Source organism: Colias philodice, chromosome 15, assembly GCF_061535455.1.
Source record: "Colias philodice isolate Cphi_HAF_F1 chromosome 15, ilColPhil1 Martin Lab GWU primary, whole genome shotgun sequence".
Taxonomy (NCBI): Eukaryota; Metazoa; Arthropoda; class Insecta; order Lepidoptera; family Pieridae; genus Colias; species Colias philodice.
In genome coordinates this window covers 2924358-3066672 of record NC_143100.1, presented here as the reverse complement: position 1 = coordinate 3066672, position 142315 = coordinate 2924358, and the positions used below count along the sequence as shown (strand labels likewise).

At 34.9% G+C, this 142315-nt stretch overlaps 17 protein-coding genes and 1 non-coding gene across 27 annotated transcripts in view; 8 read left to right on the top strand and 10 right to left on the bottom strand.

The window, feature by feature from the left end:
* Rep (Rab escort protein) overlaps positions 1–12707 on the bottom strand; it is a 21131-nt gene extending 8424 nt beyond the window's left edge. Inside the window, exons 1-8 of the mRNA XM_089704147.1 lie at positions 12533–12707; positions 11571–11769; positions 11052–11175; positions 6978–7221; positions 6150–6372; positions 4062–4266; positions 3598–3742; positions 740–858 (exon numbers count right to left, since the gene is read on the bottom strand). Of these exons, the coding sequence (XP_089560273.1) occupies positions 740–858; positions 3598–3742; positions 4062–4266; positions 6150–6372; positions 6978–7221; positions 11052–11175; positions 11571–11769; positions 12533–12581 (1308 nt within the window). The 5' untranslated portion in view covers positions 12582–12707. The remainder of the gene's footprint in view (positions 1–739; positions 859–3597; positions 3743–4061; positions 4267–6149; positions 6373–6977; positions 7222–11051; positions 11176–11570; positions 11770–12532) is intronic.
* Positions 12708–16423: 3716 nt separating this feature from the next.
* On the bottom strand, positions 16424–24854 carry LOC149482083 (uncharacterized). 3 transcript variants are annotated; one of them, XM_089704478.1, is made up of 3 exons: positions 24469–24854; positions 23681–23972; positions 16424–19645 (listed from the first exon to the last, which is right to left on the bottom strand). In XM_089704478.1, the coding sequence occupies exon 3, from the start codon at positions 19621–19623 to the stop codon at positions 18745–18747; it is 879 nt and encodes a 292-aa protein (XP_089560604.1). In that variant the 5' UTR covers positions 19624–19645; positions 23681–23972; positions 24469–24854; the 3' UTR covers positions 16424–18744. The 3 variants fall into 3 exon arrangements, with proteins under 3 accessions (XP_089560604.1, XP_089560603.1, XP_089560605.1); XM_089704477.1 differs by lacking the exon at positions 23681–23972; XM_089704479.1 differs by lacking the exons at positions 23681–23972; positions 24469–24854 and adding an exon at positions 19756–21953.
* Positions 24855–25387: 533 nt separating this feature from the next.
* On the top strand, positions 25388–27716 carry Hpf1 (Histone PARylation factor 1). The gene is made up of 6 exons (XM_089704474.1): positions 25388–25495; positions 25583–26177; positions 26395–26543; positions 26627–26856; positions 26946–27199; positions 27431–27716. The coding sequence occupies exons 2-6, from the start codon at positions 25593–25595 to the stop codon at positions 27488–27490; spliced, it is 1278 nt and encodes a 425-aa protein (XP_089560600.1). The 5' UTR covers positions 25388–25495; positions 25583–25592; the 3' UTR covers positions 27491–27716.
* A 97-nt stretch (positions 27717–27813) lies between these two features.
* Rrp1 (Recombination repair protein 1) lies at positions 27814–32958 on the bottom strand. The gene is made up of 6 exons (XM_089704473.1): positions 32801–32958; positions 30805–31663; positions 30372–30536; positions 29172–29735; positions 28835–29015; positions 27814–28400 (listed from the first exon to the last, which is right to left on the bottom strand). The coding sequence occupies exons 1-6, from the start codon at positions 32825–32827 to the stop codon at positions 28259–28261; spliced, it is 1938 nt and encodes a 645-aa protein (XP_089560599.1). The 5' UTR covers positions 32828–32958; the 3' UTR covers positions 27814–28258.
* On the top strand, positions 28645–28716 carry TRNAP-AGG (transfer RNA proline (anticodon AGG)). The gene has a single exon. It is a non-coding gene; the product is annotated as a tRNA-Pro (tRNA).
* Positions 32959–37375: 4417 nt separating the features above from the next.
* LeuRS (Leucyl-tRNA synthetase) lies at positions 37376–46608 on the top strand. The gene is made up of 13 exons (XM_089704528.1): positions 37376–37552; positions 37804–38010; positions 38142–38510; positions 38718–38962; positions 39723–40621; positions 40721–40979; positions 41059–41423; positions 41503–41647; positions 42550–42673; positions 43413–43667; positions 44741–44950; positions 45703–45937; positions 46368–46608. Exons 1-13 carry the CDS (start codon positions 37550–37552, stop codon positions 46571–46573), a joined length of 3522 nt encoding a protein of 1173 aa, XP_089560654.1. The 5' UTR covers positions 37376–37549; the 3' UTR covers positions 46574–46608.
* A 4178-nt stretch (positions 46609–50786) lies between these two features.
* Ranbp21 (exportin-5-like protein Ranbp21) lies at positions 50787–65277 on the bottom strand. Its single transcript, XM_089704193.1, has 21 exons — positions 65204–65277; positions 64929–64995; positions 64617–64771; positions 64307–64466; positions 64014–64232; positions 63523–63693; positions 62916–63080; positions 62695–62823; positions 62132–62374; positions 61630–61760; positions 61203–61344; positions 59727–59910; positions 58394–58557; positions 57996–58163; positions 57368–57883; positions 56733–56961; positions 55305–55453; positions 54867–55040; positions 54201–54404; positions 52713–52886; positions 50787–51439 (listed from the first exon to the last, which is right to left on the bottom strand). Exons 3-21 carry the CDS (start codon positions 64754–64756, stop codon positions 51296–51298), a joined length of 3606 nt encoding a protein of 1201 aa, XP_089560319.1. The 5' UTR covers positions 64757–64771; positions 64929–64995; positions 65204–65277; the 3' UTR covers positions 50787–51295.
* Positions 65278–65916: 639 nt separating this feature from the next.
* On the top strand, positions 65917–68006 carry LOC149482077 (uncharacterized). Of its 3 annotated transcripts, none has more exons than XR_016316681.1 (7): positions 65917–66252; positions 66325–66546; positions 66706–67031; positions 67150–67234; positions 67319–67438; positions 67524–67721; positions 67880–68006. XR_016316681.1 is itself a non-coding variant. In XM_089703873.1 (6 exons), the coding sequence occupies exons 1-6, from the start codon at positions 66115–66117 to the stop codon at positions 67668–67670; spliced, it is 1038 nt and encodes a 345-aa protein (XP_089559999.1). In that variant the 5' UTR covers positions 65917–66114; the 3' UTR covers positions 67671–67937. The 3 variants fall into 3 exon arrangements, 1 of the variants encoding a protein (XP_089559999.1); XR_016316682.1 differs by having other exon boundaries at positions 67883–67977; XM_089703873.1 differs by having other exon boundaries at positions 67524–67937.
* On the top strand, positions 67871–68691 carry LOC149482076 (uncharacterized; the record flags this gene model as incomplete). Its single annotated transcript, XM_089703875.1, has 1 exon — positions 67871–68691. A coding segment is annotated over one exon (684 nt), but the record flags the coding sequence as incomplete, so codon positions are not given.
* Positions 68587–69447, bottom strand: Atox1 (Antioxidant 1 copper chaperone). The gene is made up of 2 exons (XM_089703874.1): positions 69200–69447; positions 68587–69110 (listed from the first exon to the last, which is right to left on the bottom strand). The coding sequence occupies exons 1-2, from the start codon at positions 69206–69208 to the stop codon at positions 68901–68903; spliced, it is 219 nt and encodes a 72-aa protein (XP_089560000.1). The 5' UTR covers positions 69209–69447; the 3' UTR covers positions 68587–68900.
* Positions 69448–71461: 2014 nt separating this feature from the next.
* Positions 71462–75790, top strand: LOC149482074 (tudor domain-containing protein 3-like). Its single transcript, XM_089703962.1, has 7 exons — positions 71462–71638; positions 71711–71795; positions 71881–72271; positions 72456–72631; positions 72711–73940; positions 74024–74138; positions 74593–75790. Exons 1-7 carry the CDS (start codon positions 71604–71606, stop codon positions 74643–74645), a joined length of 2085 nt encoding a protein of 694 aa, XP_089560088.1. The 5' UTR covers positions 71462–71603; the 3' UTR covers positions 74646–75790.
* A 7880-nt stretch (positions 75791–83670) lies between these two features.
* Positions 83671–88621, top strand: LOC149482073 (leukocyte surface antigen CD53-like). 2 transcript variants are annotated; one of them, XM_089703783.1, is made up of 6 exons: positions 83671–83840; positions 86287–86371; positions 87024–87215; positions 87516–87770; positions 88103–88234; positions 88433–88621. In XM_089703783.1, exons 2-6 carry the CDS (start codon positions 86294–86296, stop codon positions 88478–88480), a joined length of 705 nt encoding a protein of 234 aa, XP_089559909.1. In that variant the 5' UTR covers positions 83671–83840; positions 86287–86293; the 3' UTR covers positions 88481–88621. The 2 variants fall into 2 exon arrangements, with proteins under 2 accessions (XP_089559909.1, XP_089559908.1); XM_089703782.1 differs by lacking the exon at positions 83671–83840 and adding an exon at positions 85758–85953.
* Positions 88622–88624: 3 nt separating this feature from the next.
* On the bottom strand, positions 88625–92047 carry LOC149482072 (uncharacterized). Of its 4 annotated transcripts, XM_089703779.1 has the most exons (11): positions 91883–92047; positions 91620–91793; positions 91364–91426; positions 91035–91196; positions 90821–90952; positions 90644–90720; positions 90473–90562; positions 90237–90392; positions 89814–89941; positions 88992–89098; positions 88625–88884 (listed from the first exon to the last, which is right to left on the bottom strand). In XM_089703779.1, the coding sequence occupies exons 2-11, from the start codon at positions 91740–91742 to the stop codon at positions 88708–88710; spliced, it is 1215 nt and encodes a 404-aa protein (XP_089559905.1). In that variant the 5' UTR covers positions 91743–91793; positions 91883–92047; the 3' UTR covers positions 88625–88707. The 4 variants fall into 4 exon arrangements, with proteins under 4 accessions (XP_089559905.1, XP_089559904.1, XP_089559906.1 ...); XM_089703778.1 differs by having other exon boundaries at positions 91620–92047; XM_089703780.1 differs by lacking the exon at positions 90473–90562 and having other exon boundaries at positions 91620–92047.
* A 383-nt stretch (positions 92048–92430) lies between these two features.
* LOC149482071 (uncharacterized) lies at positions 92431–93556 on the bottom strand. Its single transcript, XM_089704258.1, has 3 exons — positions 93466–93556; positions 93022–93101; positions 92431–92628 (listed from the first exon to the last, which is right to left on the bottom strand). Exons 1-3 carry the CDS (start codon positions 93554–93556, stop codon positions 92431–92433), a joined length of 369 nt encoding a protein of 122 aa, XP_089560384.1.
* Positions 93557–94504: 948 nt separating this feature from the next.
* Positions 94505–96450, bottom strand: LOC149482070 (uncharacterized). Its single transcript, XM_089703888.1, has 3 exons — positions 96360–96450; positions 95125–95204; positions 94505–94703 (listed from the first exon to the last, which is right to left on the bottom strand). The coding sequence occupies exons 1-3, from the start codon at positions 96448–96450 to the stop codon at positions 94515–94517; spliced, it is 360 nt and encodes a 119-aa protein (XP_089560014.1). The 3' UTR covers positions 94505–94514.
* A 1474-nt stretch (positions 96451–97924) lies between these two features.
* Positions 97925–99993, top strand: LOC149482069 (uncharacterized). The gene is made up of 6 exons (XM_089703750.1): positions 97925–97972; positions 98155–98349; positions 98553–98729; positions 99049–99141; positions 99389–99508; positions 99735–99993. The coding sequence occupies exons 1-6, from the start codon at positions 97925–97927 to the stop codon at positions 99963–99965; spliced, it is 864 nt and encodes a 287-aa protein (XP_089559876.1). The 3' UTR covers positions 99966–99993.
* Positions 99994–101911: 1918 nt separating this feature from the next.
* Positions 101912–142028, bottom strand: LOC149482067 (protein kinase C-binding protein NELL1-like). 2 transcript variants are annotated; one of them, XM_089704007.1, is made up of 18 exons: positions 141909–142028; positions 124344–124451; positions 119039–119189; positions 117698–117974; positions 117463–117618; positions 117256–117384; positions 117079–117172; positions 116163–116354; positions 113973–114092; positions 113415–113554; positions 112940–113060; positions 112357–112590; positions 111761–111868; positions 110622–110764; positions 110176–110325; positions 109739–109918; positions 108760–108809; positions 101912–102371 (listed from the first exon to the last, which is right to left on the bottom strand). In XM_089704007.1, the coding sequence occupies exons 1-18, from the start codon at positions 141970–141972 to the stop codon at positions 102278–102280; spliced, it is 2511 nt and encodes an 836-aa protein (XP_089560133.1). In that variant the 5' UTR covers positions 141973–142028; the 3' UTR covers positions 101912–102277. The 2 variants fall into 2 exon arrangements, with proteins under 2 accessions (XP_089560133.1, XP_089560134.1); XM_089704008.1 differs by having other exon boundaries at positions 108789–108809.
* LOC149482068 (uncharacterized) lies at positions 106144–107635 on the bottom strand. Its single transcript, XM_089704413.1, has 2 exons — positions 107424–107635; positions 106144–107343 (listed from the first exon to the last, which is right to left on the bottom strand). The coding sequence occupies exon 2, from the start codon at positions 107266–107268 to the stop codon at positions 106147–106149; it is 1122 nt and encodes a 373-aa protein (XP_089560539.1). The 5' UTR covers positions 107269–107343; positions 107424–107635; the 3' UTR covers positions 106144–106146.
* Positions 142029–142315: the final 287 nt, after the last annotated feature.

Below are 142315 nucleotides of genomic sequence, written 5' to 3'. Positions count from 1 at the left end.
ATAAAAATAATTTGGAAAATCCAAAAGTGCACGCCTCATAATTTTTTTTAATAAATATTTATTAATTATTATTTTTGTTTATTTAATAACAATTAAACCACATCGAATCAGACCCTGAAAAATGAAAGGGTTCTATTCCTGAGCATACTCAAGCGTAAGAGAAAAAAAAAGACTCGATTAGTAAAGTATTTCGGTCGCTATCGTGTTAACAAGAAAAAGGATCCGCACATACAGACACACGGACGTCCAAGACAGAACTTTTTTAAACTGTTTTTTAACTAGTTTAAATAACAAAAATGACATCAAAAATATCATGAACGTTAAAAATAGTGTTTTTTCTTAATATGTGTTTGTATGTATTATCTTACAAGTGCAATGTATGATACATAAAGACATTTTAAGTTTGAAAAATCAGATGTTTTGCGCGAAGTGACAGTAGTACCCACCTCAACGCTTCGCTTATGAGGCGTGCAAAAAGACGGGTTGCACTCCGGGAGTGCCGGCAGAAGTGGAAACTTGATTATTAACGTTGAGCATGTTTGATATCCATCCGTGTTACGCTTTTTTGAACAGGTCACGTGTTCGTTCGGACGTGAGTTTAAGATTTTATACCCATTACAGAAAAAGTGCTCAACGCCGCTAAAGAAGTTTCCACTTCAAAATTCATCCGTATTTAACACAATAACACAAGCTTTAGAATAGAAATATATACTAGATGTAATTCATTAGAATACAATACCTTAGGTTTCCCCGTATCAGCGGTCTGGTCACCACCGCTCATGTCGAAGATGCGCTCAGCGTACGGCATCAGGTCGCTCTCGGCGTCCTTGCTCTTGTTCGTTATGAAGTACACCACGACTGTGGAATGTATGTGTGGTTAGTTTTTGTTCTGTTTAATGGTGATTTAATATAATTAAAAAATACATAATATTCATTGTTTATTTTATTGACGTGACAACATCTTATAATTCGATTGAGCCGGCTGCACGCACGAAAAAACATGACACATGCGGCGTTACCTCGCTCTGAGGCGTTCCATGTAAGGCTTGAAGTGCGAGCGAGAGCGCGGAACGACGACAAATAAGCACAATCGGACGTTGTCACGTTCAAGTATCGTCAGTAAACCGACTTTACAGACAACCATTTTTTTTATTCTGTTTAATGGTGATTAAATAAAATTAAAAACTACATAATATTCATGGTTTATATAATTTTATTTTGTAAGTATTTTGGTAGTTTTAGATTATTTGTAATGCAACTACAAAGTCGGTTCTTTTCTATCTAGTGCTTCTAAAATAAGTAACAAACCCAAGACCGCAGCCTCGTCCGCACTTTCAAAGAAAAACCCGCATAGATCCCGTTCTCGTGGGATTTGCGGGATAAAAACTGTGTGTGTTAACCCAAGTTTCCCTCTATGTGTGTGCCAAATTTCATGAAAAACGGTTCAGCAATTTTTACGTGTTTCTGAAATGAATCTGAACATTTGAGTTCTTTTGTGCTTCTTTTGTTTAGTTCAATAAATTTAAATAATATTATTTTAAGAGCCTTTATATATGTAGGAACAATAATTGATTTATCTGTTTACAACCAAAACATTTTTCTTACCTCGCGCATCTACGTAGTGACTCAAACACATAGAAATCTAAATAACAAGACACTAGAAGTCGTAAGCGCGCGTGACCTTGTCGCCACTCAGGTGACTTTCACATCACCAGCTGTGCCACCAGTGTGTTCGTCACAGTTTAGTTGCTCTGGAGACGTATGTGTGTTAACATGGTGTGTTTCAGCATTTCCCATTGCGGAAATTCTTCCACAAGTTGTAATTATACTAATAAAGGAATAATATTTCATCGGTAAATATTTTTTTTTAGAAATAATGCCGTTTTTCCTTAAAATTATAGAATATTTACAAGTATTACGAGTGTCACCATAGTAATCGAAATAACAATGAATGACACAGTCGAGCATTCTTATTATCACGTTTAACACAAATTTCAACCTTATTGGAGCAAAAAGAAACAAAACGTCTCATATACTTAGGGATGTTATTCTAAAATAAACCGTAAATTCGTGCGTTAGGATACATATTAAAAAGCTTAATTTAATATTTAAGTTAGTTTTCACTAAAATCAAGCTGTCCAATAAAAGGCATAGTTTACTTGTGTGTACTGTTTAGCTATCGGTTTAAATGTGTTGATTTTGGCGACAGCGGTTTTCATACGAATTATGACATTATAGCACTTCTATGTGTCTTGTTATTTAGATTTCTATGCTCAAACATCACGCATCACAAAAACCTACATACAACAATTTTGAGCTATTTCAAAGCAGCATAAAAAACATTTGCAAAAACTGGAACAATACACAACCCGACCAAAATGAGGTCTCGCATACAACCTATCTCAATTTAATTATACCTTTGAAACATTTAGTTTCGTGAATGTTGAAACTATTACACTATATTATTATCTACTAGCTTACCACCCGCGGCTTCGCCCGCTTTGTCTGAAACCTAATAAATTATATACTAAAACCTTCCTCTTGAATCACTCTATCTATTAAAAAAAACGCATCAAAATCCGTTGCGTAGTTTTAAATATTTAAGCATACAAAGGGACATAGGGACAGAGAAAGCGACTTTGTTTTATAATGATTATGTAGTGATACTGTATACATATAATTAAATCGTTTGAAATAAATTTATTAAAAATATTGTAGGATTTAACATCGATATTATAAGATGTCGAATTAGATATTACAATATGCTGTCCCCTATCCTAATTAAAACACTAATAAGCGGAGGGAAAGCCATTAGGCTCTTCTTCCAGGAGGCTCTATAATTTCAGGCTTTATAATTTGCAAGCACTTCCGAACATCGGGCGCCTCGGCAATAATGATGAAATTAGCAATATTTCAGATATCTGGATTAAATTAAGGTTTTAAACTTTTAAGCATAAAATGAATTACGTTCTTTTATTAAATTGTGAAAAAAATTTAAAAGAAATGTAGTTACTTAATTATTCTTTTATTAATATTTGGAAATTCAAGACTTCAACGGATTTTAAACGCGATCTAATTTAAAAACCTAACCTAACGTTATCGTTAGGTTACTAACCCGAAGTATGGCATTTTGTAGCGAGCGTGGTGACGGGAGACTGAGATTACCAGTCATACAAAAATTGTTTTTCATGAACTACCTCCTCTTATTCTCCTCAATTGCGTATTGTATATGTCAGATTTATGTGTGAAATGCGTTACTTTGTAGGGAGGTAGTATGTCATCAACACAGCGTGTGCGTATGTGGCATATAGTGGGGTGCACACGTAAAACGTGTTTAATATGTACTATTAATGTGTGCGCTTCACCGTTGTGTGATAAGCCGACCTCGAGCGCGGTGACGGCGTGCGGCGCGTGACGGGTGTGTGTATGTGTTATAGCGTGATGTGTTTGTATGTATGTATGCACTCACACAGTCCCTTGGGGCAGGAGCCGGTCGCGGAGCCGACCTCGAGCGCCGTGACAGCGTGCGGCGCGTGACGGGTGTGTGTATGTGTTATAGCTTGATGTGTTTGTGTATGTATGTATGTATGCACTCACACAGTCCCTTGGGGCAGGAGCCGGTCGCGGAGCCGACCTCGAGCGCGGTGACGGCGTGCGGCGCGTCGCCGAGCGGCGGGAACCGCACCAGTGTGAGGGGCTCGCGCTCGCTCGACATCATCGTGCCGTTCGTTATGAACACCGCCTGTGCAAATAGAGTAAAAATATCAATTTGACGATTTTAATGTGTTTAAAATAGAATGTTTCATTTCGTTCGATGACGATTTAAAATTGTGTTTTATAGATTTGAAATAAAATGTTATAGAAATGAAATATGAAACACCTTTAAAAAGGGCCCGGATGTCACTATCATCACTGGCTCTTTTGGGCAACCAACCAGCCTGACAGTGATACATAATATTTCGAGTGATGTATATGTGATCAAAATTTCAATTTACCACTATCATTTACCCTGTTCATACAAATGGTATACAATTTTTTTTTAACCAAATCTACGTAAGTACCTTCGAGATATCAGTGCACTCAGCGGGCTCCGGCGAGATGAGATCCTTGGGACATTCATTGATCCCAATAACGAGGTGATCGCAGTTGAGCGTCTTGGACTTGCTGTCGATGACCACCACGGAGCGGCCCTCGTCCAGCACCTTGTGCTCCACCTTGTCGATCGGGCGGTTCAGGCAGTACACGCCGCCGAACACCGCGCACAATCTTTAATAAAAGATTTTATTTATTTATTTTTTAAGCTATTGCCACACCCCGGACACTCCATACAAAATTATCGTTTTGACAGTCACACTGTAGAGACTGCAAATGTGTGTGTTAACGCTTTATGGTTGGCACATTTGTGACTAGCGTAAAAAGAATTCGCGTTTTTCTGATGAAATACATCCGTAAACAGCACAATATCTAACCATTTTCTACGAAAAACGATAATCACAAATCCAAAATAATAAAATTACTTTAAGTCAATTTGATTAATGTTGACAATCTTCGTTGCGTATCGTCCTTGCAGAAAAATGTGGCCCATTTTAATCACGATCGCGCGGGGAGAGGTAAGTGTTTAATTTTGGCGGGAGGCGGAGAGTGTCCGTTCTGTAGCGTTTAGCTACTACATATTATGTATTCTGTGCTATTGCATAGCTTCTATCGCGGGCCTTGAGCGCGGGGACCGAATCCAGAAATTCCGTAACGAAAAAACCCTCACGCTCCCCACTCCGACGGGCACGGAGGTGTGGCTTGAAGGCATAGGCAATCACTCATTGAGATATTGGAATTTAATAAAATTAATAAGCCCATCCCTGGATAAGTTTCCGATTTAGGAAGATTCACAATGAGTTGAATACTACAAATATAATGACTGTAATGGTTACTATTTTAATGGTTTTTATTTATATTCAATGTATTAAACATTAATAACTTATTTTATCAAAACCTTAGTTAATGAATTTTGGTTTTTACATAAACTGAATCTAAAAAAGACAAGAATTTTTTTAAAGCGTTTGCATGATAACCAATTAATCGAATCGACTTCTAGCCCTCTCCATTTTTTGTCTTTGAAATTACGGTGTATAAAATTATTTCAGATACATTATATTATATTTTAAATATGTATAACTGAACATAATTATAATAAAATGTAAATATAGAACAATAAACCGTTTAAAAATATCTATAAAGGAGCCGAAACGGTGCCGCATGCAACTGCAATAGAAAGTGATAAATATTTTTGTGTCGAGACTGAACATCTGGGTCACTGAGCGGCGCAATACACTTTATTCTTTTTTCTGAACACTACCGAGATATTTTATATTACTATACAGTTAATTGACGGACGAATCTACACTGCTAAATATATTTTAATACTCATTAATTTTAATTAGTCACATATATGGCAGCAAGCAATTATTTTTGCGCATTATTTGTGACAACATAAATCTGAGGTATGCTGATTTTGTTCATGAATTACTGCCGATTCTTGAATCGAGACTTCAGCACTTAGTAAGTGAGATATATTCATTAAGGTGTTAATAACGGATTTATAGTTACGCTTTCAGGTGTTAAAATGAGAGACATAATTAAAAACCGTTTAATACATAATTTTAAGTTTTTGTGTTTTCAGGAATTATTTTTTTAGTTTTTCAAAAACGAACTTAAGGGGCGTTGCCATAGCAACCGAGGCTGACAAGATCTCATTTGAAATTGAGATACACGAACTCTCCTACGCGTATAACTTACCTGCAAAAACGCTGCGGCAGTTCTCTGCTCCCACATGGACCGAAAGGAGCGTTGCCATAGCAACCGAGGCTCAAATGCATACTACATCCTAAAAGACTCTACTGACCGGTTGGCTTTGTTGGTAGTGGCCCTGCCTTCCAAGCCAAAGGTCGTGGGTTCGATTCCCACCCGGGGCAAATATTTGTGTGATGAAATGATGTTTGCTCTGTGTCTGGTAATTATCTATATAAGTATTTATCATCTTGTTTCCATAACACAAGCGAAAGCTCAGTATGGGATCAGATCGTGCCGTGTGTGAAAATTGTCCTGAAAATACTTTATTTATAAAACAATCAGGTTTAAACGCCCTAGCTTACCTGCAGAAGCACTGCGGCAGTTCCCCGCTCCCGTACATTGGCCACAGGAAGGGGGTGTTGCCATAGCGACCGAGGCTCATGAGGAACTTCTTCGACTCCTTGACCCCCTCGCGGCAGTTCATCTGGTCGGTGCCGCCAGCGATCGCGAACAGCACGTAGTGGATCAGGTTGGGGGTCAGACCCTTGTGGGTCAGGTAGTCCTTGAACGACTTGTCGTTCCAATCTGGTGATAGATATACTGTGTTGTAGCATGTGTTGTATGAAAGTGGTAGGTTACGATTTTAATAAATGTTTCAGTTTCGAGTTTATTGAAGTGAGAAGAATGATCACAAGTGAAAACAAAATAATGAATTTAAAATTCAATTGTATGTGAAATTGAACATATTTATAATTTTAACAATTTAAATACAAGTTCTTTGTAGATGAGTACTTTGGTATATTCATAGGTAACTAAGTAATAAACATTTCTTTCTCATAAAGCTTAATTTAGTGTTCTTAATTGATATTTTGTATGTACTTTACTGAAATAAACACTAAAAAATAATACGTTTTACGGTCCAATAATTTACCTAACCATAGAAAATTCAGTAAGTATTGTTTTAAAATTCATGGTTAAAAGCAAATTATATTTATTACATTTGTATTTTTCCGCGCATCAATCATTTTAACTTCAAATTAAATCAAAACACCAACAAAGGAACGTCATTGGCGGAACGTTTTTACAATTCGCAGTTCACTATCCGCGAAAGGTGCATGGCCGTTTAACTTTTTGCCGCGGTGACGTCACCATGGCAACCGTACCTACTACTTACGGACCAAATTACGAACCTTTAAATTCGTTTTCCATCTCTTCCTCAGTGTTGCCGACTATGGCAGTGAGCATTTTCATGAGCATGCGCTTCTCTAGGATGCTGACGGTTTCGGTGGCGAACACGTCAGCCCGGGAGCAAGGGACTGGCATCAGTTGGTCATTGAGCCACGTGAGCACGCGGGTAACGCAGCGGAACTCCGCGTAGCGAGCGATGTTCGATGAGATCAGTAGTTCGACAAGTGGTCCCCGAGAGAACAGCAGCTGCAGGTTGAATGGACTTTGTTAGGAGTGCTAGTAGTACTGCAGATTTTTTAGAAGTCAGAACAAATTAGTCTGACGGGAACCTAAGGATTTCCTCCTCCTGTGCCACATTTGATCGATTTAATGAATGCGATACACCCGCAGATTCTAAAATTGCTGAGAAATCACGTTTGTTGCCATCAGACATAAATACATAAAGATACTAAAATTCCGATCATGGGTTAACCAATAAAATCATTACGGACCGTGTTTATTTTTATAGGCTGTTCAAAATACTATCTATCAACCAAATTACATTTTTTTACTGCAGGCGTAATTAAATGATACGTAATTTCTAAGAATAAAAGTCTGAACTGCAGTAGTTGCCACTAAATCCTAAAATATAAAAAATACAACACAATTGAAAGGAACATTGAAGGTGAACCAAATGAGATATGACATCATAATCGTCGATTCACTTCTTTTGATCATTTTAGCAGACAACATTCTGGTTACTTATGTAGGCTATGATATATTTTTTTGACTCTAACGAAATGTATAGTTATATAATATTTTTCCGCCCGCGGCTTCGCCCGCGCAGTCAAAGAAAAACCCGCATAGTTCCCGTTCCCGTGGGACTTCCGGGATTGCGTCATTTTCCCGGGATAAAAAGGAGCCTATGTCCTTTCTCGGGTATCAAAATATCTCCATATCAAATTTCATGAAAATTGGTTCAATAGTTTAGGCGTGATTGAGTAACAGACAGACAGACAGCACACAGTTACTTTCGCATTTATAATATTATTAATATAGTATGCATTATTTTAGTGAAGCAAGATCGAATAATGAACATAAATCTACTTCACTCACAAATTCCTATAATGCAAACCTAAATAAACAGTTAACCATACATCAATTTTACATCGCATGCCATTAACTAAATCATAAATTCGTCACAAGATAGTAATAATAATTGTGATAATATTTAATGATAGTCTTTGTTTGATGTTGTACGTTGCTTTAATAAAACAAATTATCGTTAAATCTATGCGAGGTAACATCATGACATTAATCAAAGAAAACTTAAATATATTTTTAAAATTTAATTTAATGGAGCAATAAAGAGCGAGGCAGTCAGGCGCCTAATTCAATTTCAACGGAGACGTGAACACGAAAACGTTGTACGTAGTACTAATAATATCATATAGAATTAGTTCTCCGTGTTTATTTTGTATAAGACGGGATCGATTTAATGGTTAATTTGATTTATTTCACAAACAATCTGATGCGTCATCTCTTTTTGCCTCTTTTAGATGGACCTTTCTAAACTCATTCAAGCTGATCAAGTTTAATTCTATCTATACTAGAACTGGTCCTCAAATGCTACAAGTAATTTCAAATTTATTGTAAAAATTAATCCCCGGGAAATCATTATGTATATTTGGTACAGGAAGCAGTCGAGTGCGCTATTACGTTTAATAGAAGTGGACATTTTACGCCAGACTCAAGGTGAAATGCAAAAGTGAACTACGATTGTAAACAGAATTTTTATTGTTCCAAAGCGTAGCTCATAAAATAAGAAATGTTTCAGATTCAACAATGTTATCATAAATTTAGACAACACTGCTTGTATTACAAACTTCATTCAAAAGAGATATTAGAATTTCCATCAAAATCATACACCCCCTAAACTGAAATACTAATGTTGAAGATGTACATTTACGAAACTGCCTTACTACCTTCAGGCAAAACTAATGGGCCAGTATCTACAATCGATTGTAGTAATTATCCTGAAAATACTATATACCTACCTCGAATAAGAGTTGTCCTCGACGTAAATAATAAAAAGCTAGCAGCCATTGTTCTTATAAATTATGCATATTCGACTAAAACATTTTTGTATGCCGTAAACTTTTCAGCGTCTATTTATTTTTATCTCTTTTCTGCTCTAATATTATTACTACGTGTACTATGAAACGTTTCGGTAATCTCTCTATCACGTAAAAAGCTTGATGAACGGTCATTGAAATATTATGAGCGTGAATCATCCGAACCGAGGCGCCAATTCGCATATTTAAAGCAATTTGGTCTAATGCCTGAATTGAAACATTTGAGAACTTTCTGGCACACAATGAATTATTAGGCTTTTGCCTTTTGGGTTAAACTTCAAGTTATCCATTAGTATGTATTGTAAAGTCTGAGTACAAGCCTAAATATCTTCCCTTAGCTAATGTTTTCGTTATGAAATATACATCAGCTATCGGTATTCCGTTATTTTCACTGTTCGTTGAAATCGTTGATAAGTAAAGAGGTCAAAGAAAATACATATACCTATATGAATGTACAAAAAATATTACAGCTAAAATGACGATTCAAGTATTGAGCAGGGTATTTTATCTCGAGGCAGTATTTTCTGAATGCGATATTGATCCAGTATTCCTACTTTATTTTGGCACAAATAGAGCAAAACTGCGCGTCATTCTGGGACACTCGATGCAGATATATTGCGCATCTACGTCCTCGAATGGGATGTAGATTAAATTGTAGAACAGAAAAGGAAGTAATATTTACTATTTATAGAGATTTTTTTAGATAATTCATCATTTTGTGTATAATTAAAATTGTGTAATTGTGAGTCTATGTTGCCTCAATAAATAAATAAATCGATGAATTATTACATAAAGCAGGTTGTTTCAATAATGAATTAAGTAATGTTCTAATTACCCGTTTTCGTTGTTTTGTAATAATTTCTCTATCTCTCTCTGGTTTTTTCGAAAGTATTTTAGAATCATATTATGCGGTTTAATTTTTGTCTTTATTGTACCAAAATATTATATTTTCAATTAAAAAATAAAATTATTAATATGTATTATAGAGATAAATATACACTTACACAGAAAAAGAAAGGATCACAAAAACAAATAAAAACCTATATTTAATTACATATTTGTTACTTCATTTAATTTATAGAAATTATTTTGCCTTTCATAGAGAAAGCAGCACACTTCTGCACTAATTATCTTATCTATCAAGTCTCTCAAATCCATACTAATCCATACTAATATTATAAATGCGAAAGTAACTCTGTCTGACTGTCTGTTACTCAATCACGCCAAAACTACTGAACCAATTTTGATGAAATTTGGTATGGAGATATTTTGATACCCGAGAAAGGACATAGGCTACTTTTTATCCCGGGAAAATGACGCAATCCCGGAAATCCCACAGGAACGGGAACTATGTGGGTTTTTATTTGACTGCGCGGGCGAAGCCGCGGGCGGAAAGCTAGTATGTTATATGGAATAGATTTGATCTCATCTGACATAAAGAAAAATAGAATAAACGTAAAAGCTTCCTGATTTAGACAGTACATTTAGTAAAGTGTGAATAACATGTATGTTTCAAGTTCTAGCACATGCAATGTTTATGATTATAGTTTTGTATTTGTGTTCAGAGATATACATAAGTAATTCAAATTCCTGTTTATTTATTTTTTTAAATAACCAATATTGTAAGTTAGCAGTCCACTTATGTACAAGGAAGATGTATATCTGATCACTCTTTAATTCCTAGACAATTATATCTTGCTTCCAGTTTTAATTGGATTGGCAATACATCTTCAACTAATTATAGAAAGTACTGTATAGTTAATCGCATCTGCTTAATTTTCTCATCTTAAGAAAAAATAACAAATCCAATAAGTTGCATTTACACTATAACCATATATTTAGAATTTATTATTTTATTGCTTTAATTTAGTTTTCAAATTCCCAAATTATTGATTGCATAAAATAAAATACCAGAATATACTATTAATTCAAACTAAAGAGTACAGGTAAAACAAAATTTACCTTGGGGGTCATGTCAATGTTGAATTTCCTATATTCCGCAGCAAATCTCGCTTGACTCCATATTTTCTTGGGAGGATCTGCTTTGTCGTCAGTCTTTTCTTCCCCCTCCGCTCCAGGGACTTCCCTGAGTATAAAAATATGTAATAAATTTTTTAAATAGAACTCTAATGAGTTCTATTAAAGTAGTAAATTGAGTTAACAAGGAAATTGTTGTATGTTTGTTTAATCATTTCTGTAGTTTAATCTTTTATTGCATGCAGGATGGAGATGGATTTTCTTGAATATAAAAAGGAACATTAGAAACTAATGTAGTTTTGTGTACACAATGCCCATCAAATTCTATGAGGACAAAGTAAAATATTATAACATCCTAACAAACAGTTTATAAAAATCAATCCAGGTAAGTACAAATTGTTTAGTTATGTTTTTAACACAAACAGTAACCAATATAATTATATCTCCACCATCATACCTTATTACATGAGTTCTATACTAATATGTAGTAAATTTAACACTCACTTTTCAATATACCATTTCTCGCTAAGATTGTAAACTTGTTCCTGCCTCTTTGGGTCGGAACTGACTTCCTTGATGAACTTTTGAAGTCCATCAAAGTTGTAGGAGGCCCACAAACCCCCGTAGTGGTCACTGGAGTCCAGGTGTAGCACATTCTTACCAATTCGACTACATGCTGCAGCTACTATCGACTCCACCATACCTATATGAAGGTAATTCTTGTAAATATGCCGCATATATGACTACTTCATACTACATTTTGGAAGTGTAATCTGAGTATAAAATTGTTCTTTAAGTTATTTTCTAAGTCCATCACATATTATTGAAATCTGTGTAGCTGTATATTAAAAGTCATGTCTATCTTCCTTTTATACATAAAATAGAATACTAAAGTGTTTTCTTAGTTTGATTGAAATTCTAAGTTAATTGAGATTCATTAATTTAAGTTCTCGGAGATTTAAAATTATTGCTACCAGATAAATTAAGAAAAAAGGCCCAGATTTTGATCAATCTTAGATACATAAAAATAACCACTTTCAAAGCAATTAAGCTATAATTTCTTATAATATAAAAATATTTCATTAGTAGTAAAAATTTAAAAAATACTCAATTAAAATAGATTAATCTTATTAACTTATCATGAATAAAAAAACAAATGCATGTGTTATCTAAATAAATTAAAGGGCATAACGAATTGGATATCATTACTGAAAAAATTGACCGAATGAGTAATCTGAAAACTAGGGCGGCGTTTTGAAAATTACCAATAAGAATATAATATATGAAGGCTCTCAATATTTACAAGGGAAACCTTTTCAAAAGCTTTATCAAATTATAATGAATATGCTTCATTGCACTTTTGCGAAAATACTATAGACGGGTTAAGAAAAAATAAGATCGATACATAAGTAGGCTACCTATCGCCATTACGCCCGGTATTAAGTTTTAGAAAACATATGGCATACCTGTCCCAACAACGATGACTTGAAAATCGGTCGGTAAGTCGTCATCCATTTTTGATTCCTAATTTCTTGTACAGTGATTAAAAAAATTAATATTAATAAAAAATTATTAAACTCCTTTGCTGTACAAACGATTTTACTTTCTCTGACACTACTGACTTGACAGTTCATTGACTTTGACAACCAAGCAGTTTTCGTCCAAAAATGTAATGGTCCCTATTGAAGCCGACATTTTTTTTTTTGTTTCTGGTATATATTGTAATTTGAAAATATTTGATTTTATATTCATGTCATAATGTAACTCTCTAATGTAAAAATAATACATCTAAGAAGCATCTAAACGATTTCTTAGGTAGCAATATTGTGGCTGTATATAGTTTTATACTGTTTTATATTTAAACCACAGTTTTTACTGCTCTGTGATTTAAGCTGTATTTTGTACATACTGGCTGAGCCGCGCGGTTTTGCACGCCTCATAAGCGAAGCGTTGAGGTGGGTACTACTGTCACTTCGCGCAAAACATCTGATTTTTCAAACTTAAAATGTCTTTATGTATCATACATTGCACTTGTAAGATAATACATACACACACACATTAAGAAAAAACACTATTTTTAACGTTCATGATATTTTTGATGTCATTTTTGTTATTTAAACTAGTTAAAAAACAGTTTAAAAAAGTTCTGTCTTGGACGTCCGTGTGTCTGTATGTGCGGATCCTTTTTCTTGTTAACACGATAGCGACCGAAATACTTTACTAATCGAGTCTTTTTTTTTCTCTTACGCTTGAGTATGCTCAGGAATAGAACCCTTTCATTTTTCAGGGTCTGATTCGATGTGGTTTAATTGTTATTAAATATACAAAAATAATAATTAATAAATATTTATTAAAAAAAATTATGAGGCGTGCACTTTTGGATTTTCCAAATTATTTCTATTTTTATTTATTGTTCTTACTTGTACTCTATGTTACTTGTTCTGATTTATAATAACCTATAATAACTACTTTAAAATTTCATCCCATCCAGAAGTTTTATCGTGAAAGAGTACCAAACATCCATACAGTCTTCCAAATTTCGAATTTATAATATAACAATTACCCTCTGGGCTCTGTGTGTGCCAACATAAAAATCGGTTCAGCAGTTTTTGCGTGATGGAGTCAGGAGTAACCAAGGGAGTAACAAACAAAAAAATTAACTTTATAATTTTTTATATTTGTAGGAAGTAGTTAGGGTATCTGATTTTGCAAAAGCTGCAATTTGGTGAATTTCCACGAAGGATCTCACGGCCTTATTATATGATAGCTCTTCCCGTATTGACCAATTACACATGGCATAGGTAAGTCACAAAAATTCAAAATAATGTAGTTATTTCAACTTTATATGTGTTTTAATAAAGTTTGATTCATAATTACTCATAATTAGTTAATATAGATCGGTGTTTAAATTCCTTTTCATTCTCATTGGTAAAAAACAAATAAAATAAATATAGCGTGAAATCAGCACTATATTCCACACATATTGTTTCCAATATATTTAAAAAATCAAAGTTGATATTATGACGCAGGGAAATTCTAGCTACCTATATATAATATATCGCCGTTAGCCATGCCGTTTATCAATGCATTTTGTATTATCCCGAGAATTTACTTTTTCCAAACGTCTTTATGGAACCGGCGAGCCAATCACCTATTGCTAATCAGTTTAAAAATAAAACGAACATAATCTAATCCATGATCTAATCCATCCCAGAAACCTAACCAAACCAAAAAAATGACTATGAATTCGAAAGTTGACTTTTAAACTGACGAAACCTTAGAAAGCTTATAACAGAAAAAGTTTATCGTTTAGAATAGCACATAGGCTTTTTTTCACCCATTTATAACGAGTATTGCTGCGGGCTCCAGCTAATCATTAAACATTTGATTAGATAAATATTGCAGTTATTTTTAATTACCAGATCATAGAAGTTGTTAGCTAAATAGGTAGTAGTAGGGGAGCCCAGGATGCTAAATGTGGATTTACTCGAGCGTCACGGGAACCTATTAGAATTGGTAGATTAGACCATAGCGAGAAAAAAAGGTCCTATAATGTTTTCACTTTTAGAGGTGGGGAAGGGTTTTTTGATTTTTTTTAATTTAAAAAAGAAAAAAATTGGCTTGGAAATACTCAAGCGCGTTAGATATTGATATTTTGCATGCTCCAGGACGTCACTGAAAAAAAGTATACGTTAATCTGACGATTTAAGTGGCGATTTAATCGCTATGAAGAAAGGGTAAAAATTAAAGTAATATTATTCGAGCGCGTCAGATTAATATATGGGGGGGTTAATTACAATATAAGAAGTCCCCATTTCGCTAATCTGACGATTCGAGCTCAACCTTAGGGAATTATGGATTATTCAAATTTTCCAGCGGGGCCCCTGAGCGCACCCACCAACCATAACTGCTCATATTGACTAGAGGTACTAATGAATAGCTAAGGTACCGTCCCTTATAGTAATCTGACGCGCTCGAGTAAATCCCAAAATCCCCTCTTGGGCTCCCCTACTATAGATAGTGCATATCTATAATATCCAGTCAAATATTTATTGTACTAGCTGAAAAACGTTGTTCTGCAATCTGCCGTATTCTTGTCACTTGTCACAAAATAAGAGCTAGCGCGCACGAGCAACTTTGTCTCCGCAACTATTGCACGCCTCATAAGCGAAGCGTTGAGGTGGGTACTACTGTCACTTCGCGCAAAACATCTGATTTTTCAAACTTAAAATGTCTTTATGTATCATACATTGCACTTGTAAGATAATACATACACACACATATTAAGAAAAAACACTATTTTTAACGTTCATGATATTTTTGATGTCATTTTTGTTATTTAAACTAGTTAAAAAACAGTTTAAAAAAGTTCTGTCTTGGACGTCCGTGTGTCTGTATGTGCGGATCCTTTTTCTTGTTAACACGATAGCGACCGAAATACTTTACTAATCGAGTCTTTTTTTTTCTCTTACGCTTGAGTATGCTCAGGAATAGAACTCTTTCATTTTTCAGGGTCTGATTCGATGTGGTTTAATTGTTATTAAATAAACAAAAATAATAATTAATAAATATTTATTAAAAAAAAATTATGAGGCGTGCACTTTTGGATTTTCCAAATTATTTTGTCTCTCCCATCAATTTGTATGGGGAGTTGCGTCGCTACGTGCGCGCACTTTCATACTAGCCCATGGGTGGAGAGACAATATAGTTGCGGAGACAAAGTTGCTCGTGCGCGCTAGCTCTAAATGTTTGCCGATTCTCAAAGAAATTTCATGAGAATCGATCCAGCTGAGTCGAGATTCCATATATCGTTTCTATTGTTTCATAGATCATACCTATGTTGTTTTTAAACTACTACTATTTTGTAGGTAGGTACTTTTTGCTTATAATTTACTAAATAGCTGTGAGAATGCCTCATCTGAGCTAATAAAAACTCGATAATATATTTCCAAAATGTTTCATCTTTTCCATTGAGTGATCTTCATAAAAATTGTGTAGGTATTAGGTAATATCAAATAACACATGAGAATTAATTAAAATATTATGTAGCTGCTGTTAAATCTGTCTTATATTCCGGCTGTTTTCATGACTCCCTCCCTATTTTTGATAGGTGCTAAAATATTTATGAGATATTTTAATCGAAAAAATCCATAAAATGTTTCCGCATCTATAAAACAGCCACAAGCCACAACATAACGGACGTGATTCACGTCATTCCCTATTTACTCTCGAATCTCGATGAGGCAAAATTTATTGAGTCATATTATTTATCTTTATTATACTTTTATGTTCAACCGTACCGCAAGCTTTGTTTACAGAAAAAACCGAAAATTCTATAATAAAAATAAAACAACAAATGACTCGTATTTACAATATTTTTTACATTCATTTCAACATTTTACAGACTACTGGGAGCTCTTTTTTATTCGAGCAACGAACAGTTACATAAACTAACACGTAAATCTAAATCGTAATAAAAACGACCTGTGTTAGTTAATCTACTGGACCCGCTCTACACGGGAATGGCACACTAGAATCAATAAAATCCTGGTGTCCACAACATTGATACAAAGAAAATTGGTGGCAGTATTTGAAAGTGATATTCGTAGACAGGTACAAGCAACATTTTAGGCCGCTTCTTGATTTTATTATTGTTCAAAGGACGAATCGATCTTGTATGCCCTTTATAGCGGGTGAGAGTCTATAAATAAAGTTAGGTACAATATTCTGAAATTGACATTGCCCTGTTTTCTACTGCTATGCGTTAGTACTACCTACATTTTTTTACAATAACCGTAAACGTCAGGCAAGGCTCATTAGGATGTTAAAGCTTAGGACTTAGGATAGAAATGTTTAGATATATCAATAAACAAAACATTAAAATTAAATTGTCGTTAATTTGACTGTATTTAAATAAAATATTGACCTTGCCTATTATCATATGACCGGAATCATAATTGTACTCTTTACAAACAACAAATCGTGTGATAGTTATTTATATTCTACAAATGTATATACCTAATTAGTTAGGTATAACAATTTTTTTCTCTCTTCTTTCATTTTTGTTATAAAGAAACCTCTTATAACATATTTATATATTGAAGGACTCTACTGCAGTAGTCCTCAAAATATTTAGATACTTGTATACGAGTGCAAAATCAAAATCAAAAATTTTGATTATTTAATGATGTATTATACATATTAATTACAAATTAAATTCGTGTAGGTAGTGTCGGAAAGTGTACACTGTACAGTAAGTGTAATTCGTGTAGTTTCTTGACTTACACTTTAGGTAAGTACTCATATCTCAATTACAAATTAATAAAATATCATGTTATTTCATTACTTTCACAGGAAATATATTTATATTTTATAGGACCTTTAAAGGACTTTTGTTGGATACAAAATTTGCAAATGTACAGAGACTTTGTCGCACTACGCTCAAGGCCTACTAATACTGAAAAAAGCTATGAACTGTGTACATTAAGACATATTATTACATATTTGTCTATGTTATTACACAGATTGCAAATTCATAGAAGTAAAGCAATACTATTTCACTGGTGTCTATTAGCAATTAAAAATTCCCAAACTATGTTACTTGAGGCCGTTGTGCGTGTAACGTTATACAAAATAATAAAAAGTACAAATGTAGGGAAACCTTAACTATTTACATTAGGTACTACAAAAGATTAATTCGGTACATTCTTCATTTCAAAATTTACAAAGAACACTAAGCGGTGTTTAACTAGTCCAGCAACACCTGATAAATCTACATAGCTTAAAAATAATATTCATAATAAACTAATACAACAATACACCCCGGTAATATAGGCAAGGGACTCGTTTATTATTAATTGATAAGTATTCGTTATAATTGATTTATCTAAATCCAATCTAAAAAATGGCAACGAACCCATGCAGATATCTATGGTACTGTTCTTTCCAATCGTAAATATACATGCTGAACATTTTATAACTAAATCCACAATTTCTTATTCTATCAAGTAATATTAAGCTCAGCTTTAGTTACGTTCCATTATAATCTGCAGGGGTTCTGTAGACTAACAGAAATAATTCTATCTGTGCGTTCAAATATGTATATATAATAAATATAAATATATAACAATACATAATATATTATAACATATATAGTTAATACATATTAAATAATTTATCTAGTTCCAATGGTAAATCAACTTACTTAAAGAAGAGTTCACATTGAAACGGCCATTATTACGATACCACACATTTTCATCGCCTAAGAACATCAACATCGCAATACATCAATTCATTAATAACAAAAACAAACTATTTACACTATCATAAATACAGCTTAAAATATCAACAAATCAGATAAAGCTTGGATAAAGCTATCACAAAAATACAGAAATGCCAAAGATGTCGTTAGTAGTCTTCATTTTACAATTTATGTACTTAGTACTTTATTGTTAGTATCTACGGAAAATAAATTTATCACTCGTTTGACACAAAACATAGTTAATCTAATCAATTGTTTAAATTTTTCATTGAATGTTAAATGATATGTCAAACTTTTTGAATAATGATATGTGACAATAATATAGAAGTAATACATGAAGTTTTATCTGAATTGTAGATATTTTAAAAAGTAACGCTATATAACATTTAGGTAACATTCAACGAAGGACCTTGGGAACTAGAACAACGTTTCACGTGAATGTGAGGCGCGGTCAAAACTGGGGGGATATATTGGCCGGCTTGTGAGTTCTGTGCATTCGGATACGCCGACCTCTGTCCCACCACCACTATCCGTTGAAAACTGTTCGACTTCATCATCAGTGGAATCGGCGTCGTCCTCCGCAAACACAGAATCCGCTCCCACTGACACAATATCACTCTCTATTGCGAACGACGGTCCAACACTACCGACTGAAGCAAGGGGAGCAAGTCTCTCGCTTGGACAGGGCGAGAGACGTCGCTCCTGAAGCGCGCACACTACAGAAGATCCACGCCTTTCTAAATAGGAACTCCCTGAACTAGAACAAGTAGCTGAGCTAAGTCGGCGATCGCGATGTCCTCCAGAAAAGCGCCTTTCACCGAACCTCAAGGCAGATCCAGGTAATGAATCTCCCCGTAATGTAGATAGACGACGTGGTGGTGCCAGTAAACTACCGTAACCTCCACCGTATGATGAAAATCGCGCAGTCCGGGGCCACGATGGATCATCACCTATGGATGGCCGGGACCGAGCTCTTTCTGACAGCGCTTCTTCAATCGCCGCGTTGAGTTGCCTTTCTTCTTCAACGGCCTGTTCCTCCGCAACAACTGCCTCAGCTAACTCAACTAACTTCGGATCATTTAATGCCTTTACTGATTTACTACGACTTTTGTAAACTATAAGAAAGACCATTAGTGCGAAAAAGCCGCCTAACGTAGCGGCTATTCGCACGCCCGTCATGACGTCGTAAGTGGCATAAAACTCGATGCGCACTCGATCCCGTTCAGCTTGGGAACTGTCAGTGGAATTCTCCGCAGCACCTGTCTCTCCTCCAGCCCATCCATCTCGATTCTCCATCGTGTGGTCAAGTGTTCATTGCCTGCAAAAATGGAAATGTACATAAGTCCACTTATCTCACCCGCAATTGTCTAATGGACAAAAACCATGAAGCTTTTAGATAATAAAAAATATCCAGATAAGAGCACTAACTACTATGTCATAACATTGGCTCTAATTTTTCAGGACTGGCATTGTGTATTATTTTCCATTAAAATGTATTTACTATACTAACGACGCGAAGGAGATCGCACAACAATGTTGTCTCTAGACGATTTCCGTTTGCCAGTTACCGCATAGCTCCGACCAACCGACGTATCTAGGACGCAGAATATCTCATAATATTTTGCTTTGTAATGATAGCTTTAGGAATATGTATTTAATTCTAAATTCGTATAATTTCATAATAGTTTGACAACTGAGCCGACTTTATAATTTTTTATAAGTTAACTATAACGCAAAACATAAATCTTGTCTTGTCAGTTGTAATGTACCTAACTCATAATTTTGAAATGTTGAATTTGAATTATGCATATTTATATTGTAGTCGTCATTAACATTCATGTTTCAGGGAAACATAAAAATAGACAAGAGACAAGAGTCATTTACATCGTATTCCGGAAAATGTTAAGGAATTTTTAAATAATTTCTGTTTCAAGGGCAAAACAGAAATTACATTTTACTTAGAGAATGGAAACGTTTTGGCTCAGTTCACAGGATTATCAGTTTATTATTGCGATCATAATAATCGAACATTAATGCGTATGTGCTATTTTTGAACATAGTCCTAAATGTTTTATTGATACGGATTTAACGTATGAGGCATTGATCGAGGTTGATAAAGAAAATTTATTGAAATATTTCAATAAATAAATATATAATTACTTAATTACACATTTTATACATGTTATGCGACTGGTATTATTAATACGTTGATAGCGCGTCTGCAGAACGTCGTGTTGGTCATCACGTCATCATTATTCACATTTGACTTTAAAGTATTTTTAACCCCTGTATTGTTCAAATAAGTACCTGGGTAGGTAATTACAGAATACAGAGGTTTGGCTTTAAGATATACATGTGTTATATACTCAGTGAAGATAAGTTCGTTTACCGTCAACAAATAGTAAAGTATGCATTTCAAAAAGGCGTTAAAAATACACGACCAAAGAAGGTCTTAGGTTTATTCTAAAAATTTACAACAAAAACTCGGTAACTGAAAGAACAATATTACACGTATCGTATCTTTCTGTTCGAACATCCTGTAATATAGGAGATTATAGGATATTATAGGAGCTTTTACGTATACGGTGTGCCGTATACTGATTTTGAAAGAACTCGAAACTCTATCTGTATCCTTCGCTACTTGACGTGCGCTACGAAAACGATTCATTCTAATATTTTAATATTCTAATATTCTAATATATATTACTTATAAAGGCGAAAGTTTGTAAGGATGTATGATGTATGGATGTTTGTTACTCTTTCACGTAAAAACTACTGAACCGATTACAATGAAATTTAGCACACATATAGAGGGTAACTTGGATTAACACATAGGATAGTTTTTATCCCGGAAATCCCACGGAAACGGGAACTATGCGGGTTTTCCTTTGCAAACGCGGGCGAAGCCGCGGGCGGAAATCTAGTATGACATAAATGTACATTATATTGATAATACTTATTTATAGATAATTTCCCACAAAGGGGCTACAATTATAAAACTGGATCAGGGTAATCATAATGAGGAAAATCTTTGTAGAGCATAGACGAGGTGAGCTGTGAGCTGTTTAACTTTACATAAAATAGCTTCCTAGTGATTATAAATCAACGTAACAAACGGTGGATTCAGGTATTACGACTTGTGGCAGAGTTAATTAGGACGCCGTTGTGTGCACGATTTGGCTGTATTCTATACCTACATTATACACAAATGTTCCTGCAATTTGAGAGACGATTAATGCTCTATTTTATGATTTTGGGAGATATGTAATTTTTGCATTGAATGTAAAATAATGAAATTTGTCAATATTGGAATTAAAAAAAGGACCGGGCGCTATTTTTTTAAAGTACCTACTACCTAATATGTAACTTAAATTAATCATTATGGCCAAAAATTAAAATTTTGTCCGTCAAGAGCAAAAAATAAAATATTTATCAGTTGTTCCGCTTTTATATAAAACCACAGCCAACTGGTTAGAAAACAACGAACTTTTCTCGCAGTTATTTGAATTCATCCTAGCGTATATACACCACCAAATACCTACTATTAGCTTTGATTGTTCGACGTACCTATATTGAGAAAAAATTGTTCCAAAACGAACGAGGTATTTAACATTTAATATAAATGATACAATTTAAGATGTTTATCTCGCAATAATCTATACATATAATAAATCTGTAGAAGGGTCAATTCTGTACATTGAAAATATTGAAAAAATAAATAGCAGGGGGTGTTACTGGATCGATACCAAACCCAAATATGTGATTAAAAAAATTTTTGTCTGTCTGTCTGTCTGTCTGTCTGTCTGTCTGTCTGTCTGTATGTGAAGACATCACGTGAAAACTAACGGTTCGATTTCGATGAAACTTGGTATACTTATACCTTATTATCCTGGGCGTAAAATAGGATACTTTTTATCCTGAAAAAATACGAAGAAAAAAAATAATCTTAATTTTTCAGTTTTATCCATAGACGTTGTTCTGTAGAACAGCGAACACACGTTGGGTATTATTATAGGCCTAGCCGTATTTGAGTCCAATAGATATTTATAAGATGTTATTGTCAGAGTTACTCAAAATGGAGAAATGAACCATCCACGCGAAGACCGACATCCGCGCGGACGGAGTCGCGGGCGGAAGCTAGACATCCGCGCGGACGGAGTCGCGGGCGGAAGCTAGTATTTAAATAAAGTAATGAAACACTCAAAAGTTATCATCATAGAGTCATCAGCAGGCCTAGTCAAGTGGCATACGCTTCATAGCGTTTCTCTTTCTACAAAGGGTATTTTAGTATCTTCAACTACAACCTTTCATTAATCATTTCCATTATTTTCACAGTAGAAATTACGATGGTATGTTAATACATATTTTGGTTTCCCCAGTCATAACTGACGAAATATATTTATATATGGGATGCCCTATTTCTTGTTATAAATTTGAGTCAAAAAATTCGAAGTTTCATGACCTGAATTTCGATCAACCGGGCTCGCGTGGTTTGCTTATAACATAATATGTTTGTACATCGATAACTTAAGTATCGGTGATCTAAATTTTATAAATTTTGCGCGTATACCTACTATATTAGTTTGCTACCAAATATTTTTATAATAATTTCCTATTTCGCTAATCGAACGGATTACTTTTAATGCTAGGCGTCCATTAGAGGCGGATCGGGCCGAGCCGCATCGCAACGGGCCGTCTCTAATGGACGCGCTGTTTGCTCCTGCGTCCACCTGTACGGGGCGCGGCGGACCGCCTAGGCGGATTTTATCTAACAGACGCTCGTCGCTTCCGCCTGCCTGCGTCCACTAGACGGGTCGGGGCGGGCCGGGCCGCAGCGCACCACCGGCAGAAATCCGCCTGCGAAGCGATATCCGCCAATGCATTGCGGCCCGCCCCGACCCGATCCGTCGCTAATGGACGATGTTTCATACAAAACATAGGCCGGCGTATTTTTGCGTTGCGATGCGGCCCGGCCCGATCCGCCTAGTGGACGCCTAGCATTATGCGACTTCCAAATTCGAACGTAACGTTTACTTAGAGCGTATACGCACTATGCGGGTAGCCGCATTGCGGGTAGCCGTCCGGCTGACCGCAAGCTCAATTATGTACGTAATATTCATTTCTATGCGCACTGCGATGCGGCTACCGCAGACCGCACAGTGCGCATAGAAAAGAATATTACGTACATAATTGCTGCTTGCGGTCAGCCGGACGGCTACCCGCATAGTGCGTATACGCTCTTACACGTAGGGTTTTCGTCAATACTTATGTTTTAAGTAAATAATATACGCTTTGAATAATAATAATTAATAGTTACACTAGTTAAACTAAAAAAATACATGAAAGTACATACCTTTTAAGCAAAAAATACATAAAACAATTTCATGCGCGATGTACTGAGCGGAAATTTTTATCTTGGTAAAAACATCAATCAAAACAAAAACAATCATATGTTTAATGGTTTTTAAGTACATTTATAAATCAAACAACATTGCTTTGGTGGAGAGACTATAAACAGCATGCTCTGGGCACAAACATGTGAAGAACACAATGCAACTAAATATAGAATGCAGATAAAGTGAACTGTTGATGAAGGACTTGCAGGGTATTTCGGCATCTTGAAATAACTGTTAAAGCATCATGTCCTAGATAACAAAAAAAAACGTTTTCAATTTATATCGTCGCTAAAAATCATGATAAGGAAATAATTCTTCGGACATAGGTATATAGATTAAACAAGTTAGAAGTTAACTATTTTGTTTTTATAATAATTTCTGATCCTTTGATAGGATCGCATGCAATAAGCATGTAGCAAATAAGAAGGTACCTACTTAGATTCTCTTGGGAACATTCAATCGAAATTACTAGATTATAATATTAATTTAATTTTTAAATACAAATATTTAAAAAAAAAAACATTAAAAAATGAAACACGCTTCTATACATGATAAATAAAAAATAATAATATAAAAATTAATTTAATTTCAATGCAAAAGTAAGCAACAAGCTAGCTAGCTACACAATCTAAGATTCATAATCATGACAAAGCAAGAAAATAAGCGAGTTAATTGTTAGCAGATATAGCAAACATAAAATATACAAATAGAAAAGCAGATGAAGAATCCACGCAAAGGTATTTACCACTTGAAAAGCATAATCCGTACACCGCAACAATTGACAAATGCTCTAAATGACGACGATTTATTATGTTCATGTCCTTGGTATTTTTATATAGTATTTTCGACACTTACACATTTGTATTTTAACACAAGATATTTATTTATTTATTTGACCGCGCGCTATTAATTCTTACATTTAATGTAGGTAATGATTAATTCGTAGTCACAAGAAAAGGTGTTCATTGAGGTAATGGAAAAAGCTATTCATTTTAGTCTTTATTATTACAATACCGAATACTTTAACATTTCTAAACTATATAAAATATGTTTTTGAAAACGAATCACCAATAAAAATTATTTTCACATCATATTGTTGAACCACCACCTTACATCCATTGAAAATTTGACACTGATCCACATTATTATTTTTTAACTGTGCCAATGTAATTTTTATGTCAAATATCAAATATGGACAAATTTATTTTCGTTACGGGCAATTGAATGTTATTTTCTTTGTAATGTAAATTCTTTTTTCATTTAATTTAAATGTGAAGATCTGAAATGTAATTTATGTGTACTAAAGGGTAAATAAGCATTGTTTATTATATTTTAGTGACTGTCTATACTTACTATTATTATTCATTCCGATGAAATCTTTTTTTCAATCAATCATAGTTTTCGACGCCATGATCATTCCATAACTACTATAAACATATTATATAATAGTAGTTTAAATATATTGTTTCTGTTATAATAACTGAAATACCTGTGTGAAATACACTTCAAATCGCATATTATTTTGCTTCTTGATTTTGCCCAATTTTGCCATATAAAATGACAACATTAGCTTCAATTGAGATTCTGCTGACTTCTACATTATCTGTTCTAAATTGACATTTGACACAATATTTTAGAGATTTTATTATTTTGATTTTTCCTGACATATTATCGGATGGTCAGAATTCCGATGACCAATAGTTATTTTCCGTTTTAAATTATTTCTGTGATTATTTTTGATTTATTTACCTAATTTACTTTATATAATATTTGTAAGTAGTAATTCTATGGAAATATTGAAAATTCAATTGACTAAAAAAAAATGTTTTATTTGAAATTGGTAACTTTTAAATTTACAGTAACCTAAGAATGTCTGAAGACTGGAAAAAATTTGTTAAAGATCCGCGAATAATTTGCAAGTACGGTGAAAAATGCTATCAGAAAAACCCAGACCATCATAGGACGTATAAGCACCCTCCTCAGCTCAAAGCAAAAGGCAACAAAGATAAACGGACACAAAATCGCTTTAAACCCTACAATAAGAAAACAAATACATGTAATCAAGCAACGGATAGCAAAAATACAGATTCAGTTGTAAATACTCCACTTAATGAAGAAATTGATGATGATGTTCCAGAAACAACAACAACAGTTCATAAACTTGATAATGTTATTGAGAATTTAATTGAAATAGATGCAAGTGTTGGCTATTTTAATAAAGAAACTGATAATTCAGTTTACAAAGAATGTTTCAAAGTGGAAATGCCAGCAGATTTCTTCAAATTTTTTGAATGTTTGAATGAAGAATCTTCTTCTGTTGAGCACTTAATGGCTAGTGTAAATTTAGAAATGATAGGACCTTTTGATTTGTTGTTAGGAAAGTTGCCTAAGCTTGACAATAAAGATCTGTATTTGGTGCATTGGCGGTTTTTCTATGATGTTCCTGAATTTCAGGTAAAAATTAATATTTGTAAATAAATATTTGACAAATAAGATATTATCTCAGTAAATTTTGCTACAACTGACGCTGTTGAAAATGCATAAATAATAAACATGAATCAATTTCATTAGCCCCTGTATATTTTGAACTTAATAATAATTCCACATACCTACTTACTACCCACCAAAATCATTACATAAAATGAAGAACACATTTTTATTTCATTCACAGGCTGTCCTAAAAAAGAAAGGAAAAAGTGAATTACATATTGGTTATTACAGGGATGACCCAAAGGAAAAACCTGTATTTTTAGCAAAAAATGATAGTTCTAAAGATTATACTATAACTCCAGTTGCTGAAAACATTTTCGGTGCTGTTTAGTAAGTAAGATAATTATTGAAAAATCAGGTAAATTCATAAGCAAAAAAGTTTTATAATGAACACATTTAAAATTTAATTACAGTTGGTTTTTACAAAATGAAAAGAAGTCTTCACCCTTCATATCAGTGGCATGTCAAAAATTATCTGAAAAAGTGAAAAAATGGGCCGAGAGCAACAATTATTCCATAGAAGAGTATGACAAAAAGAAAAGACTAAAAGAAATAGTTTGTAAAACATTTCATGGAGCTGGTATTGTTGTGCCTTATGAAAAGAAAACTCAACTCGGTTATAGGAAATTAGTTGAAACTGATGGTAAAATATTATTTTAATTTAATAACTTAATGAATCCTATGACCTATCCACATACTCAACCATAGTTAACACTCATAATTTTATTTTAGTAAACATAAAGAAACTGTTTAAAAAACTTGAAGATGCATCAACAGAATCTGAGAAAAGTAAAATTTTATCCGACCTTCAGCCCTTAATAACATATTCCAGTATAGCGGTTGATGAATGTGACTTTGGAACAGGCCTTGAAGCAGGAATAGCCTTGTTTTGTTCAGGACGTAAGGAGTTCAACAATAGTGCCTTAACTCTACTCAATACTACATACTCACTGTTAAAAAGGGATGAATTTGGGGAAATAATTCAGGTATGTGTCTTATATCTTAATTTTATTTACCAAGTCAGGGAGGGACAGAGTTGAATTCTGATTGTGGTTTTACTATGTATTCTTTGATCTAATAAATTTTTATAGTAGCTTGCATGTAAATGTACAAGCTAAGACGCGGGCTGAAAGCTAGTGTTGTCTATATTAATTTTTTTTGTTTAAGTACATTATCACCTTTTTTACACAATGATGTAGGTATTTTCTTTTTTTCAGATGCATATGAAGTATCGTCGTAAGGGCCCTCATATGGCCTTATGGGGGCAAAAAATGTAAAAATAATTGTATTATTTTAGCTCATTCAATTATATTTATTTAAAAAAGGAAATCTCAAGAACATTTAATGCTTAATAGGACAAGTTTTAATCACTCAAAGAGATTAAAAGCAGAATTGAATAACAATATGAATGGTAATGTAATAATATGTAGTTTGACTGTGTTACATATGGACAGGTATTTATTTCTATCTAATATTTAAAGGGTTGTGACATAGTCTACAAATTCATGTTTAATGTTTCTTCATAATTTCGTTAGATACTAAGATCAATAATTATTGTTATTTGTTATGAATATTGTGTAAAAGAGATAAATAAAAATACTTTTTCAGAACAATGTCTATATTTACCTGCCTCAATAGTAAATGTGTTTAACAAAAATAATGTTCTCAAAACGAGCTGTCTTATTAAATAGTTTTAACAAAACACTAACTGAGATTATCAATCAATTTGCATAAACATACAATTCTTAATTAGATAAAGCTGAAATGTTTATAATTAAATCCCAGTTTCCACAAAAAATACAATAATTTTCAAATAAATGTTTTACAAACTTAATTATCACACATTTTAACATTATATCAACTTTATTTTTTAATGTACAATACTATGTTATGTATGGACTAACAAATTGTGCCTATCTTTGTGATAATTCTTTAAATTGTTTCTATTTTCATTATATTGTTTCTATTTCTTTAACAGTTATAAATCACATAATTATATCAAATATTAAGTTTGAAAAACACTTTTAATTAATTTTACAAGTCGGTTATTCCTTGGGTTTGTCAGCAGTACTAAGATGAAGGAAGAGACTAATAGGACAATGGTCACTCCCATACACTTTATCCCTGATGACACTGTCGCAGAGAGAGTGCAGAAGTCTTTCAGACATTATGAAGTAGTCTAGACGCCTGAAAATTAAATAATTTTATGAAAATCAGTATTGGAAATATTTTTTTTGTACCTATTCCATGCAAGATATTTCTGTATATTTTGGTAGGTAAGGTAAATTATGTTTTCTAAATTATTATTTCAAATGGTCTTTTTTTTAAGCATATAAGTAACCAGTACTGTATAATACTGCCTAGTATGTGAACATTTTAGAAAGTAAAATTCAATCACACTTGACGCGTCATTTTGACATTCTACTCAAGCGGCTCGTTGGTCTAGGGGTATGATTTTCGCTTAGGGTGCGAGAGGTCCCGGGTTCAAATCCCGGACGAGCCCGCGTTTCTTTTTTTTTATTTTAAGTTTTATTAAAGATGTAAATGATTTACATCCTTTATTCAGCAAGACCAGAAAAATAAATAAGATGATATTTCTAAGTATCTTTTTTTTCACTTACCATCCAACATTTTTAGATCGACTATTAAACATATAGCTCCAAAAAGTGTAAGCACCAGTTTTATCTGGATTTAGGTGTCTGAAAGTGTCCACAAATCCACCTCCAAGTAGCTGGGTCATACCGGCACGCTCTTCTTCCGTGAATCCAGCATTCTTTTTATTTGTTTTTGGATTGGTTAAATCTGGATAAAGTTATAAAATTATTACATTTATTTCAGAATCGTATTACCACGAAAATGTACTGAGTAAAAAAAAGGTAACATTAATGTAGCTAGACTAAATTAAAAGATAAAAATGCACATGTTAAATAGTTTAGACTATTATATAGAGTTATATACCTATTTCATTATGCGAAACGTTCATATCGCCACAAATAATTACAGGTTTCTTTTCATCCAGCGCCTTTACGTGTTTCCGAAATTCTTCATTCCACTTCAGTCTTTTAGGTAATGTAACCAATTTTCGACCAGCGTTTGGTACATATGTGCATATTAAATAAAATTGTTCATATTCTGCCGTAATTATTCGGCCTTCATCATCTAACTCCTCATTTTGTAGTCCATATTGCACATTCATTGCAAGCTTCGTAGTGTATATTCCTACTCCAGCATAGCCCTCTTTGTCGCTGCATAACCAATAAGCATGATAACCAGGAATGTTCGTAACTTCATCTGGTAATTTATCACGCGCGCATTTGATTTCTTGCAGGCAAAGTATGTCCGGTTTCTCGTACTTTATATAATCTAAACCCCCTTTCCCTAACCATGCTCTGATACCGTCTACATTCCAACAGGAAATTTTGAAATTCCATTCTTTACCCTGTGTGTTTTTGGAAGTATTTGAAAAGTCTATAGACTCATAATCAGTTGCTGATTTGTTGACCTTCTTTTTAGTGTCCTCAACTGAAATGGAGAGATTTCTTTGAATTGGAGAAGTTTTTCTAATCTTCAATATCCAATATCAAGCAAATAATAATATTTTAGCAATACTTACTAATTTGTTAGTAATAATAGCTCTATAGGTGTTAATTATGCCATCCATACTTAAAAAATATTTTTTGGCACTTTAGAATATGATGTACATAGTTAACTTAATATTATGATTATTCCAATATATTTTTATGAGTTATATCTTCATTCTTTTATAATTGCTTATATATAAATTTAGTAACTCAATATTTTGATTTCTTTTACAAAAATAAAAAGTAAGATTGTATATAAATCCCTAATACCAGTCATAATCAATATTCATGCACTTTTTGATTTGTGTAAATTCAATAATACTCTTTGCTACTTATCTAAATAAAGCAGCCAAATCAAATCATCCAATTACTGCAATAAGCAATCTAGCCGCATAGAGAATAAGTTGCAAATTATATTGGCTTTTATCAATAGAAACAGATACTAGATAAAAGGTTTTGGAAAAATTGAAATAAAATAATAATTTTGGAAAACTGTTTATTTATAAATAATAAATGAATACACTTAATCATCATTAGGAAACATAAGTCAGATGCAAAGTATGATAAAGTTAATTACCCTTGTCGTCAGCAGCTTTACGCCTGCGCTTGGATGTTGGCTCCCCAGTATCGGGGACATCTTCAGGCTCAATGGGTTTATCGACTGCCTTTTTTTGACCACGTTTAGCTTTTGTAGGTTTAGCTACTGGCTCTACTTCCATTTCTTCATCATCTTTTGCATCTCCTAAAATTTAAAATGACATATTTTCATAAATTATAATATGCAGTCGAAATTTAAGATGTCAATATGACTTACAATGACGTGTAGTGAATAACCCTTCTTTAATTAAAACAATTTTTAATATTATGTAAAACATGTTTTTGTTTGTGAAATGAAATATAAATGAATAATTTTACTTCAAAATAACTTTTATGGAAAAAAACCCATTATAATAATCCCAAATTAGTAATTTCACCTATAATCATAAATAGCCAGAAAACATTAAACCTACCTTTCCCATTTTTCTTTTCCTCTGGAGCATCATCAACTTGCTCTTCTTTGGCTTGGGCTTTCTTTCCACCTTTTTTACCTTTTTTGGGTTCATTATCAACTTTAGCATCACCTTCAGCCTTCTCGTCAGTCTTACTGTCAATAGATTCAGTCTCAGCAATCTCTTCATTAGTTTCTGACTCCTTGTCTGCAGCTTCTTTGGCCAACTTTTCTGCCTCCAAAGCTGCCTTTTCAGCTTTTGTTGGAGCCTTTTTCCTTCCTTTAGTTGCCGGTTTTTCAGCTGGCTCAGGTTTAGGCTCTTCTTCATTATCAGACTTTTCTTCAGATTCTGCTTTAGGTTGTACTTTGCGGCCTCTGCCCCTTCCTTTAGGTTTTTCCTCTGTTTCTTTCTTAGCTGGTTGACTTTCAGTACTTTCTTCTTTGGTCACTTTTTTAGCACGAGTGTTCTCTTTAGGTTTTGATTCTGCAACTTCTTTTTTTACAGCCTTCTTGCGTCCCTTAGTGGCTGTGGGAGGGACCTCTTCTGCATGTCCATTAGTGTCTGCATCTTCATCAATATGTTCATTTTCTTCTGCAGGAGTACCAGCCTCTTCAGCAGAGTTGTCAGCAATAATAATAGGTTTCTCTTCAACTGGTGTAGCATTTTTCTTCCCTCTTCCTTTCTTGGCAGGTGGTGCCTCTTCATTCACACCATTGGCTTTCCCTTCATCATTATTATCCAATTTCTTACCACGTTTCGATTTTTTTTCAATAATTTCAATTTTCTCATCTTCTTGTAGCTCAGGTTCTACTACTGTTTTTGCTTTACCTCTGCCTTTCTTAGGTGCTTCATTGTCTGTGACTTTAACATCAGCAGCTTTCTGGAAAATATTAGAAGAAAAAATATTACAATTTTAACAATAACATATTTCATATCCCCTAATTGTACCAAAAACGTATAATATGTCATATACAATTAAGTTAATGAGTAATGATAAAGTTCGGTCGCGGAGCAGGAAGAATTTCGTACATTAACCTGTTATTACCTGTCACTGTCACTCCTTTGTAAAAAATAATGTGTCTTGCTCACACAGGTGCAATGACCACCGTCCTTAGGGATTATAAAACTTTAACCTGAGAGCATAAGGTTTGTGTTTGCTTGATTGGTGTCAGGTGTTCAATTATGATTTTGTGAATTCAAAATTTATAAGAATAAACCTCAAACTCTTTATGTCCAATCAAAATCCGCCTAAGTCGAAATCGCGTGTTAGACTAACGTATTTCTGTAATATTGTACTGTATAGTAAATTATTTTTTGAAAAATAAGGTCGTAAAGAAGTTTCACTTCTTATGTGTGTACACGCACACTTTTTCTTATATAATATATCGTTGTTATTAAAAAAGTTAAAATGTAACTAGCTAATAAGTATTGTAAATGAATAAAGGACATTTATTTAATAAATTAGTAAAAAACATTTTCTCCTCCAAATATTTCATGTAAACTGCACTTCATTCAAAAATATTTGTGACCACTGTCAGTAGGTAAAGAGGTCATTGTACGAAATTCTTTCTGCTCCGCGACCGGACTTTAGTATGAGAATATAGATTGTATTTATGACAGTAACTTATTATCCTACACTTATTCGAAATATATTTATAATTTATTTCACAGAAACAAATAAAAACGCGCAAATTAATGTCTAAGTAGATATCAAGTACGTCGTCTATAAAAAGAAACCATATAGATTTAGCGCCAAATACATAATTCAGTGCCATTAAACGAAACACGCGGGTTTTTTTTTAATAAGTACTAACAACGTACACAAAACGTGACAAATTTATGATGAAGATACATAAATTGATACAAAGATTAATGAATCAGAAAGGATTGTAAGTTTAAAGCATAACGTATAATCCGCGGTTATTTATGCTACAATACAAAGCAAACCAGTTTAGGGTGGTAAAATAACAAGATAGGAACAGTATGATATTACATAGCTTTATTCGTAATAAATTACCTTAGCTTTTACTGTTCGTGGAGCCATTTGCACTTATATTCTGTAAAAATAAACACTACTACACAAATAATGAAAATTAGAGATACCGGCGAACCCGGCAAACGCGTCTTCCAAAGGAGGTGTTGAACGAAGTTTCCGGTAATATGACAATGACATCAAAATTTGCAACTGCTGGCGCCAATTTTTGACATATTATTTTCTTTTCTTTTCATCTATCATCTATGATACGTGTAGTCAAAACAGACTCAATTCTTTGAATTCATTAAAATATATTAAATTATTATACTATTTCTCTCACATTTACTATATTTTAATCGCTATAGGAATATTGTAGGAACTAAATGTATGATTGTACAAACACTTAGTTTCTACAATATTCCTATCCAATTTTAATCTATCGTAAATCGTTTTTGTTTGAATAAATATCAATACTAATAAAACGAAACGAAATTTTATAGAACAGTATGGCATAACATAATATGGTTAATAGCACAGGTTAGGACTCAGTCAGAAGGTTCACCCATAAGGTAGTAACCACAAACTATTGCAGTCTGTATAATCAGGTATATTGAGATATTAGATCTTGTAAAGGCGTGACGACTATTTTCGCAATTCATCTGTGCTGTGTGGAATTACGAAACTTAATGACATTTTTTATAAATCCGGGTTACTAAGGTTAATATTTTACATTTTTTTTATTTAACATAAATGCAAAAGTAACTCTGTTAAGCGTCTTATTCACGGTCCATCCCCGACGTACGTCGGCTCAAGGCCGCGGTGCTGGATGTATCCTACTGACGATCGTGCGCGCATCAAGCATGGCTAGGGTTGCCAACTTTTATTTGAAGAAATAGAGTTTATCTGATTTTAAAGGAGGTAAATAAAGAGTAAATAAATATTTTTAAAAATGTATTTTTTTGTACTTTTTGCAGTACCTAAGAATTTTTCATTATTTTTAAATGAATAATATGAATCCAAACATTCCAAATCTAAATTTATATATTTTAAGAGATTAATTTTTAATGAAGCTCGGTTTCTCTCTTCCCGCCACTTCACATTCATGACCGAAAAGACTCTTTCAGTAAATGCTGAAGTGGCGGGAACAGAGAGTATGTAGCTAATCATTTTTTTTAAACAAACAAATTCGTCAAGATATTTTTTTTAAATAAATTTCCATTTTTCTGCAGTGGACTTTTGCATAAAATCTGTGTTATTCAACAATTCGCCTTGGAGTTCTTTTAAAATAATAACTTCTGAATATAAACTGTCCATGTGTACAAGGTTGATCCAAAAGTAATGATAATTGGGATTTCCTGTGTACATAAAAATATAAAATAACCGTTTCTTGCTTGCTCACTAAGTTATCACAAAAAAATCATATCAATAGGCCACGTTTCCAAGTATTTACATTAATTTCTGTTGGCAGCACTAATCTGCTGTACGTCCGCGCTATTCACTGTCCATCTGCACGACGTTCGCGGTGGTGGGGGTGCTCGCTGGATGAAAAGTTGGTCGTGCACATCCAGCAAGATAATAATAATAATTATTGACGTACGTCAACGCTATTCACTGTCGTTTTGCGTCGTGCATCGTGTATGACCTTGGCGGGACGTACGTCAAGATGGACCGTGAATACGACGCTTTAAGCGTCTTATTCACGGTCAATCCCCGACGTACGTCGGCTCAAGGCCGCGGTGCTGGATGTATCCTACTGACGATCGTGCGCGCATCAAGCATGGCTAGGGTTGCCAACTTTTATTTGAAGAAATAGAGTATATCTGATTTTAAAGGAGGTAAATAAAGAGTAAATAAATATTTTTAAAAATGTATTTTTTTGTACTTTTTGCAGTAACTAAGAATTTTTCATTATTTTTAAATGAATTATATGAATCCAAACATTCCAAATCTAAATTAATATATTTCAAGAGCTCATTTTTAATTAATTTTTAATGAAGCTCGGTTTCTCTCTTCCCGCCACTTCACATTCATGACCGAAAAGACTCTTTCAGTAAATGCTAAAGTGGCGGGAACAGAGAGTATATAGCTAATCATTTTTTTTAAACAAACAAATTCGTCAAGATATTTTTTTTAAATAAATTGCCATTTTTCTGCAGTGGACTTTTGCATAAAATCTGTGTTATTCAACAATTCGCCTTGGAGTTCTTTTAAAATAATAACTTCTGAATATAAACTGTCCATGTGTACAAGGTTGATCCAAAAGTAATGATAATTGGGATTTCCTGTGTACATAAAAATATAAAATAACCGTTTCTTGCTTGCTCACTAAGTTATCACAAAAAAATCATATCAATAGGCCACGTTTCCAAGTATTTACATTAATTTCTGTTGGCAACACTAATCTGCTGTACGTCCGCGCTATTCACTGTCCATCTGCACGACGTTCGCGGTGGTGGGGGTGCTTGCTGGATGAAAAGTTGGTCGTGCACATCCAGCAAGATAATAATAATAATTATTGAGTTTTGCGTCGTGCATCGTGTATGACCTTGGCGGGACGTACGTCAAGATGGACCGTAAATAAGACGCTTTAGTCTGTCTCTCATTCTATACTAAACTACTATACCGATTTCCGGATGAAATTTGGTACTGTAGACATAGTTTGAGACCAAAGGTCATAGGACAGATTTTATCCCGGAAAACCCATGGAAACGGGAACTTTGCGGGTTTGTCACTGACATATTTTATCATAAAGTCAATGATCGAAAAATAACATAATATACTGTCCAAGTTCTAGTTTTTATTTTTTATTTTCATGAAACGGATATACCTATGAAAAATACCCGCAATTCGCAAATGTAGAACGAGATTTGCAAATGTTTATATACCATGTACCGTACGGGCGCTAACCAGCGCTAACACTCGTTGACTCGTATATATTGAACGAATTGGAAGTTTAACAAGTTTAACTTGCCAAGTTAGGTGTGAAAGGGATAAAAAAACATACAGGCGTCATTCAACGTCATATTTTCTTGTTACAATTACAATTAGTTATAATAGACTAGAGTAGATAATTTTTGAAACAAAAAAAAATCGCAGTCGGATGAAACCCATTAGAAAAGGAGGGGAATATGATGAAAATTAAAGGAAAAATAAATTACGGTCAATCCGAGTTCGGGAAAAGGGAGGGGGGAGCTTTTAAGAGAAAAAAATGGTTTCTCTTGATTTCCGACAAAACTACAAGTCCTACGGAAAAAAGTTCAATGGCAAAGTTGTAGATAATAAAAAGATCTACAACTTTTGTATTGACAATTATTTCACATAACCTCAAAATTTAGGTGAAAAATTCAAAAAACCAAGTTTTTGGTTTTTTATTTTTATCTACTTCAAAATTTATTTTTTTTCTACGAAATTTGGTGGAAACTTGCTTTATTATGTCCCAAATACACTGTAATTTATTTGACTGAAAATATTTATTTTTTCGCCTTATTTTGAATTAATACCAAAAAAACAACCTAATTTTCAATCGAAAAGTCACCCGTCAAAATATCAGCTTTTTTCAAAAACTTGGGGAGCCTTTTATTCATTGAAATCTCTACTTTCATATGGTGTAAAAAAAAATAAACATTACCATAGTAAATGTTCTCAGAAAATGCGTACAAACAGTGTGAAAATGAGCTTTTACTAAATCAGGCACACTTCTCAAACTACCTGAAATGTTTTTATCGACATCATTTTGCTTTTGAATATGCTGTAAAATATTATACTTAGAACAGATAATTTTTTTTCTTTTCAAATATTACCGAAAAGCCGATACAAGAGAAGATATAGAGTTCGAGAAGTGTGCCTGATTTAGTAAAAGCTAATTATGACACTGTTTGTAAGCATTTCCTGAGAACATTTACTATGGTAAGGTTTATTTTTTTACACCATATAAAAGTAGAGATTTTGATGAATAAAAGGCTCCCAAAGTTTTTGAAAAAAGCTGATATTTTGACGGGTGACTTTTCGATTGAAAATTAGGTTGTTTTTTTGGTATTAATTCAAAATAAGGCGAAAAAATAAATATTTTCAATCAAATAAATTACAGTGTATTTGGGACATAATAAAGCAAGTTTCTACCAAATGTCGTAGAAAAAAAAATAAATTTTGAAGTAGTTAAAAATAAAAAACCAAAAACTTGGTTTTTTGAATTTTTCACCTTAATTTTGAGGTTATGTGAAAAAATTGTCAATACAAAAGTTGTAGATTTTTTTATTTGAACTTTTTTCCGTAGGACTTGTAGTTTTGTCGGAAATCGAGAGAAACCATTTTTTTCTCTTAAAAGCTCCCCCCTCCCACTTCCCGAACTCGGATTGACCGTAATTTATTTTTCCTTTAATTTTCATCATATTCCCCTCCTTTTCTAATGGGTTTCATCCGACTGCGATTTTTTTGGACTTTTTATTATTTTTAAAGGGATCTACCACTGTTGTGGATCTACCCCAGTGTATAATGTTCATACTGAAATCTCCAGTGTATTAGATAAGCTTCTTGGCTGTGACACTAGCACATGAGTAGAAAGACGGTCTTTCTACTCATGTGACACTAGTCTATTTTGTGATGACAAAGGGAAATGACAATTGACAATTGACGACTCACGACAGACGATGACGAAGTGACGACTGACGTTTCAAGTTCTACGACGGGTCTTTTGAAATTTCAAACAGCTGAGTGTAAAATCGCATGGCTTTCTAAAGATTTAAATAAGAATAAAACACAATTACATGTCTGTTTGAATTTAAAAAATTCAATATGGTAAGTGGGCACTCCTGTTTTAATTTCTTTGATTTCGAACACTACATGTTATGTTTAGGTTATGCGGTATTTAACAATTATAAAAAATTAAGTTAATTGAATTAAAGTTAACTTTATAAACTTATATTTCAATTTTAAAATAAACTGCGCTAGTCTCACTTGTCTAACACTATTATATTACATTAGATGGACCGTAACTGGGTCCAATATTTATTTTTGCATCTATAAATTTTTTACTTTTACTATTTCAGGCAAATCTGGACAGAAAGGGTACTTTTAAAGTAGAATATTTACAAGAAATTGAGAGAAAGGTGCAAGAACAGTGGGAAAATGAGAAAATATTTGAAGTTGAAGTTCCGAAGGATGAAAGTCAAGAAAAATTTCTTTGTACTTTCCCATATCCCTACATGAATGGGCGACTACATCTTGGTCATACCTTTTCCTTATCTAAATGTGAGGTAAGCAAAAAGTTTTTTTGAAACTTACAATAGGTTTAATTCAAAATTTCTGGCTGCACCAGTTGCTATAACACAAATCACCTATATGGTAAGTATAACGCTGCTTTATTAATGAACAATATTTTTTTTAGTTTGCAGCAAGGTATTATCGCCTAAAAGGCAAAGCAGTATTATTCCCTTTCGGATTCCATTGTACTGGTATGCCTATAAAAGCGTGTGCTGACAAGTTGAAAAGGGAGATGGCTCTGTATGGATGCCCTCCAGAGTTCCCAGAAGATGAAGAAGTTGTGAAAGTAGAAGAGGATTTAGTGCCCAAGGATAAAAGTAAAGGCAAGAAAAGTAAGGCAGTTGCTAAGACTGGCTCGGCTAAATACCAATGGCAGATTATGCAGAGCCTTGGTATCCCAGAGGAAGAGATTAAAGAGTTTGCTAATGAAGAACATTGGCTTGAATATTTCCCACCACGAGCTGTTGCTGATTTGAAGAGAATGGGACTTCATGTACGTTTTTATTATTTATATTTTTAGAGATTAACTTAATTTTAAGACAAATATTTGTTACTTTACCTGAGATATCTAAAATTCTTCATGAGATATATTTAGATTGTGGCTATTTTCCAAAATAAAATATACAAAAGATTGTGTTAATATTATTGTTATATAAATTCAATTGCCAACCATTTTCCTTATTATTTATTTCCTATACAGGTTGACTGGCGGCGGAAGTTCATAACAACTGATGTTAATCCGTTTTACGATTCCTTTGTAAGATGGCAATTTAATCATCTCAAAAATCGTAATAAAATCATGTTTGGTAAACGGTACACAATTTACTCACCGTTGGACAAACAGCCTTGTATGGACCACGATAGAAGCACTGGTGAGGGGGCTGGACCTCAGGAATATACTCTTATTATGATGAAAGTACTGGAACCCCTTCCGGAAGTTCTGAAGTAAGTGTTTAGTAGTTCAAAATGAAATTTTCCTATTTATGTATGTTCATGTCAAATAATAAAAATAATGCTTTTGTGTTATTGAATAATGTTAACAAATTTTAAAATATTATGTCTCCAAATTCTATGTCAGAAATGAAAGAATACAAATAATGAATTATTTTAATACAATAATAAGTTTCCGGTTTAGAATCAACATCTGATGCGAATACACTCGCTCTGCAAGAAGACTCGCGCTATCAGTAATTAACCATCTTTGTCTTTATGCTTTCGAAAATGCAGTGTACAATTAATTCAATAACAAACTAGCACTGATCAATATTTTCGAAAAAGCTAGGAAGTGCATTTTGAAATAACTAGGTACTATTCATCGCGTTTCGAAGGCAGGAAAACCACTCTTTGTTTATAAAAAATTGCGCCTTTTTCGAATCAAATTCATAAAATTCATTAAACATACATATTATATAAAAATTATAAAAGTAATTGCAAAGATGAAAAAAATACAGTGCGATTTTGGTAATATCACCACTGACGAATTGCTGTTAAGTGTTGTGAAATGACGTTATATGCGAATACGGGACTGTTAGCGGGTGTCAATATTTATCGGAACTCTAAATTTTAAATGCCTATAAAATCAAAACGAATTTTTACTACTACAAAAACTAGCGGTTTGTAAAACATACAAATTTTTTTGTGCTCTATTTTATTATTAGAAAGTTATATTTTTTTACTGTAATTAAACCATGCTTTAATTTAACAGATGTTTTGCCGGGAAGCAGGTAAGTTTCGTCACAGCAACTCTGCGACCTGAAACAATGTATGGTCAAACTAACTGCTGGATTCATCCGGATATCAAGTACATAGCTTTTGAGACTGTCAATAATGGTATTTTCATTTGCACCAAACGTGCCGCAAGAAATATGTCCTACCAAGGATTTACAAAGAATGACGGTGAATTTGTAATACTTAAAGAAATTGTAGGACAAGATCTTTTAGGAGTAGCATTAAAAGCACCTTTTACAAGTTACTCAAAGATCTATTCTCTACCAATGTTGACCATTAAAGAAGATAAAGGGACTGGAATCGTTTCAAGTGTTCCTTCAGACTCGCCTGATGATTACGCAGCATTAGTTGACTTACAGAAGAAACCTGCATTCAGAGAAAAATATGGAATCAAAGATGAAATAGTACTTTCTATAAAGCCTATCCCTGTTCTAGAAGTGCCCGAATTTGGAAACTTATCCGCTGTACACTTATACGAGAAACTAAAGATTCAGAGTCAGAATGATAGAGAAAAGCTAACTCAAGCTAAAGATATGGTGTACTTAAAAGGCTTTTACGACGGTGTTCTGATCGTGGGCGATTATAAGGGCAAGAAAATCCAGGAGGTCAAGAAGGCTATTCAGAATCAATTGGTAAAGGAAAATGGGGCTGTTATATATTACGAACCCGAGAAAAATATTATATCGAGGTCTGGGGATGAGTGCGTTGTCGCTCTTTGTAATCAGTGGTATCTTGATTATGGCGATGAGGGTTGGAAGGCACAAGCCGAGAAGGCGTTAGCTGCCATGAACACCTTCCATGAAGAGGTTAGAAGGAACTTATCCGGAACTATCAAGTGGCTTCATGAATACGCGTGCTCTAGAACTTATGGCCTTGGTGAGCATCTGTTTAAATAAATGTTTGGTTCTAACACACATAATAGGTTATACTGAGTGAAGAACTGGTATTAAATGATTTGTGCCTTCTATTTTCCAGGTACAAAATTGCCCTGGGACACTCAGTGGGTGATAGAATCTCTGTCTGATTCAACAATATACAACGCATACTATACAGTTGCACATTTCCTGCAAGGAAACACTTTTAGAGGCAATGTAGAGAATGATCTTAAAATCAAACCTGAACAAATGACACTCGAAGTTTGGGATTACATATTTTTCAAAGATGCGCAATTCCCGAAAGATACAAAGATTCCTAAAGCATCTTTAGACCTTATGAAGAAATCATTTAACTATTGGTAAAATATTTGTACAAGGAAATTGTTGACTTAATTTCATTGAAGTGTACATTCGTTGTAACATTTTATTGTTTTAAAGGTATCCAGTCGACATGAGAACATCAGGGAAGGACTTGATCCAAAACCACTTATCGTACTTCATTTTCGTCCATTGCGCAATTTGGCCGAACGAAGAGGACAAGTGGCCAAAGGGAATCCGTGCTAATGGACATCTGCTATTAAACTCCGCAAAAATGTCCAAATCCGATGGAAATTTCCTAACGTTATCGGAATCTTTGGACAAATTCAGTGCTGATGGTATGCGTTTGACACTTGCTGATGCTGGAGATTCTATAGAGGATGCCAATTTCGTTGAAAGCACGGCCGATGCGGCTATCCTAAGGCTGTATACCTTTATCGAATGGGTTAAAGAAATGATGGCTACAGAGTCAACTTTAAGAACAGGTAAGAAATTTTCATTGGAATAAAAATTTGTGTATCATTTTTGTACCTATCTGAAATACAAAATTAAATATATTTTCAGGTGAATACAACTTCCACGACAAAGTGTTTATAAGCGAAATGAACATGAAGATTAAACAGACGGACGAGAATTACAGCAAGGTGTTATTCAAGGAAGCTCTGAAGACGGGATTCTTTGAACTACAGGCCGCACGTGATAAGTATAGGTACGTTACATTTTCTTTGATATGTTATAAAGTTAAACATATTACAAAAAATTGCAATTATAATTGACCAACTAATGCTATTGGACTTGTTTTTAATTTTTCTTCTTTCATCAATCTACTGATAGACCACGAAAGGTTCATAACATATCAACAACGCGAAATATTTAAAATTTTCTTATTTTCCATGCATCTTTCTTTATTTCTTCATCACTTACAAACACAACATGCGTAATGTCATGACTAATGAGATAAGTGAGTAGTCACGTGATTATAATATAATTATTTTTTTTTTTGCAATATGATACAATTATTCAACTGCAATGATAAAAGGGCGATAGTTTTCAATAAATTTTGTCTAAAAACGATAAAATTAATTTTTATAAATGTCATACAAATGCGACATATTTATCGTTATCAAATTAAGGTGGATTCATGAGTATTCAGTGGCCGAGAGGCTAGTCGTTGCCCCAGTGTGGCCTCGTGATCGAATTATTTCTATTCGTAAAAAATTTTCTCTTTATTTTTTCAGGTATTTTTTGTGTGATATACTACATGTATAATAAAAGTCTAATATATTTTATAACACACTAGCTTACCGCCCGCGGCTTCGCCCGCTTTGTCTAAAACCTAATATACTAAAACCTTCCTCTTGAATCACTCTATCTATTAAAAAAAACCGCATCAAAATCCGTTGCGTAGTTTTAAAGATTTAAGCATACAAAGGGACATAGGGACAGAGAAAGCGACTTTGTTTTATACTATGTAGTGATTCAAGCTATCTGTTAAAAAAAACCGCATCAAAATCCGTTGCGTAGTTTTAAAGATTTAAGCATACAAAGGGATATAGGGACAGAGAAAGCGACTTTGTTTTATACTATGTAGTGATTTATTTATTTGATTAGGGAGTTATGCTGGGAGCGCGGCATGCACGCGGCGCTGGTGCGGCGCTACGTGGCGGTGCAGGCCGCGCTCGTGTCGCCCGTGTGCCCGCACGTCGCTGAGCACGTGTGGCAGCTGCTTGCCAATGTGAGTATACTGGGACCCTCCAGCGAAAGTACTTAAAAAAAGACGGGTTGCACTCCGGGAGTGCCAGCAGAAGTGAAAACGCGCGTAGTAGAGAGGGGATAGCTGTCTACTCTCCATCCGTCTTACGCTTTTTCGATCAGGTCACGTGTCCTGACGCGAGTTTAAGATTTTATACCCATTACAAGTGCTCAACGCCGCTAAAGAAGTTTTCACTTCAAAAATTGGAAATAGCAAATTTTGCTGAAAGGAAACATTCCTTTATTATATTATTTCCTAAAAAAATGTATCTGCATAGTCCATAGAAAATTTCTATACGATATTGCATATATTATATGCGATTAGTCACGTCAGGCTATAGACAAGAGAAGGCGAGATTGCTATAGGAATAAAAGGTGAGCGTTAAAAATAAATGGTAGACAAGCTATTAAGTATGCAGACTATGCTAGACTTATTGTTGCCGGACTGCGGCGCGAGGAGAGTCATGCAACACGCATCGTTAACGGGTAGTGTAGTTTGCAAGTGAACAAATTTAAGCCGCCTATATACAAAAAAGTGTAAATTCGAAGTAGATTTCAAAACCAGTAAACATTTAATATAGACTTCGAGATGGCTTTATTTTGTTTTACTTTTAATAGAGGCAGTTAAATTTTTTTAGTAAATTTATTTGTAATTCTCTGTTAAGCATTTTCCTTTTCCACTACAAGTTTAAATAAAAATTTCAACAATATTTTTTTTACAGAAAACAAGTATACTCCACGAGCGTTGGCCAGTAGCAGGTGAAATCGACGAAGTGGCGGTAAAAGCCAGTAACTACCTCATGGAAGCGGCTCACTCTTTCCGCATCTACCTCAAGAACCACTGCGCTGTGAAGAAAGCCAAGAAGGGAGAAGCGCCCAAACCTGAACCGAAACCGAATAAAGCAGTTATTTGGGTAGCCAAAGAGTATCCCAAGTGGCAACATACTATTATTACTACGATGAAAGAGTTGAATGGGGTAAGATTGAAGAAGTATAACTAAGTGATAATAATGTATAATTTAATTTTTTTTTACCAAATTAATTTAACATAAACATATTGGTATGTACCGTTGAATTTTCCTTCGGGTTTTTAAGAACATCAATGCATTTTTTCCTACATGCGTAATGTTTACTTAAAATCTATTATCTGAAAAAAGATTCTTGTTTTTTACTTAAGGCCGTGTACGCGGTCCGTGCGCTGTTTGGCTCAAATATGTGATTTTTCAAACCAGATTGTCCATCAACCACGTATCTTACAAACATATGAATTACTAATAATTTTAGGAAATTTTATTGTCTATGTAGTTAGTTAAGAGTTTTTTTCAATTAATACAGTATTTCTGAATACCATCAAGATAACTGAGCCGATGATTACTTGATTTCACTTTTAGTGTCAATTTCGAAGCTAAAAATATCTGAAATTGCTGACAGATCTAACTCACAATTATTTTTAACTAACTGCAAAAATCCTTATTAAAATAGTTAGTTAAAAGATTTTTTTATTTTAGACTCCTAACTTACGAAATTAAAATCCGAACAATGTGAATTTTTTTATAAATTATAGTCGACAAAATGATTATTTTCACCAAGATATTTGACTTTATTGAATATAATTTATACATATTGCAATAAAAGAATGTCTTACTTATAAGATAAAATTTAAAAAATCAACTAAGGTACCTCTATTATCTTTCTACAATTTTTTTTAAAGTACTATAAAACACTGCGCGCGACCCGATTAAAATCAGTCGGCAGCGAGCCTTTCCAGATAGAGGACATGTAGCTCGGCGCTCTCCTGTGGACCTATGCTGTTCATAGTAAAAGGATAGCGCAAGCCGCGATCTATCGTAATAGATCGCGGAGTTTTTGACTTGCGTTGAATAGAATATGCGCTCTTAAATGGCTGGATATTTTTTTTTATTCCCAGCTATCTGTCCCCTAACAACAAGGTCCAGCAAACTAACCCAACGACTTTCTCTCCAAAACTACATAAAGCGCGTTATGGTACATTTATAATTTAATCATATTAATATTTTGTTTATTATCCCAGCCATCAGGACTCCCGGACAACAAGGTGATATCCAGCAAGTTGTCCCAACTACCCTCTCTCCAACGCTACATGAAGCGAGCTATGCCGTTCGCGCAAACCGTTCGAGACGCGTACGAAAGAATCGGCACAGATGCGTTCTCACTAGCACTGCCCTTTGATGAAGCCGCGCTGTTAGAGGATAATAAGCACTATCTCATGAGCACTTTGGACGTAAGTCGCTTGCATTTTTTTTGTTTAGAGATGTTAGTTGTCTCGGTGCGTTCTCAATGGCGCTGCCGTTTGATGAGGCCGCGCTGTTAGAGGATAATAAGCACTATCTCATGAGCACTTTGGACGTGAGTCGCTTGCACTTGTTTTGTTTATCGTGGTAATAATTAAGAGATGTGTAATATGTAGTTTAATAATGATCCAATACGCGATTAGTGTAAGTACGAATACAATACTTACGAGTATTTTCAGGAAATGAAGAAAGTTTTAAATGTTAGTAATTTTTATTTTTATTACATTTGTTTGTAAATTGTAAAATTTTAAATTTCTTACATTTTGTTGTTTCATGATTTTTGAACAGAAAAAATCAAAATTGACGAAATTTATTCTTTAACAGAGATTCCAAAGAAAAATAAAATTAGTTTTTCACTTGTTAGTCTTTAAATAAGAAATTACACAACCCTATTCGTATCAAAACCAGACTTCCTTCCCTCGTATATGCTTATCACTACATAGTATAAAACAAAGTCGCTTTCTCTGTCCCTATTTCCCTATGTCCCTTTGTATGCTTAAATCTTTAAAACTATGCAACGGATTTTAATGCGGTTTTTTTAATAGATAGAGTGATTCAAGAGGAAGGTTTTAGTATATAATTTATTAGGTTTTAGACAAAGCGAGCGAAGCCGCGGGCGGTAAGCTAGTGTTTATAACTTCAACACGGTGCACAAATTAACCAGCTTATAATAAATTTACAGCTCGAATCAATAGAAGTGAAACACACAGACAGTACAGACGTGCCAGAGAAGACCCGCGAAGAGTGTGCTCCCGGAGCCGCGCACGTGTCGTTCTCAAGAATACCCGCAATACGCCTCGTTGCAATTAGTCCAGTGGCAAAATCGGGACTATTTACTGCACACGTGGATATAATGCAGGGGGATAATGTTGAGAAGGTTAAGGCGAAGCTGGCCAAGGAGGTGAAAGCTGTTAAGGGTGAGTGGTTAATAAGAAAACAATTGAATAAGTATACAGATCGTTCTCCAGCGCTGTGCCACGCTGCAGTTAGACCGGTGCGTTCGCCGATTTGCCCATTCACAACGCAAATGGAATAAGAAAAGATTTTGTGAACAAAATAACAGTTCTTTTCATTTCATTTCATTTTCCTTTAATTTTCATTTTCACTTTCTTTCCATTTCATTATATAATAAGTACTTTTTAATTGTAGGTACTAAAAGTAAAATTTTAATAGTCATTTTAGAGTTTAACAAACTGAAATACGGTTCTTTACCTATTACTATCAAATATAACTTAAAAAACGCTTGCCTGAAAACTTAAGACACGTGCGAAGCACAGAAAATCTCAATAAATGAAATATCATTTCATCACATGATTTTTATATTTTGTTAAATTATTCCAATTTCAGATCTCAACTCCCTAAAGTTATGGCGTTATATCGACCCCATACTGGGCCCGCGTAAGATCCCAATTCCCGGCGACACAGAGACAAAATGCGTGCCAATAGACAACGATGCAGTACTGCGGGTATTAGTGGAAGATAAACGGATCGAACTCGTCGATAATGGCAAGAATATCGATGTAGGATTACAGATTGTGTACACTTATAAGTGAAAATTGAAATATATTTATTTATTTTGCATTGAAAATGTGTTTCATTTTGAATTTAAATGTCTAGATTGCCCTAACGTGTTTGTTTACTTAATAAAATACGCATGGGAAATGGCTAATCAAACATAAAGAATTATAAGTCATTTTAAAATACAACGTATGTATATTTTAGTTTACGAAAGTCGAAATCTAAATACTTAGGTAACTACATAAAGCACTAGTTATTATTCTGTGCCTAAAGTTTAAAATTTTTGAGTTGTTTAAAAGTGGTTAAACATTGTAAAAATATATGTAGAGATTCTACAATTCGGTCCTACAATACCATTGAAAAAGCATTTAAATATGATTGAAATGGAAAAAACATAGATATATTTTTTACAGATAATAATTTCAATAAATAATCTAACAAACATACAATATGGTTTCTATTAAGAACTGATAAAATAATGCTTAGGAAGCACTTCGCTAACAATAAGGCGAGATCGAAGTGAAGCACTTCCATATCGACACTAAAAAATGAACCCTGTGTTAAATTTTACTTTGAAAAATGTTACGGCTATACGTTTGATTGTTATAAACTTTGAAACAAAACAACATCGAACATGTCTCCGCCGAGTGGTTCGAAAGGCTAGCGCCGATATGACGAAGCGTAGCGCAGCATGAGCGCAGCGCATTTTTCATTGTAAACTATTATCGACATTGTCTTCATTAAAATAACGTTCAAAAAAGCGCAGCGCGTTACTTTTCGCGTGTGACACTACGATGCTCCCCGAAATAAATTATTGTTATTTGATTTTGAATTTTATTTTAAATGAAAACATTGTCGAAAATAGTTTGACAATGAAAAATGCGCTGCGCTGCGATTCGCCATATCTGCGCCGTGCCTAAAAATTAAAAAACGACTGCGACGCGCAAGTTTTCTATTCTATCGGACCGTAATATTTATTTGTAAGAATGATGTGCTCGCCATTGAAATGTTATGTTAATGTTCGCAATGTAAATTATTTTGAATGATCTAGGTATGTTTGATTTTGAATTCTGAAAAAATAGAAGATGGTGGCGAATGTACGTTTGTACTTTTGTATGGTAAAATGTTACACTAAAACGCTCGTTGCTTTATAAAGTTACGAAAGCATGTAGCGTAATGTTCGCAATGTAGTTAAAATATGAAAACGGCGATTGATCTATAGTAAGTTAATGCTCTAATAGCCCGTACTGTATTACTACCATTCCACTACACTGATTTAGGGATATTAAAATCTTATATATAAAAACTAGCGGTCCGCCCCGGCTTCGCCCGTGGTACATATGAAAAATAGATGTTGGCCGATTCTCAGACTTACCCGATATGCACAGAAAATTTCATGAGAATCGGTCCACCCGTTTCGGAGGAGTATGCAGACTAACATTGTGACACGAGAATTTTATATATAAGATTAATCGCAAAATGTGTTGGTAAGCGCATAACTCGAGAACGGCTGAACCGATTTCGATAATTCTTTTTTTATTATATTCCTTGAAGTACGAGGATGGTTCTTATGTAGAGAAAACGTAAACATGTACCACGGGCGAAGCCGGGGCGAACCGCTAGTAATAAATAAACCGAATTCTAAAACTGATTCCTAGGATACATAAAGGTGAGAATGTGTGGTTTTCTTTTGATTATGTACCTACTGATTCATTTAAAATTCCATCTGATGAAAGTCATTATTTTAAAAAACAATTTACTAAAATATTTTCATCAAAAAAACTGAAATATTATGTCGTCAAAGGAAGTACGTCTGATCACCATAACTAATTTGATAGAATATACATCAGATGAGTAGATATCGTTCATGTAGACTGTAGAGTGTATTTTAGACAAAAAAATAATGTGGATGTGTGGAGGAAAATAATGTGGTGGAAAATAATGGGAAAAGGAAAAAAGGGTTATAAAAAAAACACTTGGCTGTTTAATAATATATTTAAATAACATATAAACGGTTATTCACATTAGAATGTTTAACATTGCGAGTACGATATGGCCGAAATCCCCGGGCTCCATGCGAACGCGACACACCTCTCTATTTACAACACATTCTGTACACAAAATTACATAAATTCCAAATTAATCCTTAACGCTGTGATGAGTAACAAATTCATATGGATTAAGCGCATTTAGGTCGTTAGTCAGTCTTTGTGTTTCTCACGATGCCATAAGAGACAATTTCTTAACGTCTGTACTATTGAAAAGGCACTATTGAAACGAACATCGTACTAAAAGCTGATTATATCATGTTTACAAAAAATATTCTTTCTGATTTTAACAAAGCCCTTGAACAGTCCTCAGCCCATCATTTAGTTTTTAATATTCCTGGACCTCGGGCTGTTGTATTAAACCCCCTCTTAATGTACAAATGAAAAAATATAACACAAAAGTGTCCACGTCGAAGTACGTTAGTAAATGTAGATCTGAGACCTTATTCAAGCTAATGGATACCATACAGTTACATACATAATAATTATGACTAAAATATTATTGTTACTAAATAGGAACATTAAATTGATAAACAATCACGGATGGCTGATGCACAGCTTTACATGAACAATAAACTCAAGGTATTGATATAAAATTCAATAAATAAAATAATCTGTGATTAATTCCATGATACGAAACCATTTGTTCCTTTTTAATAAACAGAATAGATTCAATAAAACTTAAAATAAATCTAAAAATAATATCGCACTCGGTGTCAAAATAAAAAGAACATAATGAATCTATCGACAAAATAAAATTAAAAATATGTATAACACAAAACACGTTCCTTATAAGTCGCAAATAAAAACCCTTCAATTCCACAACAGCAATTCGTCATAATACAATACATTTACAAACTTTCAGACATCAATATAAACATTTTTGCCAACAAAATATACACGACCCTAATAAATAGTTGCGCTCTATATCGTATTTAATACTTTACACAGTGATGCCTCTGACCGATGACGCATTTGGCTAAATGTATAAATAATAATACATCCTACATACCCTCTGACATTTTCAATCATTTCCTTAAATTATTGCTTATAAGACACATTGTATGTTTATTGTTTTTATTTTTAAGTAGGTATACATTTGTATAACAAAATAAAAAAAATATTCGTAAGTACACTTGTACAATCTATACACAAACGCATCTCATAAATTTAGTGGACAACAGCTTAGTTCCAACTTTTTATTTTATAATTGATAATAATTATACATAAGGTGATCTGTTGATGACTGACATCAATGTTAATGACTTTAAATTGTAACAATATTATAAATTCCCGGCATTTCAATTTTTTTATTCATATTTACATAATATGTCATTCATCTTACATGTCCATCAACTAAATATCCTAATTTGGTCTTAGATGTTATTATGCATTATATTGCCACTCCAATTAAAAAATCTAACTCAACATCTCATTTATTTTATGTAATGGCCATGGAGTAATTACGTATGAATAGCAATTACTGACAAATGTGATAGATGTTCTTTAGCCCAAAGATGTTTGGAATTCAGTCCACTTATTATAAAACAGCCACAATATCATATGAATGAATTATATATTCTTTATTATTAGACATCGGATTATATGCACTAACAAAATGCCAAAATATGCATGCAAATATGCACTAAAAACTACTGATATGCCTAAAATATGCACAATACAAAATCAAAAAACTTTTATTATTTTTATATATTTAAATCAAAGATTGTACAAAAACAGTGAAATTTTCTTGAAATTAAGTATAGTTTTGTGCCAATATACAATTAAGCATTTTTACCCAAATTTTCGAGCGCAAATTTGTGACGTTTGTCACCCGCGAGCCCAGTGTTGCCACCTTAGACCTTTCCGGGCTTAATCTAGCCCTTTTTTTAATTCAACCCGTGTTTTAAGTTTTTAGCCCCAAAAGGGTAATCTAGCCCTATTTTGAATGGCTAAAATTTACTTAAAATGGAGCCCATTATGTAATTTTTGCCATTTTACCATGCCAAAATAGGGTTTGTTTACTCGCTGAGCGTTCTGATTGGCTAATAAGGGTTAGTCGACCAATCAAAATTCCCTCTACTTAACGAAATATGCACGATTGGGGAAAAAGGCTAAAATATGCACTAACGCCGTAATTACAGAGTTTTATGCATTTGCATATGCAAATATGCAAATGCATATAATCCGATGTCTATTCATTATATTTTAAACCGATGATTCCTGACTTCCACGGGAAGACGATTCTATTACACAACAATTTATAACTTTATCACATAACGCGACATCGCAGACGCAGTATACAAATCAAACCACATCACGCAACTCCACAACGCATCTGTATAATATCCTATCCAAGCAAACGTTGCTTACTCTTATCACTTAAAAAAAAGACGGGTTGCACTCCGGGAGTGCCGGCAGAAGTGAAAACTTGATTATTAACGTTGAGCATGTTTGATATCCATCCGTCTTACGCTTTTTCGATCAGGTCACGTGTCCTGACGCGAGTTTAAGATTTTATACCCATTACAGAAAAAGTACTTAACGCCGCTAAAGAAGTTTTCACTTCAAAAAAAGCCGATTCTCAGATCTACCCGATATACACACGAATTGAGAATCGGTCGAGTCAGATATACAGAGCGCGTGAACCAATCACAAGCCAAATGCGTCAGTATCGGGCGAGCCGTCGTCGCGTTCGCACGTGCGCCGCTATGTGGGCGCGTTCGCAAACAACTGTTCCAGCCCTCCCTCTGTGCCGTCCACGGTGCGCTTCTCTTTGGGCGCGTGCATGGTCGGCAAGTCTAGTATGAACACCTCCTTCTTGAATAGTTGCCCCACGTTACGGCCGATTACCTGCAATTCATTTTATTGTTATAAAATGTTCCTATTTTTGTGAATAAACAACTATAGTAGAGCCATTTTAATAGGCAACATTTGACAGTTCAACAAAATTCAACAATGTAACCTAGTAACGACGACATAGAATAACATGATATTTCGTTTTGTTAGAACTGCACATTTGCTTAACTTTTTTCAAAAACGATTACATATTTATAATAATAATGACCGATACAAGTAATTTTAAGATTTCATATTACTGATAAACCATTCTAAACATAATTAACAATTTCTGAATTAAAGAACTGACGTCGCTACAATTTTGTGTCAATAAACTTTTTTTCGTTTTAAATACCAGAGACGTTACTCTAAAAATCGAAATCTGACATCTAGAATCGAATGCATTGATTACTTGTGAATAAAAATCATCATAAATTAATAAATGTGTTTCAAGTTCGATTGACAAATTTTTCAAGTCAGTATCGATTAATTCACTTTAATCGATGTTTTTAAGCAGGTTACCTCTCTTCGAAGATAAAATTGATAGACGTCAAATGTTGCCTATTAAATTGGCTCGACTATAGACTCACTATTCATAAAAAAATGTCCAAAGAAAAACTCTGCATACGCGTCTATAAGGAAGAGTTTTCTAATAAGCGTAAACAATATACTTTGAAATTTATTGCCACGAAATAAGGAGGTTCAATAACTCTGTTCGGACACTTTTTACCGACTTGAAGTAATAGACAACTTGTGACTTGTAAATTTATTTATTTACTAGCGGTCCGCCCCGGCTTCGCCCGTGGTACATATGAAAAATAGATGTTGGCCGATTCTCAGACTTACCCGATATGCACAGAAAATTTCATGAGAATCGGTCCACCCGTTTCGGAGGAGTATGCAGACTAACATTGTGACACGAGAATTTTATATATAAGATTTATTTATGTGTATTAAGGTACCTTACAGTTAAACATAAATTAAATAGAACATTTTACAATTATATACGCCAATTACAAGGTACACCAATAACAATCAGATAAATGTGTGTGAGCAAAGAAAAATATAAAAGATACGGTGCTAATGATTAACAAATACTTAAAGATCTAAGAAGAAATAATAGTTAATTATTATGCAAATTAATGTTTTCTCCACATAGTTGCTTTCAAATTATTTGGTTAGCATTAATTCTACATTGAAACTACACTTTAATTTTAGTTTTTGGCTTGTGTTTGTATATGTGTGGGTGCGTGTGTGTGTGTGTGTTTGTGTTTGTGTGCGTACTCACCCTAGAAGCGATCTTCTTAAACAGCTCCTTCTTGCTCTTATCGATCTTGGCGGGTCTGGCGGGGTGCGCGGTGAGCTTCTCGTCGAGCCGGCGCAGGTCGTGCGCGTCCACGTCCGGGATCGCGCCCAGCACGCTCGCCACGCCCGGGAAACGGGGCCGTAGCGTTTCGTACGCCTAGTTACGTTATAATAGTATTTATTTTATTTTATTTATTTATAAGCTTTATTGCACACAAACAGAAAATACAAATTTTACTTAATAGGACATATTTAGTCAAAAGGCGGCTTTATTGCTGCAAGCAATTTCTTCCAAGCAACCCATTCGATCAGTGACATAGTTAAAGTATTAAGGATGATTATGTTCACGATAAAATAGGTATTAATAATAATTAATTAATAATTAATATTATATAGGTTGAGTTTTCAATCTGTGTAATATCGAATTGTTGAAGGAAGAAACAGACTTTCATGAAAATGAAATCTGTATTATCAGATTTTGGTAAAATCTATATTCCTAGTCTCGAATCGAACGCGATCATTTTGAAATAAAAATACTCTATATTACACTAAAACATAATGTAAGAGACACTATCTTTTAGTTTAATAAGAAATAAATGCTGAAAAACAATAACATTACGGAAAATTTTAAGAAAGTCCTGATTTAAAAAAAGAACAGGTATACGCCTTTCAACTTTAATCAATAAACTGTTCAGAATGAGTCATTATTCGCATCTCGCGATATCACCTGCGTAATAGAGTTTTTCCTTTTTATCGTAATGCATCTAATCCTTATGTAATATCAGAATCAAAATTAGGCTAAATTACTTCTTATTACATCGGCTATCTGTCTGTGAAAGCGATTATATTTATATTACAAAGATACACTGTTACAAATGACTCGAAATTTTGTGTCAGTATCTCCCGGCCTATAAAGATATGTGTAACTCGTGAGTGAGTGTACCTGCACGGCGAGTGAGTGTACCTGCACGGCGAGTGAGTGTACCTGCACGGCGAGTGAGTGTACCTGCACGGCGAGTGAGTGTTACCTGCACGGCGAGTGAGTGTACCTGCACGGCGAGTGAGTGTACCTGCACGGCGAGTGAGTGTTACCTGCACGGCGAGTGAGTGTACCTGCACGGCGAGTGAGTGTACCTGCACGGCGAGTGAGTGTTACCTGCACGGCGAGTGAGTGTACCTGCACGGCGAGTGAGTGTACCTGCACAGCGAGTGAGTGTACCTGCACGGCGAGTGAATGTACCTGCACGGCGAGTGAGTGTACCTGCACGGCGAGTGAGTGTACCTGCACGGCGAGTGAGTGTACCTGCACGGCGAGTGAGTGTACCTGCACGGCGAGTGAGTGTACCTGCACGGCGAGTGAGTGTACCTGCACGGCGAGTGAGTGTACCTGCACGGCGAGTGAGTGTACCTGCACGGCGAGTGAGTGTACCTGCACGGCGAGTGAGTGTACCTGCACGGCGAGTGAGTGTACCTGCACGGCGAGCGTGAGCAGCGCCGCCTGGTTGGCCTCGTGCTGCCCGTGCAGGCGCAGCGCGTGCAGCACGGCCGCCAGCGCGCCGTTCGCCTCCGCCGCGCTCACGCTGTTCGCGCCGAGCGCCGCGCGTAGTGCCGGTAGTGCTAGTGCACAAGCACGGAGAGATGACGTTGAGTCGTTCCATGTGAGCGCGCGCAGGATCTGCAAATGGAATAATAAATTGATCATCGTGCCATACCAACACATCTTGCATACAATAAGATAACACAAGAATAAACTTTTAAAGGCTCACCTGCTGTACACCTACACTGTGAGTTGTACATCAAGGGTAGACTCCTTTATTTTATTTTACTCAACTCTAATCAACTCTAATCTAAAAAAAAATCAAATTCTTACTTTTTATACAGTTAGCATCCAGCTTGAGTATAGCCGAAGTAAACGATCATGCTGATTGTCATCCAACGTGCAGGATAGAAAATAAGAAGGACCATCATTTAGCTTATTTAATTAAAGATTCATTCATGCATGAAACCACGTAATGCTTGGCATGGCCGCATTATCGTCTAGGGACAGCTCGGACACGTGTTCCGGCGTTCGTGCCGCCGCCTCCCATACTGTCACTACTGCCACCTAGCGACATACCCCACTCGGCGCAATACCCACCGTGTGCAGCAGCGCCGGGCCCGCCACGGGGTCAGCCAGCAGCAGCGCGCCCAGCTCGGACACGTGTTCCGGCGTCCGGGCCGCCGCCCCGCCCGCAGTGCCGCCGCCTCCCATACTATCCTCGTCCATGTCCACGCTCGCTTCGCACGCCACCCCGCCTTCTACTAGCGACACCTGGTGGCAAGGATAATGGATTATGTACTCAAAACAGACATAGAAATTGTCACTGTTTCATTTTTTATCGAAGATCATTAATAAATTATATTATGCGATTTAAAGTTAAACGTTATTAAATTTTATAGACGAGCCTGACGTATTTTATAAATTCAGATTTCGAGTGTATTAAAAAAATAAAAAAATATACATATTTCCGAAATGCATGCTGTCTAATCCCTGAATCGAATAAACACTTATTTTACTTATATCTGACATTTATACCTTTAATACTTCTAAATATTCTCTAGTAAGATGGCGGACTAGCATATCTTCTAAAACTTCTTGCGATTCACTCCCACACTCCTCTTCCAGTTTACCAGACTCGTACAGCGACGTCACGTAGTCCCAACGTTGTGTTAAATGTACAACCACTGAAAATATAAATTTATTAAAAATATTTTCCATATTTTATGACAATGTGTTTTTGTTTTTAGAATTATCATATCATATAATATATTAAGTAGATAGTGATCCACATTGCTAATTGTAGCAATGTGGATCACTATCTACTTAAAATTAACTTTATGTTTATTTACATCAAAATAAAATAATTTAAAGACGTTTACGCGTACACGTAATACGTGTTTATATAATTATTTTAATATTTTGTGTAAAAAAAAAAAAATAGCAATGTGATAAACATTTAGATAAAAGCGTACTCGTGTACTACGGTTAACATTTTTGCTTTACCGGCCTTTTATGGACAAATAAGCTCTTTACTTGAAGGCCCCAATATCGTAGTTGTTCGGGAACACCGCAGGTGGCAAATCGTTCCACAGTTTCACCGTACGCGGAAGGAAGTTGCGGGTGAAGCGGACAGTGGTGGAGCGCCAACCATCCAGATGGTGCGGATGGAACAAAAGCAAGGATTAGGGAAGCGAGTCAACTATATAGTGTATACTAACTGAGCGGCGCGGTGTGCTGCAGCAGCGGCAGCGCCACATCGGCGTAGTGCGCGGGCGGGCAGTGCAGCAGCAGCGGGCGCAGCGCGGCGCGCAGCACGCGGCGCAGCCAGTGGTCGGGCAGGCGCGCGGGCGCTATAGTGTATACTAACTGAGCGGCGCGGTGTGCTGCAGCAGCGGCAGCGCCACATCGGCGTAGTGCGCGGGCGGGCAGTGCAGCAGCAGCGGGCGCAGCGCGGCGCGCAGCACGCGGCGCAGCCAGTGGTCGGGCAGGCGCGCGGGCGCTATAGTGTATACTAACTGAGCGGCGCGGTGTGCTGCAGCAGCGGCAGCGCCACATCGGCGTAGTGCGCGGGCGGGCAGTGCAGCAGCAGCGGGCGCAGCGCGGCGCGCAGCACGCGGCGCAGCCAGTGGTCGGGCAGGCGCGCGGGCGCTATAGTGTATACTAACTGAGCGGCGCGGTGTGCTGCAGCAGCGGCAGCGCCACATCGGCGTAGTGCGCGGGCGGGCAGTGCAGCAGCAGCGGGCGCAGCGCGGCGCGCAGCACGCGGCGCAGCCAGTGGTCGGGCAGGCGCGCGGGCGCTATAGTGTATACTAACTGAGCGGCGCGGTGTGCTGCAGCAGCGGCAGCGCCACATCGGCGTAGTGCGCGGGCGGGCAGTGCAGCAGCAGCGGGCGCAGCGCGGCGCGCAGCACGCGGCGCAGCCAGTGGTCGGGCAGGCGCGCGGGCGCTATAGTGTATACTAACTGAGCGGCGCGGTGTGCTGCAGCAGCGGCAGCGCCACATCGGCGTAGTGCGCGGGCGGGCAGTGCAGCAGCAGCGGGCGCAGCGCGGCGCGCAGCACGCGGCGCAGCCAGTGGTCGGGCAGGCGCGCGGGCGCCGCCAGCAGCGCGCCGCACACCGCGCGCGCCAGCCCGCCCGCGCCGTACAGCTCGCGCCCCAGCGACGCGGCTGCCGCGCCCACCAGCTGACACACCTGTATACACAACTTAGTATTAATATGTATTACGGACTCTTTTCTTTGTTTTACCTAGCCTTTTTTGGGCAACAATAGGTAAAATTAAAATTTAACAACAATATAAATAGTGGACATCAGAAACCACAAAAATAGTATCTTTATAATTCTTGTGATAGGATTATAACGATTTTTTTCTTAAACAGAAAAATGTCCAGTTCAAACGAAACGTAACACAAATACCCCACTGGTACAGATAATAAATTGCAAAAAAACCTAGTTTTGTGTTATATCCTATACATAATTAATTTGTTGTATAAAAATTACCAGTATTATTTATAAGTATAGTAAATTCAAGTGTTTCAAACAAGTATGTCGCTACCATATAGATGAAGTTAAGAACAACAACTATGAATATTAAACTTACATTATCGTGCAATGTGTGCAAGAAATTCTGCATTCTATCCTGCGGCGTTGTAGCTTGAGGCACTGAGAGCGGCGCGAGCGGAGTATCATCGCGCATGCCCAGTAAGTTCCTCCTCTCAGCGGGCGGTGGTTGTAGTGCACGCGCATGCGCAGGGTGGCGCAGATTTACTGCATGTGGAGCGTGCAGTTCGTGCAACGCGCGGCCCAGGGCTAGCGCGTGCGGGAACAGCGGCAATACATGTGCTGCGGCCGGGTTGCGCCAAACCGGGTTCCCGGACGGAGTGAGTCCGGCTCCGAACCCGCCACGGGCAGCTTTATCTGGATCCGCTGGCACGCAAGTACGTTTGACGACACCGAGCGCGAGGGATAGCGCGTGGAGGAGTGTACGGCGAGCTCGACCGCGTTCTTCGTCCGCGTCTGTGGGCGGCGCGTCCAGGCCGATTAACCGGGCTAGAGCTTCTGCACTAGTGAGATGCGCGGATAGCGCTGCCCAACGCGCGCTGCAATCGCCCAACACCTAAAAGCAAAAATAATTGTAAGAAATTTAGTGACGTCTAGATAGCAAAATTATCTCCAGTATTTTAACTATTTTCCCATAGAAAATTGGCACCCTGTATAAAATTATGTACCTGAGCAACGAGCGCACTCTGCCGCTCGTAGCAGCACAGGTGGTTGGACACAAGCAGCAGCGCCTCCTGCAGCGTGACGCTCTCCACAGCGCTGAGGTCGGGCCGCGCCAGCGCCGCGCGGCACATCTCGTGCAGCCGCGGGAACACCGGCAGCAGCAGCAGCGGGTACTGCACAACCAGTGAAAATGTTGATACACTATTTATTTTGTACGTTTTTTGGCAATGTGATTTCACCTGATTTATATAGTTTATTACCATAAGTCACTTTTCAACGGACATGGATTTAAAGTTATCAAAGTATTTAAAAAAAAATGAGAAGTAATAATGAAATGTACGTAAATCAAAAGTGATATGAATTTTAAATTTTCATCAAAACAGTTAGCAATGATTTCAGTTACCTTAGAGCCCAGTTTAACGAGCAGACCAGCAGCGTGTCTGCGCACGTTTTTAACAGCACGCGCACCGCGGCCCTCGGGCGGCGCGCCTTCATACACCAGCGCTGCGAAGATCTTGTCCAGCACACGCGGTAGCAGCTCGGCGCCCGCGCAACCTACGCTTGGCCCTGGATAAAACAAATTATATTTAATGATTTTTCTCTTACTTCGGTTCAGTCAACACATAGAAAATTTAAAAGAAATAAACATAATATATAGACCAAGAAAAATATATATACCTATGTTATTGCATATTTGTACATTAACAACACGTGGAATACTTTTCAACAAATTAACACTTTCATAAATTCACAAATAGTTCCACTCACTTAAAGTTTTAACTACTAAATCATTTATATGGTTAACACACAGTTTGCTAGCACCATAAATGGGGCCACTCACCGGCCAGCTGGCTGTACGCGCAGCTGAGGAACACGAAGAGCGCGGATATGAAGGAGAGCAGCAGCGACAGCAGCAGCGGCGCGCGCGGCTCGCACGCCACGCAGCGCTGCAGCAGCCGCAGCCCCTCCGCCACGTTGGGCCGCGGCTCCGCTTGCAGCAGCCGGGACAGCACCACTCACCGGCCAGCTGGCTGTACGCGCAGCTGAGGAACACGAAGAGCGCGGATATGAAGGAGAGCAGCAGCGACAGCAGCAGCGGCGCGCGCGGCTCGCACGCCACGCAGCGCTGCAGCAGCCGCAGCCCCTCCGCCACGTTGGGCCGCGGCTCCGCTTGCAGCAGCCGGGACAGCACCACTCACCGGCCAGCTGGCTGTACGCGCAGCTGAGGAACACGAAGAGCGCGGATATGAAGGAGAGCAGCAGCGACAGCAGCAGCGGCGCGCGCGGCTCGCACGCCACGCAGCGCTGCAGCAGCCGCAGCCCCTCCGCCACGTTGGGCCGCGGCTCCGCTTGCAGCAGCCGGGACAGCACCACTCACCGGCCAGCTGGCTGTACGCGCAGCTGAGGAACACGAAGAGCGCGGATATGAAGGAGAGCAGCAGCGACAGCAGCAGCGGCGCGCGCGGCTCGCACGCCACGCAGCGCTGCAGCAGCCGCAGCCCCTCCGCCACGTTGGGCCGCGGCTCCGCTTGCAGCAGCCGGGACAGCACCACTCACCGGCCAGCTGGCTGTACGCGCAGCTGAGGAACACGAAGAGCGCGGATATGAAGGAGAGCAGCAGCGACAGCAGCAGCGGCGCGCGCGGCTCGCACGCCACGCAGCGCTGCAGCAGCCGCAGCCCCTCCGCCACGTTGGGCCGCGGCTCCGCTTGCAGCAGCCGGGACAGCACCACTCACCGGCCAGCTGGCTGTACGCGCAGCTGAGGAACACGAAGAGCGCGGATATGAAGGAGAGCAGCAGCGACAGCAGCAGCGGCGCGCGCGGCTCGCACGCCACGCAGCGCTGCAGCAGCCGCAGCCCCTCCGCCACGTTGGGCCGCGGCTCCGCTTGCAGCAGCCGGGACAGCACCACGTCCAGTACCTAAGTACATAGGAAGTAAACTTCGAATAAAAAAGGAGAGCAGAGTAACCATGATAGATAGCTACAAACGCAGTACAAAAAATGTACGATTACCTAATCGTACAGACAATACATGTTCCCGGAATGCAATGCGTCGATGCATATTTTATTATATTGTAATATTAATTATTATTTTACCAAACAAGTTCAATTCGCAGTCGGACTCCGTACCGGCCGGTGCGTCATAAAACTCAATCTCATCTAATCCCAATATAGTAAAGAAATAAATAATTTGGAAAATCCAAATTTGGAAAATCCTCATAATTTTTTTTTAATAAATATTTATTAATTATTTATTTTGTTTATTTAATAACAATTAAACCACATCGAATCAGACCCTGAAAAATGAAAGGGTTCTATTCCTGAGCATACTCAAGCGTAAGAGAAAAAAAAAGACTCGATTAGTAAAGTATTTCGGTCACTATCGTGTTAACAAGAAAAAGGATCCGCACATACAGACACACGGACGTCCAAGACAGAACTTAATTAAACTGTTTTTAACTAGTTTAAATAACAAAAATGACATCAAAAATATCATGAACGTTAAAAATAGTGTTTTATCTTAATATGTGTGTGTATGTATTATCTTACAAGTGCAATGTATGATACATAAAGACATTTTAAGTTTGAAAAATCAGATGTTTTGCGCGAAGTGACAGTAGTACCCACCTCAACGCTTCGCTTATGAGGCGTGCAATATATCTAAATCTCAATCTTATATCTCTATCTTATATTTTATCCCATTACAAAAAAAGACATTACTAAACCTATTAAAAAATTGGTTGTCTGTAAAGTCGGATTACTGACGATAGTTGATACGTGACAACGGCCTATTGTGCTTCTTTGTCGCTCGTTCCGCGCTCTCGCTTGCACTTCAAGCCTACATGGAACGCCCCAGAGCGAGGTAACGCCGCATGAGTCATATTTTTTCGTGCGTGCAGCCGGCTATCGAATTATAAGTCGTTGTCACGTCAAAAACACAACATCCACACAAAAAGGGAAGATATCGAAATACATATATGCAACCAAAGGATGTTTGATCACGTCTCGCGGTGCTTTTGTTACGCCCCGCCCCCTGACATGTATCTTTCATTTAGCATTGATGAACGTGATTTACACTTCTATACAATTTATTCGCAAGAAATAACCCATTTACCGAACATGCAAACATAAAAAATCAAGTAAGTTTGCAAAATTTCAAAAAAAAAACTAATCTTATAATATTTTAGGGATTTAAAAAAATGCAATTATACCTGTGCAAGTGCTTCCCACTCTACATGCAATGGATGCGTCACGTCCACAGTCGGTGGAGCTGACTCCAATTTGTCCAGCGCCGTTTGTGTCCACTGTTCCACATATGACCATGTCACTAAAGGCGCTGCTACCATACAGTACCTAAAAACGTACAAATCGATTAATTTAAGATACTTTTCCAAAATTAAAAAGAAAACATTATTAAGGGCTGATTTTTCAATCCTTGGATAAAACTTACCCGTCCAATAAAGTATTTCACGATAATTTTAAAATGTCACGTAAACTGTCAAATACGGGCAATAAGAATACATTTTTGAAATGGTAGTTTTATACATTATTCGACGAATAAATTTTATCCACGAATTGAAAAATCAGCCCTTAGTAAAATAACCGTCAGATAATTATTTTGCTCTTCAACATGCTCACCTAAAGCTCTCCAAAATTTCGGTACGACAACGACTGAAGAAAATTGCGAACTCTTGTTCACTGTCGTAATCCATACAAGCATATGACACTGCGTCGTTTGAACCACTCACACGCGATGATGGGTATGTTACCTGGAAAATTGATTATTTTTTTAAATTGCAGTGCTACTTAATATTAACAGAATGATAAAATAGCAGCTTTTGAATCACATTAAATTATAAACTACATATTTAAAAAAATATCTTTAGTATTTGTCTGTTTTTTTTTTTATATTCACTATTTATATTCACTACTGTTTAGTGATATGGTCCCATTTTTTTACATCCATATTTAAAAAAATATATAACGAGAAATTACTCGCTCTTGCTCTTTTTTTTAATAAAATATAAGTAATCCCTCCTTTTCTCCAATTCTACGAAATTGAGCACATTATATGAAAACTACAAAAACTAATCAGGCTACACTACCCTGTTTGTAATATGTATGTATATAGTGGACTAACCTTAAGAACTTTAGGTGCAGCAGCATGCAGCCACCGCGGCAGCACTTGCAGCACGTGCGGCAGGCGCGAGATCTGCTCGTGCTTCAGGAACGCGAGCCACAGCGAGTTAGCCGTGTGCGCGAGTGTTAGCGATGCGTGCGATGTTAGTAGCAACGCGCTTTCGAGTAGCACGGGCAGCCAGCGCTCAGAGTTGGACGCAAAGTTCCACAGCGAGGTCAGCTGCTGCGCGAGACCTGCTAACACCTGTTGATATAACATGTTATTGAGTTGTTGTATACTTTAGTTATCAAATTAGAATTTGTGCTAACACAAATCTAATAGACACTACATTTATGATTTAATGCAAACCAGATTACATGATCATAGTTCATCAAAAGTGTTTGTTAGAAAGATTTGCAAATTACAATAAAAAATAAAATATATGGAAAAATGTCAGAACATTTTTTTCTACCTTATAAACTTTTATCAATAGTTAATGAACATTCAAGATACCAATTTAAAAAGCAATGTAACTTATTCCCCATAAATAATTTCTACTGTTGCAATAAATATGAACAAAATACCTGAGAAAGTTTCTTCAAAAACAGGTAGTGGTTTTCATCCATTGCAGAAATACTCGACACGGCTGCGCGATGAATGCATGAGATTGCATCTTCACTGAATAATATCATAAGTGGTTTGCGCTCTTTTGTCTGAAAAAACGTGTTAAGTGAAATAAATTTTTATATATTTTATTTGTATATGGCTTCAAAACTTTATACAGCAGATTCAATAATAAACTTACAGAGCCTTTCCTATTCACAATTTGCAGCAAGCATTCAGCAGCAGGCAACTGGAACACATCATCTTGTAGCAAAATGCATAGAATTTGTAGCAGGCGTCCATTGTTGGTCACTACATGATTTGTAGATACCCATTCTACAAATCCCGTCAAGGTTAACAGGACCACCTAAAAGTATTCAAATACAATAAAAACCAATTATAAAATAATGTGTATCAAACCTACTTATGTAAATTAAATATATCATTAGTAAACAAATCTGTAAACTACTTTACTTGTTATAGATAACAACTTATGTAACAATAAATATTGCATAATCTGAGTCCTTGGTTATATTGGTTATATATAAAACTAGCTTTCCGCCCACGGCTTCGCCCGCGTTTTCAAAGAAAAACCCATTCCCATAGGATTTCGGGGATAAAACCTATCGTATGTCCTTTCTTGGGTATCAAAATATCTATATACCAAATTTCATGCAAATTGGTTCAGTAGTTAAGGCGTGATTGAGTAACAGACAGACAGACAGAGTTACTTTCGCATTTATAATATTAGTATGGATTTGTCTTTATACTATAAAAATATACACAAAAATCATGAAATAAATATATACCTGTACAACTCTACCATTGCTTGCGGCAGCATTATAATCCCCCGCTGCTGTCTTCTCTCTAAACTCCTGGACATGCAACTCTATGAGACGCATGAAAAAGGCAAATATCTCTGCCATATTGCTTGTGAGGGCTTGGTAGATGTCTTTTCGTCGTTGGTGCTGCTCCAGTGTCTGTAATGAATAAATATTGGCATGCAATCATCTTTTGGTAGATATAATATAACACAAATTATATGTATCTTTCTTAATAAACTTTAAAATCTCTAATAACAAAAAAAGAAAACAAATAATCCTATTTTTAATTTTAACAAGTAATTACAATATCTTTTACAAGAATGTTAAACTATGTATTTGCCTAATAACTCAGGCCCCGGAATCACAGATATAAAAGAAAATCTATTGTGTCGTGGACCGATCGGGCCGTTCAGGGCTCAATGGGTTAATCAACGACAGTTAAAAACAAATTTATAGTTTCATATCTAATAACTTACTTGTAAAGTAGCAACATCTTCAACAAGTCTAAGAAACACATGCAGCACAATTTGAGTATGCAAATGTCCCCTAGAACAGGCATCACTGAGCTCAGATAACAATGTGGGCCATTGCTGAGGCCACTCTCGTTTAATCATTTCCACGATCACACGAGCTAAGGCATCATTCAAGTGCCCTGTCTCCCAACCACCCATGTATAACAATTTCATGGCATTTTCCTAAAATGAAGGAAAAAATATTTTAATTTGTGTAAATTCTTATTCATCAAAGATAAATTAATGATTATAAAGACCTTGATAAACAACTTCTCAGCTTGAGTTATTTGAGTCCACCTATATTTAACTGTGTGTTCCATAAGCTGCAGACCAAAATGCTTGACCACAGGAGAGTAGTGGGCTGTGCTCGCCAACAGTAACCCAGCTTGTGCACACCATGGAGAGTTTTCTTTAAAACTGAAAACATTGTGAATGCAACTTTGTGAAGTTTGATTTTTTTTTTGTTTTTATTTTTCAAATACAACAAAATTTGATTGCATCTCTTGTAATAAAGGCCTGTATAACAATCTTATTAGATAGGATATTCATACTAATATTCAACCATACCTCTCACATGCATTATAAGCTTGATTTCTTGCTTCATGTGCAATAGTAGGGTTAAGAGTCAGCTCCACAGCACGGCTCAGTTCATCAGCTATGAGGGCCACCTCCCCAGCCACATCGGTTCCATTTGCTCCCATGTTCATTGTAGCTTGTCTTTGCTGTACATTAATTAAAACCTATGTTCAACGACACCAATTAAGAATTTATACAAAAGGCATAAAACAGCTGTTAAATGCATGATGACATATGAATGCAATTTATTGTTTTAGTCGATCATGAATAATTTATCTTTATATAACATAATTATTGTCTTACCTACAGTTTCCAATAAAATCAACCCCATAGAATAATATTTCACTTCATATTTTTTCGTATTTCAAAACTGCAAAAAAATTGCAAATATTTTAGCAAACAAAATAAAAGAATACTCAATGGCATGCACCGGGTGTTGTTTGGGTGTGAAATAAACAGTTAAATTACATTTTATAGTGTAATTAAGTAAAATGTGATTATTTTTTGCCATACTCTAAAATAACTTGCATTATTACGACAAAAAAAGAAATAAATTAAGATCAAAACATTGAAATTACCTCGTGTTGAAAAGAATCAGAAAATATTTCCATAGACAGTAGACACGTTCAAATCAAATTCATTCAAAGTGTTGTCACATAAAATCTCTTAAAAGACAAAATACAAATTGGACAGAGAGAAATTTCAAATCGTGATCATAGCAAGAACCTGTGGCAAGAACTATTCGCGATATATTTTGTGTATCTATCTCTCTGCAAATTAGCTCTGCAACCCAAGTAAATAAGTTTGCGTATACATTATTTCAATGCTGCAAGACCTTAATACGGCTCAAAAAGTAGTATAGATTTATGATACATTTATCGTTTTATTATGCTAGGCGTCCACTAGGCGGATCGGGCCAGGCCGCATCGCAACGCAAAAATACGCCGGCCTATGTTTTGTATGAAACATCGTCCATTAGCGACGGATCGGGTCGGGGCGGGCCGCAACGCATTGGCGGATATCGCTTCGCAGGCGGATTTCTGCCAGCGGTGCGCTGCGGCCGGGCCCGGCCCGCCCCGACCCGTCTAGTGGACGCAGGCAGGCGGATGTGAGCGGCGAGCGTCTGTTAGATAAAATCCGCCTAGGCGGTCCGCCGCGCCCCGTACAGGTGGACGCAGGAGCAAACAGCGCGTCCATTAGAGACGGCCCGTTGCGATGCGACCCGCCCCGATCCGTCTCTAATGGACGCCTAGCATTAATGTGCAATAGGGCAATAGGCTGGTTTTCATTTGAAATTGCACTCAGAAGAAAAAAGAACATTAGTCTATGGTTTTTGTTTTGAATTCAAATGTGATTCAAACTGGTGAAGATACAAATGTTTTCAATTTTCAAACGATTTAACTTACATTGTTTTCACTTCTTCGATTTTATTGTATGTAGCGAATTGTTATTTTTGATAATATTATTGAGTGATTGAAATTTTTTTATCATGGAATGTGATACATTCACTTGCCTGGATCCGTGTTTAGAAAAACATTTAAAGGGTCACCGTAATACTATCACAGCTTTATTTTATAGTCCTAATGAACAAAAAATAGCGAGTAGTTCAACAGACAACAGCGTTTTAGTAAGTGAAAAATAATATTTAAAAAATACTGCCATTTTTTTGAAATATTTAAGAAATATATATTTTTCTTAGCTATGGGATCTCTCTGGTAAAAGTGGCCGAAGTTATCGTTTCCTAGGACATGATGAAGCGGTGACGGATGTAACATTTTCTCCATCTGGAAAGTATATGGCCTCAGCATCTCGTGATAAAACTGTAAGACTTTGGGTGCCTACAGTAACTGGGAGTACAGGAATGTTTAAGGCACACTCGCAAACTGTTCGCTCAGTTCAATATAGTCCTGATGGTAGTAAGGTAAATATATTTATACATACTTTATATTATATCTTATAATAAATTTGAAAATAGATGATATACATAGAAATGTGTAATGTATTGCATTGTGAATAAAATGTTGCATGGAATAGTTCCTATGGTAGAATAAAAAACATCATTTTTTCCTTGTATTTCTAGATAATAACAGCATCAGACGATAAAATAATAAAGCTCTGGTCAAGTGACAAGTACAAATTCCTAGCATCACTTGTTGGTCATACTAACTGGGTAAGACGAGCTATTATGTCTCAAGATGGATCTATCATTGCTTCATGTTCAGATGATAAAACGACAAAACTTTGGAATCCTGAGACTGGAGAATGTATTCATACTTATAAGGACCAGAAAGGCCATGGAATGTATTTAGCGTGGCATCCTTCTAGTTGCTATGTCGCAGTTGGCACTACACAAGGCAATATTAAACTTTACGATGTAAGAACACATACTCTAGTGCAATATTATAGGTATGTATCAGTCTGTGTTATAAAATGACACTTATTATGATATATATTTATTTTACCATTTGTGATTATTAAACACTTGCTATGTGCAATTAAAATTAATAAGAATTTATAATTTCAGCATTCACAGTGATTCAGTAAATCAACTTTGTTTTCATCCTAGTGGCAGTTATATTTTAACTGCAAGCAAAGATGGAACAATGAAGGTAAACACAAAAATAATGCATCTTAATCTGTTTTTTAAGTCAAATCATCAAGTGCCTTATGTTTTTGTTATATTTTCCTTTCAGATATTAGACCTCTTAGAGGGACATCCACTGTTTACTTTAAGTGGACACACCGGTTCAGTTAATGCTGTTAATTTTTCACCAAGTGGCAATGGATTTGCATCAGCAGGAGACGATAAGCTAGTAAATATTTAAATTAATATTTTATGTATAAATATTCATTTATGAGTCAATTCTTAATAACAATAATTAAATATAATATTTTCAGGTGTTCCTCTGGAAAACCAACTTTACGCAATTGGCTAGTGATATTAAAGAAAATGTTGAACATAATTCTATGCTCACTCCAAAATCACAAAATTCTAAAATAACCACTACATCTAAAGGAAAAAGTCAGGTTATCAGTAAAAGATAACTAATATAGACTTAAGATATATAATGTAGCATAAAAATCATATAGTTTATTGTAAGTAGTTTTTCAAAATTTTAATTTATTATTATAATACAGGCATGTACACTCAGCACTGTGCAAACAAAGTACAACCTAGCATTCAAAAAACTTGAATTTCAAGACAGTTGTGATCTAATTAGAAAGTCTATATAAACATTTCTTAATATGTAAAGCAGGGAGCGAAGATATGGTATCAATGTTATCACAGCAATAAGTACCCTGTTACTACTTTTTCACATTTGGATGATTTTAATGACACTTTGGAAACAGTGGTTAGTGATATACACGGACCTAATGCTCACAGTACTTTAGTAGAAAATCCTAGTCAAGCAGAATTATTGAATTCTCAAGATAACACTGGAAGACAGGATATAGGATCTCAAATAAGGGAATCAAATGAATGTTCAAACAATGTAGGACATGCCAGCCACATCCCACGATTACCACCTACTAGAACCACTTATACAATTCCATCAATTGTAAATAAGTCAGCCGATGCAATTAATGAAAATAGCATTTTTGGTATGATTAAACTAGGTGACAATGATGTTTGCTACACAAGTGGTACGATAGAGTGGGTGGGAAGAAAAAGAAGCTTTCCAATTAACAGTGGCTTTAAAGTACTTAATGAACACAATATAAACAATACTGAGCCTTCATTGAAAAGAGTTAAGAAGCTCAACAGAACATACACTTGTGGGACAGACGAGTTCAAAGAATGTGACTGTGGAGATGTACTACCAACTGTAAATGCAATTGTCGATCATTTAAATGCACTTCATGAGGCAGTGGATCTTGTTGATTTGAGATTAAATACCATTGAGGGTGCTATTGGAAGAAGTGGATAGATAGATTTTGTTTCAATAAATAAAAATATATATTTGAACAAAATGTATATTATTTATATATGTAGAAAATACTGTAGACACTATGGTTATATCGTCTTTGAGACATCAATTTTATAAAATTTACATTTACACTTAAACTAAAGATAATTATTAAATATAACAACATAAAAAGACTTTATAGTGTTCATGACTTATTAAAAACCAATATGAATGCAAAACTTCTGCAAATATGATTAGCTATGCAATATTTACAACATAACATTAAAATAATAATAATATATTGACACATTATAACATCACATTTTTAACCTGCCTTAGTTTATTATGTAAAAAGACTAATTTTAGATTACTGTTTCCCAACATATTCTGTCTTCTTTCCAGTTTTCTTGATAACTTCGAGAAGTTGGTCTGCAGTTAGTGTAGAAGTAACCAATACTTTCTGCTCAGGTAAACTTATTGATATGTCCTCAACTCCTTGACCTTTTAATCTGTTAAGAACTCTTTCAACTGCCCCAGAGCAACCCTCGCATGTCATTTCAACATTGAAAATGTGCACCTTAAAAAATACCATTATTTAATTGTATGTATGAATATAAGCATGATTTTCATGATTAATAACTTAATTTCTTCTAATTATTTGCTTACCGACGACATGATGAGATAAATAGTAAAAGGATGTAGTATTTTCGTAAAATTTTATACAAGTTTTAATAATCTCTGGCTTTGCTTGGTTTCAATCATGAATTGCTTTCTCAAATTGGAAGTATATCAAGAATATATCGAAGAATAGATCCTCTTATCACACCAAAATCATAATTTATGAAGGTTGTTGAACTTTATCGCAAGTTAATAGGTACACGTTGGCAAAAAATATACACAACTGACAACATTCGGTATAGATTACATAGATAATGTATCCATAGACCATAGATTAGAGAGCAGTTTATATTAAATCCGTAGATTTGAAAATTTCATTCTCCCAAGAGTCGGGGAGTTGATGTAAAGTTAATTAATTTTAAAATTACGATAAAATAATTAGATACAAAAAATTATGATTTTTCTACTCACAAAAAATGTATACTACGCTAAACCGTTATATAACACCCATATTTATAAAAAATAACAGCCAATTAATTACCTTTTTCTGCGATACATTCAATTTAATCAATCATTCATTCACATTGCCGATTATATAAGTTTAAATAACAGTTTTATGTTCTTTTAGTTAACAACAGTAATACACATAAACTGTAGAACAAATTGAAAAAGAAAAGTACTAAAATGTGGGGTAATTTCACTGCATCTGGCAATCAATCTGGCACACACACACATTGATGTGTCGCCGCCATTATAGGTCTACCAGAATCTGATGGCATATTTATATTTAAGAAATAAAAGATTTTCATGTGGCAACTTATTTGACAACTATCAAATTGGTTGTCAAATTATTTGTCTTTTTTGCAGTTGATAAATAATTTTTTGGATTTTGCCTAAAAAATCTTCGAAAATGTCGAAAAAGCCGCTGTGATCACAAGCAAGAGGTGTTGTTTATAATGTTTATAGAAAAATATTTGATGAAGAAGGGTCAAACACATCACAATTTTCAATTCAGAAGATTTTATTGGTAAATTGGACTTACCCGCTTTGATACTTTCAATTAAAAAATATTATATGTAGGTACTTAACTATAATATTGTTTGTTGATTGGAATATAATTTTATGAAAACTTATTACAGGAGTTTCCAATACGGCTATTCATCAAGTCCAAGCTGTCCAAGTCAATTTAGTTTTACAAGTTAATGTGTGTATCTGTTAATACTTACGAAAATAAACATAGTTTTATTTTATTTTTATTTTATTTTATAAAAAATTATAAGCAGTCTAGTTTTCTATCGATATAACATCGACATTTTCACATGGCATAATGATAATGAACATACAAATATAGGTATGTGTAAATAATAATATGTATTACCTGTATAAAAGCAATAATATGTATATTATACATGAAAGTATGTACCTACATAATATTAAGTGGATATCTCATTATTAAGTACAGTATTGTCCACTTATGTAATGTGACTAATGATATTGAGAACAAACTAAAAAATAAGCAGTATCAAGATCGTTCAGTCCATTTTCCCTAGGGTTGCACACTCAAAATTTTGATTTCCCTAATTGCCATCAGATTCTGGTTTACCTATACTAGGCTTCACTCAATGTGTAGGTCCTAATCCGTCCGTCTTTTTTAGGGTCCATGGGGCTAGATTACCCTTTTGGGGCCAAAAAGTTAAAAGACGGGTTGAATTCCCGAAAAAGAGCTAATTCTAGCCCGAAAAGGGCTAAGGTGCCAACACTGAGTGTTGCCATATAAATTTTCGAAATAAAAAGCCAGTGCTATGTTTTAAAAGCTCCCGGTTCCAATTATAGTAAGATTATTTTAGGAACTCGACAAAATGTACCCATAGTATCATGTTATTCTAAAGGTGGCGGTAGGCCCCCTGTGGAGGGTCCATACCGATGTCAAATCAAGAAATCATAATATTCCCGTCTTAGATCATTAAGTAATTTTTAAATAAATTTTCGTAATTATCGCTAAAATATAAATAATGATCGTAATTAGAATATTGAATATTCAATTATCTGATATTTTAATTTTTTAAATAGTATAGGTCATTGACCTATACTATTTAAAAAATTAAAACCAAGACACAATACCCACAAACATTTTTCGGAAGTGTTTATGTTCAATTTATGATTTTTTTTTATATAATAAATCTTAATTATGTGGAAAAATAAAAACAAAAATTAGTTTTTTTTCAATAAAACTTTGTAATACATATTATATTTTAGAAATATCATTGTTTATCTGTACTCAGGTTAAGTTTGACAAATTGGTTAAATTGAGATCGACATCTGGAAGTGATCTGGAATCATTAATAAGTGGATTCTAGTTAGCTGTGAAATACATTCCCTGGCTAGGTATCTGCAGCCGCTTTTTCAGTGATATCCAAAAATTTTATCATCAAATTTAAATGCAAATCTCAGTATGTCGCTCAAAGAAAGTCTCAAAGAGCTGGGCTGGTGAGTAGAATCTAGCAATGAATGATACACCAATTGGACTTCACAATTTTAACAAATTCGTGATTCTTACAGGTACCTGAGTGACGAAGGTGTGGACACTATCAGTGAAAATGGGAAAATACAGGATGTACAGCTTCTAAGTAAAAAAGCATTAGATGTGAGTGTTTCGAGATTCATATTCATATATAAGAGCTGGAAATAAAGCCAGCTATAAGCTAATTTATTAATGTTTTCATTTGCAGTACGATTTAAGGGATATAGGCGAGGCAGCTTTCCCTGAAGATTTTTTAAAAGATCCATCCAAATTAGAGAGCCCTATTGTAATTCAGATACAGAAAGTTAGGAATGTATCTGCTCCTAAAGCTAATGAAGAATCAACATCTGCTCCTCGCATGTTGAAGTTGATATTGCATGATGGCAAATCAACATGTGCTGCGTTAGAAATAAATCCTATTCCTAATTTAACAATAAATACTCCACCAGGCACTAAAATACTGTTGAAATGTGAAGGTCTAGAAATATATCATAATGTTATCTGGTTGTCTCCCAATGTGATCACAGTCCTAGGAGGAAAGGTATCTCATATGATTGAAAAATGGGAATTAAATAGAAGCCTTGCTAAACATACTAGAGGTAAATATTGTTTATTAGTATTTTTGAGGTTAGCCCTGCAATGGTTTATAATACATACAGTAAAAGCTCCTTATTCGCGCTTCCTTCATTCACGGTTTCACTATTTGCGGCACATTTACGGAACCTATTACCCGCAAATAAAGAACTTTTACTGTATTTTTTTATCTCATTTATTTTTTTGTAGGTGGTGTTGATGCTGGTCCTCCACCGTGGATTCCATTTGGTCAAAGGTTAGAAGCTAACCCATTGGAAAAACAATTTAAAAGCCTACAAGAAGCAGCTAAACAAGACAACCCAGAGTTTGAGGCTCAAAGAAAAGGAGCTATAGCTGAAGCACAAAGGTTATCTGGTGTAAAGAAGGTGAAATTTAGTTCAAATTTTTATTTCACACATTTTTCTACTCTAAAATATTTTTATTAATTCGAAATTATTTTTTAAGGTATTTGGAGGTGGAACAAAACCATTACTTGATGCAAATGTACAGAAGATTGTTGATGCTGGATTTACTGAAGAACAGGCTGAAAATGCTTTAAAATACACTAAGAATAATGTAGATCGAGCACTTAGAATATTGCAAAAACGAGACAATTCAGAAAATCGTAATAAAGAAAAGCCAAAAGAATCTGAACCACCAAAACGAAAAGGGCGAAATAAAGACAAAGATAATAACAATGATGAGGATGTTATACCAGTGAAACCTTCTGGAAAGGTGTCCCTCTTTGACTTTTTGGAGGACAAACTTCCTAACGTTCCAGATAGACAACGTGACAGAAACAACCGCAATGAAAACAATGCTCCATATGAAGAAAACCGCGAAAGAAATTATGGAAGTAGAGACAGAAATAATACCCGCCAGAATCCTCGAAATCAAGGCACAAGGCATGACGGCACACGACATCGATCAGACAACAGAGGTCATTATAACGACAACTATCCATCACACCGAGAAGAAAGGAAATATCAAACACAAGTAGAGACTCCACCTAGATTCCAAAAGAAATTTGAGGAAATGAATAAACAACACTCAAACAACCAATATGGCTATAAAAATTCATATAACAATCAACCCCATAACCAATACAATAATAGGAGAAATGATAGAAATTATAATAATGATAATAAAATGCAACAACAGAACCAGCAACCTTATCAAAATAATAACATACAAGGGATAGACAATTTAGTAGAAGCAACGGCTAATATGAATCTTATGTCAAATCAGCAGCGTCCCAATGAAGAAACACCCTCTCCACACAATTACCAAACACCAGAGCAAATTTATCCTAAACAGCCTTATCATCACAATCAGAATGTGCAAGATTCCCAACAATATAGGCGAAATAATGATGTGCCAAAGTATCAGGATCAGTCATATCAGCGTCGACAGCAACCCAATGGTTATGTGGAACAACCACCTCAAAATGCTATGTATCCAAATGTTAATTATATGGCGAATATGCAAGGAGGTTACAATGGTCGACAATATGGTTATGGTGGAAGGCCACAAGAGTATAATACATTGCGAACGGGAGGTCCGTTCTTACCTGGCTCATTGCTCGGGTTTCAAAATGCAGCTGTTAATGAACAAGCCCGTGCGATGTTAGGTGTAGCTGATATTAATTGGAAAGTTGGGGATCGGTGCTTGGCACTATACTGGGAAGATAATAATGTAAGTTATCTTTTTATATTATGCATCAGCTTTGTATTAGTGTAGTGTGTTACGTTTTTTATATTATCTCTTTCTATTTGCAGTTTTATGAAGCTGAGATAACTGGTATATCAGCCAATACTGTAGTAGTCAAATTTTGTGCATATGGTAATCACGAAGAAGTCCTCAAGTCCAACTGCTTGCCTTATCCAAATCAAGGTAATATATATATAAATAAGGTTGCATAGAAACAGCAATAGTTTTTATATATTGAAATCAATTTTGAAATTACACAAAATAATATAATATCAGGTCATTATTTCAAGTCCTATTATATTGCAAGATTAAAAACTAGAACAAATACATGTAAAAAAAACTCAAAGTAACTTTATTACAACATATAATTTTCGAAGCTACAACATATAATTTCCGCACTAATTCGTGGTAGACATTTGTTGAACAACAGATTTGAATTAACTCATTGACGAGTTGGTGTCAACATGCTGCTTTCAACACTGCACTTTGCACAGTTGACCATGCATATTGAAATATTTTCTGTGGAGCATCACAATTTTAACATTTGGAAGCAACATTTTTAAACGGCTGTTGTCCATCAATTGTTTACCATGAACACGAGGCTCACACATTATAACAATAAACATTTGTGCATTAGCGACGTCCGGCGGCTACGCGTCGCGCGGCGTGTTCCCCGCGCGGCGGCCCTAGTGGCGCGGGGCGGCGCCGCGGGCCCGCGCCCCCGCCGCCCTCACCCCCCCGCTACACCCCGCGCTCGCCAGCAGCTGACCACCATGTCCCCCCCTCGCCCCCCTCAACCCCCTACCGCCAGCAACCCCCCTCGCCCCCCCGCCCCCGCCGGCCCCCCTCGCGCCCCTCTACCCGCTGGCCCCGCTAGCGCTGCACATTGACCGGCATCAGATCGACTATTGGAACGATCCAGAACGCATTGCGATGTTCGTCGCGACGTGGAACTATGAACGCGACGTTTTGCTCGAGAACGACTCTTGGGATTTCAGCCACTTTTAGTTGGATATTTTTGATTTTTTTTGTGGTGTACTGCTGGCCGTGTAGAAATGACGCTTTGAATGATATGAATATTCAGTCTCTAAAACTACTATCAATCGGTGCTGTTTGGCAGCTTTCTATGCGGTTAGAGCCTTTTATGTACTAATTTACTCGAAAATGTGGCTATTTAAAAAAAAAAAGCTTCCAAAACACTTCCGTTTCCGTTTTTAAGTTATTTCACAAAAGTCTTTCTCATAAATGCTCATACAAGTCGAATTAATGGGACTCCTTTGTGGAATTATTCTATGTTGGATGTCTTCCAGTTTCACATAATGAAATAAAATGAATATATTGTGTACCATTAAATGCTGGTCATTGGAAATGAAAAGGTTCCCATTTACCTTTGGGGTACGGATCCTTACACAGCTAAAGAATAGAAAAGATCAGGATTTTAACTCAATATGTTATGAAATGTATAGAGAGTCAGTTCTCGCAAAAACACGAGATATGTGCTTAGATAGATACAAGACTGGAACCTTAGTTCCGAGTTGGTTCGTGTTCCTTTCCTCTTGCTACCTTTGGTCGAATTTGCTAAATGTCAACGACACAAAAAATATGCAACAACCTACCCTACAATTAATACAAAAATATGTAATAAGATGACCTTTCGTCCACGGTCCACATATTTATTTCCAATAAGATTTGGTAAGTAATTTGATCATTAGTGAAATTCCATCAAAGGTAGCAAGGCTATACAGACTAAACCAACGAAATAGTAACAATTTGTATGATAATAACTTCACTACTAGTCTAGTGGAATAATGCTGGGACGAACTAAAAACTAATATTAAGAGCCCCTTATACTGAAAGTTTAGGCATTTTAGGCACTGAGACGGCTCGCGCCCGCGTTGCGCAGGAGCCGGCGCGACATGAACTCCGGTGACCTAAGAAAGCGGGCGATTACGACACAGTATAAATAAATCAGTAGTTCGATTTTATTTGCTATCGTAGGAATGTTGATGATAAATAAATTTATTACTTATCCTATACCATTAAACGAGCAATATTTGCATATTTATATATTTGTTTGTATATATACAGTGTGGAAATTTTCGATGTGCCCTGAATGGAAAGTACTTGAAATACTAGGGATAGCAAATTTTTCAGAAAGGAAACATTCCTTTTTCAAATTTTATTTTATTATTCAAATCGATAGAAACAATATAAAAGATAATTTATTGTTAATTTCTCGTAAAATTATTTGCTCTTAGAAATAAAAATATCATGGAATCGAACATTTTTATTGTAGAATCAACATCATCTAAAAATAAAGAACGCTTCTGGTTTATTGGTCTATTTTATACATACATTTAAAGTTTAAAATGAAACTCTCGTTCTGGATACATTAATTTATTTTCTTCTGAAAATATTGGTAATAATAATTAAAAGTAAAACAAATAAAAAAGGCAAAATAATAATTGAATATAAGTATGTAATAAGTAAGTTAGTGTATTCAACCAACTTAAAAAAGTGTGACTATTTTACAACAATTTGAATAATAATCAATTAATGATTTGTATTATTGTATACAATATCGAAGCTTTTTAAGAAATGTATAAAATAATTTTTTATGAATTATGAATTATTATCATACATCATAATATTATGTTACCGGCAATATATTAAACCCTTCTTAGTAAATGTATGTTATTCCGAGAAACGGTCGGAATGAAATAAATTATATTCGTCACATTACCTATGATATCTTTAAATCTGAACTTTTCCTAAGTAGCAAATGTGGGTGGTTTTTGGGGTAGCGATTAACCAATATGAGGTCAAAACTAAAATCCAAGATGGCGCCGACGAAAATTTGAAATGTTTTCGTCATGGGTGTCATTTTCAAAGAGTTGGAGTAGCTATTAATCAATATGAGGTCAAATCTAAAATCCAAAATGGCGACGACGAAAATTTGACAAAATTTCGTCACGGGTGTCATTTTCATGGTTTTGGGGTAGCTATTAACCAATATTAGGTCAAAACTAAAATCCAAGATGGTGTCGACGAAAATTTTACATCTTTACGGCATGAGTTTCATTTTCAAGGTTTTTGAGACAGCTAATTACAAATCCCCAATGTTACCGTCGATAATTTGGTATATTTTTATTACAACCGTTTACATATTTTTCGAGCAGAATTCAGAAACCTTGAAAATGACACCCGTGACGAAAAGATGTAAAGTTTTCGTCCGCGCCATCTAAAATTTTAGTTTTGACCTCATATTGGTTAATAGCTACCCCAATAACCATGAAAATGACACCCATGACGAAAAGATGTAAAATTTTCGTCGGCGCCATCTTGGATTTTAGTTTTGACCTCATATTGGTTAATAGCTACCCCAAAACCCATGAAAATGACACCCATGACGAAAAGATGTAAAATTTTCGTCGGCGCCATCTTGGATTATAGTTTTGACCTCATATTCGTTAATAGCTACCCCAAAAACCATGAAAATGACACCCATGACGAAAAGATGTAAAATTTTCGTCGGCGCCATCTTGGATTTTAGTTTTGACCTTATATTGGTTAATAGCTACCCCAAAAACCATGAAAATGACACCCATGACGAAAAGATGTAAAATTTTCGTCGGCGCCATCTTGGATTATAGTTTTGACCTCATATTCGTTAATTGCTACCCCAAGAACCATGAAAATGACACCCATGACGAAAAGATGTAAAATTTTCGTCGGCGCCATCTTGGATTTTAGTTTTGACCTCATATTGGTTAATAGCTACCCCAATAACCATGAAAATGACACCCATGACGAAAAGATGTAAAATTTTCGTCGGCGCCATCTTGGATTATAGTTTTGACCTCATATTCGTTAATTGCTACCCCAAAAACCATGAAAATGACACCCATCACGAAAAAAGTCAAATTTTCGTCGGCGCCATCTTGGATTGTTGTTTCATAAAAATAATATTTGTCATACTCATTGAATACAGATCAACCAACATCATAATAGTCTTTCTACTAGTACTTCAAAACTTTGCCGCTATTCCTATTCAACAACCCATAAAAAAGAGGATCTCAGGCAAGGTAATTTTTAAAACATAATTTTAAATCACTACATAGTATAAAACAAAGTCGCTTTCACTGTCCCTATGTCCCTTTGTACGCTTAAATCATTGAAACTACGCAACGGATTTTGATGCGGTTTTAATAGTTCTTTCGATTCCCGGTCGAAGAAAATGAATTTTTGAAAATCTTTGAATGCAGTTCTATTTCTTTTTAAAAATAAAGGAAATTTGCTATCTCCAGTATTTCTAGTACTTTCACCCAGGGCCCATCGAAAATTTCCACACTGTATTTACAAACAAATATATTAATATGCAAATATTGTTCGTTTAATAGTATAGAATAAGAAGTTAAGGGTGCTATAACAGTTTTTTAACAAAAACCGCTATTTTACGGTACAATTTTAACTCAAAGCACTTACACGTGAGAACAAAGTAATATCTTAATTTAAAGATAATATATTCAGTTCTACGATCATCTTATAAAAATTGTACGACGTCATACAAAATTGTCACTGAAATACGATTTTCCCCGCACAATGATCGCATAAAATGCAAAAAAATGGGGTCTAAACCGGTACACTTTTAAGAAAATTAAAAGCCTAATGTATCTTCTTACCTATAAATTATTGAGGGATATATAGTCCTTTATAGATTGTGATAATTTTTTTGTATCTAAATCAAAATTTTATTTCAATTATAAGCTAAATTAAAAATACTTGTCGATTTCTTCATACATTTTGCTCTCGCGGGTCGTCAGACCGCGCTCAGAAGCGCTCTTGGAAGGACGGGTGTATCGCTCCTCGTCCCAAAAATAAAAACGAATTAGAAAAAGATTATTGTGCGTATACTGTCGTTTTCGTGATTTGAAATATTTGATACTTTATAAGAGTAAACTGTATAAGTTTCATATTCCAGTTATTTGTAATTCAAAATTATGTTTTAAAAATTATGTTGACTGAGATCCTCTTTTTTTATGGGTTGTTGAACGGATTGGTGGGGTAAAGCAATTTGACAAAACTTAAATCCAAAATGGCGCCGACGAAAATTTGCCATCTTTTCGTCATGGGTGTCATTTGCATGGTTTTTGGGGTAGCTATTAACCAATATGAGGTCAAAAATAAAATCCAAGATGGCGCCGACGAAAATTTTACATCTTTTCATCATGGGTGTCATTTTCATGGTTTTTGGGGTAGCTATTAACTAATATGAGGTCAAAACTAAAATCCAAGATGGCGCCGACGAAAATTTTACATCTTTCCGTGATGGGTGTCATTTTCATGGTTTTTGGGGTGGATATTACGCAATATGAGGTCAAAAATAAAATCCAAGATGGCGCCGACGAAAATTTTACATCTTTTCGTCATGGGTGTCATTTTCATGGTTTTTGGGGTAGCTATTAACCAATATGAGGTCAAAAATAAAATACAAGATGGCGCCGACGAAAATTTTACATCTTTTCATCATGGGTGTCATTTTCATGGTTTTTGGGGTAGCTATTAACGAATATGAGGTTAAAACCAAAATCCAAGATGGCGCCGGTGAAAATTTGACATCTTTTCGTCATGGGTGTCATTTTCATGGTTTTTGGGGTAGCTATTAACCAATATGAGGTCAAAACTAAAATCCAAGATGGCGCCGACGAAAATTTTACATCTTTTCGTCATGGGTGTCATTTTCATGGTTTTTGGGGTAGCTATTAACCAATATGAGGTCAAAACTAAAATCCAAGATGGCGCCGACGAAAATTTTACATCTTTTCGTCATGGGTGTCATTTTCATGGTTTTTGGGGTAGCTATTAACCAATATGAGGTCAAAAATAAAATCCAAGATGGCGCCGACGAAAATTTTACATCTTTCCGTGATGGGTGTCATTTTCATGATTTTTGGGGTGGATATTACGCAATATGAGGTCAGAACTAAAATCCAAGATGGCGCCGGTGAAAGTTTGACATCTTTTCGTCATGGGTATCATTTTCATGGTTTTTGGGGTAGCTATTAACCAATATGAGGTCAAAAATAAAATCCAAGATGGCGCCGACGAAAATTTTACATCTTTTCGTCATGGGTGTCATTTTCATGGTTTTTGGGGTAGCTATTAACCAATATGAGGTCAAAAATAAAATCCAAGATGGCGCCGACGAAAATCTGTTATTTTATTTTAGTTTACTTCTTTATTATTAAGAAAATTACACCTATGACGACAAGATGTCAAATTTTCGTCGGCGCCATCTTGGATTTTGGTTTTAACCTCATATTCGTTAATAGCTACCCCAAAAACCATGAAAATGACACCCATCACGAAAAAAGTCAAATTTTCGTCGGCGCCATCTTGGATTTTGGTTTTAACCTCATATTCGTTAATAGCTACCCCAAAAACCATGAAAATGACACCCATCACGAAAAAAGTCAAATTTTCGTCGGCGCCATCTTGGATTTTAGTTTTGACCTCATATTTGTTAAGAGCTACTCCAAAACCTCGAAAATGACACCCATGACGAAAAGATGTAAAGTTTTCGTCGGCGCCATCTTGGATTTTAGTTTTGACCTCATATTGGTTAATAGCTACCCCAAAAACTACCCACACTTGCAAATGTGTTTGCTACGTAGGAAAAGTTCAGATTTAAGAGTATCCTAGGTAATGTGTTATGTGACGAATACCTATAATTTATTTCATTCCGACTATTTTTCGGAATAACATACATTTACTAAGAATTGTATACAATGCCGGATTTAATACAGTGCCGGTAACATCATATGTATGATAATAATTCTACATTTCTTAAAAAGCTTTGATATTGTATACAATTCATAGATTATTATTCAATGAAATAATGATGTAAAATAGTCACACTTTTTTAAGTTGTTTGAATATACTAACATACTTATTAGGATCGTACCTACTAATAAAAGTAACAAAATGAATTTTTAAAGTTCCTAGTAATCTTCTGGAATCAATTTCAATAAAAATACATAATATCAAAAATTAAAAATAATATCAAGTATGAAGATGGTCTCTAAAATGGAATGCGCTATGTTTACGTGAGCGTGATATTGCCGCGAACAAAGTTACGTCGTTAGATACCTAAATCTGAGTAACGCAGATTTGTGACAGCGTCCTTAATTTATATTTACAACAATAATCCTAGGATAACTAACAAAATCAAACTACTGATTTATTTATACCGTGACGTGCTCGCCGTTTTACTCGCCGCTCGGTTCTAATACGCGAGCGGCGACTACAACGTGGTCGGGAGCAAAACTAGCACAGGTCCTCCTTCGATGACGTCCGGCTGGACTCTGGCGGCACTGACGTGGTGCGCGCGAGTCGCATTTTACGTATTATATTTTATATAGAAAAAAATAAGGGCTAAATTATAAATCTATCCAAAAATTTCCCTGTAAAACCTGATTAGTAAATGAAATGTAAAATTTTCATAAACATAGCGTTCCCCTAATTCTCATAAAACTGATTATGCTTTCAAAATCGATGTTACTTCTGATTTTTTTTTGATCGAGTCAAATGTTTAATATTGTGTTTTTATCCAAAAAAGTCACTAGATCAAACGTTTATCTGTGCTATATATTTTTTTAGGATTTTAAATATGATGATTTCTATCCAAAAACCATGATTTAGAAACATACATTTTGAACAAGGGCGCCTTAAATGGATCAGACTGCTTAAAATTTCAGGCGCGTCCATAATTTTGGCGCGATATTGACTTGTGAGTTGAAATAGAAGTTTGCTGTAGCGTTTCTTAATTTTTTATAAATTACTTAAAATCTATTTCAGTTTAATCTCGATTTAAAAACTTAAATGTTCGCCTCCAAAAATTTTTTAAACTTTCTATGCTTTAGTTACGGCAAACTTCATGTTTCATTTTCATACTCGAAACAAAATTGTAGGTATTGTGTAGCTTCCGTTAAAGCTTTTTATACGTGATGTCGATGTCAATTTAATATTAATGTTGTACCAGATAAACCATTGAATATGGCACTATAACATTTATGTGTGTATGTATGTGTTAAGAGTAAGTAAAGTATTAAGCGAATAATGTTTGTGTTACCTTTAATTTGGATGAAAAATGAATTTGTATGTAATTATTGCTCATTAGGTGTTACTGGTGTTAGACATTGAAAACTATGTAAATTGTTATGGTTTTGTGGAATGGTGATAATGGATAGATTTATCTAGTTATCTCGTATTTATCAGTTTAGTAGAATAATAAAAGCGCTTCTAAAAGAAGTTGAATAAAGAAATGTTAAATTTTTAAATTTCAGTTTATTTTGCTTTGTTTATCTGGGTGTATTAATTCTGCTTCTGGTATATTATATGGTATTATATATTATTATGTTCCTGGAACAATGTAATGAGGGACTCGTGCTTTTTTAATTCTTTTTTAAGTTCAAATAATTATGTCAAAAATAGTCAAGTGTAAGTGTATAAACGAACTTAATTATTATCGGTAACACAAACATAGTTAAATTTGTAATACGACGTAGATTAACAATAATGATTAATGTGTTAAAGAAAGCTGTAACATTTGAATGATTTGCATTTGATATGGAAGCTACACATTATAGGCTCACCTCGTGTGATGAATTTTAATCAGATAAGATCTAATTAGGTGTACTCATACATTAATTAATTGATTCTATAACCAGTCGTCGTAGTGTTAGCTTATATAAGTGTATTTTGTTGTATTCTAGCGCAAAGTGTGTATATTAATTTTTCGATTAACTTCGGAATATAGTGAAGTGTTTTTTACTTTATTCAGTGTATAAATTATTATGTCGTACGCGAAATCACATGTACTGGATAAGTGTGTACGTGCGGGTTGTACGTTTATTACTCTAATGAATATATTTATTTATTGCTTCTAGCGATCTCTACTCGTACACCTTGGCATTTCTAATGCAAGTACATTTATACATAACGAGCCTCCTATACGAGTGGTGAAAGCGAATAAATCTACTTATTTGTAAAGATTACTTTTAAAGTTTCTACTGTAAACCAAAGCTCAATTATTTTCCGATGTAAAGCAGAGCTCATTGTATGTGTAGGATGAAATATGCTTTCTATACATTTGTACTAATTTTATGTTGAAGTAACAGTTTATTAACAAAAGCTAATAAAAAGAATTTCATCAATAGACTTTGTTTTATTAAACCATGTGGCAATTTGTAAGGAACTCTACCTAATTATTTCTTTAAATTTCTCCAATATCTACTCTTTTCTTTAATCTTGCAAGCATTGTCAATATTTACATTTTGCACGTTTTTTGTATTATGATGATTATATATTTATGCAAATAGAAAAAGCGATGTGATCGTAAAAACGTAAGTTCTTACGATCGTTAAATGGGCGTGGTAGAGCCTATATTTTGACCATGGCCTATTTAATGTTTTGGCCATTAAATGCTTTTAGTATATAGTTACTGAATAATTATCATTATGGATGCAATACTTCTCTACATTGTATCCTATACTAATTAGTAATTGCGATGCTATTTGCAGTACTAGTGCGTAGTAACGTAGTTCGTAAGGAGCCGCGCACAGCCCCAGGCAGTTCTATAAACAATTTTAAAGTATGTGTATCGCATTCGAAGGTTGTCCCATACAGGCTGGTGGGGCGTTGCGTGCCGAACTCGTAAAACAAACCAGTTGGATTGTTATCACCGACCATAGTTGACCTTTCTACGCTTTTTACACGTACTGAATGAACTTGCTTGTTTTGTGTTTAGGCTATAGTATTCGTGTAAAGTGATGATTAAGTGAAATTCTGTATTGGATCATTATATTGTGGACGCTATTTCTGACGGTGATTATTTGTTTATTGTATCGTTTATGCTAGCGTTTTTAAAGAATGTCGTTATCCGTAATAGATGTTAGTATTTTGTGTTGAATGAAAGTGTTGAAGAAGTGTAACGCTACAAATTGTATGCAACTTTCACTTATCTAACGCGAGAGAAGGGATCAGGTGGACCTTGTGTAAACCCCTCACCTTGAGTGATGCGTCCGCGCAATACTGTACCTATACTTATATGCTTGTACTAAACCTACATACCACAATACATACTTACGTCACTGTATGCCATATAAACACGATGACCAAAGGCATAACAACTTTTCAGCACACAGTACGTAAACTTCTTCAAGTTCTGAGACTGTATATGTATTTAGGGAATATATATAGAAGGTTTTTTGTTCGGAATTTTTTTATTTATTTATTGTACATAAAAAAATTCTACACCAAGCATTCAGTAGGTAAAACAAATATTGGCGGTAAAAGCAGTAATTCCCGTTTCCCGCGCTTTCATTCAACAAAGTAACCGTCAGATAATATTTATCTTTATCTCTAGGAGCTGCTGTTACGGAACAATAACTTGATCTGCGACGGAACTCCAATAAGAAATTGTTTTGTAATCGTATAGGTAGCTTATGTGGGACTTCCATTTTGCGTTAGGTGCCTAGTATAGGTACCTACTTATGTGCGTGATGGTGTCGATTACGGTCTTTACTAGATACCCAATCCATTCCCCATTATTGAGCTAGTTTTTCTACTCATGTGGCTAAGTACACAATTTAGTAAATGGCTTTCTATTATTTACGTACGTACTTTATAAATTTTGGAACAAGATTGTTCCAAAATTAAACATAATATATACCTAATCTCTTTTGTGGGGACACATAATGTTAATGCTTAGTAGCTGTATCTAGGCATTAATTGTTTTTAATTCTAACACGTGGGTGAGCTCGGTGATACGTGTTAAACAAAAGGTTAAGTTTCTCGGAGATGAGAGATAGGTATGAGTCAAATTGCAAGTATGCATAAACTGGAATTATGTTATTACATGTTAATGTGATGTACTTACATTTGTCTATTACTATTTGATTACTATTACCGTAGTATATTATTATTAGTCTGTGCTATTACTCTTTAGAGTAGGTCATGTAGGTATGTTATTTTCAGATTCGTCCTTATGTTTTCAATATTATAAATATTTAATATTATAAATGCTAAAGTAATTCTGTTCGTGTCTGCTCTCCTTCACACCTTAACTACTGAACCGATTTGGATGAAATTTGGCACAAAGATAGTTTGAGACCTGATAAGGGACACGCGAACTATGCGGGTTTTCCTTTGACGACGAGGGCGAAGCTGCAGGCGGATAGCTAGTAGGTACATTTATGTATTTATCATCTAGGTATATTATAATTAAACATCAGCAAATTATTCACCAAAATCCCACTCGTGTATAATCTACACCGTAGCAGTATAATCGGTTCATTAGTAGAAAAACCTAAAAGGCAGACATTTTTTTTAATGTGTTTCTTCTATATATATAGATACTAGTGGTCCGCCCCGGCTTCGCCCGTGGTACATATTTCGCAATAAAAAGTACTTAGCCTATGTCCTTTCTCGGGTATCAAAATATCTCCATACCAAATTTCATGCAAATTGGTTGAGTAGTTTAGGCGTGCAATTGAGTAACAGACAGACAGACAGACAGAGTTACTTTCGCATTTATAATATTAGTATGGATTGTTTAACAAGTATTTCGATATAATACAAACATATATTACACAATTATCTGCTTTATGAATACATAGTATATAATAGCTGTGATAATAGTACAAAAACCACGAACAAAAAAAGTGATGTGGGTACAGGGTAGTTACTAAATTTATTATAAATTAAAAGGGGGTAAAGTTCTATATACAATGACAGTAGTTTATAAATCGAAACTAACATGGAGTGTTGAAAGAAAGATGTTTTTTACAAGAATCATTTTTGAAAATCAAAATTGATAAAATTGAATTATCTTCACTGCTAATTATTTTAGTGGGATGAAGAAGATTCTAAATATAAGACCCAGATTAACGCATAATCATGGTGCATCAAAAACAAAATATTCCGAAAGGCATTGGAGGTAAACCACGGCTCACTAGATCAATATTTGTTTTTATTGGTTTATAGGATGTTCGTAATAATTTTGGTATCTTATATTCTTTAATATTTCATTTATAAATGGAAGATCAAATATCTCCTCATGATGAACGGTAATTATTTTACTTTACATAATAAATGAAAAATTCAAAGCTATAAAAATTCCTAGGTTTGAAATAATTCACAATTATTATCATATGGGATTAGTTATTGTATGAATTATATCCGTTTGGTATAATTACTAGTAATAATCGTTAGGATAATCTTTGTTGAATATGTTTAATGTTGAGTGTTCAATACAAATAATGTAATTTAGGGTGGCGATGGCGATGAGCGGCGCGATGGACAGCTGCGGCCGGTGTATGAAGGTTTCCCTGGTCGCCATTAATGTTGTCACATTTGTAAGTAAATCTTTTCTTTTTTTTATTATAAAATCTTATAAAGCAGTGGCCATATAAAATAAAATCAAAATCAAAGATGAAACTAGAAGAATCAAAAATATACCGGCCACATTCTTTTTCGGTTAAAAAACGTTTAATTAAGAAAACAAACCAATAAAGCTGCAAAGAATATTAAATAGGTTCTCAACTTGATAGCCAGAGTGAACTGAGACCCTTCAAGTTTTTTTCAAATCCTTTTGTAGAAACTAGTCTTTCCATCACTTTATTGTTATTAATTATACCTATATACATATACATCTCAATGTGCGTTAAGCATTTTATATTTTTTTACGCCTTATTTTTTACATCAAATGCTACATGCTATTATTTTAAAACTTGCATTTCTGAAAATAGATACACAAACAATATTGTACTTTAATAGAAATATTGAGAAGATAAAGTTATTAGCAGCAGTTATTTATATTCTTAAATTTCTATACTAATTGCAACATTTCGTAAACTACTTGACGTATGCACGTGAATAAACAGATGATTTTAGGGACAGCTTGAGATAAAGGCAATCTAGGGATTGTCATAATAATTGCGGAATCTCGACCAAAATCGTTCAATGATATTAACGAGGTTATCGGCTCTTAAAAGTATTATTTTCCAGTTGGGTGGTCTGCTAGCAGTAGCGATAGGAGCATGGATTTGGACGTCCCGGTCTTTCTCGAGCACGCTCATGAGCAATAACATGTTTATTGCTTCTGTGGTCGTGGTCGTGGCCATGGGCGCCGCCATCATGCTGCTGTCCTTCCTTGGCTGCTGCGGCGCCGCTAAGGAAGTCAAGTGCATGCTGTTGACGGTAATTCTTTTTTGTAATTGATACGAAATATTATAAGGTCTTATAAGGTTTAATACATTTTAAATATATTTTCATGAGAATTATCTACTAGTTTGATATTTAGTTTTATAGCATTTAAATGCTCATAAATGATAAATTTTAAAGAATTTTAAACAAATTCATCAACAGTCGTCGAGCGAGGTGGGCGCGAGATCGACTTTTTTCTATTCTTTAAAAAATTCTCATTTATATAAGCTATACTTAGTTATGTTTAAATTTTGAATGTGATGGGTAATCTCAAATATCATTTTTCGCTTTCAGTATTACATCCTGGTATTCATAATCTTCGTCGCAATGCTAGTTGGCGGGATCCTTTTATTCGTGTTCCGGGAGAAGGTTCTCTCAACACTGGACCGGGAGATGCACGCGTCTATCCCCAACTATGGAGTGAAGCACGAATACACCAAAGCGTGGGACGACACACAGACGTATCTGCAGTGCTGTGGTGTCAAGAGCCATAACGACTGGAACGGCAACGTTCCTGAGAGCTGCTGTAAGGAGCTGTACCCGGGCAAGGTGCGTTAATATGAACAATCATATCGGAGAATCCTGAAAATACATGTACATTACAAAATGTAGGTACATGTATTTTCAGGATTTTCCGAAATCTTTATATATTAACTAGTAACGTATAAATTTGATAACATGGTTCATCCTGGAAAACAATTCGCAACTGACTGCAATATTATGTTGTTATGAAAAATATATTATGTCCAAAAATATAAGTGTTATCTCAATCCCCTTTTTTTAATACCTGCAAGAACTATTCAGTGTTATATGGAAAAACTGTATCTAAACATAAAAAAATAAACTACCCCGTTTCTGTAAAATAATATGTTATTTTTCAGCGGCTGGACTGCAAATATTCGCCAAACCCGACCACTATGCACATGGACGGGTGTCTCAACAAGACCATCGACTTGCTTCGCGAAGACGCCGCGTATGTCGGCGCTGTAGCTATTATTGTAGCCTTGGTTATGGTATGTGATGTGTGATATAATTTTTTTTATGAATATCATCAGTAAAAAAGGTTAATTTATTACTCTTTATTAGAATAATATTAAAGTACCCCCACTTATTATTATGATAGATCAAATTTGAATCTTGTGAATAATAGTCACTGAGTTACCTTCTGAATAGCTTTAAATTTAATCATAACATTACTACATTTTTTTCAGGTATTGGCGTTAATCTTCTCTTGTGGATTATTCGTGAAAATAGAGTGACGGAAAAGACTTCTTTGTTGATTAAGTATTTTGACTGTAATTAGGATAACTTCGGTTAATTGGATGTTTCGCGTTGAACGTGCGTAATACATTTTTAATTTATTTCTCAAATTAAGGAGCAAATAAAATAAAATGATTTGATTTTATTGTTTTATTCATAATATAAAACACCCTGATACATAAATGTAAAGAAAAAATATAAGTATATAAAAAAAAATATCTTCGTGTCAATTTTTAGCTTTTCGTCGTGGTGGGAATTTTATAGTATTTGGATTGCCTTCCTTATACTGATTAGTGCGAGTGTACCAGCCGCAGCTCTTAATGATGCAGTCAGATGTAGTAGTCCCCAAGGGCAGACCTAAAGCACTGATTCTTTCTAGTGCTTGTGCTGGCCCTCCTATTATCTGAAATATGAATATTATTTATTTTTTTATCTATACATAGAAAAATATAGAAATGTATATAATGGAGAGTGACAACAAAGAATTAAAGATATTTGAATTATCTTTACCCTGCCGAAGACAACATGCTTGCCATCAAATTGTGGCAGGGGTTTGAAAATTATGTTGAACTGTCCGCACACTTCATTATCCGATGTTACCACCATTGATAAGACTCCTTTAAATATTATAGAACATTTTAAATTCTAAATAATGTAGTTATGTAATATGTATGCTTATAAAAATCAGTAGATGCTTTTTTATTAAAAACTAGCTTTCCGCCTGCGGCTTCGCCCGCGTTTTCAAAAAAAAACCCGCATAGTTCCCGTTCCCGTGGGATTTCCGGGATAAAACCTAGCCTATGTCACTCAGAAATGATGTAGCTTTCCAACAGTGAAAAAATTTTTCAAATCTGCCTAGTAGTTTCAGAGCCTATTCAATTCATACAAACAAACAAACAAACAACAAGTCAATAACTGCGTTAAAAACAACCGACTTCAAACTTGCACGTCTTGCAACATTTACAAATACAGACAAAAATGCTCATAAAATAAAAACTACTGGGCCTATCCGAATAAAATTTTTATGGGACCAATTCGACACCATCCCGCATCGAACAAAAAAAGAATCACGTAAATCGGTCCAGAAACCACGGAGTAATCGGTGTACATACATAAAAAAAAAAAAAAAAACATACCGGCCGAATTGATAACCTCCTTTTTTTTGAAGTCGGTTAAAAAATCAAACCTTTCCTCTTTATAATATTTGTATAGATACCAACATTGCCTTACTTTATTATATTAGCATTCACTACACAAGTATGAATGAAAAATGGTTAATTCGACTTAATAATACCTAGTGGCTAGTATTATTTGTACCGTGTACGTAGTTACCTGGAACGGAATGTTTAAGCCGTAGACATTCAGGTTCCATAGGATCAGTCTGACCTTCCGGTAAGTAGCAACCGAATCCATTATCTTTGGTAACGTCGCCACCTCGACAGTACAAGTCCGGTACTACTCTAGAATTAAACGCAATATGCAAAACGCAAAAAAAGCAATTGCAAAATTATATCTACTTACCAAATACATTTTTGCATATAAGTAGAGAAAGGTAAGTCGAGATACGTTATTTATTGTATTTATTACTATTGTCACATAATAATAACTAGTAAGTATTGCTATTGTGCAGTTATTCAGTCTTCGAATTTAGCCTTTCCTTCACGCTTATTCAAAACTCAAAAGTTACAACAATAATGTATGCCAATTAAATCACACCACATTCCTAGTAAATAGTAGTTCAATAAGGACAAGTACCTGAATATTCTAGTACCCGTATAAGCGTGACCCCTTTTATCACCTTTCACAAGACTGAGAAACAGTTGACAGGTTCGGGGTGCAATATCATTAAACATTTCGATAGTGACTCGTCCGATTTTAGACCCTCCAACTACCCAAATATCCATAGAAACTCTAAAATAAGCGGATTAAATACATATATTAAAATATATAATAGCTGTTATCAAATATACAGTGAACAATGTAATGATTACTTTGTGCGATTTGCGTTAGGTGGTTTGTCAAAAGCAGGATCTCTTATATCACGATCAATCTTTTCAGTTTTGAACAAAATAAAGGGTAAACTGTAGACAGAAAAAAAACTAATATAATTTCACATAATATTAAATTGTTTAAATATAGGTATATCCAAATGAGCTGCTTACGATGCTCCCAATATTAATTTATGCTTAGTATCCTTCCAAAGTTCTTCAAGTTCTTTCGTAAGTGGTTGCTCGGATCTCTGGAATAAAATTTCATGTATCTTACTAGTTTTGTTTAGAATTTACATACATACTTTATTATTTTATGAAGGATTTATTACAATATTAAGGATTACTAACAGCAATCAAGAGTCGGGAATAAAAATATAAGTTCTGTCTTCGAATTTCATCCAGCACTCTTTGCCTTTGCTTACACAAAAGTTTATTATATGTGTCCGTAAGCTCCGGATACATCCAACAATCTACAAAACCCTGAAATTCGCCAAGGATATTTAAAATGTTAATATTATTTGTTTGGTATTTGAAGTAGTAAGCCATAAGAAAAATAAATTACTCCGGTCCGTTGTATAAGATTGATGCGTTTTAGCAATTCCTTGTTAACATTCATGTTTTCTTCAAGTTGTCGGGCGTAGTAGTCCAAGCGACGAGGCTTTAAATATAATTCTGGAAAAAGTTCTGGGGGGTGGTCGTCCACTTTGTGTTTGGCCATTTGCAACTGTAATTATTTACAAGCGAAATTTACCGTCATTCCTAAACACCCTTTGTACCAGTTTAACTATAGATAGACTCTATATTCGATTAGTAATACATATTACCTAATCTATAATAACCATAGAAATCAAAAAAATTGTTAGCATAGACAGAGAGAAAAGGTTTTCTTACCTCCTTTTGATGATTGCACCATGTTGCATAAAAATCTTTTGATAGAAGAGGGAATCTTGGTGGCTGTTAAAAATATAAAAATATTAGCTTATATAAGCTTATTAATAAGTGTTAATTGTACTGTTACAAAATAATTAGTTAAAATATTTACACCTATAAAAATCGGTTGGGTGGCTGAAAATTCAAGGATACAGGAACAGGTAGCATAGAAGAACATTGTGTTGTCAAACGGTTTTATTTATAAGAAGTTACTTACTAATTTGAACTCCCTCGGTTTACGAACACGAGGTGGGCGAGGCCGCTCAGGCTCCGGTGGCGGAGTTCGCAGTAACGGGTTTTCAAGCAATTCATCACACGCACGTTCGCGATATGGCAACATTTTGTTAAACTACTTCCAAAACTTCTTTCAATTTTAATCATTCAAGCACAACTAGATAGGTATGATACTTAACATTAAAATTGGATTTTGATAAAATATATTTTTTATATCAACACAGTTAAAAATTAAAATATACTTGCCGATGAGATCTTCTACCAAACGTAGGATAGGATAGGACTTTCCTTTTGATAGGATATTCCTTTATATGGGAGGTAGTCTCCAAGTATACATCTGAATTTTCATTTAATTTATAAAACTTTAAATCAAACTCAACATTGAAGAGATTTAATAAAAAGTATTTAAGAATAAACAATACGGTATGAAGTGACTTGAATTTGACATAAAGAAGAATAAATATTATTTATTTATATGTAAGCACAGAATATATAATAGTAGCTACAGGCAATGTAAGGTCATAAAGAAGGTGTAAAAGGTGGAAAAAGACTGGTAAAAGTATTAAGTCCCGTGTCCCCTAGTGGGGTATGGGGCAGATGAATTTTGCACTTGAATTAGGTTAATGAATGTAAAAAAAATAAAAACACAATAAGTAACACTCGGGCAATCTTACTTGAATATTACTTGAGATACGAAGATAGAGATACGATATGAATATTACTATTACTTACTTGAGTTGTAACTAAATAATTAAAATCGGTATGAAATCAAAGAGCTTATATTTTGTCTTAAATTATTTAGAATATTGTATTTTCACGCAATTTTTAACAGGAATACCCTTAGCAATGACTGTATAAGAAGACTTGCTGTACTGTAGTCTTCTGTACTTTATGTTGACAGTATTGATTTCGGGGTCAAAGTCTACTTTTGGTGGGGCTCGCCAATTATCCACTTCCACTCGAACGTAAGTCAGATCCATACAATAAGGTACCTGTAAACAAGCAGTATATATGTTACAATTAAAATGATGACCTTAGATTAAGGATTGGTCTCCGCGGCGGTCGTAGCGCGCGCGCGGAGACCAATCCTTAATCTAAGATGATCAAGTTTCACGGAAGCATAGTAAGGACTTATTTCTAATATTTAGTTACATAATATTGGATATGGCTCATGGCTGATTCCAATGGAAGCTGTAGAAATCCTGACGGTTATAAATAATCATACTAACAATTATTATATGGATATTAAATTTATCTGAAATAAATTAATAAACATGTTATAGGTATTGATCATATTATGGCCATTGTGAATAATAAGTTTGAATGAATAATACGTTTCTATGAAAAATAGGTTTATTATTTTCTTAACCATTTAACAAACTTACTTTTAGTGGTACTTTCACATTTTTCTCTAATAATCCAATATTACCGGATGTTGAATATGCCACGCGTCCTTCATTTGTTCCTAATGTAAACGATAAAAAAGATTTAAAAGTTTGTGAAAATTGTAAATTAATTTAATGCTTTAACTCTGTTATTAATTTTCAGTCCCCTATATTATTTCGTTTGATTTTAGTTGGTTCAGTTATTTAATTTTAATTTTTTATTTCTTGTATATATAATTAATATTTAGGTAGGTATATAATCTTCGAATAGCCTAAGACTAAGACTGATAAGTGCATTTTTTAAATATACTTTCTAAGACTTTCTACTTCTATATAATATATTTTCCTATTTATCACAGAACAGATTAAAAAAGATTTGTACGGGAATTAAACAAAGAAGTAGGTATCTACTTATTAATTAGCTAATTAGTGTGGATAACATACCGAATTCGAATACATCTACCGTGTCACTTTTACATTCTAATTTGTTCAAGAATGCACATAAAAAAGTAAATACAACAAGACGTGTACTCATTGTGCTTCATAAAACAGAAGTAACCATACATCTTGATTAGAGACATTTAAAACTTGGAAAATGTTAAAATTTCCTCAATTTATAATAGCGTTGTTCGCAAATTGAGCATATCATTAAAGTTGATAAAAGAACTTACGGTAGTCAATGCAAATGCTCATTATGTCAGCCTTAGTATTCAGTAAGTATGCTCTTGGACAGTAGTCAATAAAAATTTCCTAAAGAACCAGTTAGCCACTAACAGACCGACTCTACATTCAGTTCGAGGCCGCTCTACATATTATGGTTTTAAAGAACTTGCTCTCTTGCTGCGAAATTGGTTCCATGTGTTATTCTGTGCGTTCAACCCACTATTACTCCAATTTCTTACCGTTACGATATAATTCTGCCGTATAGAAACCAGAACTTATGTCTTTGAACAGCTTGTGTACCTATGAAATGTGAACATTATTCCTGGTTATGTCCAGGTTTGATTTCCTATTTTTTCATGTGTGTACATATTTTATTTGTAACAGATTCACAATTTAACTAATATTTATGAAAGGCAATGATATTTTCTGTTATTTTTCTTTACGATTAACTCTAATATCCATCGTCTCTATTAAAAAACTTTCTGTGAAGAAGTTCACCGGTCACTACATTAAATGCTAATGTTTTTCTAGAAGATTGTCTCAAGGATATATTGTCAATTGTTTTTAATAAAGAAGCACAACACATCAGACTAGGCAAAATTTTGGGATAAAAATAAAACAAAAATAAAAAGATTCACTTCATATAATCATTATTTTATAAATATTACATTTATAAATATAGGAAGATGGCCCGTCCTATAATGTATATTGAATTCCTATTATGTAGAAGAATGTATATTCCTGATTTAACATAACTATGAACTCAAATATATATTTTTTAATATTAGTAATTTCTTATTATCCTTTTGTACTGCGGAGAGCGAATTTCACTAATACGGTTGACCGCATATACTTGATTGCACAGCTTTGGCAGTTACCGTATAGCTGGAAATGCTGAACTGTCCTCGTCGGTATCTGATGCGGACCGTGTTCACGTCTGCGTCGAAATCCACCTTTGGAGGCCCGATAGCGTTATCTACGTCTACCCGCACGTATCTCAACTCCATGCAGTATGGTAACTGAAATGGAAACAGATCTTACAGGTCTCATGACAAGATTTGCTGAAAATTATGCCTGGTTTTTGGGTATTATATTTCATTAAGTAAAATTTTCACCACTTTTAGGCAGGACTGGATTATCAGACTTATTAGTGAATACGTCCGAGTCTTGACATTATCTAATAAAATGGATGTTACATATCTAGACAGAGTAAGAGTTTTATGTTTTTTTAGGATGAAAGCAACTAAGGAAAGCATAAAACGAATCGATATGATACGATCTTTCAATTGTTAAATGCTAAAGAAATTATTGGAAAATTCTTTTCAAATAGAGAATCATGTTACCTAATAGAGAATTATGGACCGTATAACAGTTGAAGAGAATTTATTCCATTTCCTAGAAAGTTCCTAGAAAATATAGATTTACAAAATATGTACTTACAATAATAGGTACGTCGACGTTTTTTTCCAGTACACCAATTTTACCAGATTTTGTAAATGCAACGTGTCCTTCATTATTACCTGGGGATGAGCAATTAAAGGTGTCAATAGTACTTAATAAATTACATATAATGTTGTGTTACAATGTAAATCCAACTCTAATCTTTTACATGAAAATTTAAAATATAACATGATTTTAGAAAAATAACAGAGAACAGCTTGCGCAACAAATGATTAGATATATCACTACATAGTATAAAACAAAGTCGCTTTCCCTGTCCCTATGTCCCTATGTCCCTTTGTACGCTTAAATCTTTGAAACTACGCAACGGATTTTGATGCGGTTTTTTTTAATAGATAGAGTGATTCAAGAGAAAGGTTTATATGTATAATAACATCCATTAAATAGTGGAGAAGTACTGTTATTTTTGAGGTTTCTAATGTAATGTCGTAAAAAATTACATTTTTTTGAAAACGCAGGCTGCCCTACGAGTTTTATCAAAATAATGTACTAAGTATTATACACATTGAAAAGGTCTACAGAAAAGTCCGCGATGGTATATGTCTATCTCTTATGGCTGACCCACAATAACTTTTTTTTGTCATTTACTTTTTACGACAAATAATGGCTAATTTTCGATGCGATTTTAACCAATACAGCATTAATCCTTAACCAATTAAATACCTTGAATACATTGTTCATTTAATATAGATCTATATGGCCCTTTACACCGTATGATTTAAGTGAATATTTTCGAAGATATTACAGATTTAAAAATTGCGGGACGTAGCGTTTGCGGCGGTACCGGCCGGCCACCCGGCTATATCTATTTTATACCCGTGCGAAGCCGAAGCGGGCCGCTATGTTTTTATATACAACGTTCACAGTTTTTCTGTAGTGTATTTAGTATCAGCATTGCACCCGTGCGAAGCCGGGGCGGGTCGCTAGTATTATATATTGAGAGAATGCGTGTATTATAGATAATACGATGAAACTCTACCCGATGTAATGATTGTGTAAATGTAATGATTGTAAAATGTAAAACGAATGATTTGGGTAAGGGAAATTTATAAGCACTCTAATTTGGACACTAAGAAGAACTTTAAAGATATATTTTATTTTTGTTACGAACAAAATGAAAAGCACTTAATTAGTATATAATGCATTTTAATTTCAGAATATTTTCTTTGTATAGCCGGCACGCATCGAAGCTTGGCTGCATAGATTTAACTTACCGAACTCAAAAACATCCACAGTACTACTATCTGCACAACAGCATGAATTATGAGCCAAAATAAATAAAACACCAAATATAAACGACTTCATAGTTTATACAAAATAGTAAAAAAACACTTGCATCTCAACATATATACCTACCTATAGATCTTTAAACCATGAATTCAGGGCCGCCGCGGCCGTTTCTTGTTTTTAGGCTGTTTAATTGCAAGTAGGCTAGGTACTAGTTTTGTGTTAATAATATAATTCATTTGCTTTTATTGGATTTTATTTTCACACCAAAAACAATAAAATACATTTTCTCTGTTTCAATTGTCTTGGAATACCTTGGATTTCAATAAAATATGCTTAATCTTTTTATTTGCAGCTTTCAGGACATGCCGCCCGCCCAAGCGATGTACTATGAACATTTACATACATTGTAAACACCCGCCTTGCGGCGGCCCTGTATAGATTAACAAATCAATAAGTAAATTACTGTTGAGAGTATTTTAAACTCGTAGTGTTACGCTAAAGGGGTTATTTTACAATAACCAATGCTCATATTATGTTCCGTTTGCCTTCCGTGGCTAATTGTTAGAGGATCATTTTAATTACATTAATTATCGCGATTTAAGATTCATTAGTAGAACATTATTTTTCATCTTTTGTAACATTAAAAATTAATGAAGTATTTGCTAAATTGCTTAATTTGTTCCGGATTACCAAACGTTTTATCATGGTTCCATGTAAAAATGAATTTAAATTATTTGAAAACTTGAAATATCAAATAGTTAGTTAAATACAAATTTATAACAAAAAATATGAATATGAAAGCAAACTTTCATTCTTCCTATGTATAAGTATTAACGTACTTACGTAGTTTTTATGCAGGTTTGTTGTTTTACTTGGCCAATTTACTTGGCTCGTAGGTTTATCTCAATACTCATATTATAATATATTTAGTTCCTAATTCCTGAAGATTCCAGGCTTAGATTACATAATAAAATAAAAGGATTCCAGGTAAACAGGCAGTGCATGATTCCTAGGGAAACAAACAGAAATTCTGTTTATAAATGATGCATGCGAGGTTAATTACAAAAGCATCAGTGCTTTAAATATATAAAAAAAATATAAAATATAAGACCATTATCGGATATTGTCCTTCTCACCACCATCAGGCCTGAGGGAGGGCAAAGTGACTTAAAGACTTAAGAATTTGGGGACCTCATGTCACATATTTTTATTTAAGGAATACGAGAGACATAGTAGAGAAACCTGCCCCCCTAGTCAAGTGGCTTTCTGTTAGCGTAGCGTTCAATAGAATAGGCTACGAATGTACGAGACTGACGTAGGCTGTAGATAAACGTATCTACAGGTTTATTTCTCTAGCTTACTGGGAGATTTTATTCTTACTGCCACTTATGGGAATAAAAAATAAACCAATACGTTGTTTTTGGTACCTTTGGCATTGGCTGTCACGCACAATTTGTTTCAAACGATATTTAAATTGATTTCAAATTCACATGTGACCCTTGTCACAAAAAATATTCTCATTAATTATTGTTTATTCAAGAAAATCGATATGCGAAGTAGTGCTCTGATTTTATTTGTTTGTGCTGGCTTACTACTTGTGAGTACTAAGTATAATCCAATCCTGTTTGTTTGTCATGAGCGTAGCCTAATTTTTGTAGGTATACTGGTAATTGATAAGGAATATTTATGATTCATTAAGATTTAAGTACATGCACTCATACATAACTATCGCTGAGTTATATATCTTAAACAGATAATTTTTAATTATTGTATATTTAGAGTGGAGGCGCGATCCTCGGTGTATCGACGTCATGGAACCTCTTCCGCATGTCCTACTACTTCTGGACCACAGACCTTGGTGTGGAGCTCGGCGCTAGCATACTCTTCATTGCTGGAGCGCTCCTCTGCTTGCCGGCTTGTTGGCTTGCCACCCTAGTGCCGTATTACCCTAAATCTATTTCAATTTTGTCTACAGTGCGTATCTTATATAATATAAACTTTTTTATTAATATCTAATATAAACATAGTACCTACTTGGTAGAAGAAAAAAATTCAAAATATTACAACTTAATATTTTGCACCTCTTGCAATCCGCAATCCAGTTTGATTGTATTTTACAAAAATCTGAATAAACGAGTAATTTGAAGAGTTGTGATGTTATTATCAAAATTTCATAGTTAATGGTGTTGGTTACTGCTGCGCTGGTGCTGCTGTCCACTGGTTTGACTTCCATCATGACCTTGTCGAAAGCTACACGGGACCCATCGATGTTAAAGACGAGCATGTTACGCGCTTTGTCGGTCGAATCGCAAGATCTCGCTGTCAAAAATGCTTTCGCTGCTATGCAAATTGAGGTTTGTTTCGAAAATTTAGAGTATATCGCAAAGCTTAAATATCTTCATTAGGTTTCTAATGTTAGACTCTGTTAGATTGCATTCGCAATAGCAAATCTCGTGAAAGTTGTATGAAGAAACAATAGATAAAAGCTCTGCGAACGCCACCAACTAAGACTTAGTTTAAATCGTCGTAACTAGATAGTAAACGATTTTAATATCTAGTTACGTTGAGCTTATTGAGCGTCAATTAAGCATAAATTGTTTATACAATATTTACATTGTATAGGTACACTAAAACAATGGTTAGTTAATGTAATGTCTTTAATATAAATTTCAGCTGAAATGCTGCGGTGTTAATTCTTATTCTGACTGGAGCATGCATCATCGTGGTCTGCCCCCCGCTTGCTGTGGTCGTGTTATGAATGTGAAGGTAAAAGAGCTTAATTTCTTACTAATTTATTAATCTATACTAGGAAAATAATTTGTAGGTCCTACAGATATTTTATTTGAATCCATAATATTTTGAATAAAAACAAAAATAATGTACCTACCTAGTCAACCCATCAAACTGTTACCTGTTTCATTCTAATTTTATCATGTATGTGATATGGATGAAGAAAAATTTTTGGAATAAATGAATTTTATTAGGTATTACTTATTATAAATGTTGTTTTCAGTCTGGTGACCGTTGCGAATATCCGTTGTACAACGTGGGCTGCCTACGTCCTGCTGTAAATGAACTGCGCTTGTTCGTCAACTCACTCTCTGTGCTTGCGTGTTCTATTATTACTGTTATGGTGAGAATTTAAAATATGTATATACTAGTTTCTTAATTCATAAATTATTGTTTAATTATTATACTCACATATGTAGAGTAAAGATAGCATGAAATGCAATTTATAAAAATTACATTAATAAAGAACAGAAATAACCTTCTACGTAATAATGCTCTTTTTACATCCCGTTATGTGGAACGACCGTACGACTTACCGTACGCCTATATCAACCTGTATGTTATTTCAGGCTGTGACTCTATTCGCTACGGCTTATATTCTGGTGACGGGCGTAGCGGATCGAACCAAAACCCTACAGCCGCTACGAGTTGCTTGCTTCGCTAACACTTTCATGCCCTCTAACTTAACCCCTCAAGCTAATAATCCACAACATAATGCTCAACCCAATAATCTTGGAATAACCCACATTAGTCCACCTAATCTTTACCCGTCTCTTTTACCCCCGGCTAACACAGTGTAAACCTTTTTCTCTTTAAATACGCTGTATGCTCTATGGGGCTTTAGCTTTAATTTATTTCATGAATACATTTGGGTTGTTGAGGAAGTGATTATGAGGAAGAGGAGGAGGAAGAGGAATTTTCACACACAAATTTAGGGGATGCGGATGAGGAAGAGGATATTTTTTTGAGGATGAGGATGCGGATGAGGAAGCGGATGAGGATGAGGATGATAGGAAATTATAATCATAATTAAAAAACAAAACCTTTTAAAATTAAAAATTAAAACAAAAGCCATTCTCCTGTCTGTACATATTGATGTTTAAGGTAAGGGACTCACTAAGAGATCATTTTAAGAATACTGGTATCCTTACTGTACCATCACAGTATATATTTAATAATATTTTGCATGTACACAAAAGCTCCGACATACACACAAGAGTAGGAGATAGACACGATTATGGCACAAGGAACAGGAATAGAATTGAAATGCCATTTTTCCGATTAGCTAAAGTTAAAAATTCATTTATGGGTCAAGGTATACGCTTATATAATAAAATTCCTCACAATATTAAAGAGTTTAGTAGTTCTAAATTTAAAACTTATATAAAAAATGTACTAGTTCAGAGAGCGTACTACAGTATTCAGGAATATATGGACGATAAAGACCCATGGAGGGTTGTCGCGTAAAAACCACAGGACAGTTCTTTGGCATATTATGATATATTATTATGTAGTTAGATATAAGTTACATATTATGTAATATTGACATGATTTAAAAGAGCAACTATGGAGTTTCTTGCCGATTCTTCTCCATAGATACTGCTTTCCGAATCGGTGGTAAATGTTAAAAATACTTATGTAATGACGATTCGAAAGTGCTAATAAATAGTAGTCTAATTGAATAAATGAATGTTTGAGTTTGAGTTTGAGTTTGAAAGGGGAGGTTAGCTCGCCCGATCGCGAATTTACAAAGCCTCTAAGTACTATACTATTTGAGTCACGAGCCGGACTCAGATGAGCTTTTGCTTATGCATATTACTCGAAAAAACCTTATCTATCTCAGTGCCAGAAGCGACATTAGGCGATTTCCACAAAAAAAAAAAACTAACTGGTAGATATTATGTAAGCTTAAACAACTTGTTTGTTTTTTAATTTAAAATGACTTTTGACACACATTATTTGGTAAAATATGTTTCTTCTGAGTATAAGAGAAAATGTTATATTATTATGTTTAGAGATAAGTGTTACGCGCAGATATAAATATGGCGGTAAGACTCTACTCTTGTTCGTTAGTAGAGTCCGACTCGTAACTCAAATACATAGTTAGATAGGCTTTGTAAATTCGCCGCCCGATCGGATCAGCATCCTCATAAATTTCCTCTAAATTTTGAGGAAGCGATAGCGGAAGAGGATTTTTTTATTTTCATTTTTGAGGATGCGGTAACGGTAGAGGAACCCAAAACATTGCGGAACTTCCGCATTATGAGGAAGCGGAAGAGGAATCCTCAACAACCCTAGAATACATATTGGCTCATTTGATTGGAAAATTGTATAAAGGAAATGTTATTTTCAAATTGTAATACGAAATTATAAAATTGAATTGTATCTTTTGTGTTTCACTTTATAATTTACATTTTAATTGTTGTAACTGAAAAACTGTTATCATATATTTCTTAGGACATTGCACACTGTTGAAAATTGTGATCCGTGAAACGTCACGGACTAACTAACGAGTTTACAATTTACCGCAATCATCTATTGTATATTGTTGCGTCAAATTGTAAACAATATGTAAAGGATAATTTTTCGACAGGTCTCTCTGTGGAATAGATACTGAATAGATTATAATCTAACCTGTGTTTACAATTAGGTATATGTTTCATAATATATTCTGTGTAGTAAGTCAATTGTTTTTGGGAAAATATTGGAAGGTACACGAAAAAGTAATACAGCATATTATGTGGATATCTTTTTAATTGTAATTTTTTGAACACAATACAACATGCAAGCATCAGAATGCTTTATGAAATTAAGAAACCGTCATTATATATTTTCTATATTTGGTACCTATTTTTGGTTACTTTTAAATCATTCACGAAAACGATCATCTTTATACAGAGACAAACATAAACTATAGTATATTACGAAAATTAGTTACAACACGGGCGGCGGCGACGCGGGCGACGGGCGGTCTCTGTGCGATATCTATTTACAGGGTTTACAGTTAGCGGCCGCGGGCGCCCGCGCCGGCGCCGCTCGCTCGGCGCGACAATTGGTTAACATTAGAGCTATCTAGAATAAATAAGGTGTGCGCGGCGCGGTCAGGGCGGCTCTAGCGCCGCGCGCCGCGGTGCTTGCGGTGCGGCCGCGCGCCCCCCAGCCACAGCGCCGCCAGCGCCAGCGCCGCCGTCAGCGCCCGCCGCGCGCTGCACACCACACGCGGTCAGACACGCTCGCGCGCCAGCTCGCGGTGCCAGCGAGGAGCGGACAAACTCATTTCAGAACTTCAATATTACCTCTAACTATAATAAAACACTACCTCCCCGAGGTGTTCAATAATCCTCCAATACCGTTTCATTGTAGAATCGAAATGTGTTCGTTTATAATAAAGAACCTAAATATTAATAATATCCGCTCCCAACTGGTACCGACGATTAGACACGACGATCTTACCGAAAATTACGGCGCTGATAAAATATACTATATGCATGACAAAGTAATATTTACATTATATATATATATATATATATATATATATATATATAAGATATATTATTGAGGATTTTCAATGAAAACCAATTTGTTTCTCTGAAAATACAAAGTTTTTATTTTAATAGTTTCACAATTTTAAAATACAAGCAGTTTGTTACTACAACAACTATTCTCACCTGAAAATACAAAGAAACGACATTTAAAGTCCACATATAATAATAAATCCCCAATTATATCCCTTGCACATTGTTGCACACCAACACACAATACTTTAATCCTTTCTCGCCATTTTTTCTTACCGCTACGTCAATCCGAAAATAACATGAACGCGCGAAGCGCGGCAAATTTGAATATGGATGAAATGTTATTTCATTACATCTCCCCCCCCAAAAGTGAAAATTCTAAATAATATATCTATATCCTAAACGTAATCTTCATATTATTCTGCTGTTACTGGTTGTAATTTAGTTATGTGAAATAATGTTGATTCTGTTTTTCTATTTCCGGTGTCAATCCTATAGATGGAGTTTGATATTTTCTCCAAAATCTTGAAAGGGCCTATTAATAGTTCGTCTAATTTTTTTCTATTTAATCTGTTTCCATTCTCCACATATACATCGCTCCCTATTTGTAATTCTAGCGGTTTTCTATTTCTGTCAAATATTTTCTTGTTGTAATTGTGGGATTTTATTGTATTCTCTAATGCTAATCTTCTATCTGCAATCCACTTGTCTTCCTTTTGTATTGTTTTAATTTCGTTTGGTAGAATAGTGACATTTGTACCATCAAGTAAGTATTTTGGTGCAAATCCTGTAACTGAGTGTTCCGTTTCATTATATTTCTGTATACATTCTCTTGCTACTGTTGTCCATGTTTTCTTGTTATTTTTCTCATTTATTCTGCATCTTATTTTATTGACTATTGTTTGATTTAATCTTTCGTTCAAGCCATTCGAGAATGGTGTATTGACTGCTGTAAATATTAATGTAATGTTGTTTTCCTGTAAATATTGTTTAAATTCTCTGGAGTTGATGCCCGGGTATTGATCTGTTAGAATTATTCCAATCTCATCTGTCTCGAGTACTTTCTTTGTTAGTTTAATAAAGTCACTTGCATTCTGTGTTTTAGAAGTTACAATAAATGCATACCTGGTGTAGTGGTCTACTAAAAGGTGTAAATATTTTTTTGTTGACCTAGATCCTCCAAAGCCACCGATAGTATCTATTGACATTATCTCAAACGGTTTTGTTGCTGGTCCCAGTTGTGACATTAGTCCAAATTTTCCTTGACATCTCGATTTATTTCTTATACATATTTCACATGTTTTACAAATATTTAATATATTTTTTGTTAGATTTTTAGCTGTATATACAGGGCTTATCTTTTTCTGCAATTGTCTGATACCAATATGGCATAAATCTTCATGCACCTTTTTAATAAGTTTTTTACTGAATTCTTCTGAGAGGATAATCTTTTCATCTTTCTTTATTTTTTTGTAGTATATTTCATTTTTGTGTATAAGATTTTGTTTATTTTCTATTATTATTGCATTTTTCTCTTGATCTTCAATTACATCTTTTATCTGTATTAAATTAACTATTTTCAATAGGTCCTCTTTGTTATCTTCTGATTCTAATACTGGGTTTCGACTCAAACAGTCAGCTTCAACATTTTCTTTGCCGGGTATATATTTTATTGTAAAATCATACTGAGATAGGTAATATGTAAGGTCTCCCAATTCTTCATCCGTCCTGCATTTAATATTCATATTCTCTAGAGGTTTGTGGTCAGAATAAATAGTGAATTGTTTTCCAATGAGCCAGTGTTGCCAATACTTAACCGCTTCTTTCATTGCAAGGCATTCCAAATATATAGCTTTTTTTCGTTTTTGAGGTTCATTCAGTTTCTTTGAGAAATATGCCACCGGTTTGTCTTTGCCGTCTAGTTGTGTCTGTTTTAATATTGCCCCAATACCCTCTAAAGATGCATCTGTAAAAATTTTTATCGGTAAGTCATTATCAAATATTTCCAACACAGGTTGAGAGCTTAAATAATTTTTTATTTGATTAAATGATTCTTCACACTTCTTTGACCACACAAATTTTTCATTTTTTCTTAATAAATTATGTAATGGGTCTAAAATAATTGCGCTTCTTGGTATGTATTCGTGGTAGAAGTTGATTTTACCCAAAAATTGTCTAATGTTCTTTTGTGTCTTAGGGGTTGGAAAATGTTTTATTGAGATCAGATTGTCTTTAAGTGGTCTTACCGAATTGTGCTGAATTACATGTCCTAGGTACTTTACCGAGTCTGAAGCGAAGGTACACTTCTGCAACTTCAATCTAAAGCCTTCTTTTATTATTGCCTCTAATACATCTCTTATGTGTCTCAAATGTTCTTCAAAGTTGGACGAGTATATCAAAATATCGTCAATGAAGTTAACTGCATATCCTGTAAGATTGTGTTTTCTTAGAATATTGCTTAAAATTCTCTGGAAAATTGCTGGTGATGTTTTCAAGCCAAAAGGGAGGCAGGTCCACTGGTAGTGGCCCTCCTGTGTGACAAATCCTGTTTTACTTCTATCTTCCACCCTTAGTGGTATTGCCCAAAATGCTGAATTTATGTCCAGTGTAGTAAAATATTTACAATTTCTAGTTTTAATAATTAAATCATCTATTAATGGGAAAGGTTGAGCTTGCGGTACAACAATTTTGTTCAACTCTCTGAAATCTATGCATAAACGGGATTTTTTATTGTCACCTTTTTTAAATGCCATTGTCACTGGAGCAGCGAAAGGACTGTAAGATTCTTCTATTAAATTATTCTTTAGTAACATGGATATTTGCTTTTCAATTTCTAATTTATCTTCTATTGTACATCTATATGGTCTTTTACTACAGTATTTATTGACTAATAAGTCTATGTGAGCTTCATAATTTCTAACTGATCCTATATCATACTTGTCTTTAGCAAAAATTGTTTTAAATTCCTTTATAATTTTCTCTATCTCAATTTTCTTTTCAGTATCTAAGTGTTCAATCATACTTATAAATTCCTCTGTTTCTATATGTTCATTGAAGTTTATTGCAAAAGTCTTTTTATATTTTTTTTTATTTTCGTTCTCTTTAGGTATTCTGTCTTTTCTATTTACTATTTTCTTTTGTTCTATCTGCAAGTTCTCATTTTGAGTTAGTCTGAATTTCTGTATCATATCCAATCCGATTATAAAATCATCAAAATCTTCATTTTCTACAACATATACATCCACTTCTTCTTCCAAATCAAATATTTTTATTTTAATTGTTATCAAGCCATCTGTTTTCTTCACACCATTAACCGTTTTCATATATGCAACATTAACATTATCTTTATCTTCTTTTACTTTTATCAGTCTTGAATTTATCAAAGAGATCTGTGAGCCTGAATCATAAATTCCACTTACTTCTATTTTATTTTCTAACAAAAGCTTGATTTTGATTAATGGTGTACTTACTCGTTTTTTTTATTAGTATTCATATCTACTTCAATAATTGAATTATTGTTCACAGTTCTGGCTTTGGTACCCCTTTCAGATTCATTTTTATTTTTCTTGAACCAACACAACTCTTCTGGATGGTATCTTATTCCTTTGTCTAAAGATTCACAGGTCTTACACGGCTTCTTCTCATTAATTTTATTTCTATGAAGAAAAGTAGCACTTCTTACCATAGGTGAGTTTTTCTTGTACATCATACCTTCATATTTTCTTATCTCGTTGAACAAATCAGTAGTGTTGTTGAGTTCATCCCTGTTTAATTTATTTAAGATAAACCCGGGTAAGCCTGTTGCAATAAGATCTATTATTGTTTTGGAGTCTACTGATTTGTTTATGTCTAGTATGAGTCGTTCTTTTTTTATTGCATAATCAATTAATAATCCTTCTTTATACTTGAACGCAAAAGCATATGTGACCATGTCCCATCCTTGGTTTTTAAATGTTTCCAAAAACTTGTTTTTCCATTCCTTCCATTCAGAAGTTACTGTTAGTTTGATGGCCATCGAGCTATACCAATCCAAACAAGATTTTTCTAAAAACAATCTCAATATTTCAATCTTTGTTTCATCTTTTGTAATATTGAAGCGGTCACACTCTTTTTCAAAATTCTCTATCCATTGCAATGCATTACAATTCTTACTTGTGAATTTTTCAATAATAAATTTCTCCGAGACATGTTTTAGGTTATGTTGATTTTCTTTCTTCGTGGTAGTTTCAATTAATTTTTCTAATATATTTTGTAAATTACTATCTTTGTCTTTTGGTTGTATGATGCTAATTTCTTCCAAGTATTGATCCAAAAATTGCATATTACCTTCCTCATCTGTATATGTTTTCTTTTGGTCTTCATCTAATTTTATCCAAATTTTTCGGCTTTGATGCCTCTTCTTTATGCTGTTTTTTATTTTCGAGAATGTATTCATTTTAACAATATATGTATGGTGAATGACCGGTTTCAGATCATCAGGTAAGACATAGCATTTTCCTTCTTCTGTAGTAATTGAGGTTATGGCTAACACATTGGATTTGCCATCATTTGAAGCTATCATCGTAAACTCAAATTGCAATCGGTCCATCTTCTTTTAGTTAACGAAAATGTCGTTTTATAAGATATATTATTGAGGATTTTCAATGAAAACCAATTTGTTTCTCTGAAAATACAAAGTTTTTATTTTAATAGTTTCACAATTTTAAAATACAAGCAGTTTGTTACTACAACAACTATTCTCACCTGAAAATACAAAGAAACGACATTTAAAGTCCACATATAATAATAAATCCCCAATTATATCCCTTGCACATTGTTGCACACCAACACACAATACTTTAATCCTTTCTCGCCATTTTTTCTTACCGCTACGTCAATCCGAAAATAACATGAACGCGCGAAGCGCGGCAAATTTGAATATGGATGAAATGTTATTTCATTACATATATATATATATGTATAAGAAATTGTCTACGTTGTACCTCTAGGCTCTAGGTAATTTGTATTAGATCTAATTAAAAAGTAATTATCACAGTTTTTTCATACAGTGAGAGAAAGCAATTAACAAAATAAATTTTCAAATACGTTGCCATACAATAAAATATTATACCAGCAAATAATTTAAGAAATAAATAAAAAGTTTGCTCTAAAACTTTGATTCTATTCATTTACTGTAACTTATCAAAAATACTTTCTTGCATTTATTTAATATTCATTATTGCACTTGCTTCATTGATGCCTTAAATACAATTAAAAATACTAAAGTATTATGATACAATTGGAAAACATCGAGGGAATCGAACAAAAAATGAATGAAAAGGTCGTAAAGCATTTCAGTTTTATGAATAATGCACCATGCTATTAACTGAACGATGATTAGAGGCAATGGCAAATGCAACAAATCATGCGATGAATGAAAAGTATAATAATAATAATTAATCATGCAACATAACTTCTTTAAGATGTCTTCGTTTCTTTATTACGGCTTGTCACCATGAATTAGATGATTAGTTTAATTAGGATTAATCATCAACTTTTCTTTTCGGGAAATATTTATTTTTGGTCCTTCGAGGCTCTTCTATAGTATCAGAGGTTCTTAGGTACCCCACACAATAAAAGATTTAGAATTGCCCAAATTTTAAAAAATAACTTCTTTAAAAATGTTTCCGAAATAAGAAATGTTCAATAGATATTAATTATTTTAAAAAATTTACAGCAGATAAATATGCTAAGATACGAGATAAGTAGTAATTAAATTATGATTAAATTATAAATAATAATATGAAACATCTTTAAATCTTCCACATTTCTTGTAAAATAAATCATTTCATTTCATAATTTTTCTTTAGTTTAGAATAAACTCAACCAAATACGCGACTTTTATTTTATTACTCTCAATAAAATAAACCATTAATTTAAAATAGTTGTTAAATTTATTTCCAATTTACTTTCAACTATCCATAACAACGCGAAATTATACAAAATTATTTGTCCACAAAGCCGTAATAAAAAACCGCCAACACAAAAGAGAACACAAGATAGCAATGTATGAATGAATAAGAAGAGTGGGGATGGTTACCGATGCACACAACACGCGAGATTGCTCACCAAAGTAGCGCACTGCCCGCCCTGCAACAAGCGAACCCGCCGTCACTCACTTCAATACGGTTGTTTTATTGATTGATTGATTGGTTGGTTGGTTGTTTGTTCGGTTGGTTGATTGATTGATTACAATACAAGTACAGTGGCGTAATGGGAAACGAAATAAACTTAGGAGAAGGATTGTTTTGGACAAAATGGGCAATTTACGATACGGGAGGGGAAGGGGTTAGGTTAGACAATATGGCATCGTTATGGAGGAGAGATAATTCGATTCACAGAATACTATAGACAGAGTGGGAGGACATATTATACTCATAAAAAAAATAACGAACAATAAAATAACCGTATTCAAGTCAAACATTTAGCTTAATTTTAAATTTAGCTAAAAAATCTTCAGCTTTAGTTAGTCACACAATGTTGATCATGATAATGGTTGGGTTAATGAGTTATTATAGCTGTCAATTTTAGCGTCTGTTCAATATGGTTGTTGATTATATATTTTATGTAACCATGAATTTCCTGTCTGTAGTTTTTGTTATAATACATGTAGAGGGTCTATAATAGTTTAGTTATTAAAAATAAAATCCTTAAGGTTGTGCTTTGGAAACATTAATTATTGAGTGTGTTACTGAATAATGTCAAATTTTAAACGTAGGGAGAGGAATCGATTTGTGAGTTGTGTGAAGTTCCAAGTGTTCGTCATATACTTTTCATGTCACCGTGTAAGTGAATGCTTTCGGGTCGCTGTGTCCGTGTCCATGTCTCTGCGTGTTCGTGTCGTATATGTGTGTGTGTGCGCTGCGAATTCGTATCGCTGTTTGCGTGGCCGGTGTCAGTGTGGCTGTGCACGTGTGTTTATGTCCATGTTACCATGTGTGCAGTGTACGACTCCGTGTCACTGTGTGCGTGTCCGTGTCACCGTGTACGCAGTGTAGGTGTCTGTGTGTGGTACGTACAGTGCAGGCGGGGCAGTGCGGGGGCGCGCAGCCGGCGAGCTGCAGGCGGTGCGGCGCGCGCCAGTCGCGGGCGGCCCCCCCCGGCCCCCCCGCGCCCTTACCCCCCACCGCCCCCGCGCCCCCCGCGCAGCACCCCGCGCCCTCCTCGCACTCAGGCTCCCAGCAGTCCACCTCGCCCAACTGGAATGTGTTCATGTTACGTTACTTCGCGAATATTATTTATACACAGTTATCATTTTGACGGTCAATTCATTTGGTATTTCATATTTGTGATCAAATTGTGGGCGTAACGCGCGCTATTTTATGTGCTGATTGACCGTTAATTTAACCTTTATTGACCTTCATACTTAAGGTTTATGTAAATAAAATTGGATTTTACTACTATGTAAAACTGCGTTTTTTCCTAAAAGTGTCCTGTATCACAATGTCGCACTCACAAGGCACTCGCAGATCTGGCACTGGTAGAGCCAGCGCTCACCGCTGCGGAAGGTGACGTGGTGCATCTCCTGGTGGCGGCAGTGGAAGCGCGCCTCGCAGTGCGGGCAGCACACCGCCGGTGCGGCCCTAATTGACTCTGTACTCTCCAGCTGGAATCATAACGTTCATTTTTGTATGACACATTTTTTAACCGACTTCAAAAAAGGAGGAGGTTCTCATTTCGGCCGGTATATTTTTTTAACTTATTAATAATATTTAATATTTCTTTATTTTTTATAAATTTTTTCTTCTTTGTCGCTCTTTCCGCGCTCTCGCTTGCACTTCAAGTCTTACATGGAACGCCTCAGAGCGAGGTAACGCCGCATAAGTCATGTTTTTTCGTGCATGCAGCCGGCTATATCGAATTATAAGACGTTGTCACGTCAAAAACAAATAATAATCATACGGATATAGTAGTGTTATCCATATCGCACGCGCAGGGTGCCCGCTCACAAGTGGCCACACCGGCCCGACAGCGGCACGCGCGGCAGCCGCCCGCCTCCGCCCAGCGCGCGCCGTCCGCCACTAGCGCGCCCTGCCACGAGCAGCCTGCACACACACACACACAATATACATTTACATACGCAATTTGACGTACCAATTGTACGCAGCAAGAAGCTTATATCTCATACACTGGAGATTTCAGTATGAACATTAACTTGTAACAAGAAAATATGACCTTGAATGACGCCTGTATGTTCTATCCCTTTCACACCTAGGTAACCTAGGTGTGAAAGGGGTTCATACTGAAATCTCCAGTGTATTAGATATAAGCTTCTTGGTACGCAGTCTGGCTGCCAGAAATATAACTAGTAGTTTGTATAAAACTTTGATCTCAATTATTATGATATAATTAATGGCTTATGTGTTCATTGGTTTTTCTGTATTAAAATTAATTGTATACATCTGTAAATTATGGGACTAAATTGTTCTGAAATAAAGAATTTATTATTATTATGTCCTCTCTCCATAATACAGGGTACCGCCATAAGGAAGATACCCGGTCCTTTGGAAGGCTTACAACACGCAGAGGCCCTTTAGAGAATTTTAATGTGTTGTGGGAAACCAGCCGCAGCCTGCCCATGTCATGCCCCTTTATTATTATTATAATACATTTACACACACACACAATATGACGTATACTTTTACACACACGCAATGGTACCACTGTATAAGTGTAATATAAGTCTGTAATGTAAGTAATAGTTTTAAGTTTGAAATTTTATATTTAGTCATCATTATTAGTGTAGTTTTAATAAAGGGTAATGGAAAGGATTTTTTAATATTTAAAATGGGTGTGAGTGACAAAAAATTACAACAAATCTTATTTCAATAAAAAAAAACAGACATCCGTAAGGTCGTAAGTACAACAATAATAAAAAAATGTAACTTAATAAAATAAAGTAAACAAAAACAAAAGTAATTAATAACAACGGCTTTGTTTTCAATTAAGAAGGTATTCAAATAGATTGTTATCCATTACACTGACAATTATTTTACTTATCTATCTAGTAAAAATTGGAATAACACAAATACATTACGCACTTAAATCACAGGGTTCTGTTTCACATTCACATTTAAATCCACCGTCAGTGTTCACGCAGCGCGCCCGAGGGTGGCACGTGTGGAAGCCTTCTGTGCATTCGTCAACATCTGAAATTGACAATTTTCAACATTAGTTATATTTTGTGATTGTTTTTAAGGGAGTATTATACAGTTAAAAATTGAATAAATCACATTTTAAATCCGTTTAAATATTTAATGTCAAAATATTTTGTGACAATAGGGAGAACTTGAACTATTCTTCTAACTAGGACACGAGTGTAGAGCAAAGAGCGAGTAATGTCGAGCGATAAAGGCTAAAGCACCTTCATACTGGTCGCTATCAGAGAAAAAGAGCGATAGAGCGCTATTTCAGTAGTCGCCATCTAAATAAGAGAAAATAATGTAGAGCGATAGAGCATCTTCACTGTGGTCGCCATCTAAATAAGAGCAAGCAATGCAGAGCTCTAGAGCAGATGGAGGATAGGACTCGGCAAATGAGAGTAAGTAATGTAGAGCAATAGTGCTCTATTCTAATAATATCTGCTGATAGAGGGGAGTCGTCTTGTTAAAGTGAGTAATGTAGAGCGATAGAGTACCTTCACAGTGGTCGCGGTGCGGGTCTCTCCGGTAGCCGTCTCTACACACGCAGTAGTACGAGCCGGGCGTGTTCACACACGCGGCGCGCGGCACACACGCGCGCACCGCGGGGTGCGCCAGTGAGCACTCGTCGACGTCTCGCTCGCAGCGCGCGCCGGTGAAGCCGCGTGCACATGCGCACCGCTCGGGGGACGCGCAGGAACCGCCGTTCAGGCAGCCGCCTGTGCATACCGCTGCAAGTGGACGATTGTTCATTAATTAATAGTGTGTGTTATAACAATATGTAGAATTTGTATTAATAAACGCTTAATGAGTCATTTAGTGCGGTAGCGAGTCATTTAGAGTACTATGATCCAATTCTGAAGAACAATCTTTCAATTTTAAGCTTAAAATTGAAAGGTTGGTTTTTTGAGATTATAAATGTGAATTTTAAGTTTATTTGGAAGAATTCATTATTAAAATTTTATTAAAATAGAAAATTGTTTTCTTTGTTGTTTACTATAATGAACATCAACGACCCCCAATTTATGTTTATAACATTTATAATCAATTGAACAAATAACTAAAATAAAATATACGTACGAGTACAAGTGTAACCGTCCCCGGTGTACCCCTCCTTGCACTGGCACGTGTAGGAGCCGGGCGTGTTCGCGCACACGGCGTCTGTGTGGCAGCCGTGCGTCTCACTCGCACACTCATCCACCTATAATAATTACAACATTGTTTTATAGATAATCCCGATAATTTGATAATGAGATGAAATCTATTTGTAAATAAGTATTTTGTGCACAACAAAGAAATAATTTTTCGTAACATCATTTTTTTTTGTCATAATTACATTTGCTGCACATTATAAATAACATTTTTAACTTGAAAACCTTTTTTTCTGACAAAACCATTTACAATTAAATGCATACTTTTTCAATACATAATTTACATTCTAGCAAGATACATTAAATAATAAAGACAAAGGGAAAATCATTTAAAATAAATTCCAATATGCAAAAAAATCTATAATTACGCTTGCTGGACAATTTTTCTAATTATAATTACAAACCTCGACACAATTAAACTTGTCCCGTCTGGTATAACCAGGTAAGCACTGGCACACATAACTCCCGAGCACGTTGACGCAGCGCGTGTTCGAGTGGCAGTGGTGCCCGTACAGCCCGCCCGCTTGCTGGCACTCGTCGACGTCTGCGAATCATGTAATGTAGACAATTTTAATAAGTTAACGAAAAAAGTTATTGAATATAGTCATTTTTCAATAAAGATAAAGATTACTTAATATTTTAATAATTTGGTTTTGTATTTTTAGGATAAATGAATATTTTCTGTGAAAATGTTTATAGTGTCTAATATGTAACAATAGTCATCCTTCGATCGAATGAAATGTAGTACAAGGATAGTAGAAGTTTTTTAGCCAACCCTAAACTATCAAACAATGTTTTTAAATTGAAATTGACATCTTATGATAATGGATAACTACAGTTTAAATTAATTAAGTTGCTAAGCTACTACTAGCTTTCTGCTTTAAGCTGCAAATTAATATATTAGCTATAAATTATAGGATATATTCAGTTTTTAAAATTGTGTTTAATAATTATGAACTCACCTTCACAAGAAAGTCCATCGCCTTGAAAGCCTTGATTGCACTTGCAAGTATACTTCGTATTGAGATTCATACATGTTGCGTTTTCATCGCACGAATGGCCCATACTACAATAGTCCACACCTAGAATATAGTAAAGCTTATAAAGCAACGATAAAATACACTTTTAATTTAATCTATTACGGTGATAAAATATTCTAAAGCCATGACCATTAATTTATATGTAAAATGTTTGACGCCATGGCCACATTGAAATACAAAAATATTTTTATTAACTACGAGAAGTATATGCTCAAACTGAATGGCAAATTGCAAGCTTTTTGTTGCAATAAATACTTGCCTTATACTTGCTAATGACATCTCAAGGGCGGATCCAGCCTTAGTGCCAGGGGGGGGTCACATAGACGTGGGAAATTTTCAAAAGCTATATTTTGGTAATTTAATTGATACGTAGATTTAAAAAAAATTGGTCAAGTGCGAGTCGGATTCGCGAACCAAGAGTTCCGTACAAACATTTTTATATGTTTTAATATTAAATTTATGCTTTTTGCAATTTTTCCTTTATTACCTAATTTTTCCTTTTTTATTTAATAGAAACTTACGTCTTATAGCACAGATGTGCTATAAGACGTAAGTTTCTATTAAATTTTAAAGTTTCTAAAGATTTCTATTAAATAAATTTCTATCAAATTCTATGTCAACGCAATCTAAAGAAAAAGCAATTAGAGCCGCATATTCTGTCACTAGCCGCTCCGCACGGTTTCACCCCCGTGGCTCCTCTCCTGTTGGTCGTAGCGTGATGGTTTATAGCCTATAGCCTTCCTCGATAAATGAGCTATCTAACACCGAAAGAATTTTTCAAATCGGACCAGTAGTTCCCGAGATTAGCGCGTTCAAACAAACAAACAAACAAACTCTTCAGCTTTATAATATTCTGTAATTCGCAACTATACTTGCAAGGGAATCATCAATCAAAACCTACAAGGTACTTCCCGTGAACACAGTCTTGAAATTTGGTTAAAAGCAACGACTTAAGCACTTACAAGCACAGATAAAGAAAATATCCTTTAAACAAAATTGTAAGATACAACATAATGAAAAAATATGTTTGCTCGGAGTCCTCGGTGCGCGAGTCCGACGCGCATTTGGCCGATTTTTTGTTGTAATTTGTCTGTATTTTCTATTGTTCATTTAAAAAAAATTTTGCTATTTTATTTCTTATCCACGAACTGGGATATTTCGATATTTGAGGTTTTGTGTGAAAAGTGTAACAGCAAAAGTTGTAGAAAAAAAAATAATTACATACAACTTTACCATTAGGTACACTTTATTCCGCAGTTATAGATTTTTTAAAAAATCGAAAAACCTGTTTTTTGTCCTTAAATTACGACCACAGGTCGACCCTAATAAACTTTTTCTATAATTTTTGTTATATTCTCTTCCGTTACCGTTTGTAATTGACTTCATTGTTCTATATTACTTTTGTCTCAAAATTCAATAAAAACATCATGTTGAACAGTATTAATTTGTTAATTTATAAAAGTTAATATTAAATTAGTGGTCCACTTAGGTCGTGGACCTAGCCCAGGGGGGGGTCATGACCCCGTGACCCCCCCTGGATCCGCGCTTGTGACATCTATTATGATTATTATATAACTTTAATAAAATAAAGCTTTCACAAAAAAATTGTTCTATTAGCATTTTGTTCCGTGCTTTTAGCAAATCACTAGTTACTAATAATGCTATTTATAAGCACTATAAATTGCAGAAAAATTTATAATTTTCCTTTATAAAGTCAGGAAACACGCGCATTGATGAAAGTCCATTTTTGACACTTTTATAATATCGATCAGCAAATTATCAGCACTTAGAATTATTTCTTTTCTCAACAAAATTTTTCAAATATCAACAAATCAATTTAAGTATATGTACATTAAATCATAACAATTATATTAATATTACTTTATCATAACATCGAATTTTTATATTTCAATAGCACTTTTAGTTAGCTCGTTAGTTGACTGCATACAATTATGAACAAGAATGTTAACTTTTAAGTTTTCCACGCGCGTGCACTGCATGTTACCGTCGTGGCACACGCACTCCGCGCACTCTTTGAGCGCGAATCGTTCCCCGTGCTCATAGAGCGTGCCTTGACATTGCCATACGATTCATAGATACAAATTCACTCACCTGGGCAGAACTTGCAGCACTCGCCCGGCACAGTGAACTGGTCGGGCGGGTCGCAGGGCAGCGGCGGGCACGCGGTGTCCGGGTCCACGCGCGTGCACTGCATGTTGCCGTCGTGGCACACGCACTCCGCGCACTCTTTGGGGGCGAACCGTTCCCCGTGCTCGTAGAGGGTACCTTTGAGGAGGCATTGCCCTGGAAACGTTGGATAGAGTATGTTTGTTAAGTTTTGTTTTGTTTTCAATATTCGATGGCATGGAAAACAGTTAAAAATAAGTTGAACTGTCGAGAGAAACTCTGCTCGTATAATGTGTTTTTCAAGAGACTGTGCCCTGGAATCGCAGATACGTGGGATAGAATTCAATGGTTTAAGGATTTTTGCGATGTTCGATGGTATGGAAGCAACGTTATTTTAAGTTTTGTTTTGGTTGCTGCAATATTCGATATCCACGTCAATAAAGTTAAATTGTAGTAAAGTTTCTTCTTGATTGCTCCTATATTCGATAAAATCTAAAAAATGCCCTAATAAACCAAGAAATGCAGAATACGTATTATGCCATGATATAAAATAATGACTCAATTTCGTAAATATTTTCTATTTCATCGGTTTAATTCGAATAAATTGCATTCATGCTTTTTGCTTTGGCAAAGTAAACTTGGCAGCGGTCTACAATAATTGCGAATTCACAATAATTGCAGATGCATTCGACATTGCGATCATACAGTGCCAAAATTTTAAATTACGTATTTTATCCTTGTAGAACACTAAAAAATAGTAGTAATATATTTTTACGTGATATTTAACATTTATTTAACAACATTTAACAAACACATATTTCTAAATCGAAAAATCGTAAGATGCTGTAACTAAAAACATAAATATAATATTAATAAGATTATACTCGCAAGTTGTACTTACTTAAACATGTCGGGCAGCATTCGCCCTCGTGTAATACTGGGTTTTTACATTCTGCTCTATCGCACTCGACTGGCCTGCACGTTATTTCTCCGTGCTAGAAATAAAAGAATGGCTTATAGAAAAATTTTAAAACTCCACTTTAAATATATTTTAAAACAATTCTAGAATTCTACTTACCACGCAAGAGCACCGATTGCAATCTTTTTGCCATGTGGCTCCGTCTGCATGTACGGTGCCATTGGAATAACATGATTTTTGACAATCACATTGCTCCAATCGCGCCAAACGTGCTTCGGTACCAACAAGCTAAAATAAACATGTTTTCTTTTTAATAAATAGTTTTTTTTTAGTAATAGGTTTAAATTTTTCCGCTAAATAAAATACCTTTAATGAAAGATCATGAATATGCGAAGTTAATTCTTGAACTGTAGCCTGTAGCAATGCGAATTGTCCGCACGTCGGACATTCTGAATCTAAGCCTGGACACTGGACTAAATAACCATGAGGTCCACTAACTAATCTTACATCTTGAAGCGTGCCCTGTAAATAAATAAAGTTACGTTAAGTATTTTTGAGAAAAGGAAAAATTCAAAGCTGCAATCGTTAGACGCGTGCTCACCTTGAACAAGGAATGCTTGCTATTCCTCTGTCCGAGCCAGAGCGCGAGCTGCGGCTGCGAGAAGTTGCGGTCGGGCGGCGGGATGAGGCGGCGGTAGAGCGCGTGGCAGTCCACGTACAGCGTGGCCTGCGCGCCAGACACGGCCAGCGCCACGCGGTGCCAGGCGCCGTCCGCCAGCCGGAACGGGAACGTCTCCACGCGCGCCGCGCTGCCGCCCGCCGCCACGTAGTGCAGCCGCACCTCGTCGCGCCGCCCGCTCGACTGCAGCTCCAGGTACCTGCGCACCGCCCGAGCCGCTCAGTCATACGCGTCGCAGCGCTCGGAACCCCCCTCCGAGCGAACCGTTCCGAGGTACACGTTGACGAGGCGAACGACACATATACTCGGAAAGCGGAAGGGGCCGACCGCGAGCGGCTCGCTCTACATCTCAATATCGCTCGGCCGGGAGAGGGGCCCATGTACCTCGGAACGTCGCGTCCGGTGTCGACGGAGCCGCTCGGTGTCTGATGGAAATGGTGAGGAGGACGCGCCTGGCGATACCGAAAGCGAAAGATCACCGGAGGGAGGCCGTTCGCCACCCGCGACGGCCGAACGTCGCGAGATGTGCGCCGAACCGATTCCCATGTCGCTTGGAATGCAAGTGCGCGGCCGGCGGAGTCCCCTCGGGCGGGCGCGGGCCCGCGGCGGCGCGGCAAACATCAAAGAGAACACATAGAGGCGGGGCGGCGGAGGACGGATGGACAGATACGGAACACAACACGTCAAGACACAGAACACAAACGGACGGCGGCTGAGGAGCGCGGGGTCGCATGCAAGTCGGCCCACCCGTCCACACATACGGCCATGCAGAGACAATGAGCGCAATGAGTCAACGGATGGATCGAGGAGGACATTCCGAGGCACAGGACATTCCAAGATACATGATACTCCCCTATGCGCGCGCACGCATGTGAGTGGCGCCATGCGTGCGCGCGCAGCGATGTTGAGATCTAGAACTCACCGTTAGCTGCCGCCGAACGCCGCCAACCGGCCATTTGCGTTGCTCCTCACGTTACACCGGGTGCCATGCTTCCGACCTTCAAGACGGCACTATTCGACATTAAATTACAGTTACTAAAGTGTTCACAATATCAATAAATTTATGGAAACAATAAACGATACGCGTATTGATACCATATATCATGCAACACTCAAAAAAATAACATAGATAAACATTTACTGTTACGCTTAAATACTTCATCGGATTAAACTTTTTTTAATAGATCAAAAATATTTATGTTTAATATTATGATAGTGAGGATTATTGATGAAGTATCAAGGCAACACAAGCAGGAATCGTACCTATTAAAGCCATGTGAAAACGATAGTATAGTGCCCGAGTTGGCAGGCTCTTGCCGTAGCGCTGCGAGCAGTGTGAACTCGGGCGAGCGCCGCAGGAGTTCGGCGGCGCGCTCGAACGGGGCACCTTCAACCTGAAGCGACCTTGTATCTCCTGGAACATTCAGGGATTATAGAAAATTAAACCAAATAATATAATGAATAAAATACTGAATAAAATATTGAATATATTTTTTTTGTATGTGTATATATGTAATTCATATCATTAATCATAGCCTGTTCCTAACATTAATAACAGCAAATGTGTGACCAAATAATCGCTTACGTCATCGTGCCCGGCGAGGAATCTTAACAATTCAACAAAATTTAATATTGGCCTCATTATACATGGTGTACGGTGCAATAAATTTCGATAAAAATCAGTAGGTTTCGTAGAAGCAGCGTAGTATCGTAGCGCGAGGCCGCCTAACGATCGTATTTTGGTAGACGGTTGGCGTCGTGCCAACTAACTTGATCCGCTGAGATTTATTTCATTGCATGTATATTTTAATGAAATATTATATGCAGTGTGTATGAAACTTTATCTTCTTAATCATAATAGAACGCATAATTATAATATTTATTTATGTTTTCCTTATTAAATAATAAAATCCGTAGATTTAATAATGATAAAAGCTATATTATACGTCTATGGTACTTAACCTTAACAATGGGAAAACATTTTTATACACATAAGAAAAAAGAACCATTTATAACTGAACGACGGCTGAATTTAATGATAATAGGTCTGTTATTATATTTGCCCCCTGTTGGGTTAAGATAATAAAAGATAAGAAATTTTAAATCTTAAAAAGTCTTCTCTGCCGGGGCGAGAGGCTTGTTAATAGTTAATAAACAAATACTGTATCTAATAGATTCAACAAGTGAAACAAAGCAGCAGATTTTTCAATTCAATTTATATAATACTCTTTAAATCAAAATGAGAAACCATCCACTTTTCAGTGTTATATTATATATTAAGAAACAAAATATAAAGAACAACTTAAATGAACGAGTTTCTTTCTTTGACTTTCCTAGACAAATAATGAAATGAAAGACAATACCTCTTGTAGAATGGTTGCCAAAACTCTTATTTTCATTTATTTAAAGCATATACAATTCAGTATTGAAGTAGGTCATTGTTTTTTTTTTCGAAAAAAAATCCAAACAGATACATTCTTATTACTTAAGTTCGTAGGTAAGAAAGAAGGTAATTCTTTTAATTTTGTAATGGAAAATATCTTTATAATGGCAAGTTAAGTTAAAGTTAAGTTATTTCTGTGCTTCTAATATAGTTTAAGTCATCGCTCAAAAGCAAATAGATATGAAAAGCGCAATAAGTTTTGAATTAAGAAAGGGGAAGGGAGGGTGGTGAAATAAAATAGCATGTGAAGGCGATGGGCCCTTTGAAGGGTAAATTGTGCAGAAGAATTTATAGGGAAGCCTATAACGGACGTGAAAATTGATTTATAGTTAAACTGATGGTATAAACGAAGAGTTACTTCCGTATGCAGTTTCTTTACTTTGTTTACAACAATGACCATTATGATTTCAAGCACATATTCACAATCTACATGGTGAAAATTTTATGATCAACCGTTTATTTGAGATAATATATAAATTACAAAGTATATTAAGATACACTGAATAAATGAATGAACATTGTTCGAAACACTGTCTCTAGGTACCATTACATACATTTCATTTCACTTTCATCATAATATTTTGATTAGCAAATATATAGTGCGACGAATAATATACTTTTATTTAAAAATCCAATGAATACAAAGTTGTGAAATAACTGCACTTGTCCGATTAAAGCCATCCAATGCAGAGTTTGAAAAACGGATATCGAAATGGTTTTAGTTTACATAAATATTTTGTTCACAAACTACAGGAGGGGTAAGACGTAACCCTCACTCTAAGTTCGTTCACCTTTTCAATACACTTGTAATTATTCATAGTTTACCAAGAAAGCGTATAAGATGTATCGATTTTACGGTAAGGCAATAACTATTATACATAAACCTGAATAACAATAAATATGAACACTGAACAGCTCTACGCTATTGCAAATTACAATGTTAGCGAAAAAACTACAATACATAATATAGTTATTGTATGTACATCTGAATTCTGAATATTATTATAGTATTACTCATCATTAATTATAGGAAACAATAATTAAGACCAAAGAAGCTAATTGAATAGCTGAGTGATAAATAAATCATGACACTTTGAGGCATATCTCCCCTCGGGAGGTTCCTATAATTTCAATTAAGCACTCAGACCCTTTTCGGGTTGGGTGAGGTTAAAAAAGTTAAAAATGTTTGTGATGATTAAAATGTACATCGTTAATTTTATCAAGGAATAATATAAGGGTAAGCAAATCTTATTCAGAAATAATGAACAATTTTAATTAATATTTTGGCTTTTGCATATTGCATAGGTGTGTATAAAATATTGTTTTAATTTCTAATTTGTTGAATGGTACCTACCGTAAAATTTATAACATTTCAAAAAACAACCATTACCTTTAATATGATATGGTGCAGTTTAACTTAATACAGTACTATTTTAAAACTCTATCTTATTTAGGCTAGTAAATAATTTCTGAAATAAATACACTAGATCCAAATCTATCAGTCAAATAGTGATAAAATCAAATATTGTTCCCTATAAAATAAATTTATTGCAGCGAAATGATACCGGAATTAGAATGATTGTTAACAATAAATATGCACCCCAATAATGTTTTGGTTTCATTAAATCACCCCATAAGCAAAATTTAGCGAGATACAAATATTAGCATGGCTTTGTAAACATTACAGAATGGCACCCCGCTATGAATGTAGTTATTGGCTCTCGTTATTACGTGTGAGGATTATAAATCTTACACTAAGCTGCCCTGATCGCATTAATTTTAGGTAAAGTAAGTTAGGTAGAAAATATAGTACGATATGGTATTGAAAATATGTGAGTTTATTTATCTGTCAGTATTTTTGTATAATTATCTTTTATAAATAAGAATAAGTAAACTAAATCACGGTGCAATATTGAGGTAGATTTAGTACACGGCTTTAGGAAAAACCGTACAATATGAAAGAAAAGTTGAAGCTAATGTCTTATAATGAAAATTCTTAACAAAAATCTTTAAAAATGTGCCAAGTGCCAACACACTGTGCCCCAAAAGATAAATTAGTTCTTTTATAAACGATCCCCAAATGAAATTAATAAAAAAGTAATTCCATGAAGTTCGGTGTCATTATCATACTTTAGTCATTAAATATCAGCTTTTGTGAAGCATCGAGCCGTCGAGAGCAGAAACGAGTGATGTGAAGAGCCACTGCCACTGGCATTGACAAAAGAAACGCGAAACGTATTCAATTTTGTTTACACTGTTATGACAGGCGCAACGTACACTTGTCAATACATTTTTGAATATGAATCGAGAACCAATTTTGGCACTGACATTTAATTATTAGCTACTTCCAGCTACTTCACATCTCCCTTGAAGAGTCAAAAAAGTGTTCACATGAAAAAACGAACAAACGTGTATTTCATGTTGGAAAATACAAACTTATATCAAAGCACTTTTTCATTAAGACTGCTGAGGACAGCAAAAATTGGAACACAGCACCACAATACAAATCTTAATCACAGCATTCTGCTTTGCGAGATTAATCTCTCCGACCCAGATGTCGCAATCGACCTGTCAATGTAGTGCCGTGTACACAATGGAGCAACGTTTGACACCCCGAGATAATGCGGATCCCCGCTAACTAGAGGTGCACCCTTCGACAATTATAACAATGTGTGTGCTGCCTAATGGTGCGATTTGTGGAGTGTAACATTGAAAATCTGGACCACGACGGCAGTCACGCGCAAGATTAATTAATTTTTATTTTTTATCCCAGAAACAGCAATTACCTACGAATGATATATTATTCAATTTGTGGTCAATGAATGTGTACTTTAACCAAATCAATATTCATGGGCTCCCAGACTTTCATTTTTTGTATATTGTACTTTAATTATATAATCGTAAAAATTATTATAAAACTTATTTATGTTTTAAGAAACTTCATATCTCTGCACAATAAAACGTATTTCTCTGTAACGTTGATGCAACAAATGATTTCCATACCCTACATAGTCTTGCAGCTTAGCAATAAATTAATGGTCGAGAAAATTGAAATGAGAGCAATTGTAACGTTTCATCTTCCTGCCCATTGCAGGAATATAGGGCGGGGATTGGGAATATTTGCTGGTGGGATTACTGTCGCTTTGTGGCTAATGGCTTGTCCCGACCGGACTGCTAAGGGATTACGATCTATTCATTTGTGTGGTAAGTCCGATGTGTCAAAAATGATTTAACTACTGGTGTTCTTGAATTACGACATTCAAATTTTGGTGTACGTGTTGATAAAACTTATTATTGCGTTAGATTAATTCAGGTAAACTTTATTTATTATCTACTGTAAAATGTAATACTTAGTTACTTTGATTTTGATTTAATTTGATAGTAATGATTATGGTACCTATTACAATATGTGAGAATAAAATTTGTTAACAATGAATTATTTTATTATTGCCAACATTAATTCAATTAAGTTACATAGGAATTTGATGATTTAGAAACGTTGAAGGCATTTGTTATAATGTAATTAAGATACATTATTAAAGCCTAACTTAATTCCTTTCTATTTAGTAAAGTAGTAAAAATGAAAACGTAAAAAAGTTGATAGAAGTTTTAATGTAAGTACTCATCGCATTGAAACTGCATCGTATTTGATAACAGACATTAAAGCCTAGGCGCGCCCGACACTATTAACTATGTGAAATGCACCTGAAATGGATTGCACCTCCAATGTTTACGATTCCATTAACGACGAGACAGATATTAACGGACGGCACCCTTTAAGTCGTGCTGAATATAACATTTTCATTCGTAATACATAGTTGCTGTCTTGTTGTAATGCAATGCCATACTTAGTTTAACATATGGATTGTAGCTTTCTGCCCAAAAGATTTTTCATTTATAATTTTTCGTAGGTATTTTTACTAGTTTATGTGTAATAAAATTCCATGAATAATATTAAACGAGTAACTATAATAATCATGTAGGTATATTTGTAGTCTATTCGGATTCTTAACACTAAATCACTTGAATAATTTGTAGATCAGTTTCATACTACGTGACTGTTTTAAAAAATCATTATACTAAGGTGTTATTATTGAACCTAATCTACAAAACCATCTAGGTTACCTTGTAGGGTGTAAGCGGTACGCGGTGGTTGCATTCCAGGGACGACTGTGACGCCAGCTCGCGACGTGTTGTGCAGCGACAGCGCGGCCAACAGGTCTAGCTCGGTGGCTGTAACAAATAATTATAATTTATTTTCTTATATTGTTAAAGGAAAACATAACTAACTGATAAACTAACTTCAAAACGAAAGCTCTGACTGCTGAAATTGGGATGGTAGTAAATATGAGATTCATAATCTACACAAGACAAAGCACAAATATTTATTTGGACCTGATGCCAAATTGCGCAAATGCACGATGCAAATATGTATAATAAATATAATACAATAATAACTCTATAAAATTATAATCAAAGAATACAGAAGACCATGATTGGAATCGAAGATATATTTAGTGTTCATAAAAAGCAACTGTTTTAGTAACGATAAAACCAAAGAGTCATAAAATAATAATTATAGTAGAAAAAGATGAGAGATGAGCTATCTGTACAATTATTAGATTATGCCTTATTATTCAACTGAATATTTATTATCAATAAACGTTGGCCTACATTCCGATGATCGATATGCGTAGAAGGTCCCCGAAAATGTGTATCGATTCGAGAAAACTTTCCACCATCAATCATTGACGAACGACTTTTATAAATTTAGTATTTGCAAAGAAAAGTCTTTATAGCTTTTAAACTTTAATGAATTTGTGATTTTAAGAATGGGCGCAAATAAGTAAGTACCAGTTTATTCTAAACTGCTACAATTTAAAATAAGCAAACCCTGCAACTAATTATAATTTAAAACATTTAAATAAATGAATACATATTAATGTAAACATAGTATTGTAAAGTTCAAGCAACTGCTGTGATAAATAACATCCATTTTCTCGCTGTAAGCTTGTTTGTAGATGTCATCTATCACTTTGTAATACCCTTTTGCCGTAATACAAATCCAACATTTGTAAAGAACGACAAGATTTGTGATATTGCTTTTAATGTAATTTAATCATTTGATACAAAGACAGAAACTTTTAATATATTTGTATCATAGTTTTTTATTTCTATGAAAAAAATTAAATTATTTAAGCGTACCTATCACGTATGTAAATTAATGCAAATTCTGACACATTTGTCCTACAATGTTAATTGAAATGGGTATAACATTCTCATTATAATAACTAAGAAATAATTAAAATTTCTCAGCAAGCCCTATTCGCATCTTCTTATTAAATTCATTTTATTTTACTAGAGAGAAGGAATGAAACATGTAATGAATACCAAAAAGAAATAAAAAGCTTCATAAAAATAAGCTCAGTTTTATTCGTAGGTACTCACACAACGTCATTTACGTGTTAAATATAAATTCAATGCGAAAACTTATTTTAATGTTTTTAAGATAATATCAAACCTATGTCTGCATTATTTTAATTCATAAACAACAATTATATTACATACATTACATTACAAATTAAATACATATTGTAATAATGATAACGTCTCATCAGTCACGCTAACCCGGTCACGTAGCTACGTAGCGCTCGTAGAATTGCTACGAGACAGCCTGTCGCTATTTAATGAATTTATTTCAAGAAATGTGACCACATAGCGAATATCATGATAAAATATGAACTACACTATCAAATTTATTATCAACGTATACAATAAATTCGCAGTGAGTTATTAAAATTTTTGAAATAGAACCTTGTTTTTGCGTATGAATTTTAAATGACAGTCATGGGACTTAAGGGTTGTTATAACTCGTATCGTCAATTAAAAAAACGTTTTTCATTCAATTCTCCACTCACTTTTCACACTTTTAATTACCAAATGAATGAATATCATAAAAACTTTTTCAACGAGTTACACGAAAGATAGATGTTAATAACACGCTAAACGTTATTTATAGAGAAAAGCAAAACGTTTAGTGTGAAGTGTGCTAGTGCTAATTGACTGAGGGGCGCAGGCTCGCAGCAACTTCAATTAAATAGCGTCACGGCTCCGACGAGACCTCTTGTCTCCCTTCACCTCCAATTTGTGACGCCCATAACAGAATCCTTTAGGGCTAACACGATTGCGTAATGTATTTTTATTCGCCTTTTATTGTGCATAACGTCCAAGTACCAATTCTGGTAGGGAGAAAATTAAATCAGTTTGATGAAAAATTACCATATTTTTAGTTACTTCAAGAATAGATACCGTTTTTAAAGATAAAGTGACGATTGTACATTGTAATTATTATACCTTCACATTTAATAAAGCTTGCGTGTAGAACTAGTCGTGATAAATATTAATAACGAAGGTTATTTTCTTATTTAATAGGAGGTAGAATACTGTGATTTGACCGATGATGTAACAATTTTTTTAAGATATTAAAAGAGATGATGAATTCAGTCTCGTGTGTGTCGATGAATATATAATCATATATAATATATAATGAATATATAATATATTTTTTTAATATATTCTTTCTTTTATTTCTTTTTTGCGCTATCCTTATTCTTCTCACATTTCCTTTCCTACCAGGTTGCCTGGCAGAGATTGCTGTGTAGCAATAAGGCCGCCTATTGTGTAAAATTTTTGTACCTTACTAATTTGTACCAAATTTCCTATATTGTTTTGTACAATGAAGTGTTATAAATAAATAAATATATATAGCATGACTAAAATTTTAGAATTATTATCTTTATGATAAACTAGTAAACGTATGTTTTACTACAGAAAGGAACATATAATATTTCTCAGAATATATATAGTCAATCACTTCGGCTATTCCCTTTTTATATGTATTATAGGAAACTACAAATACATTATCAGAATCACAACTGAGTTATTAAATTATTTCTTAAATATATAATTTCATAAACGAAGATGAGCATTATCTAAATGTGAAACTTTGTCGCCTATCACATCGTCGATTATGGCCTAATTTACGAGTAGAGTTTGAGTCAGCCCTGCCGCCGGCGCCGCTGCGTCGCCGGCTCGTCTGGTCTGTCTCCAACCGAACTGATACAATGCGACGCTCCAGATTGCCTCGTAAACTGCCGACTACCTACTGAGCATTGTCTTTAAACTTTGTATTATACTCCACTGCATATCCAGAGGGTGGGAAATATAGCCGGTTTTGAGATAAGAGTTGCATTTGCCTCGATTGGAAACAGACCGCCATTTATTTAGATCATAAAGTAATAAATGATATTTTGAATTGTACGTATTAAATATTTTCAGTATTAATGTTATACCTTCAGAAATCGTAAACATTAGTTTACGTTCCAAATAAATGTTTCTAAAGACGTCTTATCGTGTTATCCCTGAGTAACATTTATAGCAGCCATATAGCCTACAGCGTGGACGTAAAAACTCTCAGTAATAAAAATTGCTACAGTTCCAAGAAACTGCTGCAGAATTGCATGAAGTTTCAGAATTTACTACTTGAACTAACTATGTTAGTTGTAATCCGAGAGATTTAAAGTCTATAAAAGTAGTGAGTAATTTACGCAACCTATGTGCTATAATAAGTATAGCGTAACTGTGTTGCATTCGCTACTGCAATTTTATGGTGCGGAAACGTACGAATATCGCGATATGCATTAGTCTGGCAGCGATAAAATTCCAATCAGCTGCTTTTCAAGAGCAATTAATTTGTAGTAACCTTTCAACGAAACGGATTTTATTAGAGGCGGAATAATTTATATTATAGATGCAATAACAATATTATCAACGGGACCACGATAATAAACATGAATTTATTGCTATTTCTTTCCTATTAAATAAGACAAGAAAAAGTAATTTTCGTACAAAATTTTAGATTTCTCTATTGGTAAGATTTTTTGGTTGCAAAATAATGAACTCGCAAACGAACATTTCGAACTATCGTATTACAAATGTATTAGAAAGACATAAAGATTGAATTCTTAATCACGATTATAAAATTATTACAAAACTGAAAATCTAAAAAATATTTCTGCAATACATTTTCTGTAAAAGTAAGTAAAAATTATAAAAGTAGCTCGTATCCCAACCAAAAAAAAATCCAAAATGATATTTGAAAAATACTAACAGGGTTTTAGCACGATACGGTCTATAATTACAAAAGCTATTCATCAAAATTGGAAAGGCAATTAACACTTCGCTATTTTCATGCCTTTAGTCTTAACGAGACGGAACAATTTGGTTATAGCCAACCCTTGTCATAGACAATTAATTACTTTAATTACAAATTTTATTCGCGACATTTACTCTTCACTTTGTGTTAGTTTATACCGATGATTAATTACACTCAGTCCATTTCTTTAAAAGACGTACATAACATTGTTACATACGTTTCTTGTACATTTTGCATAGAATCCACAAAAATGTCAAGACACTTTTTAAGTACACTCAGTAACACACAGACATACACTATAAATAATAAGATATTGGAAGAAGTAACCACTATTAAAGATCTCGGAGTTGTTTTTGATAATAAAATTAAATTTAACACCCATATCGACACTGTTGCAAATAAAGCCTTTCAAATGCTAGGCTTTGTAATCAGAAACACAAAAGAATTCAGGAAACCACAAACTAAGATCAAACTTTTTTCGGCTCTAGTTCGACCCGGTCTTGAATATTGCTCTCAAGTCTGGTCACCGCACTACGAGGTACATATTAAGCGTCTAGAGAAAATCCAAAAACGTTTCCTGTGGCACCTAACGTATCAATGCAATAAAGCAAAATTGTTACCGACGTATGAAAATCAATTAAAACACTTTAATCTCCATCGTTTATCGGACAGGAGACAGTTATTGGACATGAGCTTTTTGTACAAATTAGTTAATGGTTTGTTGGACTGCCCGTTTCTTATTGAGAGAATAAATATTAACGCACCTTCGAGGTTGCCCCGTGTAGATAAATACGCCCCTTTTTCGACCAAAATATCTAAAACCAACCTGGGTCAGAATGCCACAATAAATAGGCTCTTAAAACAGTGTAACAAATTGTCAAAAGATCGTGCAATAGACATAGACATATTCTCAGACAGTCTTCCAAAATTTAAAAATAATGTTGTTGCTTCATTTGTCTCATGATTAACATCATTGTCCCGGTCAAGTTTTGTGTGTTTACTATTATATAAATTTTAAATGTTTAGTCAATTTAGATTTATAAGTTAATTATTTACATTTTTTTGTTTTCTCATAGTTCTCAACATAAAAAAAATATTTAAATGTAAGATACTAACTATCACTGTTTTCTTTTTAACTTATTTTTTTCAAATTAATCGTTGTAGTTATTGTCATAATATGTAACCGTAAACCGTTTTATTTCGCATGTGGTGTTAGCCTTTAAGTAGTTATTACATTTATGTAAGTTATTTTGTAATCTTTTTTTTGTATGCTTGTACTGATGTAATAACTGTTGGCTGACCTTAAATAAATAAATAAATAAATAATATAAAAGCATTATAAATCATATCGATATAGATATCGAAAGTATTAGATACCTATAAAAGTACAAACCTTTTTGGCAATAAAACTGTGAAGAGAAACAATATTTCAAGTCACTTTGAGACGTACACGAAAACGCTTTATGTGAACTACGTATAATATTACTCACCGACACTCCACTCCATGTATTTTTTATTACTTTGTACGAATGGTGATATATTACGTATGAACTAACATTCCCTTTTTCCGTCTCGACATAATATTTTGATTTGATTAAGATTGATAACGTTTGAATTCAATCTTTAGTACTTTCATTGCTATGTTTAATTCGTATTTATTCAACCATTTAATTCTTTCTACATTATTTTTCTACTCGATTTGACTATAAGTCCCTTCGTAATCCGAGACAAAGTGTAATCGACTATGGTATTAGCATACTCTATGCAGTTCAGTGAATTATGCAAGGGTTAATAACAATTAAGGGAAGTCCTTGAAGGCGGTGAAACCTGTCCGGAACTAAATTGACCATATGGCAAGTTAATTATAATATTTATCGGTAACCAGAGACGGAATTGTGTTCACACGTTACTTGTTACATAATAGTAAAAAATATAAGTCGCGTGCCTGAAGTGTAATTGGACACGAACATTGTACCTATATTTGTTCTTTTCATTCCATTGATTTAAAAATAATCTGTCTGCAATTTTACTATATTTTTATTGAACAGATATTTACGTAGTAGTATTGACTCAGTTCACAATCAATCCTTAATCTTAATGCTAATCTCATGTAAAATAAGGAATATTATACATTACGAGTTTATAGTTGTTTGAATTTCAAATCTTACAGTGACGGTATTGGGCCTTAAGGTGTGTAACTTGAATCTTCAAAACATAAAATATGTATGTAAAATTTCCTTCGCTATTACTTTCTAAAGGTGTATATAAAATTACTTTCACTTACAATATGAAGTAGGTACCACTTAGGAAATAATATTTTAAAAGAGATTTTAGCAAAAAAAAAATAATACATAGCGTTACTACGTTACTTTTGATAAATTATTCTTTACATTATAAAAATCATAATTAAAAACCTAGACGTCAATTCTAAGATAAAAATTCTATGCAATAAATAAGATTGAATCCCGCTCTACATATTTTTCTCTTGAGTTATCATTAATGAAGAATATATCTTTTTATCCAACATGTGAATAAAATATTTCCATTCATAACGTTCTATTCAGCATATTTTATATTAAAAAGCAAGTAAAGCCACACGTCTTTTATGAGCAAAGTAAAGTACAAAGGGGAGGGACCACAGGGAGGGACGCTTTGAGTCGGCGGCATATGTCACGCGCGTGCCAGTTCGCCGTCTCTACTTACATTTGTTTTTTGTGAAGATTGTATGCTCCCTCAGTTTACTAGTTACACCCTTATACCTTATTCGCTATGTTCACATTTATCGGAAATCAAAGAAAATTATTACAAGACAGACAGACAGTATCAAACAATCAAACAGAACAGTATACTAGATTTTTTACCAAATTTACTCTCATAGAGTCTTTATTAATCTGAGGCGTTAACACCATTGATTAACCAAATTATTATAAAATATTTAAACATTTATATTCTAATAATAAAATTAGGAAATATTACTTTATAAATAAGAAGATACTTCCATATACCTATTTAAAGAACATTCAATATAATTCGCCGGCGTAATGCGCTCTACATTTTCATGATTATGTCACACAAACAAACATTCCTAATCAACAATCGGCCCATTGACCTTCCTATAGCAATATTTCGTATCGAATGACGATCAGGTGATATGTTAAAAAGTGTTTACTCGATTTCTAAGCATTGCGGTGGTCTGCCTCGTTGCTTCTTAATTGCTGACGCAATAAATACACAACAATCGCATGTGAACAATGAGATTACATCAGATGCAATATATTCACTGTTTGGATCGTTATTAATACACACAGATTGGAAATATAAAAAGTTAATCTTATAACTTGTACACGTATCTCGAACAAAAATATCGTGAACGTATCCCGAACAAAAACAACTTTAATAAAATTCAGGATTGAAGGCATACAAAATATGTATTAACTAGTTTAGTATTGCTTGTTTGGTAGGTTTGCTATTGGATGGAAAAATATCGTAAGAGACAAATCTGATTTGGATTATATACGTACAATTTTGTATCTTACCCAAGACTGTGATAGCAGACTATAGGTATTTACAAAAAAATCAAAAAGGGTACCTATCATAACTAAAAAATGTTGTTGTGTTGTAACAAAACAAAAAAGGCTAGTCGCGTATGAATTTACATAAAAAATATCAGGTTAGAAATTAGAATAAACGCGGGATTTTGGAATATTTTGTCCGTTAATAAGGCTACTGGGGTGAGCCGGCGACCCGGTGTTCGACAGGTGGCGGACACGCGCCGCTGCGCCCCCCGTGCCATATCGGGCCCTAGACCATACCGCAACTGGACTTTGATGCTTTTTATTTCAAGCTATGAGATAGCTATGACATAGCTTCTTAATTTTTTGTAGAAATGCGACTCAATACATTATTTTTACCAAATATTATACTATAGGGCCAAGGGTATGTAAGTACAACTAGAATAATTATGCGTTATTTTTTTCAAGTACCTAATTTTGTTTCATTCTAAAATACTACGTCTATAAACTGTATGTATGCTAAATATTCATTTCATTTGACGCAATACGCGATGGAACTGTTGTTTTACCATAGCATAGAGCAATAAATCTCATATGTGAGGATATAATTCAATGTTGCTATTTGAAATTCCGATATCGGCCGTCCTTCAAGCACCCTTGCCGACACTTGCAAATAGCATCCGGTGGCTTAGATTATGTTAATATTTAAAATGTTAGGCGATAGACTACGTCAGAGCTGAAATCACCTGTAAAATCACGCCATTCCTACTTACTATATTTGACTTTATCGCTATGTGTTAGTAATAATTTTGCAGGTGAGTTCGTGTATTTTTTAATAAATTAAAACCTTACGTTTCATTAATCAAAGAAATATATTCAGTTAAAAATACTCTACGTTCGAAAGTATAATTATTTGCTGTTTAAAAACACCCGTTTCCAATACCTAATTCAATGATTGCCTTATTTCTACGTTACGGATTAACGCGAACGGATTTAAGTTCAAACATACTTTATAGCATTAAAATACATTCATGATCATCATTATCATCATAAGCCCATATACATTCCCACTGCTGGGACACGGGCCTCCTATGAGGGTTAAAATACATTAATAATAGATTACTATAGAGACAAACTAGTCTTGTATTACAACGCAGTCGGTAAAGTCTTTGACACTTTAAACTTGACAGTGGGGCACGCGTCCGCCGGGTAATCCTGCGCAAACATCACGGCTGATAGCGCTTATCGCACGTGCTATTGTTACCGGGATGTATTACTTCCTCGAACACTATTTCTAACACTAATATCGAGCACTGTTTAATGTTAAGGACTGCGTAGGTTCTTGTTGTATCGATCACTGATTTCACCAATGACTTCTATCTAGAGTGTAATTTTTAAAGATTAAAAAAAAACTAATTTTATACTTTTTGATATTTACAATTTAATATCATATTTTCTCTAAGCATTGTGTGATTGTATCATTCATCGTATACTTTAAAAACTATAAGAAACAATCGTTCTCTACATTCATAAATTTTCTTTAATTGCAGCAGTAGTGACAGCATTTTAGGCCCCCACAATGACGCAGCATAAAGCCGAAACGAAATGTAGCCTATATCGTTTATTGGCTCTTGAACATGTGCTGTAAGTAGCCAATGTTGGTAGAGGGACGATCAACCTGTTATTACGTTACACACCACCCCGCTTCTACCCTGCTATCAATAGTCAATACTTGAACTTAATTTTTGACACTTTTCATTAGCTTATTTTTTTAAACGACACGACACGACCTTCACCTAAAAGATTAAAAAAATCAAAAATATTACAAATCCTTAATTTTAGCGACTACATATAACAACATTTTATACTTTATAAAAAAAAGATCTGTATTATGTAAACGACGGTTGACCTATACGAACTAATATTTTACAATACCTCGAATAAATATAGTCTCAGCTAAATAAATAGCTGGAAGCATATCACGTTTCTAGCTTTTCTAACATTTTCCATGTAAAAAGATATAAAAGAACGACCATGAAAAAAACTATTAATTTTAAATAGGTACATGAGCATGAACAGAGCATGTTATTTGAATTATTCTGTAGAAATCAGCAATTATAATATAATATTAAACAAATTCCTTCAAGAAAATAAGTAGTATCATAATAATCTAAATTCTGAATACATATTATAAAAGACACATAAGCTCTTATAAAATGTATTTATAAAACATTAGTAAAATAAGCGTTTTTTTATAATTTATAGAAAAATAACTTTAAAAGTAATTAATAAAATAAAAAGATTGAAATAGTATCAACTCATAAATTACTCATAAAAATAGATAAATTATAAATATGTATGCCAATAATTGAATGCATTGATAAAATAAGGATGGCAATATAAACGAGACAAGTGTTGAATAAACTGACGAAGCTAAATGAAATTCATTTGTCCCGAAGCACCCTTGAACCCGAGGGTAAAATTCGTTTCACTTGCGAATAGACGTGATTCAATTTGTCCAAACGTTGATTAGATAAATAACAGCTGGGCCACGATCCCTTATAATGAAGTCGTGTGCCGGAATTAACTAATTCCTTTGTATAAATTAGCGTAATTCAAAATCTTATTCAAATATTTCCCTAAATAGCTTCCTTACGCAATTAAATATTCATTGTAATAACTAGAAAATATAGGGAAATACCACAAATAGTACAAATATTAGAAAATAAATGGCTCCCTTGACACTAAGTCCCAAGGCGTCGCCGTCGACTTCACAAATTATTTACGCAATGTAAATTCGACCCAATTGCCTCGCAGGCGTTCATAATTCAGTGTGTGTGGAATCACTCACATATTAAATACGTAAAAGATCGATAGTATTTGGACAGTACGAGGCGCGTTGCCCCGCAACACGGTAGACGATGCACGGGGTGGCTCACAGGCTTGCATTGCGTGCAAGAGCCGCGGCCCACCAGTAACAGCTACACATTAGTCTTCCATGATTAGCCAATCCCTTAGCCCAGCCTATTTACGTCTAGACACCCATACAGGCTATTACTCCGCTCAAATGTCTGCTAATGTGACATTGAAAATGGAAAGTTTTAGATAAAAATATTCATTTTTCTCTTTTTAATCACGCTGAGTTTCATTATGTTTCACAGTGCAGTGATATCTATGCAACGTGCGGAGGGCGGAATTGACTCCTAAAGACGCAACGAGAATTGTTGCTTTAAGTTGAACTCAATGTTCGAAGTATTTCGATGGCCGTGAACGTTGTACGAGGTCAAAATAGATTCGAAGCACCGCATTGCGCTCTATGCGACACCTGCAACGCAATATATTTGATCTTATTGCAATTTAATATATTTTTATGCACATCTAAAGATTTCCTCGAATTTTCCAGACAGAAATCGACTTATTATTTCATAAATCGACTGTGTCCTTTTATAGATTTAGAACTACATCTTTACCAAAATACAAGAACATGATAAGTTAAATGTTAATTTATAATATTTTCTCTGGTACGATTAATCATTGATTATTGAGTAAGTTTCGTTTGCCACGCAAATAGAACTAACCTAACTTCTATTCCTACAAATATTTAACTATCAGTGCTCACGAACTAACTCCGCAAACCGAAGAACTAATCACGTCATCGGTTCTACGTACGAATAATGAGACAGACATAATATTATTCCTGGTATTTTTTCATGGAAATTAGGTGGAAAAACGCGGGTAACATGTTTTATTTATTGAGTTCGCTGCTGTAATGGCGCCAATGCCAAGGTGTGGATCAAATTATATCGGATTTACTGATTTCATTTCAATAATATTTTCGGTTACTATGTGCATTGTGCATGCTTGGGGTACAGGTTAATTTATTGCATTATTCAAATTTCAATTTCGTAAGTAAGATAATAGCTACAATTCATAAATGAAATGAAAAAGGATTTCAGTGTGATAAATTACATTTTAAATACTTAATTGAAGGGAAACGATGTGGTAATAAAGTATTAATCTAAAAGCACGCACGCATGACCCATAAATTGTAAGTCATATATGATTCGTGTAAACCAAAATGAGAAAAGTTTTCGACGCACTAAACTATTTATAGAACCATGAATTTGATATGAATAGGACGAGTTATGTGTGTCGCATTTAAGGAAGTCAAAATTTACCTAATAACAACCACGAAAACTTTGTCATAAATTTCAAAGATATGATACCTTTACAATAGGTAACCTATAGCTGTTACCTATTATAGAGCTTCAATCAGAACTTATATTTTAACCCTTATAGAATACAAAATTTCTATTAAAATAGTCCAATAAGATTCAAGCATTAATACAGTATTAATAATATTCCTTCTTTTTTAAAAGAATTGAATATAACTTCAAAAACTATATAACATACGCCATTCCAGATTAATTTCTTTTTAAATTTGATTCTCTCGAACAACTACAAAGTATAATTTAACAGCACATGTGAGAGCCATTTTCTTTGAGTACTACTTTTATTAAGCAACACTAAACAAAGTTATGTATAAAGTTATATCGTATCGCATACTCGTAATATAAAACTGTTCTGAACAGAAGATAACTTAAGGAGGCCAAACACTAACCCTGCGCATTTTGTAAATTATAGCTTTTAAGTATGTATAAAAAGCACTACAAATTGAAAATCAATTTATACTATTTATCCTCCTAAATTGTATTTATACTAAATAATATTAAAATAAGTAATCTCTATAACAACCGCTGAGATTTATTTCCGCTTCATATTGCAGAATACAAACCAAAGCAATAAAATATAATCATCAAATATAGCTAGTATATCATCCCAACTAAACTAAATATCAATTTGAAAACGTTTCACTCGGGGGACGGAAGCTAGGGGCAGTGTATCGGACTTGGGGGAAAATGAAAGATAGAGGGTGCAATATGCAATTTCATATCTGATTTTTCTTATACACTCTTTGCAATGATAGAGATGATTAATTTCATTTGAAAATGATATGGATAGTGTAGATTCAGTACATTTATGTTTGTATCCTTTGCCATGATTATAATGTACAATGCAATGCGAAGAAAATAGAGATATTTTCTTAGTTCTAAACAACTAAGAAAACCTCTGACATTTTTGTAAATAGGAATACGAGTGTCTAATATTTTAAAGTTATTCGACTCTAGCATGACTCTAGCATTTCGGTGCCGTTATTAATTATTATTGTTGTTTGTTTAGTGTTATCAACAATTTAAATTTCCATTCAGAACATGTCATTATGACGCTTTCTTTCAGTAATAAATAAAGGAGATTGAAGTTTCGTGTACTGTAAAGCACACTATATAGCTTGTAGACATTCCCCACGGGGCGTTCCACACGCGAATATTACCTACTACTCCTACGTCGTACCTTAACTTACGTGCAACCCTGTGTTATGCATTGGGCCGACGAACCCTAACAAACTTTCTCTATTTTTAAAATGACAAATTCGTTTTTAATGTCTATTAATATAGACAAGCTTTATCAAACATTTCGTGTGTTTTTATTTTCACTATTTACCCAACACATAATTTTTATTAGTGCTATAAAACAATAATTCGGTTTGGATTAACAGCCGGCAATGCTTTCGTCGCGATTACGCCCGTTTTACTATCGCTATTAAGGTGGTTTATTTTCAAAGTTTTTATAGCACGATACAATAATATTTTACGTAATACGAGATCCATATTCATGCATCAGAACTACAGTATATAACGCTTATTATTATACGTATATTATAGTAGAAGCATATGCAGCAATTGATCAGATTTATTTATTATTTTAGGAAGTATGCATTTTTTACAAGAAGCACGTGTCACAGGAAACTATTTCAATAGCGGACATCACACAGGTTATTGCATTTGTATTTATTTTGTTCCGTCAACAGTTCCCACGCCTAAGTTCTCGGAAAATGAATCATAACTTAAGGCTTTGTCAGATAGGACGCGTATTTTAGCGCTGCGTAGTAGCGCTACAGCGTCCTGTTTTAACGTCGCGCGAGGCTTCGTCAAACAGAACGCTTTAGCGCGCGTTAGGACACAGCAATTGATATTATTAAAGCTGCATGTTGTTTACATAATTATTACTTACGAACAAAACAAGGTACAGCGATATTAACTCCGGAGTCGGAAGAATTTTTTACTTACCAGTTTCATTAATTTCTTCTCCGATTTGTGCCCACAATTTTGCCTTCATTGAAATATCTTTATAGTTTATATGAACTATCCTTCGTATTATATAAGCATGGATATTTTCTAACCAATTCTATCAAATTTTCGGTCATTATGCAGTATTTTATTATTATTTTACGCCTATTAACTCCGACGCTAAAATAAAATTTGTAAAAAAATACAACACCCGACGTTAAAGCGTCCTAACGCCGCGACAGAGCGTTGCGTACTGCTAGCGCCGGCGCTCTGTTTGACGGTATTCTACGATGGTAGTAGAACACATCTTAGCGTCATATCGCGGCGTCAACTTAACGCTCTGACGCGCGCTAAGTACGCGTCCTGTCTGACAAAGCCTTTATACCTAACAGCGTACTAGTTACATGAAACCAAAATAACAAATATTTTAAAGATTATTTGAAATAAATTTACTTTAATGTGTATTTCGTGCTGATTAATGTCGGATTGCCGATAGCTGTATATTTTAATTTATGTAAACTATTTAGATTGAAATATATTTTAAAAACTACATAAGCATTTAATAGTCAACGTAACAATCGGAATTGTATTGTTATAGTAGAATTACCGCTATCAGACTCGGATTATTCTCTTTACACAAATTTGCACGATAAGATAATCGACGGTATGTAGAAAACCCGGCGCTAAATCCACACAAGGTAATTGTAGCATGAATCTGAAAAACTATACTATTAGAGAATTAAAAAATATAAATATAAAATAACGATTTATAAAAATGTAGTTATCATGTTATTGAAAATTGTCCCCTCATCAATAAAGATTAAACAATAAATGTAAATCACTTTTTTTACTCGATAATACATATTCTTTTAGGTTATATTTTAACTTTGAGGAAAAAATTTGACGGCTTAATGACATTTTATGTGGGTACCTTGAAGTAATATTCGATATCCAAATGAACAGGCAACGGTATGAATATCTTACATAGCTCTACGTCACGCTATAATTCAACTTCATTACCGAAAAATGTTTCTTTCCCCGAAATTCTTTGAGCTACAGAATAATTCCGATAAAACGGCAATAGAATATAAAATTTGAATGCGACGAGAGCGGGGCTGACGATAAAAATTCAATGCGGTAAAGTAGCTTACGTAAGGCGGGCGATGTAGGCGCCTACGAGAGGCAAGCTCATTCACGAACCTTATTAAATAGAATTGTTCCCATCTGTTCCCGAATCTTAATGAACAGTACAATATGCAATCTTTCAGTAAGCTTACGTCGTATGCCTGATCCTTAAATGTTCGTATCAGTATATTCAATTCAATTTACGTACATATAAGCAAATTTATTGTATAAAATTCAAAGCTAAATTTCTAATCAAAGAGATATGATAACAATTCAATTGTATGTGCATTCCATTTCTAAGACATAGAACATATTTAATTGTACTCGTTCCATATATTCATGGTGACTGTTCATGAAAGTTGCAGGTAGAGCTGGCTCACAGCCAAACCTAAATGACTATGTTTGGCTCTGGCTTATCATTCCATTGGCCTATTAAACGTGCAAGAAGTAGAGCAGTCGATTGTAAATGAGTTTCGATGGATCATTGCAGTGCCAGTTCAGAAGGATTAACGAGCTGAAAATGCCTTGAGCTTAGCTTGCATCTTGCTAGGACTTGTACTTGGGAACGATAAGAACAATTTAGGGATAGTTTTTCGTCATTTTATTTTGAAGGCTTGATATATTAGTATCAATTTATATCTAATGAACCCAATACAATCGTTAGTTACACTATGCAGTAAATTTCAATGTCATTGCAGCAAACGTAAATAAATTTTGTACTACATAAAATGTAGGTTTTTGTTGATTGATGAAAAAATCATCAGGTTATGGTCACACAATGTTAATAAAAAAGCAATATGTGCAAGGGGAAAAAGTGATAACAATGCTTATTTGTTTCTTATAGGAAAAAGCTTTGCGAATGGATAAATAAAGTTCAATCATAATAATTTTGTAGTTATAATGAATTTCAACAAAAACTTACATGAAGATTGTTATTTGTCTCATATTCTTTTAAAATTTTACCAAATATATGACGTATTATCCACTGACCTCATATAGGAAACCTCCACAATCTTTATAGCGTGTACGTAAAGATGGTTAGACAAAGATCGCAGGTCATAAACGTAGGTTTGCCCTAAATGTGTTCGGGTCGTCGGCCGGCTTGACAAATGTAAGGAAATGACAGCCCTTTCCGCCACTACCTACTACGAGACCAGATGTTCCACTTTGATTCGGAAAAGCTAAAGCCGACGTGTAACAGAGGATATTGCAACAATTTTCAAATTTCCTCCGAAGTGTTTCAATTCTACAGTAGGTATTTTCAATATTTAAAACTCACCTGAAATACGTTTTTAACATATATCAATTGCTTTTTAACTTATCACAACTTTATTCTTATTATGTGTGAACTTTGAAATAAAGACCTCTGATTTCAAAATGCTGCGCGTTGAAGTCTTTTCAATGCAATTGAAATTTATATAACATATTATTATGTTTAAAATTCGTGTTTTAAGTTACCACTTTTCTTGCTGTTTATATCTACAACACAGAAGTATAAAAATGCTAAATAATATGTAATAGATAATTGCTATAAATATTTACATAAATTATCATCAAATCTGACTCACTCAATTGGTCGGTAGCACATCGGTGTGAAATCGCGCGATATTACTGATAAGATATCAACAAATCATCATTTTATCACTGGCAAAATTATTTTACGTTTTCATTCACCTTTCCATGTGCTAGTAAATATACGAGAGCGTGTTCTGTCTAAATAATCGCTGTCGTCATACATGATAATTTATTAAATTGACTAACAACAATAAATTTCAAATTTAAAATATACCACATACTTTTTTATAGACATAGTTACAGTGTATTATGTTTTTTGTATATTAATTATGAAAAAATAACCCTTTATGCAAATTGCATGCGGTATGCGAGGCGTCAAAATGACAGATAACATATTCGGGCAGGTGTCGAAAGATGCGCATGCACTTCAGCGACTGGCTATCGGCTAGTGGCGTGATTAAGATCAATATTTACTCAGATGTGTATTATCATATGACGTAAGGACTAAGGTAGTGTTTGGTGGCGGCGGACTCGCAAGGACGGCACTATACTCTACAACCCAGCGTGTCCCGGCATGCGCTACTCGTCAAACTTAAGTTTTCGTTTTCAGTTATGTAAGCCGCAAAGTTTAGATAGATTCTTATGTAATGGTCAAAATATAGGTTTACTTCTATTTAAGTTACTTCACTAATTTACGAAGTACTGTTTTCGCAAAACGATACGCATAAGTATTTTTACACTTTAAATTAATCAAGTGAATTAAGCGATTTATAAACAAACGGTGGTGCGAGAAAATTAATACGATAAGAAATATAAGTTAATAAGTGAAAACGTATTCAATGAGAGCGAACTTGAACCCTCTAAAGTCATTACTCGGGAGGGTTGATCGCGATAGAGCACACACTGCGGTCGTTTTCCTCAAAACCACAAGAAAACGTGAACATAGACGAAAATTTGACTAAGGGTCGAATCAGCTGATCGGCACACCCTAAGCTACCGCAAATCTTGTAAAAGCTATGAAACGTGCGAAAAACGTGTTATATTGACGGAACGTAAATCAGCTGATCGCTAGATTTGTAGTCGTAAAATAATTCGTATGTGAATTTTGAGCATGATTATTGAAAGTGGTACTCACCGGCCGCGTTCGTCAGCCACCACCAGCAGAACCAGGCGGCCACGAGCGGCCGAGTGCCGGCCATGTCAGCGGCAGCGCATCACACGCGCGCTCTTGCCGGCCGCCCCGGCGTACTGAACCATACTGAGCGAGCGCGATCGATGCGCGGCCACGAGCGCCGCACGCACCCTCGCGAGCCGCCCGCCCCTCCCGCAACCCCACGCGCCCGCACCCTCCGGCCATTTTCTCGAGTTTCCACCGAGAGCGCGCGCGCTGCCCTCTTTCCCGTCGGATCGCTGACCGCCCCTAATTGATTGGGCCCGTTCATTTGCCGAATACGTTTTAGGTCAGCACCGCCGCAGAGCCTCTGCGCAATGTTTATTTAGTTAACTTCGTGGGAAACTTGGCTGGGACGGGACCATTAAGAC

Bases quoted from the DNA above. Each gene is read 5' to 3' on its own strand.
- LOC149482083 (XM_089704478.1), bottom strand. From the start codon at position 19,623: ATGGAGAATCGAGATGGATGGGCTGGAGGAGAGACAGGTGCTGCGGAG.
- Hpf1 (XM_089704474.1), top strand. From the start codon at position 25,593: ATGTCTGAAGACTGGAAAAAATTTGTTAAAGATCCGCGAATAATTTGC. The intron at 26,178-26,394 runs GTAAAAATTAAT...TTTCATTCACAG, and splicing joins ATGATGTTCCTGAATTTCAG to GCTGTCCTAAAAAAGAAAGG. The intron at 26,544-26,626 runs GTAAGTAAGATA...ATTTAATTACAG, and splicing joins AACATTTTCGGTGCTGTTTA to TTGGTTTTTACAAAATGAAA.
- Rrp1 (XM_089704473.1), bottom strand. From the start codon at position 32,827: ATGGCTCCACGAACAGTAAAAGCTAAG. The intron at 31,664-32,800 runs GTAATTTATTAC...AATATTTTCCAG, and splicing joins CACGAACAGTAAAAGCTAAG to AAAGCTGCTGATGTTAAAGT. The intron at 28,401-28,834 runs GTAAGTGAAAAA...TTTAATTTTCAG, and splicing joins CGATCTAAAAATGTTGGATG to GCGTCTAGACTACTTCATAA.
- LeuRS (XM_089704528.1), top strand. The intron at 43,668-44,740 runs GTAAGATTGAAG...TTATTATCCCAG, and splicing joins CGATGAAAGAGTTGAATGGG to CCATCAGGACTCCCGGACAA. The intron at 44,951-45,702 runs GTAAGTCGCTTG...ATAAATTTACAG, and splicing joins ATCTCATGAGCACTTTGGAC to CTCGAATCAATAGAAGTGAA.
- Ranbp21 (XM_089704193.1), bottom strand. From the start codon at position 64,756: ATGAACATGGGAGCAAATGGAACCGATGTGGCTGGGGAGGTGGCCCTC. The intron at 63,081-63,522 runs GTATATATTTAT...GAATACTTTTAG, and splicing joins GCAATGGTAGAGTTGTACAG to GTGGTCCTGTTAACCTTGAC. The intron at 56,962-57,367 runs GTAAGTTTAATA...TTGTGTATACAG, and splicing joins TGCACACATTGCACGATAAT to GTGTGTCAGCTGGTGGGCGC.
- LOC149482077 (XM_089703873.1), top strand. From the start codon at position 66,115: ATGGAATGTGATACATTCACTTGCCTGGATCCGTGTTTAGAAAAACAT. The intron at 66,547-66,705 runs GTAAATATATTT...TTGTATTTCTAG, and splicing joins ATAGTCCTGATGGTAGTAAG to ATAATAACAGCATCAGACGA. The intron at 67,032-67,149 runs GTATGTATCAGT...TTATAATTTCAG, and splicing joins ACTCTAGTGCAATATTATAG to CATTCACAGTGATTCAGTAA.
- LOC149482074 (XM_089703962.1), top strand. From the start codon at position 71,604: ATGTCGCTCAAAGAAAGTCTCAAAGAGCTGGGCTG. The intron at 71,796-71,880 runs GTGAGTGTTTCG...TTTCATTTGCAG, and splicing joins TAAGTAAAAAAGCATTAGAT to TACGATTTAAGGGATATAGG. The intron at 72,272-72,455 runs GTAAATATTGTT...ATTTTTTTGTAG, and splicing joins CCTTGCTAAACATACTAGAG to GTGGTGTTGATGCTGGTCCT.
- LOC149482073 (XM_089703782.1), top strand. From the start codon at position 85,871: ATGAAGAAGATTCTAAATATAAGACCCAGATTAACGCATAATCATGGT. The intron at 85,954-86,286 runs GTAAACCACGGC...AATGTAATTTAG, and splicing joins TATTCCGAAAGGCATTGGAG to GGTGGCGATGGCGATGAGCG. The intron at 88,235-88,432 runs GTATGTGATGTG...CATTTTTTTCAG, and splicing joins TTATTGTAGCCTTGGTTATG to GTATTGGCGTTAATCTTCTC.
- LOC149482072 (XM_089703778.1), bottom strand. From the start codon at position 91,742: ATGTTGCCATATCGCGAACGTGCGTGTGATGAATTGCTTGAAAACCCG. The intron at 90,721-90,820 runs GTTAGTAATCCT...ATTTTATTCCAG, and splicing joins ATTCCCGACTCTTGATTGCT to AGATCCGAGCAACCACTTAC. The intron at 90,393-90,472 runs GTAATCATTACA...CGCTTATTTTAG, and splicing joins CCTAACGCAAATCGCACAAA to AGTTTCTATGGATATTTGGG.
- LOC149482071 (XM_089704258.1), bottom strand. From the start codon at position 93,556: ATGAGTACACGTCTTGTTGTATTTACTTTTTTATGTGCATTCTTGAAC. The intron at 93,102-93,465 runs GTATGTTATCCA...CGTTTACATTAG, and splicing joins GGTAGATGTATTCGAATTCG to GAACAAATGAAGGACGCGTG. The intron at 92,629-93,021 runs GTAAGTTTGTTA...GCTTGTTTACAG, and splicing joins ATGTGAAAGTACCACTAAAA to GTACCTTATTGTATGGATCT.
- LOC149482070 (XM_089703888.1), bottom strand. From the start codon at position 96,450: ATGAAGTCGTTTATATTTGGTGTTTTATTTATTTTGGCTCATAATTCA. The intron at 95,205-96,359 runs GTAAGTTAAATC...GCTCATCCCCAG, and splicing joins TGTGGATGTTTTTGAGTTCG to GTAATAATGAAGGACACGTT. The intron at 94,704-95,124 runs GTAAGTACATAT...TTTCCATTTCAG, and splicing joins ACGTCGACGTACCTATTATT to TTACCATACTGCATGGAGTT.
- LOC149482069 (XM_089703750.1), top strand. From the start codon at position 97,925: ATGCGAAGTAGTGCTCTGATTTTATTTGTTTGTGCTGGCTTACTACTT. The intron at 98,350-98,552 runs GTGCGTATCTTA...AAAATTTCATAG, and splicing joins CTATTTCAATTTTGTCTACA to TTAATGGTGTTGGTTACTGC. The intron at 99,509-99,734 runs GTGAGAATTTAA...ATGTTATTTCAG, and splicing joins GTTCTATTATTACTGTTATG to GCTGTGACTCTATTCGCTAC.
- LOC149482068 (XM_089704413.1), bottom strand. From the start codon at position 107,268: ATGGACCGATTGCAATTTGAGTTTACGATGATAGCTTCAAATGATGGC.
- LOC149482067 (XM_089704007.1), bottom strand. From the start codon at position 141,972: ATGGCCGGCACTCGGCCGCTCGTGGCCGCCTGGTTCTGCTGGTGGTGG. The intron at 117,173-117,255 runs GTAAGTAGAATT...TTTTATTTCTAG, and splicing joins GCAATCGGTGCTCTTGCGTG to CACGGAGAAATAACGTGCAG. The intron at 113,555-113,972 runs GTGAGTTCATAA...CATGATTCGCAG, and splicing joins CGATGGACTTTCTTGTGAAG to ACGTCGACGAGTGCCAGCAA.